Source organism: Myotis daubentonii, chromosome 18, assembly GCF_963259705.1.
Source record: "Myotis daubentonii chromosome 18, mMyoDau2.1, whole genome shotgun sequence".
Classification (NCBI taxonomy): domain Eukaryota; kingdom Metazoa; phylum Chordata; class Mammalia; order Chiroptera; family Vespertilionidae; genus Myotis; species Myotis daubentonii.
The window spans coordinates 8086378-8221845 of NC_081857.1; the positions used below are offsets into that span (position 1 = coordinate 8086378).

The window sequence follows — 135468 nt, forward strand, 5'->3', positions numbered from 1 at the left end:
GAAATGCAGGATGGTCTTAGGCGACCCCTGTGAAAGGGTCGTTCGACCACCAAAGGGGTCGCGACCCACAGGTTGAGAACCGCTGTGCTATGGTCTCGGAAGCAGGTGGCCCAGTCAGGATGCACCATAGGGGCTGTTGCAGTCTCCATGGTCAATGGAAGGTGCAGTAATGGAGGCCTGGTCCTCACAGAGCCTGGGAATGGTGGCCCACCAGGCACGAGTGTGGAACCATCTTTTTCTTTTGATGCTGAATCTGTTTGGATGGTGACAGGACCCTCTCGCCCCACCCTCAACCACCAAATCCCAGAAGAAACGAATAATACACATGAGGCCAGCCTGGAGCAACCGGTTGAAGCAATCCCTCTTCACCTCTCCAGTGGGCGCCCTCTCCCCATCTCCCTCACACTCAGTTCCTTCCAGGAGACAGAGGTGCCTTTAAGGTAGAAGTGCAGGTCCCACATGTCAGTGTGGAGTGGGGTGCTAGGGAAGACTCAGCAAAATGCCCACCTCTCAGCTATTGTCCTCTTTCCACTTCCGGTGAGTGTCTGTCATAGTTTGAGATAAGAATGACTCAGGTTAGACTTTCTGAAGAATTTACTCGATTCTGATAGACAAAAGCAAGAATATTTAACGTGAGGGGCAACAGAGTCTGCTTGGGGTGGGGGGGCGGGCGCGGGGTTGAAGAAGAGGCCTCTACCGGTGGAGCCTGTGCAGGTCCGCTTGGAGGCAGAGTGACATCCCAGGAGGAGCACAGGTGCCTCCTCCTCCAGCAGAGGGTCAGGGGCAGAGCAGGGCAGCCCTTCAGGTCCTACCTTCACTTTCGGGTATGCTGTTCTTTTGCTTCCTCTTGCTCACCCCATCCGTCCCACTTCCCAGGTGAAGTGGTTCTCCTCTCCCGTTCTCCTTCTCCCTTGACTAAGAGCCTTTACGGTGGGCACATCTCCGTTCCTGCCTTCCGGAAGCTGTTAACCTGAGATGGACACACAGAGTAGCCAGATACTTAAAATCTCTCTCTTTCCTCCCTGCCGGCCACTGGGGCAACTGGGTCTAGACACGGCGCATTCTCGTGTCTTTTCTTTCTAGGAGTCAGCCTGAGCAGAGCTGGCCCGGCTCTGCGAGCACTGGTCACCCACCCTCTCTGAGCTTCATTTCCCATGATACTAGTGAATTAGTCCCCACTTCGCAGGGACTGCCGGAGGGAAAGGAGGCCATGCAAGTGAAGTGGCTGGCCCATTGTCTGGCATATAATGGGGCTCCATAAATATCAGTTGGGTGGTTGACTGAAAGGTAAGTGTCCAACCTGAGCATTGGCCCAAACCCCATAGGAGGCCTTCGGCTCACTAACTAGGTGTCTGGAAGGGGTCATGACGATGGGGCTAAGATGCTTCTTAAATAATAGGGGAGGAAATGGGCTGAGCCTCCCCATCAAAGTAAATTCCACTCTAGTTCCTGTGAGGGCCCACTTCTCACTGTCCTCCCAGGTGAGAAGGAGAAGGCAGGAATCTAGTGTCAGCTTGAGAACCAGAAGGGCTAGAACTCAATCCTGGAAGAGAGGCAGGTTCCACTGCCGCCCTGCCTTCCCACTGCCCCTCCCAGCCAGGGCTGTTCTCCCCAGAACTCCCCAAGTTCCCCATGACTCCCTGTACTCCCCAAGTCCCCTCATACTCCCCAAGTCTCCCAGTGCTCCCACATCCCCTAGTACTCTCCAAGTCTCCAAATACCCCCCTGTTCCCCCAGTACTCACGTGTCTCCCAGTACTCCCCATCCTGCAGCCTGAAGAACTGGCCTGAGGGGTGGAGAGTCAGAAAGCCTGTCTACTCAAGGGAGGGGACAAGAGTCATGGGCTTGCTTTCACAGGACCTCTGTTATATGCCTCCCATGAACCTCAAGCAATCAGTCAACCTGTCTGAGCCTCAGTTTCCCCAACTGTAAAAACTGTGGCTGTGGATATGGGTGTGCAAGCAAGACCATGCCCACCTGTCCTAGTTTCTGGAGACTGCAGACCTGTGGGAATAATAACTCACATCCTAACCTGCCTCCCATATAGGACTATTGCAAGGTTCAAATGGAATAATCTATGTGGAAAAGCACTTGGTAAACTGCAAACACAGAAGCACGATCAAAGGCTCTGGAACAGAGGACCTGCGAGGTGGGACAGGTTGCAAAGGCTTCCTGCTTGACATGGGAGCCAGGAAGGATCCTTCCAATTGGCTTTGCTTTGATCTTATTTGAAACTTAATGAGCACTTAAGGCATTGCTGACACGCTAATTAGGACTGAAAATTAAATTTAAAAGTCATCACTTGTTCCCTTCCTTCCACATTCATTTCCTCAGCTCTATTGAGCACAACTATTAACTAAAATCTATTTTTAAATGGCACGAATTTGCTGTTCACTAAAACAAATGAGAGACAAATACTTTGTTCGAAAGACAAATTGCAAACCAAACTTGAGGTTAATGGGGGAAAATAACCTAGTTAATGAGTTCAACTGTCAACCAAACAAATGTCGCTTCGAAAACAATTGAACCCGAATGAAACTGGGACAGCAAGATATGCGCCCCAGGAAATCAAACGGATCCCGCATGTCATCAAAGCACCTCAGGCCAAAGGTGCTTCTGGCTCACCTGGGTGGGTCTGCCTTCCCACATCAGACCCTGCGCTGCTTCATCTAACAGCGCGGCCCTGATATGACGAAGTGGGGTATCCCCTGCCCCACTGGGTGCTGCTGGGGTTGGCGCTCTCACAATAGCTCGAGAAAAAGAATTTCCTGAGACTCACACAGGAAGATGAGAGATTTTTATTTGTGTGGAATGATATCCCTGAGTTTCTCTTAGTCCAGTCATCGAGGAGGTGCAGCTGGGGTTTCAGTGCAGGGAGAAGCAAAGCCAGGGTCCACAGTTTCCATTCCAGTTGCATTTGGGTCCAGTACAGCATCAGACTAGTCGAAGCCCATCGGTCCATTGTGGGGTCCACATGACCCTGGGCCCGACATGACCCTGGGCCACAGGGGTGAATGCAAGAGAGCCCAGACGTACAAGTCCCAAGAGTCCAAGAGCGGCAAGCGGAACCAAGAGCGTAATAAGAGCACAAGAGCACGAAGTTCTTTGTTCAGGGAATGAAGTATCCCAATTTTCCTGTGACCGTGCCCCTCCAGGCCAACCATCTCCATCCTTAGGAATGATTGATAGCAAGCACCTTCACTATTCCCCCCAACTTTAATGAGCAGTGTCTATTTTCCCTGTGTTGGACCCCTGAGAGGTGTAAAGTTCTAGCTTCCTGGTGAAGCTGTCTAAATGACATGCCTATGATATTTGGCCTCCCCTTCTTTCCTGTTACTAATAATTAGGTTAATGACAATGGTATCAGCCCTAGATGTCATCGATGTGCTAAGTCACCAGCAATGCAAAGATGAAGAGGTGATGCCCGGCCGGTGTGGCTCAGTGGTTGAGCGTGGACCTATGAACCAGGAGGTCATGGTTTGATTCCTGGTCAGGGCACATGCCCAGGTTGCGGGCTCGATCCCCACTGTGAGGTGTGCAGGAGGCAGCCAAGCAATGATTCCCCACATTGATGTTTCTATCTCTCTCTCGCCCTCCCTTCCTCTCTGAAATCAATAAAAAAAATTTTTTAAGAAAGAGAGAGAGAGAGAGAGATGACCCTTCCTACAGGAGTCTGTGGCCCCGCACTCAGGGTTCTCCTATGAAAACAAACTCCCACTGCCCAGCTCAGATGCCTTCGTCCCCTAACCTCCTCGAACAGGACATCTGCCTGAAATCAAAGAGTAGAACGGAACTCTGCACCCCCACTAAACCTAGTTACTGCCAGAATCAGAGCATGAAACCAGCAACACAACGAAACACCGAAAGTACAACAAACCAAAGTTGAGCCAAGACGGTCTCTGTGGTGACAGACTGGTGGTCCTCTGACACCAGCTCCTCCAAGCCGCAGGGACGGCCTCCTTGGATGTAATTCTGCATCACCCTGGCAGATTGTGACACACGTTCTGTAATGACCACAGGAAAGGCTGTCCCACCCGGGACTCTCCACAGGAATCGCAGGAAGTGGGGAAATGAGAGTGTTGCTTGTTGAGTGTAGATGACCACCCACACTCAGCAAGGGTGTGAGCTGGAAGCCAGTTCTCCTGTGGAGGGCCCAGCAAGGTTCCTACAGAGGAAGAATAGCTGGGCTTGCTGATGAGACAGCTGCTATCTCTAATACTGCCAGAACCGCCCATCCTTATCTTCCTTGGACCCTCCCAGCTGAAGTCATCCTTGTCTTCCAGGAACGGAGTTCTCCCCCTCTGGTTCCTAAAGCAATGCTCACCACAGACTTGAGAGTCAGTTGTTTGATTGTAGATGAACTTGTCTCAAAGGGTGAACCTTGGCTATCTGTGTTCTTATCTAGTTGCAGCCTTCCTTTAGCTCCTATCATCTTGGGAATTTCTTTTCTTTTTTTTTAAGTATGTATATATTTTTGTTGATTTCAGAGAGAGGAAAGGAGAAGGGGAGAAAGAAACATCAATGATGAGAGAATCATCCATGGACTGTCTCCTGCACGCCCCCTACTGGGGATCGCTCCCAAACCTGGGCATGTGCCCTGACCAGGAATCAAACTCTGACCTCCTGGTTCATGGATTGACACTCAACCACAGATCCACATCAGCTGGGCAAGGAATTTCAGCCTTGATATCTCTGCCTAGCACTTCAGCCCCTAGTCCCTTAGTTGGCAGTCTTGTGGGCCAGTCTGCAGCTAAATTAGTTTCCCACGCTCTCTCTTCCAGGATCCAGCTTCCACCCCATCAGTAACCTTGGGTTATGTATGATAAGGACAGCTAAAGGTCATGAGGGCAGATGTTGCTTAGATAAATGTCTCTTGTCCACACTGCCTTCAGCCATCACCAGACTTGTTCTGCAGAGGGATGAGAGACACTTGGAAGAATTCCAAAGTCCAGCTGGCATCCCACCAACTCTAAGAAAGCTCAAACCAGACTTCCATTGGACTTGCCATCTGGACCTAAGTTTTAGACTTAATCACATACTTTGTTTCGTTGTGTATCTGTTTTATGTGTTTCCACAACCAGAGGCTTCTATAAGAAAGGGACTGTGTCATATGTTGAGATAAGAATGTCCAAACTTGTAGAAAAAATGTATAAGCATTTATTAGAGTTTAGTTGAACCAGAGAGGACACTCCTGGAAGCAAGATCTCAACAGACTGGTGGGAAATGTTTCCTAGAATGACAGTTTGTAGTCCTGTTTATGTATTTGAAATTAAGGAGGGAATGTAAGAAAGGTTTATGAATATGGAAGAAAGCAAGGCAGGGAACTCTCTATGATCAGATTATAGGATAGTTATAAGATTATGTTCTTTCTTAAGGGTGGTTACTCCTCTGAGGGGTCTGAAAAGGGGGCATTTCAAGGCTGTGTAAACCTAGGTGTACAAAAACAATGGACAGGGCTTGCTTAAGGCAAAGAGATACCTTTTACTAAAGAAGTTATAGGCCTGAGGCATGACTACCCACCATGACCTGCCCAGTAGGAATTTATGATCAGATCACTCTGTGAGGTTACTTTCAGTTAGATTTATTACAGAACACCTTTTTTTGTCCACACACACAGATCTATGTTATATAAAATTGCCTCACATTGCACCAGGCACAGAATTTCCCCACCTGCCACATAGGTAGCCAATTGACCCAATAGGTTTCCAATTGAGCCAGATTGATAACCACAGACTGATGAAGCCACTCAGGGCCCTCAAGAGTTTAGTCCCAGCCTCCACTCTATTTTTCTACCTCCATACCTTGGCTCATATCATTACCCTTACTGCTCCCTCCAATCCCCCTACCCAAAACAGTTTCAAGATTATTCTTCAAGATTTTCCAAATACTAGAACCTTCTAAAGTTCCTGTCAGAAGGAAGCACTCCTGGAATTTCTATAAGTGTATTTTCATACTTCATCTTTTCATATGTACTATCAGCACATAGTAGGCACTCAATAAAAATGTTTAAAAGAATAATTATAACACCTTCTATTTTGATTATTTATTCTATGAATATATCTTTTTCCTCCACTAAATTATAAGCGTTATTATCTCTGTATACATCATCTGGGCCCAGTGGATGTTGAAACAGTAGACATTCAAGAAATGTGTACTGACTTGAATAGTAGGTAGTCATTCATGAATACAATTCCCTGAAATGAGTGCACCTAAATGGTAGGTACCAGCTCAAAGGATTCCTATATTCCTATCTATATTACATTTCTATATTACTTAATACAAGTGACGAAAGAAACTCCACAATTTAACCTTGCATAATGAGCCATGTGATTAACTTATTGCAGGAACATCAAGGGTACCGTAGGATATGAAATGGAGTTGACTCAAATGCTGCCAAGACTCATTCAGCGCTCTCCTCTGCCTCACTCCACCTATAAGCTCTACTCTTCCCTATTGGCAGGCTTCTTCCATGTGGCAGGGAGTGTGACCCCTGATATTCTCAGAGCTTCACTCCACACAAGTGTCCACTGCTGGAGGGACACTCTTTGGTCTAAGTTTAAAAATTCCAGGAAAGGATGTAATTGGCTCAGTTTAGATCAGATAGGAGTGGGACCTCTAAAAAAAAAAAAATAAATAACAGTTCCCATATTAACAGTGAGGAGAAACCATCTTAAAGAAGCATTGGGTCTGGGGGTTGGGGGACACTTGCTGTTCTATACAGACAAACTATAGGTACCCATGATGGGAAGAGATGCAGTTTGCATTCAAGGGAGGTAGAGAGAAATGGCAAAGGTGGTTGGGGATCTCAAGTTGGAGCTCTCGGGAGGCCAGAGGAACATATGTGTTAAACACCTAAGGGAGAGACGAGGCTGACTGCATTTTCTTCCAGCGAGAGATGGGGGAGGGAAAAGGTCCATGCCGACGCCAACCTGCCCTGGAGAGCCCATGACACCAGCTAAGAAGAGCCAGGCTAGAGCTACAGAAGCAGAGAAACTGGGAAGTCAAGGGAGTGCTCTTAGTGTCCCTACTAAGCGGCTAGGGCAGCCAGCCTCGCACAGCAGCCTAACCAGGAACTCTTGATGGCGGAGACGGTGCCTCCCTCTTGCCACAGTGGGGGGAAGGGGCCCAACTCCACTTTCCCACATGCAGTGGTTATTTTTATGGGTAGATTTATTTTTATCCATTTAGACCTCGAGCTGCTGCTGGAAGAAGCAAGGCATCAAGGCTTCTGGGTTTTCACAAAGCACAGGCTTCGGTGGTGGGCTCAGCTGTCGCGATCCGGCTGCCGCTGCCCCTGGAGTCACTTGGACCCACCTCTCGCATCCTTCTCTCCTGTCTACATGGGGCTGAGGGTTGGAGTGAGGCGGGGAGTGACTCTTCTCTCATCCTGCAACCCCTCACCGGGGATGGGGAGCACTGGGCTCTTCAAGAAGGGAGGGCCTACCTGCTGGCTACCACCGAACTCATCCTCCTGGCCTGCCCTGAATCCCAGTCAGCCAGGGGTGGGCAGACATCAGAGACTCTTTGGGCAGTGCCTCCCCTGCAGAGCCTGCCTCCCTGAACCCAAGAAGTTTGAGGAGATGATCTTGCCTTTGAAATACGAACCAGGCATCATTTTTGGCTCCACATGCCAGGCAGCCAAAGCAGACTTCTCCTCTGATGGGACCACACATCTGGCCTAAATTGTGATCCGCCCCCCCCCCCCCGCCCCGCCCAAGACAAGTTTACTGAACCCTGAGGCAATGCCTCCCCTCACAGCCACTGTAGACAAGCTTAAAATAACTTTAGTATAGTGAAAGCACCACGTCAGAGGCTGTCTTTCTCATGATAAAGATGCATTTGACACTCATTGGGCGCCAAAATGTCAAACTGTTGCGATCCAGCCGGGAACCTGACAAGCCATTGAGTCTGAAGCCCTATCCAGTTGATTCCTTTCTATTCATTCTGTCTTTCCAACAATGGATCTGGGCTCCTGAAGCTGACATTTTGATAGGAATTTTCAAACTCCAACAAGGTACCATCTCTATTCCTGCCATTAGTTCTACCACTGAAATACCCTGGAGAGTAGGGTGGGAGGGACCAGGGAAGTTTGGAGATGGGCAGGGAGTGAATGAGAAAAAAGTCTCACCTTTGGTGTCCTCCTAGCGCAAGGAGGGTGAGACCTTCAATCTCTAGAAAGGATGCCTAAAAAACTACCCATAGGTGGCTTCCATAGAGGGTGGCCCTAAACTCCCCTCCCCCCCCCCCCCACCTCTGCAAGCTTCCATCAGCTGGGCCGGGCTGGGCTGGGGAGGAGAGGCACAAGGACAGACAGGGGGTTATTTTGGATTTGGTTCCCAAGATAGATGGCAGCAGGAAGTCTCTAGCACCACATTGGGAACTCCAAGTTCTGAGCCCAGCCCAACCAATCTGAAAAAAACGTTTCTTCAGGTGATTCACGGAGACCCACCACCCTACCCAACTTTCAGACCCACTTGAGCCCTTTCCGGTGGCTTGCCCATAAAAATAGCCTATCTTAGCTCATGCTGCGCACTTTCCTAAAATCTCTCAAAGGCTCATAAACCCCAAACAAGCAGCAGCTGGCCTTGGTGTGCCTGTGCCTCTTGCTAAGTGGCCCCAGGCCTGGCATTAGTGGCAGCTGACCTTGGTTTGCTGTTTGGCCTCTTTCAGTCACCTCCAAGCCCAGTACAAGTAGCGGCCATCTGAAAATCACTTTGTAGCTCACACTATGTGGCCCCAGGCAGGGCACAGGCGGTAGCTGACCTTGGCCTGCACCTCCTGGTTGGCCCCAAAGCCAGCACACCCTTCAGACCATGCTAGAGCACCATCCAACCACCTCCAGAGCAACACACTCAAGGGGTGAACTTGTCAGGCATCAGAAGTAAAGCAAGTCCTGTCCTGTGGGGTCAGCCCCGGCACAGCAGATCCTCTGCTGTGGTTGTGGTCAGTCATCACAGCCAACTGACCTTGGGGTTAAATCCCTCACATTGACATGACAACAGCACTCGAGCCTCAACTACAATAGGAGGGTGCACATAGCCCACACTGGGGAGGAGGGGACAACTGGAATGCCCAGCTTACGTGATCAGGGAGGCTGTGCAACTGGGCCCACGGGACCCAGAAGGCCACTCCACCAAGACCAGGAGACATAGCAGCTCTGCCTAATACATAGAAACAAACACAGGGAGGCTACCAAAATAAGGAGACAAAGAAACACGTCCCAAATGAAAGGACAGAACAACACTCCAGAAATAAATAAACAAACAAACAAAATGGAGACAAGCAATTTATCAGATACAGAATTCAAAACACTGGTTGTAAGAATGTCAATGAACTTAGGGGAAGAGTAGATGAACTTAGTGAGAACCTCAACAAAAAGATAGGAAACATAAAAATGAAGATAGAAAACATAAAAAAGAACCAGTCAGAAATGAAGAATACAATAACTGAAGTGAAGAATACATTACAGGCAATCAACAGTAGGTTGATAAAGTAGAAGATCACATCAGTGATTTGGAAGATAAGGAAGCAGAATACACCCATAAGAACAACAAAAAGAAAAAAAAATCCCAAAAAATGAGGACAGTTTAAGGAGCCTCTGGGACTACTTCAAGCAAACCAACATTTGCATCATGGGGGTGCTGGAAAGGAAGAAAGGAATTGAAAGCCTATTTAAAATAATAATAATGGAAAACTTTTCTATGCTGGTGAAGGAAATAGATATACAAGTCTAGGAAGTGCAGAGGGTCCCAAACAAGATGAACCTAAAGAGACCCACACCGAGACACATCATAATTAAAATGCCAAGGGTTAAAGACAAAGAGAATCTTAAAAGCAGCAAGAAAAAAGCAATTAGTAACCTACAAGGGGGCTCCCGTAAGACTTTCAGTTGATTTCTCAACCCAAACTTTATAGGCCAGAAGGGAATGACACAAAATATTCAAAGTGATGAAAAGCAAGTACCTACAACCTTTACAATCAAAGGACAGATAAAGAGCTTCCCAGACAAGAAAAAGCTAAGGGAGTTCATCACCACCAAACCAGTATTATATGAAATGTTAAAGTGTCTCCTTTAAGAAGGAAAACAAAGATTAAAAAATAGAAATAATAAAATGGCAATAAATACATGCATATCAATAATGATTTTATTTTTAAATATGTTTTAATTGATTTCAGAGAGGAAGGGAGAGAGAGAGAGAGAGAGAGAGAGAGAGAGAAACATCAATGATGAGAAAGAATCATTGAGCAACTGCCTCCTGCATGCCCCCTACTGGTGTTCGAGCCCACAACCTGGGCATGTGCCCTAACCAGGAATCAAACCGTGACCTCCTGGTTCATGGGTCTATACAACCAATGAGCCACAACAACCAGGCTATTAACAATTACTTTAAATGCAAATGGATTAAATGCTCCAATCAAGCCCATCTATCAACAATTACTTTATTTTTATTTATTTTTTATTTATTTTAAACATCAGGAGAGTTATACATATATATATATAGATTTCAGAGAGGAAGGGAGAGGGAGAAACATCAATGATGAGAGAAAATCATTGATTGGTTGCCTCCTGCAGGTCCCCCACCAAGGATTAAGCCTGCAACCCAGGCATGTTCCCTGAGTGGAATTGAACCCTGACCTTTTTGTTCATAGGTCAATGCTCAGCCATGCAAGGTCAGGCAACAATTACTTTAAATGCAAATGGTTAAAAGCTCCAATCAAGCCCAGCTATCAATAATTACTTTAAATGCCAATAGATTAAAAGCTCCAATCAAGCTCAGCCAACATGGCTCAGTGGTTGAGCATCGACCTATGAACAAGGAGGTCAGGGTTCGATTCCCAGTCAGGGCACATGCCTGGGTTGCAGGCTTAATCCCCAATCCCTGGTAGGGGCTGTGCAGTAGGCAGTCAATCAATGATTCTCTCTCATCATTGATGTTTTTATCTCTCTCCCTCTTCCTTCCTCTCTGAAATAAATAAAAACATATTTTAAAATAAAAGCTCATATGTAGATGAATGGATAACAAAACATGACCCTTACACACTTCAGACAGATAGACACACAGAGACTTAAAGAGATGGAAAAAATATTTCATGAACATGAAAATACAGCAAAACAAAAGCCGGGGTAGCAATAGTTATACAAAAATATTTCATCACTTAGAATATTCCGTGCCATTCCCTCTGGCCTGCAATAGTTATACCAGACTTCTTGTTACAAAGTGTATAACAAGAGACAAAAAGGACCCAGCAATTTCACTTCTGGACTTCTGTGTGTTTATCTGAAGAAACCCAAAACACTAAATAAAAAAGACATATACATCCATATGTTTAGTGCAGCATTATTTACAATAGCCAAGATATAGAAACAAACTAAGTGTCCATCAACAGATGAATAAATAAAGAAGTGGTGCATATATACAATGGAATATGACTCAGCCATAAGAGAGAATAAAATCTTGCCATCTGCAACACCATGGATGGTCCTAAAGGGTATTGTGCTGAGTAAAATAAGTCAGATACAGAAAGACAATGCCACATGATTTCACTTATATGTGAAATCTAAAAACCAAAACAAACAAGCAAACCAGAAACAGACTCATAGATACAGAGAACATTTGGCCAGTGACCCAGACAGAAAGAATTCTGGGGGAGGGGATGGTGAAAAAGGTGAAGGGATTAAGAAGCACAAATTGGCCTTGGCCAGTGTGGTTCAGTTGGTTGAGCATCGTCCTGTGCACCAAAAGGTCGCAGGTTTGATTCCAAGTCAGGGCACATAGCCAGGTTGCAGGTTCAATCCAGGTGGGGGTACATACTGGAGGCTACTGATCAATGTTTCTCTCTCACACTAAGGTTTCTCTCTCCCCCTTTCTCTCTCTCTAAAAATCAATAAAAGCAGTTCAAAAAATTTTTAAAGAAGTACAAATTGGTCATTACAGAATAGTCATGGTACAGCAGAAGGAATATAGTAAAGTACAGCATAGGGAATGTAGTCAGTAATATTGTAATAACTATGTAAGTTGTCAGATGAGTACTAGATCAGTTTGTACGTTACATAAATGTCTACTGGGTTGTATGACTGAAACTAAATAATAGTGCATGTCAACTGTAATTTAAAAATAAAAAATTTTTTTAACTGTTTAAGTCTAGTCAGATAAATATACCTTGCTTTAGGGAACAATATTGTCAAAAAATTATTTCACTTTTGTCTGTTTAACTTTCCCTAGCTCAGAAATAGGATGTCGATGAGTTGTTGAAAAATAGGAGGATAGGAAAGTTAAGAGAGAACAGAAAGGACCCAAATGTGAGGAAATTGGGAAGGGTGCTCATGGGCAGAGGAAAACCAGTGCCCAGGGTGTAATTCACAATTCTGTTTCTCAGTGTGCATGTGCTTCTTTGGCCTGGGGCAGGAAGGACAGATGGCAAAGGAGGACCCTCCCGGTGTGAAAAGTTGGGTGACAATGGGAGGATCAAAGAGGCCTCTTCTCAAAACCCTGAAGTTGTGGTGAGTCACTTTCTTCACAGCTCTTTGCAACTCTAACCTGCCTTCCATACAAGCATATGTAGATGAGGGAGTGTGTGTGTGCTGAGGTAGGTGTGGGAACAGCTCAGTCAATGAAGACGTGGTGTGTGAGTGAACCAGTTATGGTGCGTGTTTGTACTTGAAAGCCATAAGGTTCTGGGCGAAATCTATGGGTGGCACTGTTGTACAATGCTGGTAGGTGTGTGGCTGCGGGGGTGTGATTAACAGTTTATAGGCTGTGCACAAGTGTGCGCGATATCTGACTGTGTGCAGGTTAAAATGGAAATGTGTGCTGGCGTGTGATACAGCTGCAGAACAGTCCAGGAAGCCTTGGTCGGCCGTCTGACTTGGTCTTGCATCCTGGTTCATCCAGATGTGTAACCTCGGGCCCATCACTGACCCTCGGTTTTCTTACCTCTGAAACAAGGGTAATAATAAGGACCTGGTAAGAGTGTCACGTGTATTCGAAAGGACACCGTGCATGCAAAGCGTTTGGTGCCACAGGCCACACATAGTAGGTCTCAAAAATAGGCAGCTGTTATCATGCACTGTGGAGGTGCCTCTTGGGGGTACAGAGGCAAGAGGGAGCAGCATGCGACCCAGGACTGTGTGTGTGTGATCTGGTGAGGACTGTGTACGAGGCGTGTGCCTTCGCGTGTGCGCACCCCAAGCCATTCCTTTTCCTTCTCCGCTGAGCCCCCTATTCAGACGGGGGCAGCGGGTGAGAGGAGATGGTACAAGTTTCCGCAGACACCTCGGGTTTCTGGTTCCTGTGTCTAAGTGAGTAAGAGGTTGAGGGGCCCCGAGGAGCTGCAGGAAGCCAACCGCCTGCACAAGCTTCCTTTTTTCCCTCCACCCAGCAACGGCTGAGCCCTGCAACCCACCTCCACGCCCCACCTCCGCCCGCACCTACTTTCCTTTCAACAAGTGAGCGAGCCTGGGCGGACAGCACACGCCCAGGAGGAAGGATTCCTCCCCTTCCTTTTCCCCAGTCCCCCTTAAGACGGACCAGGAAGCAGCGCGGCTCCCGGCCGGGCCACCTTAACGGCGGAGCGCGGCTGGCCCCGCGCCAAGCCCCGCCCCCCTCGCCGCTCGCGCTCCGCCCCTTCTCCTCCCGCGCGGCTGGGGAGAGCGGGCGGGCGGGCGGACTGGAGTCGGTCCGAGTTGGCCGAAGCTGTTGCCATGACAAGCGTTTTCTTAAGAAAGCTCCGCCGTTGAGACCAGCCGAGCTGGGGCTCGAGGGGGAAGGCGCGAACTTCCTGGGGAACCATCCTTCCGAGGAGAGCAGGACCGGAGGCACCCGCCCAGCTCCCCCGCAGCATTTGCTTCCAGGAACCTGAGGTCCTTCCCGGCGGGAGGGCCGGCGGAGGAGACCGGCCCGCTCTCGGGCCGCTGCAAAAAAAAAGGCAGGAGAGCAAGCCGGCATCTCCAGCGTGGCTGCTCATTGGGGAGACCAGTGGTCACCCCGCCCTACCCTGTCCATGGAACCCCGGAGGGAGAGTGCTGCTTGCAGAAGCCTGGATCTTTGCTAGAAAGAAAGCGAGGTAAGGCTTGCAGAGAATGAATTGACTCGCGATGTGCAAACTTTGTTTCTTTCCTCTCGCTGGCTTCTAAAACTCCCTGAATTTCCTGTTCCTGGCATATTTCTTGCTACTGGGTTTGGGCTGTGTGTGTGTGTGTGTGTGTGTGTGTGTGTGTGTGTGTGTGTGTGTGTATGTACGCGCGCGCGCACAGATTTGTCAAATACTGTATTTCCTTCCTAGACTCAGTTCTGAGAAATCGTATAATCAAACAAGTGACTTATTTTTGTTTTCCTAGTGTTTGTCATTCCTGGGCCGTGGGGGTAGGGAAATGGAGGGATTGTCCTTTTCACACCCAAATGGAGCTTTTGGAAAAAACAGTTCATTGCCCCCATCTGCTCCTGCCCTCCCCCTCCCGCTCCCCCTGGGCTTGGGAATGAGCCGCTGAATGGAAAACTTGCAAAAATATTTTCCGCGTCTGTTCCCTTTCTCGAAAGCCCCAAAGAGAGATGGAAAAAAAAAAAAAAAGGAAAAAAGAACGGAGTAAGAAATCTGCAACGAGAAGGAGGGGCTGCGGTGGGGACTGGGAGATGGGAGCACTGGAGGGGGCGCGGGGAGGCAGCTGGGAGAAGTGGGGTGAGGAAGGGGTGCCCAAATGGAATTTCTTCGGCTTTGTGGAGAAACCTCAGCAGTTTCTCTCTGCCACTTGCAAAACATCCTCAGACTTTCACGTCTATAATTAGCTGTGGAAAAGCTGAGAGTTCCCTGCGCCCTGTTGTTTGACTGTGTGCGAAGAGTCAAGAACCAACTGTGTGAGTGTCTCCGAGGGCAACGCCCCGTGCAGCTCTGGTCCCAGAGGGAAGAAAGGGGAGGAGGTGGCGTTGGAAAGTTTGCAATTTCCAGGCTGGTGCAGGGGGGCTGGTCGTAGGCGTCCTGGGGAGGAGCGTCCCCGAGTGTCTTGGGGCTGAAGAGTGAGACATTTAGGCTGGATTGTCCCTCCCGCCCTCCCGTCGCACACGCTCACTCACATTCCTGGCTGGCTCTTGGGGTGGAGGAGGCTGACTGGCATCCTCCCCGGAGTGAGTGCAGCCTCACACTCCTCCATCTCTTTGAAGGACCCAGCGCGCTCCTCCTCGGCTGGGTGTGGAGGGCACGGGAGGGGCCGGCCACATCCTGGGAGCGAGTGGGCACTCTGCTGGCCGGAGGCAGCTCCCTCCTGGGCATTCCTGCTGGACTCACAATCACTCGCAGACGCGACGTCGGCGCCGGTTGGCCTGGTTGGGGGGGATGTCAGATGAAGAAATTCACTGGCCCGCAACTGACGCCGCTGGGGGAGGGGAAGCGAAATCCATTCTGCTGCGCCACCTCCGTCTCTGGGTGGAGATCCTCTGCTGTTTTCTTATTTTTTATTTTACCCACCGCTCTTAGGGTCCTCCCTTCCCTCCTTGAGCCCCTCCCAAAGCTGCCCCTTCTGGTCTTCCAACGTGGAGGTGCCCCTCCAGCCCCCCCTGAGCTCCCAGCCCTCTTTGCCTGGAAGGAGGGAAGAGATGAGGGTCTTCGTTGGCCGCCGGGACTGGCCCTGGGGAGGGGCGGTGGAGAGGGGCCTCGGGTCAGGAGGGACTGGGTGGGGAAGGTATGGGGGGAGGAGGCAGGAAGAGGCGGTGGCTCTGAGGGCTAATGAGCCAGGCTCCCTCCTTGGCTGGACGTGAAGCCCCCACATGTGTGGGGGTCAGGCAGGGGGAGAGGGAGCAGCTGCCCTCCGCCCCAGCTAGTTTGGTTGGAGGAGTGTTAGTTAAATCGAGCTTAGAAACTGGAGAGAAGGGGCTGAGAGGAGAGCTTAACTGGGGCCCGGGAAACAATAGGAACCAGTTTTTATTTTGAGGTGCTGGATGGTTGACCTGACTGCCCCCCAAAGCTGAACAGCTCTTCCCTCCCTCCCTGTATTCTGATCCAGACGGGAATGAGGGCTTCCCGTTGGGCAGGGGATCCAAGATAGAATCCAGCCCTTGTTCTGCAGGAAGAGGGTGGGGGTCCATGTCTTCGCTCCTGCACGGGAGCCCTATCTCCCTGCCACCATCTTGCCAGGGTACACCCCCTAAATCATGACGCTCCCCACCCCCACGCCCTTCCCTCTTGGCGCATAATCCCACCATTCCCGCAGCGCACCTTCCTATTTTCAGTTCTCTGACTAGGGGTGGGTTCTGGTAGGTTCTAGGGGGAGGGGTCTCTATTTAGCGTGCTCTGAGGACCCTGCTCCCGCGGCCTTGAGCAGTGGGTCCGGGGCTGCAGGGCTGGATCCTGTTCCACCCGAACCTGCTGCCCCTCCCTGGCGGCTCTGCGCCCGGTGCCCGCCTGCACCGCTGCCGGCTGCCCGCGCGCCTCGGCTCCACCCCGGGCTCTGCCTGGACCGAGTTCTCGGTGCAGAAGGTGCTCCAAGCCGCCGAGGAGGGAGCCTCAGTTCTTTCCCTTGACAGTGTCCACCTCCGTGTCCCAGGCTAAGTTCAAGGTCAAGTCCAAGGAGCACAGTCCCTTAGCCTCTGGGACTCCCCGCACCTAGCACAGTGCCTAAGCGTAAAACAGCGCTTGGTCAATGTTTGTTGGAAGAAGCAAGTAGCATTTGGGGGGAGCCTGGGAATCTACCTCACCCAGGCAGATGCTCCCACAGTAACAGTGGGAGGAAGTGGCTGAGTCGGATTAGTCAGATTTCTATGGTCTTTGGTGTCACAAGAAAGTCAACATGGGAGGGCCAATATAGAGCAGTTAAGAGTTTCCCCTTGGTGTGCGTGCTGGGAGAAGTGTGGTGGTGTGGTGGGAGGTGAAGTTCCTAAGCACAGGTATTGGGGAGCCTTAGTGTTCCCCACTCTCACACCCTGGAGGGTCTGGAGAGGAAAGGGCCTCGGCTGACCCAGCACTGAGCCAGCTGCCACCTGTCAGCAATTCAAGCATTCCACCGCAAACTGCCTCCTACTCAAGAATTTAGCTTCTCTCAGTAACCTCCAGGGGCCCTTTTCTCATTTATTCTATGCTGCTGGCCGTGACCAGACCAGCACCCAGAGACATGGATAAGCCTGTCCATCGAGGGCAGCGGTTCTCAACCTGTGGGTCGTGACCCCTTTGGGGGTCGAATGACCCTTTCACAGGGGTCACCTAAGACCATCGGAAAACACATATATAATTACATATTGTTTTTGTGATTAATCACTATGCTTTAATTATGTTCAATTTGTAACAATGAAAATACATCCTGCATATCAGATATTTACATTACGATTCATAACAGTAGCAACATTACAGTGATGAAGTAGCAACGACAATAATTTTATGGTTGGGGGTCACCACAACATGAAGAACTGTATGAAAGGGTCGTGGCATTAGGAAGGTTAAGAACCACTGATCTAGGGCATTCCAGATCCGCCACGCTTTGCAGGGAGGAAAGGAAAGTGCTCATTCTTGGTCCCCAGGCCTGTTTGGCTTAGGGTGACCCAGGTGTTTGATTTGACCTTGAAGAGGAATGCCCTACCCTGGGCTTCACTGGCTTTGCTGGGGGAATTCTTCCTACCCTCTGACCTCTTCCCCTGAGCCTACCCCTTAGACAGGGCTCCCTTCAGTTCCCTGCTCCTCAGCTATGCATCGATTCCTGTCCTCCCCAGTTGCTATTTGGTGGTAGGGGTGAGAAGGAGAGAGGGATGAGAAAAGCAAGGCTCTGGGTCACAAGGAAGCAGAACTCCCGGCCCCCCTCAAACTGGGAGAGCATCCTTTCCCCCACTCATTTCCCCTTTCTGTAGAGTGGTCATAGCAATAAGGCAGGTGCCTGGGCTGGAGTCCAAGGGGCTGGTGTGGAATGTTTTATGCTCAGCTTCCTCTCCCGGCATCTCTCTGTCTCCTTTTCCCTTTGTATGAGCCATTCTTGTTCCACTGACTTACCTCCTCTGCACGTGTTAAAACAGAAATGACAGGGACTTTAGACATCTGCCTCCACCCTGCCCCAGTCCCCTGGGATTGATCGGCCCACGTGAAGGTGGATTGAGGAGGGAAACCAGGCAGGATCTAGTTAGAACCAGAGCCCAGGCAGGGGAGGAGCTGTCGAAGGCAGTTTGTGTTGGGGGATAGTGGAGAGGCCAAAGGCAAGAAAAGAGAGGTGAGAACATAGGTGTCATGGGACGAGGGTCCCCTGCTCTCCTTTGCCTCTCCTCACTATCGTTCCTGTCTGGCTAAAGCCTTCAGCCTCATCACTTCTTTCTGCTCTGGTTTTCCAAATGGAGTACAGAAATTCAGAAGGATGAACTGGGATGGAATCAAGAGACCTTTGCTCTTGCCAGATCTCCAGGGCAGAGGGAGCTTGGGGTAGTGTGTTATTGGTCGGAAGGTTCAAGACTCTCAGGTTGGCTCAGAGAACCTCCCAGCTCAGAACACCTGCTAGATTTTAAATCAATGCCAGGCGTACAAACCAGCACCGCTCCTATGGAGGGGAAGTGAGCAATATCTAACAAAGCAACATAAGCATTTACCCAGCAGTCCAACTTCTAGGAATTTATCCAGAAAAATGCACATTCACAATTACAAAATGCATATGCACAAGGTGGTTCTCTGAGCCATGTTTGTAATAGGTTAGGAAATCATTGGAAACTACCCAAGGCCCATCTTTAATAGACTGGTTGAATGAACAATAGTACATAAATAGTGGAGTACTATGAAGCCAAAAACAAGGAATAGGAAGGAGCCCTATGAACGTATATCATTTTTAGGATGAGTTATTAAATGAAAAAAAGCAAGATGCAAAAGAATGCATGTAGTATAACACCTTTGGGTTGAGAAAACGGCAGATTTTTTTTTTTTGGACATACATGAGCACACATACACACACACACACACACAGGAAAGACAAACTAGAAATTAATTAAAATGGTTACCTATATGGGGTGGGTGGGAACAAAGTAAAGGAGATAGGAATGGAAGTAAAAGTTTACTGATTATACCTTTTTAGGCAGTTTTTATTTTTAAAATGTATATATATTTATCGACTTCAGAGAGGAACGGAGAGGGGGAGAGAGAGAGAGAAACATCAATGATGAGAGAGAATCATTGATCAGCTGCCTTGAAACCTGGCATATACCCTGACTGGGAATCAAACCATGACCTCCTGGTTCATAGGTCGACACTCAACCACTGAGTCACACCGGCCGGGCCAGGCAATTTTGATTTTTGAACCAGGTAAATAGTTTACATATTCACAAATTAAATTAGATCCAAAGAAAGAAAAAAACAAACCCTAAAGCTGACCACACAAGTTAACTGTATATCAACTTGATTACTCTATAAGAAAAGAAGTAATTCAAGTAATTGTTTAGTTTAATTCTTTAGTCCTGACTCTGTATTCTTAATGGAATATATAGTCTAAGGATAGAAAGAACTGGAAAAAAAAAATCTTAAACTTTACTCTGCAGGTCTGTTATTGGTCATGTCATTGATGTCATAAATTGGAAACTTTTTTGTTTATTGTAGAAATAGATCAAGTGAGGAACTATTGATATTACTGAAAAGTAGGGTTTCACTATGGAAGAAGAGAGACAAAAACATGGACTGGGGAAAGGTGAGGAAGAACCCTGTGTATCTCTATGTGCCTCCTAGGTCTGTCCACTGGGAGATTGCAGAAGCAAGGCTGCACCGTAGCACTGAACACACCTCATGCCCAGGCTTTCATGCCTAAGCACCACTCCCCAGGGACAGAAAGTAGTGCTCCTGGGAGAAATGGCTGACTTCAGGTCTGGGACTGGCAAACTACAAGTGAGTCATGTTATGCAGAAAGCTAGAGCATGCTCGTGACAAAGGGACATGGGAGTTGGCTTCAAGGGACTCCCACTGCGCAAATTTGGGACACATTGAGCATCAAAAAGAATAACATTAATAGATTGCAAGACACAGCATAAAAAATTCCATGTGTCTATTCTGACAGTTAAAATGGAGCAGGGAGGGAAAACTCTTAACAAATAAATGCCAGCTAATGAAATGTAGAAGTAATGACAGAATTTGAAATGGACCAGTTTGCAACCCCCAATATAATGGCTGACTCAGGCTGGGCTTACTAATGGATGCTAACCCCATTGAGAACAAGGTTGGTCTCAGTGTATCACCTCGTGGATTACTTCTTACAAAAGGAGAAACCCGTCTGTACGGAGAGTCAGCGCTATCCACCCTAACCAAGTAACCAGTGCTAGAGGGATTACCTGGCATTAATTCCTCTTGATATGCTAGAACAGTGGTTCTCAACCTTGGCTGCACATTAGAATCACCTGGGAATCTTTTTTAAATCCTGACTTCTGGGCCTCATCCTCCGGAAATTGTGTTTCTTTGTGATGGGGTGGGGCCACAACATTAGTAACAAAGAAACAGAATTTCCGGAGGGTGAGGCCCAGAAATCAGGATTTTAAAAAGATTCCCAGGTGATTCTAATGTGCAGCCAAGGTTGAGAACCACTGATCTAAGTGAAGGGTTTGAGTTGTTTATTGTACTTTGTTTCCGATGCTTCAGGTTTGAAATTTTCCTAACACTAAGTTGGGGAGAGAAGTCAATGTCAAGAAGGACTCCTACAGCCCTAGACTCCACTCACTCATCCCCCAAACTCCCGGCCAAGTAAGCTCCCTGGTCCCCACTGGCACACACACAAGGGAGTCCTGACAATGTGATTTCCCTCTGGGAGTCTTCCCTCTCACCCTCATTGCTGCCAACACCAGGCTTTTCCTTCCAGATGGGAAGCAGCTGGGCACAGTGGGTGGGCCAGCTGGGCCCCCCGGGCAGCAGGTGGGAGCAGGCATCCCCCCCCCCCCCACTCCACCTCCTCCTATCCCATGGGCCAGCTGAGGAAGCCTACACACAGAGGGCTTCCAGAAGCACTCACCTTACCTTTTGAGGAGGGGTCTCCCAAGGAATCCATCAGAGACATCCTCTCTGAATTCTATAATGGAGTGATTTGGAGAGAACCCAGCTGTGCCAGCCCTGATATTTCAAGCCTGGGTTAAGCAAGACCTAAAGCTGCCTAAAGACTTGGCACTGTCTGTGACCCAAATCACCATGCTGCCCCCACCCCCTCAGCCCAGCTCTGGAGAGAGATCAGGTTTCCAGGACTGCTCATCTCTCTCTCTTTCTCCTCTCCCTGGAAACCCTGGGGCCAGGCCTAGCGTGACTCAGGCTCTTTTCATGTAGGAGAGGGCTATTATTGATCCGTTAGTCAATTCCCCTTCTGTCTTGCTAGGGAGCCTGAAAAAGTGGGAGCCAGGAAGTTGGAGGGGGGCAGACAGGGAGGAGTTTGTTCTCCGGTGCTGCCAGGGCTGCCAGAAGAGCACGGGACTGGGAGTCCGGAAACTGGTGATCTGGGCTGCGGTGGGACCCAGACCCGGGCAGCTGATGAAGAGGAGCTTGGATACACAGGCATTTCTGATTTAAGACTCTCCTTTTCTACAAAGAGGCAGTGCTCTCAGTGCCTACAGCACACCCTTTTGTCATAGACCAGTGATGGCGAACCTATCACATGCGTGTCAGAGGTGACACGTGAACTCACTTTTTTGGTTGATTTTTCTTTGTTAAATGGCATTTAAATATATAAAATAAATATCAAAAATATAAGTCTTTGTTTTACTATGGTTGCAAATATCAAAAAATTTCTAGATGTGACATAGCACCAGAGTTAAGTTAGGGTTTTTCAAAATGCTGACACGCCGAGCTCGAAAGGTTCGCCATCACTGTCATAGACTGTAGCACAACCTAACAGCCTGTAGTTAAGTTCCATCTTTCTACTGGGGGTGACCAACGGAGACCTGAGAGGTTCTGCCTTGTGGGTAGCCACCCTTGAGGTCTAAGGGTAGGACGTGTATTAATACTCCCCATCTCACCTGCCTGGTCGTTCAACTGAGAAGTGCCTACTCGGTAGCTTCTGAGGCCACAACTTGACGATGTCCTAAGCCAGAAACAGAAAGATTGGCTGGAGATACAGAGATCAGCCTTCAGCGTGTTCACTATCTCCTAGGGCTCATGATCCCCAAATAGTCAGTAGGTCCAGCCAGATGAAATTGCCAACATGCAACCACTTTTGACCCACAAAAGACAACTGAATATGGTTCGATCTGATATTAGTATGATTAGACACTGGGAACCAGGGACCAGTCAATGCTAGGGGATGCTGAGAGAAGGTTTTCATCTGAACTGTGGGTTGGGTTTGAAAAAAAAATTTGGGTAAAGTTTCCAGCTGCTAGGCCAGTCTGCCTTCCCTCTCTTGGCCCTGGACATAGACACATTGGCTGAGCCCTTGTCCAGACTCTGGTTGAGAGCCCAGCCTTAGCCTTTCTGGTAACTGGCCAGAACTGCTGCGCATGGATAGAGAGGAGAGTGCTGTCCATTTGTAGTCCACTATTCGTGTGCCCTGAATGCCCTGCTTCATATCTTAGGATCTGAGGAAGGAGGAACCTAAGAAAGGAGGCAGTAGGAAAATACTCATCCTATTCTTCCCCCTGTCTAGTGGCAGATAGAGCAGGGACACACCCTTAAGGCCTCATCTGGCACAGCGTCACGTGATGCTGGGAGCCAAGGGGTGTTGTGGGAATGGGGAGACCAGAATTTGGCAGGGCTCACCTGGAAGTCATCCTTGGAGGAGGTGCTTGCCAAACAGGATGTGAATGAGGAGAGGGGACAGATTTGATGGAGAAGAGGATGGGGGAGGGGAGGGAGTTGGGAGCAAAGGCGGTGCTGCTGCATCTGGTCGAGGACACTCAGCATCATGGAGAGTCAGATGCTCTGGCAGGTGCGGGAGGCAGTCTTCCTCCCACCCACACCCCCCACTGGGCCACCTCGTCTTGGAGCCAGCACTGGTGTCCAGGGCAGGATGGCGCCTGGCCTCAGCAGCCTGCTTTCTGAAAGTCTGCTCGTGGTGCTCACGGACCCTTAGGGTGATATCTGGAGGTGGCCTCCCCGCCGTGTACACCACAGCCTCTGTAGGGGAAGCATCAGAGGACATCTGTTAGGATGCTGGAACAGGTGCAGCTGCATGCAGACTTCCAGGGGCTTTCTGACCTTGGTACAGAGGACGTCCGTCTGTCACCAGGCTTTGGACCGGGTGCAGGGGTTGGGGAGGGAGGGTGTTTAGAGCATTTGAGATGGATAGAGTTGAAGAAATGGTCCAGTTTCCCTCTTTTGTAAGTGAGAAAACTGAAACCTAGAGAGCTGCCCAAGGACACCAGACTAGTTTGAGCCTGAGCCAGAGCTGGAGGGGGCCTGTGAGTGGGCCCCCGGCCCCATCAGTGTCTCACTTTGTGACCTAGATAAACAACAAACCTCCTCGGCCCCCAATTTCGCTACCCGTGTCAGAGGGAGAACCATTCCAGCCCCTGCAAGGATGCTGTGTGGCGTGAGGTCATGTGCTAGGAGCACTTGGGAAGAAAGATGCTAGAAACCCTAAGTTCTGTGCCGGGATGGTTGCTGCTATTATTAACAATTAAGGTCATTAGCGTGCGAGAAGATGCAGAGGTGAAACACTCTAGGCACCACCTCCATCATGGTGTGGCTCCCAATGGAGCTGCGTTTCTTCTCCTGGCCCTTCTGCAGCCCTGCTCAGGCTGGGAGCCCTGAGCCAGAGAAGCCACGTGGTGAGAGGGTGCAGAAGTCCTGGGGAGGCCGGGCAGAGCCTACCTCCTGCCTGGGCACCCTTGCCCCTACCCTTTCTCAGCGTAGCTTCTCTGAAAGGTCAGAGGAAGTATGGAGGGAAGCACTCTGACCAGTTTCTTCCTTGGCAGCTGACTCAGCCCGGGTGGCTGTGGAGCCCTGATTTGGGGTCTCTGAGTCAGCAGAGCGAGGTTGCTATCATGTGACCACGCAGGCTGATTCTATTGCCAGAGCCAACCTGTCATTCATTCGCTTGCTCATTTGTTTATTCAACAAACATTGTCATGGATTCAAACTGCAGGTCAGGCACTGTGCTAGGCGTTGGGGAGAAGTGGTGTCCAGGAGGCAGGGAGTGGCTGCTTTCAGCCACAGGATGAGTGTCCTGAGCCTGGGGTGTGCAGCAGGCCCTGATGGGAACAGTGTTCTAAGGAACGTGCACTTGTGTCCCTAGAGAACACTTGAACCCCGACTTCAAAAAGAGAAGGCCTTGACTCCATACACAGTTGAACTGGAGGGGCCTTGGAGACCACTGCAGGAGAGCCCCCAGGTACCAAGAGATTGCAGCCTGTGGCGAAGGACTTGCCCTTGCCCTTTGCCAGAGCCAGGCTTCTCCCGGGCCAGGGCTTGGCGCTGGTGCTGAAGCTGGGTGCTCAGCTAGCCTGGTATGTCTTTCCCTGGGGTGGGACCCCAGTGTTACCTGATTCTGACATCCCCCCCTTCCCCACTTATATTTTGGGGCCTCTGAGTCTGCTGGGACGCCCAGAAGGGATCTGAATGGAACCTTGGAATGAAACCCTCAGTTTCTCTTTTAATCCTTACTGCTTATTTTGGCCCCTTGCCCTACTTTCCAGAGGTAGTGTAGTATTACAGGATAAAAGAGTGGACTTAGATTTGGTTGGTACATATTATACACATTTTTATTGAGCCTCAGTTTCCCCATCTATAAAATGTGTAATATCACCTTCTATTATGCACCCTATAGAGTGGCCTGATAGACAATGAGACCTGGGAGGCGAGAGCACTGCACAAATGCTGACGTGCTAGGTCTGTGTGCTGCCCTCTCATTTCCGGCCCTTCTCTTCACTGCCCAGCCCCAGCACCTCACTCTCCACTCCAGAGCCTGCTCTTACCGTATCTTATCTCCTCACCTAGATCAAGACCTACAACAATACTTGTTGCATCTTAAATAATAATAAGCACTTAAATAATAATAACCACAGTGCAAACGATAGTCTGAGCTAACTAACGTTCATTCATTATGTGCTAGGTATTAGATTTGGATTCCTCATTTAATATTCTCAGCAAATAATGAAGTCAATGCTAGTGTCGTCTTCATTTTACGGGTTAGTGAAGATGTTCATAAAGCATAAGGCTGAGGTCCTAGCCTGCTGCAGCCCGTATATGGATTTCCTCTTTCCATTGCTAAGTGACTGACTGCTTGATAAGAAAAGGGAGAGATTCAAGAGCATTTATTGAGTGTCGACGAAATGCCAGCTGCTTTCAAGTTATGTCACAACAACCACCTTCTGAGACGGGTACAGGATTTGTCTTGGAGATTATCTGGTTGTAAGAACAGAAACCCACTCAAAGAAGTGAACGTAAAAGGGGCTTGACTGGGAGGTCACAGAGAAACATCACAGACGTGGTGTGGGAAGCACAGAAAGACTCGCCCCTTAGCCACTCCCTTATCCATGTGAGCACCCGGTGTGGTTAACCAAGCAGCAGGTTCAGTGGCCAAGTTTACAGGACCTTCCCACTTACCTCTACAGGGTAAGTTAACTCAGCCTGTCAGTCCAAATGCCAGGAGATGCTGGTTCCAGCCAGGTCCAATGTGCACCCTTGCTGTCTATAGCCTGCTTTGGGGGGGGAGTAGGCCTATCCCTTCATCGGGGCCTATGGTGGGAGCAGGTGTTTCTGGGGGGAAATTCCTTGACCTTAGGTGGATTCAAATCCAAGTATGCTCTTCACCTCACCTGACTCTCTCTAAGATATCATGGAGATGATTCCCTGGTTGCAGAAATAAGAGGCCATGTGAGTTGTCCTGGAATATGTGGGTTTAGGTGTGCCTGGAAAATAGGTTACCATTTTGAACCCTGCTCTATGCCAGGCGTTTCATATACATTATCTGTAATCATTATAACATCCCTACAATATGCTATTGTCTCTGTTTTACAGATGAGAAAGCTAACATTCAGGGAGTGAAGTAGCTTGCCCAGAGGTCATCTGGCTGGTTAGGGTTGGTTATTTGGCCCAGGCCTTCTCTAACACTAAGATCCATGCTCTTTCTTTTAAAAAAGGAAGGAAGGAAGGAAGGAAGGAAGGAAGGAAGGAAGGAAGGAAGGAAGGAAGGAAGGAAGGAAGGAAAGAAGAAAGGAAGGGAGGGAGGAAGGAACTATTTCACTTTGGTACTGTTGGAACGTACGTTCCATGGGGGCAAGGATCTTATTCTTTCTGTTCACTGATGTGCCCCAGGCACCTGTAACAGTACCTGACTCATCGTAAATGTTCAATAAGAACATTTCTGAGTGGACTTTGCTTTGGTATCATCTGCATGCCTGGGCTTCCCATGGTCAGAGAAGAAAAAGGAAGAGTCTAGGCCATGGAAAAGGGGCCACTGAAATATGTAGGGGTGTGCCTCTGGGTGTGCCCTCTGATCCTACTCAACTCCCACAGTCAAATCTGATGGGGGCATTAGGCACAGTCCCTCAATGTGGAGGAGTCCAGGAAAGCATAGCCCTAGAGCCCTATACATCAGACACTCAACCCAGTGAGGGGAGCAGGAGAAAGGAGAGACCCCTAACACTGGATCACCCACTTACTGAGCCGAGGAATCGGGATGCCCAGGCCCTCTATCACTGGAAGAAACCCCCGATTTCCACTGGGCTTTCAGCCCCGGGGGTGAGAGTTCACCAAATCCTGACTCTCTCCCGGGGCCTTTCTCCACAGCAATTCCCTGTGTCCTCAGCCACCAGTCAGCCTTCCCAATGCCAGCCGCATGGTTTTCTACCACAGCACAGATTTGGGAGAGTCAGTGGAACTGGGTTCCAGTCTGCCTGGCCAGCTGTATGACCCTGGACAAATTATTTAACCTCGAAGACTCCATTTTCTCTGGAAAATGAGGATAATACATGAATATCAAGGGTGATACATGTTCCAGGGGCCTGGCCCATAGTAAGTGTTCGTTGAATTTTTAATTTTCCTCTTCCATCCTTCCATTTCTCTTTTCCTTCTCCATGGATGTTGGCACAAACCTGCCCATCTACTCTCTGCTAACCTTTGGCTTGACACCTTTGTCAGAGGGTTATAGTCTCTTACCCGCCAGGAACAGAAAGGACCAGTAGCCCCAGCCCCGGCGACTCCATCATTTCCACATGACAGGCTGTCCTCAGTGCCAGCTCTGGGGTTGTGCTTGATGCTTGCGCAACAAGAGTCCCAGCAAGATAAGGCAGAGTGGCAGGTGCGGAGCTGCACCCACCTGGCCTTGTTTGTTCCTGCCCTGCATTCCTCCCCCAGGAGCAGATGCTGTCAGAGCCACTGCTGGGAAGGGAAGTTTCTCGTTGATGGAGAAAACCAGGCTGAGCTCCACTTGCTCATGGAAACTGGGGCCGAAGGATGTGATCACCATTTGGTCCCTGAGAGAAGCCACCAGCTGTCATCCGAATGGAGCAGGCCACTGGGTACACAGCCAGGGGAGTCCCAGCCTGGGACTTCCTCTCTCCCCAGCGCACACCCACACAGAACTTTTAGGGACAGCTTGGCCAAGGCAATGCACGAACCAGAACTTGCCTTCCCTGCAAGGGGCTTGGCATTGAGTGGCTGGGTTGGGTCCCTGTTCTTGCTCCTGCTTCCGATCCATCATCACCTAAGTGCTCCAGGCTCTCTTGGGGTGGGGGAAGTTCTCCAGCCCCCTTGCAGTTTCTCAGGGATGGGAGATGCTTTCAGAAGAAGTGAGGGCATGGCGATGAGCTGAGAGCGCATGCGAGCAGGCCTGAGGCAGCAGGGTTGATGAGATGTGTCAACTGGTGAGTTCTGGCTGTGGCATCAGCCCAGCCCACTCACAGCCTATGACAGGGGTGGGCAAACTTTTTGACTCGAGGGCCAGAATGGGTTCTTAAACTGGACCGGAGGGCCGGAACAAAAGCATGGATGGAGTGTTTGTGTGAACTAATATAAATTCAAAGTAAACATCATTACATAAAAGGGTACCGTCTTTTTTTTTTTAGTTTTATTCATTTCAAACGGGCCGGATCCGGCCCGCGGGCCGTAGTTTGCCCACGGCTGGCCTATGAGCTCCTTGAAAGGAGAAGTGGTGCCTTTGTCATCTCTGCATACCCAGTGTTTAGCACAGTCCTTGGCTCATAGAGTCATCATCCATAAACGATGGATGGGTGGGTGGATGGATGGATGGATGGATGGATGGATGGATGGATGGATGACAATAAGCAGATACAAATTTTTCTTGAACTAGAGTGCAGAGCACAGCAAAGGTTGCCTTTTTCTTTCCCAGGGTCACCATCCCTGTTGAACACTCCATCACCTCATGCCTCAGTAAGTGCAAAGGCATCCTAGTGACAGGCAGGTGGCCTGGAGGAATGAGTTCTGGCTTGGCAGGTGAGGGGCCTGGGATTTGAACCATTTATCACTTTTGGGAAATCACTAGACCTTTCTGGGCTTCAACTTGGTCATGTTTAAAGTGAATACTTTGGCCTAAATGTACTTCAAGGACATTTCAACTCTCGAATTCTCTGCCTCCTCCTAGCTAAACAGCCCTGCAGATTAATGATAGTTGGTTAAAATTTTTAAACATAAAATTTCACATAGAAATCCAAATGTCTTGCTTCTTTTCAAAAACGAGAAGCTCTGACAGTCCTGGCCTGCCTTTCCCCGGGGCAGTGGTCAGCAGGGACTGTCCCTGCGCTCCCTTCAGACCAGCCTGTGCTTTCTGGCTTACCGCAGCCTCCGCCTCTCCCTGACCCACAGTGCTCAGCCCGCTTTGCTTACTTTTGTGCCTGTCTGGTCCCAGTCGGCATTAGAACGGGCAAACCGAGAATGGAAAAAATAAAACTTCTAAGAGCGCAGCCAGGGCACTTGGGTGGCAGACACCGTAGGGATCTTCCTAGGACGTTGGTGACTGGGTTGTGTAAAGACACAGTGGTCAGTGCCCCAGGAGACTTTGCTTAGGGACTTGGCCTCCCAGAACTGTTGAGCCCTTGACTGAGGGCTGTCCCCCTTCACCCACCTCCCCCACCTTGGGCCCCACTGGGAGCTTGGGAGGCTCCCTGGGGCCTCCTCTGTGTAACTGTGCGTGGGCACTGCTGGGAGGTGGGGAGAGGGCCGGGGCTCCATTGTAGGAGGACTTTGGCAATGGTGGCAATTCCCCTTTCACTTCTTTCTTTTGTCCAACCTCATCTCCTGGCACCTGTTGCCATAAACAGCTGCACTTTAGAGCTCCCGGGGCAGGCCATCCCAATGTCCCCTGTCTCCCAGAGCTCACCTGTGCCCAGTTTATGTCAGAGCTGTTTCCCACTCAGCTCCTTGGCCATCCTCTCTGAGCCCTGGCAGCTCTGCCATCTCCTACCCTACCCAGACAGAGCATCCCCTGCCTACCCCTCTCAGTCTCTTCATACCTCTGGGTTGCATACTTTTTTTTTTTTGAGGGTTGGAGGAACCGGTTCTTTATTTTAAAAGGACACTTGTTCATTTTCAGTATCAAAACTGTTGCTCTGTTGGTTTCTCTTTCTCCCAAATGGCCCCCAAAGAGACCGCACCAAAGGAGAGGTCGTTGTAAGCCAATAAGCTGCAGGGTGCACACCGCACGGGCCTCACAGCAACCTCACCGAAGAGGGGGTTTGGGTAGGGGAAGGAACCGGCAAAGGTCAGCGCAGCGCCAGCCCAGACCAGCGAGCCCTCACAGCCAGATGGGATGGCCAGTGCGCCCCAACCCCAAGGAAGCAACGTTTCAAAATAATACAAAATTTAAAAACAGTTTTGTCCATGTGTACATAAACTATTCAAGATTTCTCCAGCACCAACTGGTGTATACTTTTCTTAGGCTTGTTTTTTATAGTTTATTCTGAGGTCTGATCGAGCCCTGTGATTTTTTTTCTCCCAAGAGCCTCTCTGTTTCCTTTCATCGGCCTGGCATTCCTCAGTCGTCTCTCCTCGTGTGACACCCTCCCCTTGTCGTGGCTTCCTTCTCATATAGACAGGGACATCTGAACTCCGGTTTACATTATGATGATTCTTTTTTAATTAAAAATAAATTTTTCAATTACAGTTTACATTCAATATTATTTTGTGTTCATTTCAGGTGTGCAGCATAGTGGTTAGACAATCATCTACTTTTACAAAGAGTCCCCCCTGATATGTCCGGTACCCACCTGGCACCATACACACTTACTACAGTATCATTGCCTATCTCTCCCATCCTGCACTTTACACCCCATGACTGTTGTGTAACTACCCATCTGGACTTCGCATTCCCTTCACCTTTTCACCTGGCCCCCCACTCCCTTTCCCCTCGGCCAGTCATCAGTCTGTTCCTTGAGTCTGTTTCTATTTTGCTTGCTTGTTTATATTGTTCTTTAGATTCCACATATAAGTGAAATCATGTGGCACTTGTCTTTCTCCAACTATTTTCACTTAGCATGAGACCCTCTGTCAGCGGTTCTCAACCTGCGGGTCGCGACCCCTGAAAATACTTCCTGCAGATCAGATATTTACATGACGATTCATAACAGTAGCAAAATTACAGTTATGAAGTAGCAACAAAAATAATTTTATGGTTGGGGGTCACCACAACATGAACTGTATTAAAGGGTCGCGGCATTAGGAAGGTTGAGAACCACTACAAGTGCATCCAGGCTTTTGCCATCAATCCATTATGATGATTCTTGTCCTGGTCACTTTCAGAGACATGGCATGACTTTTGGTGTTTCCCAGGTATCCTTTCATCTAAATCAGGGGTAGGGGGCGTCGGGCCTGCAGGCCCTGTAAGGCCCACGAAATCATTTGGTCTGGCCCTGCCAAGGCATTGGGGGTGAGTTAATTAAATGTTGGACCAAATACAGCAGGCTCACATTTTTTTATTATTATTATTAGTATTATTATTATTATTATTATTATAGCAGGCTAACTTTTAAGTTGATAGTTTTGTGTGGCCCGCGAATGATGTTATAAATATCTACATGGCCCTTGGCAGGAAAAAGGTTCCCCACCCCTACTCTAAATGGTGGGTTTTGGCTGAAACCGGTTTGGCTCAGTGGATAGAGCGTTGGCCTGCGGACTGAAAGGTCCCAGGTTCGATTCCGGTCAAGGGCATGTACCTGGGTTGCGGGCATATCCCCAGTAGGAGATGTGCAGGAGGCAGCTGATCGATGTTTCTCTCTCATCGATGTTTCTAACTCTCTATCTCTCTCCCTTCCTCTCTGTAAAAAATCAATAAAATACATTTTTTTTAAAAAAATGGTGGGTTTTGAGCTAGGTAGGTCTTCAGTTTTTTAAAGATACTTTCTTTTTTCCTGAGTGCAAAGCAATACATAACAATAAATCCCTAACATTCACTGAGCACTTACTATCTGTCAGGCGCCATGCCAAATGCTGACATTCCATGACCTCATTTCCTCCTTTGGACAACTCTGTAAAGTAGGTGTCATTCCTGGTCTTTCCCAGAGAAGAAAGTGAGGTTCCGAGAGTGGAAATATTTTATCCAGGGTTCCATGGCTACTAAGTGGGGGATGTGGAATTCAAACCATGTCTCTTAAAGTCTGAACTCTGTTGCTTCCATTCAAGATCTTTCTAGAAAGTTTGGAAAATTCAGAAAAACATAAAGGAAAAAAATAAGATTTCTATAAGTCCAGAGATAACAACATTTTGGTATGTTCCATTTTATTCTCTTATTTTACTTTTTTTTCAAAATATGTTTTCCTTTTTTTATTGATTTTGAGAGAGAAAGGAAGGGAGAGGGATAGAGAGAGACATCGATTAGAGAGGAACATCATCGATCAGCTGCCTCCTGCACGCACCCCTACTGGGGATAGAGCCCACAACCCAGGCATGTGCCCTGACCAGGAATCAAGCCTGCAACCTTTTGGTTCCTGGGAGGATGCTCAACCACTGAGCCATACCAGCCAGGCCCCTTTTATTCTTTTATATATGTGAGTGAATATATACATTTTTTAATAAATTGGAAACACATTGAATATTGAATTGTTTTTAAATTTTATTTGTTGACTGATTTTAGAAAGAGAGGAAGAGGGGCAGAGAAATATCGATCTGTTGTTTCATTTATTTATGCATTCATTGGTTGATTACTGAGCTACCCAGGCAGGGCAAATATTGAATTTTTTTATTCAGATCTTTTCCTAACTAATACTATATCATGAGTGTTTTCCTACATCATAAGGAATTGGCCACCAGTCAGTCCCAAACATGGTTATGGAATCCAATAATAGCGGACAACCAGAGGTGACAGGTCAATGTGATTTTTGAAGGGAAATAATGACACTGATGCCTGCAGCTCTTGCCATGAAAGGGGACAGTCCGGAGCCAGCCTGGGTGGAGCGCCGAGGTCTGAGTGTGGGATGAAGAGATCAGAGAAGGGAGAGAGCTTGGAGCTCTTGAAACTGCCTTTGAAAAGTTCCTTCCCTCCCTTTGTGTGCCTGGATCCCACATGAAGGTGCAGGCCAACCTGTGTTTGAAGTGAGAGTTAAAAATGCAAAGTGGCTTTTCCCCGGGCTCAGCTCAGGGCCAGGCTTTCTGGAAGCCGTGGAACACCCTAATCAATCCCCCTGTAAACCTGTGAGTAGAGTTACTCATTATGGTCAGGGAGGCTGGCTCCTGCTGGGTTTGTACTCTTACCCTGGCCTCTGGTTAGAGAGAACCAGGAGGCTTTCCTGCCTTTGTTCTCTGGGATGTGAATGTGTGAAAGAGGCAGAGTATATTTTTTTAAAGAAAATACACTTTTTAAGGTGCGCTCTCCATCTGGGGAGCACGCCTGCACCTTTCTTCCCCCACAGTCAAGAGGGCATCTCCTAAACTCTAAGGGACCCCACTAGACTTGCAACCAGGGGAACAATGGGCGGCAGCAGCTCGTCCTGGGCTAACCGCCCCCCCCCCAGCCTGTCTCCAAGGCCCCCCTTTTCTCTGACTCTCCAGTGAGCTAAAGCAGCCTTGCCCTGGCTCATTGCTTTCCTGTAACATTGCTAGGGAACCAGAGCGGCCCCACCTAGGTGTCTCCTGATTGCTTCTTCTCTGCTCAGCCCTTCCTTGCTTCCATGTCCCCAGCATTAATAAATGTATCTTCAAAATAAAAAAATAAAAGAGGCTTTAAAAAATGATCAAGAATAAAAGCAGGGAGGCACAGAGAGAAAAAAAAGTTAACAAATGTAGGGCTGGGGGCCAAGACAGGGTCCAGTGTGTACGACAGGGACAGGGGTCCCCAGCTTGTGGTAGATGACTCAGCACCCTTAGCAGTCAGGGTGCTCTGGAATGACATCCTGAGGGGCCAGCCTCTTGGAGGTTGCCCCAAACAGCTCTTAGAAACTCGAGAGTGAGTGCCGTTGGCCTCCATCAGATGCTGGCTTGTCCAAAGAATGTTGGCACGTGCTCAGTGCAGGCTCCAGGGCTGGAACACGAAGTCTCGGGTTCATCCATGAGCTGGTACCACCTCGTGTGTGACTCTGGGAATCTTTCCACCACAGGAAGGCCTCACCCCTGCACCTTCCTCCCTGGGCCATCTTAGAGAGGTGGGTGAGAAAAGTGCAGGGAGATGCTTCGAATGTATGACTACAGAGGATTCTTCATTATTACATTCGTTACCCTAGATCAGTGATGGCGAACCTACGACACACATGTCAGAGGTGACACGCGAACTCATTTTTTTGGTTGATTTTTCTTTGTTAAATGGCATTTAAATATATAAAATAAATATCAAAAATATAAGCCTTTGTTTTACTATGGTTGCAAATATCAAAAAATTTCTAGAAGTGACACGGCACCAGAGTTAAGTTAGGGTTTTTCAAAATGCTGACACGCCGAGCTCAAAAGGTTTGCCATCGCTGCCCTAGAAGCTCCTGAGACAAGGCAAGAAGAGAACAGTGTTATTGTTGCATATGTCATTTAACTGTTATACTCCAGCCTTTTCACGCCTTAAAATGCCAGATAATATCATCTTGACTACCTTTCAGTATTTTTACAAGAATCACAAGGGATAATGGATACGAAAGTGCTTTGCGCCCTGGCTGGGTAACTCAGTTGGTTAGAGCATCATCCCAATCAGCCAAGGTTGTGGGTTCGATCCCCGGTTAGGGCACAAACAAAAACATACAAGAATCAACCAATCAATGCACAAATAAGTGGATCAACAAATCAGTGTTTCTCTGTGTGTGTGTCTCTCCCTTCCTCCCTCTCTCTAAAAATCAATCAATTTTGTTAGAAAGAGAAAGTACCTTGTAAACCGTAGAGTGCCTACACATATGTAGATTATGATGTATGAAGATTCCTGAATGGGGAAGCCCCTGCTCCTCTGAGGACTGGAAAGCCGTGGCTCCAGCTCGTGTAAAACGTTAGCCCTCTTTGTTGGGTGGGATGAGTTGAGTCCCAGGAAGTGAATGACTTGCCCAAAGTGGGTGAAAGATTTGGGAGTCTCCAGGCATTAAGAAGAGCCCTTAATCGAGTTGCACTCTTGACCGGCCACTTGTGCAAGTCCCTTAACCTCTGAGCTTCTCTTTCCTCATCTGTCATTTGTTTCTAACCGCAAAGGATTATTAGGATAATCTATTCTGGGGGGGGGAGTGTGGCATCCAAATGGAAGTGTGTGGGGGAATTAAAAGCACCCTATAACAAAGGACATTGTTAGGGCTCACCGGTGTCCCTGGGGATGCTGAGACGAGCCAATGTTTGATGAAGCCAACCAGTCCTAGAACTGGAAGGGCCATAACTCAGCGCCCTCCGTTCTACAGACCAGGCCAGTTGAGGCCAAGGAAACCACGAGGTCGGTCCCTCAGGCGGCCCCGGACCAAGTCTCACCCTCTACTCCAGGGGTCGGGTTCCCCATATGCCAAGTGGGGAGCCCTCCAGTTGGCCTCCCTGTCCTCCCAGCACTGCAGAGCGAGGACTCATGAGATCACGCCGCCTGTATGTGCTGTGACATCCTGTGTTCGAGCAGACCCGCCGGACGCCAACAGCGTCTTTCATGCCGACATCCCGGGATCACCCCCGTTTTTGTTCCCGGCCTCTGCTGAGCGAAGCCCGGGGCGGCCGAGCCCTCGTTCCCAGCGCCCGCGGCCGCGTAGAGCGGGGAGGAAGCGGCGGGGGGGTCGCGGAGCCCTGAAACCCCAGGGTTTTGCTCTTGGTGTGTGGAGGGAGCCAGGTGAAGGGCGGGGTGAGAACTGGGCGGGTTCCGGCCTCGGAGGCTGCGGCGGAGATTCCTCCCCAGGGTGTGGCGGGGGGGGGGGGGGGACGGGTCCGGGGGGGAGGGGGGGAGGGGGGGAAGGAGGGGAGGGAGGAAGGGCGGCTTGGCTGCTGGACCGATTGAGTCACGGCCCTCCCGTGAGTAATCCCTGGCTGGATGGTGCAGCCGCCGCCTTTTCTGCCTGCGGTGCAGAGCCGCCTGCAGAAGGGCTGAGAGCTGCTGCCGCAGCTGCACCGGGGCGGGGCCGGGCGGGGCGGGCCGGGGCCGCGGGGAGCCGAACTGCGCCTGCAGGTCTCGACCTGCGCCCCAAGCTCTGCTGCGGGGCTGGAGGGGGTGAAGCTGGAGATCGAGGCCCAGGGGACTTCCCGAGGGCGGGAGGCTGGCTCGCTGTCTAGGGCCTTCCCAGCCCAGAGCTCCCAGTATGGGAAGGGGGGGAGCCGGGGGGGGGGGGGGAGGCTGGTGTCGGTTTTAGGGCCCAGGAAGTCGCGGTGGAAAGGGGTTGGGGTTCGTCCCGGGGTGTTGTACTCTGGATGCTAGAGGCCTGTGTCCCCAGTTGCTGACGCCCTGAGTTTCCCTCCATTGTGAAATGCGATGCCTCTCTTCTGCCTCCCTCGCCCCCCACCCACCCCCCGCCCTCAACCCCCCCCAAAATAAGCTGGAAACCACGCCGCTGCCAAGCTTCCCCACCTTTGTGTGCCGCTCCCTGCTTCCCTTACGCCCCCTCTCCCCCCACCTCAGCTCTAGAATAAGAATTCCTAAGATTGATATTTTTTATTAGGCTGATATGGTCAACGCAGTCTATTGACTATGTAGTTAAATGACAATTTTGGACCATGAAGTTGACAGAAGTTCTCATCTAAGAGTCTTGACAACTTTTGGTAGATCCATGGCTGTCTTTGATCATGCTGATGACAAAGTGTTGCTGGCAGAAATAGTGGAAACCTATTTGTGTGTTTCTCTCTCTCTCTCTCTCTCTTCTATCTTTATCTCTTTCTTCCCTTCTCAGGTGCATTTTATACATTTCAATAGCCTAATGAAGACACCTGAACCCACTCCCCAAGCCAAAAAGTGAGATCCCTACCATAACTTGCATCCACCTATGTGCCCTTTCTAGCCTGTCCCCTCACCTCATCACCCAATGTAGCCACTATCCTGAATTCTGTGATGATCATTCTCTTGGTAAACATATCTAAACAAATATTTTATTTCGTTTTGCTTTGTATTCTGTATTAAAAAATATATACCACGCAAAGTCTTCTGGGGCTTGCTTATTTTCATTCAATATTATAATACTAAGATTTATGCTCCCTCTTGAGTGGGGTACTGGACACTTTGGAATGACATCCTGAAGTTCATTCATTTTCACTGCTATATACTATTCCATTGGTGAAGCTAGCGCCTTTTTCACCGTTGTGAAGAGCACCACCACCAGGAACATTCCTGGCCATGTCTTCTGCTGTGCCTGTGCAAGTTTCTCCTGGGAAGTGAGCTCAGACAGGAATTGCTAGGTCTTGGTATATGAATATTCAAATATACATGGTAGTGACATGTTGTTTCCCAAGACATCTGAGGTAGTTTAGATGTATAAGAGATGTTGTTGATCCATGCCCTCTCAAGAACTAGGTATTGACAAAGTTTTTCATTTTTGCCAGCAGAATAGTATAAATACTAGTAGTATCTCTTAGTGGTGTTGATTTGTATGTCCCTGGTTATCAATGAAGTTGAGGAGCAGAAATAACATTCCACAGATCAGACCCACAAAAATTGCAGATATTGGAGTGGTTGTAACCCACAACCCTTCGGTGCAGGGGCCATCAGTCTAGCCCAGCAGTGAGCAAACTACGGCCCGCGGGCCCCGGGCCGGATCAGGCCCGTTTGAAATGAATAAAACTTAAAAAAAAAAAAAAAAAAGACCGCACCCTTTTATGTAATGATGTAATGATGTTTACTTTGAATTTATATTAGTTCACACAAACACGCCATCCATGCTTTTGTTCCGGCCCTCCGGTCCAGTTTAAGAACCCATTGTGGCCCTCAAGTCAAAAAGTTTGCCCACCCCTGGTCTATCCACTGGGCCACACCGGCCAGAGTGGAGTGGTTGTATATAGAAAAATGTAAAATCTATATTTAATATGTTAAAAGGAAGAAGAGGGTAATAAAAGAATGGTGAAGGGAAACAAAACTCAATTGACTAGATTGAGCTCTCTTTAGATATCTCTTCTGTCTCAGATGTCCAAAGAGAACTAGAAATGAAAGAAAGACAGTGAAGGAAATTAAAGTTTCAGTGAAAAGGTGTAATGTAATTAGAGGTGACGACAAAATTAGTGAATTGGAAGATATTTCTAGAGAAATTATATAGAAGATGGAAAAATGTGGAAGAGGCATCGAGGCATAGAAAAGAGAGCAGGAGTCGGCAAACTACTTTCTGTAAAGGGCCAGCTAGTAAATATGTTAGGCTTTAGGGCCCAATATGGTTTCTGTCATAACTACTCAACTCTCCTATTGTAGAATGAAATTAGCCTGGGTGCTAATAAAACTATATATCTACAAAACCAGACAGCAGGCCAGATTTGTTATACAGTTTGCCCACTTCCAGTATAGAGCAAAAAGGTCCCCAATATGCATTAAACTAATGTTCCATAAGGAGATAATACAGAGAATAAGAATATGACAATAATGAAGAAGCAGTGGTCAAGAGTTGGCTAAATACAATTATTATATTTATGAGGCCTAATGAATCGCATGAAGAAGAAATAAACTTCACCCCTAGAAACATCATAATGAAACTACCAAGGATAAATAATTTCAAAGTAAACTCAAAAGTAAATTGCCTTCAGGGGAATAACAATTAGAATGACAACTGATTTCTCCATCTCAATAATAAGAGCCAGAAGATAGTGGAATAAGTGCTTTGAGCCAAGACAATAACTGCTAACAAGGAATTCTATTATCAGTGGAAATCTTCCAAGAAAGAGGGCAAAATTAAGGCCCTTTGAGGACAAACAAAAAGAGGTTTCTACTAAAACAGCTTCTAATGGAAATAGTTCAAGAAGAAACATTACCTAAAAGAAACATCTAAGATTCAGGAAGGAATGATAGGCAAAGGAAATTGTGAGCATGGTGCTAAGTCTAACTAGTAATCGCAAAGAAAATACAGATAGCAATGTCTAACTTATAGGGATAAAATGAAGCTATAATTAATAAAATGAATCTCTCGTAACAATAGCATGTCAGTTGGAAAGTTAGTGATTGGAGTTTAAGTGGTCTAAGGTCCTAGTATGGTTTGGGAAGAGGTTAAAGATGTTAGGTTTCTAGGCTAACACTAAAAAACTAGGAATAATACAACTTCCAAACTACAAGAGGGGAGGAAAATCAAAAGAAAGAAAAGGAAACATGAAGACAATAGGAAATGTGGCAGTTAAAAAAATTAAGGCCGTAATGTAGAAGCAAATAATAAATGTTACCATTTATTGAGTAGCTACTGTGTTAGTAATTTTGAGGCATTCATATCCATAATTTCATGCAGTAAAGATAAGGGTGTCAGGCACAAAATAGGCATACAATTCAGGTTTCATTATTACTATACTTTTGTGCGTAAAACAAGGTCTGGAACTTAGTAGGCACTCATTTATTGAAGAGAGAATTAAATGGTAGTGAGTATCGATTCTTATCTAAGGATGAGCAAACTGAGGTTCTGAGAAGCAGCGTGGCAGTAAGAAAAGCCTCAGACAGCGTGAGTATGAAACTTGCCTCTTAGAAACGTCGTTGTGTTGAGCATAACATGCTCTTCTGTTTTCTCATCTGTAAAAGTGAGTCAGAGTGCTTGTTAGGTAATAATGTTCATTAAATGCTAGGCATTCGCTAAATGATGGATGTTATTGGCAGAGAACTTTTTCACAGTCACAGGGCCTGGATTTCAGGTATTTGGGATTCACCTAAACCGCTTTCCCCTCTACCATGTGGTAGACTGTCCTGTTCTCTAAGGCAGAAGTAGCGTGTCACGGCTGAGAACGTGAGCTTTGGAGTCAGGCGGACCTGAGTTCATGGCCCAGCTTGGTCACTAGGTAACTCTAGGACTTGGGGCCTTAGTTTCTTCAACTGTTGAACCGAAATCAAAATAGCTGTCACAAAAGGTGATTGTCAGATTGCAAGAATGTGTGCCCATCACTTTGGTGGTGGTCACAAATTAGGTCCCAGTTTATTTTATCATTTTTTAATATGTTTTTAATGATTTGAGAGAGAGAGAGAGAGAGAGAGAGAGACATCAATGTGAGAAAGATTGATTGGCTGCCTCCTGCACGCCTCCTACTGTGAATCAAGTCTGCAAACCAGGTGGAACCAGTGACCTCTCTGTGCATGGGATGACTTTCAGCCACCTGAGCCACACTGACCAGGGCTAGGTCCCAGTTTAATACAGGCATACCTTGGGGACATCATGGGTTCAGTTCCAGACCACCGAAAAGAAGTGTCATCATCTTCTTGCTGGTGGAGGGTCTTGCCTTCAACTTGTAAAAAATGCAACGTCTGTGAGGCCCAGTAAAATGAGGTTTGCCTGTATAAGAAAGAATAAGAGCTAATGCGTAACAGTAAGAAGAAATGGTTTCCAATATTGGAAAAGAGATCCGTCTACATGACCTTCAGTCCCTTCCAACCTTGAGGTGTTCCTTTCTTCCTGAAACAGAAACAAGGGAAGTAGGGCTGTATCTGTCTGCTCACTCACATTCTGACTGATGAGCAGGTCCCCAGTGGCGGGGACTGACTGATAACGTTATATAATAGCCACAGTGATTCCTTTTGAATGCTTACCATAAAGCAGCACCATGTGCCTGTACATGGATTAATTATCTGAAATATTTTAAAGGGGGTCGCTGTTATTATCCCAAATGTATCAGTGCCAAAACTAAAGAACAGAGACATGGACTAACTTTCCCAAGGTCAAACAGGTAGCGATGGTGGATCGGGACTTGGGTTCATCCGCCCACAGGGCCTGTGCTCTTGATCACTGCACCGTACATTAGAGGCGACCTGGTCCCTGAGAAAAAGAGTTCTCGTTTCTGGCAAGCACCTTCAGGGCAGTCCTACCGAGCAAGTGCAGCCTTTGCCAAACCCAGGTTTGAAATCTGGCTCTACTTCTTCCTGTGGCTCTAGACAAGGTATTTAACCAGTTTTCTTCTCTACAAGACGGGGACAGTATTATCCATTCCCCACGTTTGTTGGGAGGATCAAATGAAATAACATCTGAGGTTTTCAAAAAGACTAGGCTCTGTATTTCCATTGTGAATCTGGAAGGCCTCAGCCCGAAGCAGATGCCTGTGTGCTCTGAGCTGATGCTGGGGTGACTTTCCGAGAGAGAGGAAACGAGAGCTGACTTTCCCCTGCTCCTTGAAAAGACGACTTGTCCATTGTTCTGAACGCCCTTCCACTCCCGTCACCCCCATGTACACGGAGCATGGTCTTCAGAAGCCCAGTGTGTTTCCCCTCCCCTTGGCTTTGACACTCAGCCTTGCCAGGGGAGTTGTTTGATGTTGTGCCTCTGCGGGCTCCCAGTCCCGGGCATGTCGGAGGTCACTGTCTGGGCTAAGTGACCTCTATCCCACTGGGCTTCCGCCCCCAATAGAAGGTGGTACTGAGCTCCTGGTGACTGTGGGAGCAGAGGGTTTACTTCTGCTCTTCCCTTCCCCACCCTTCTCCCCGCTCTATGCCAGCACTATTCTATTTGCTTTCCTGTTTCCTTCTTTTGAAAAAATATTTTTATGGTGGTGAATGGCTTTAACTACATTCACATTATTGTGCTGCCATCACTACTATCCACTACAGAACTTGTTCATCACCCCACATAGAAACTCTGTACCCGTTACACAATAACGCCACCCTATACCTTCTCCCCCAATCCCTGACGACCTCTACTCTACTTCCCGTCCTTATGAATTTGTGCCTAGAGGAGGCACTTCATCTACGTCGAATCATACAATACCGACCCTTTTGTTTCTGGTTTCTTTCATTTAGCATACTGTTTTCTTTTTCTGTTTGTTTTCTTTTTTTAATTTAATTTTATTTTTACAAAATGTTAATTTGTTATTGAATTTATTGGGACGACATTGGTTACAATAGCGTAACATTTTCAAGTTTCACCCATGTTATAGCATGTATCCGAATTTCACTCCTTTTTAAGGCTGAGTATTATTTTACTGTATGGATATACCACCTTTTGTTTATGCATTCATCTGTTGATAGATGCTCTCTTTTCTTTTCTTTTTTGTTTTTGTTTTAATTTATCAATGCCTCGATCTTATAAGTAGAAAAATTGAGACATTTCCTGAAAAATGAAATCTGTATCACAGTGCATAATGCGGATGCTCTCTTTTCTTTAACCAAACTTGGGGCGATCAACATTTGCAGTGACATGGAGAGAACAGCCTACTCTTTCCTTGAAGCAGGAAACTGGCGAGTCACCATCCCAGGTGGTGAGGAGTTACGCCCAGTGTTCTGTTTGCAAAGTCTGCTCTGAAGCCACTCCTGGGATGTCACGCTTCCAAAGGTCTCTCAACAAGTGACACCACCTGGCCCCAGACGTGCTGGTTGGAAAGGAGAGAAGGGGTTGTCTGGGGCCCCAGCCACGCCTTTGCTTGCCTTCCGGGGACAGAGCCCGTGTTGCCTGGGATGCTCTGTTTCGGGGCTGTAGGCAAAGGATCTGGAGACTAGAGCAGCTTTTGTTTTACCTGTTTATACTAGTAGTTCTGAGCTTGTGTTTGTTTTGTTTTGTATATTTCTTCTCCTTGTCAACTCTGTCATTTCTGGTCTCCAACTTGGCTTCGATGCCCTTCAGTATTTCTGTTCTACTCCACTGTAATCATAGGGCTTCCTAATTTGGGTGTGTAGTGTCTTCTTTATTTAGACTCCGCGTCTAGCAGTTCCTGGAGGGGAAGGGCCCCCTTCCTTCCTTCCTTTCTCTCAGTCTTCCTCCATCCTTTTTTGTTCTCTTTTCTCTGTTTCTTTTACACCCCTCCATTCCCTAGGAATTGCATAACCTCTTTCTTGGCCATAGTCTGTACCCTCAAGGTGTCCCCACCTCCTCTAACTCGGCCACAATCTGTACCCTCAAGGCGTCCACAGCCTAAGAGGATGACACACCACATTACACACACACTCAGCATGTGTCACAGTTGCCTCTGGGAGGAAGTAGGAAAACCCATATCAATCGTCTGAGCTCATCAGGGCAGGAACCCTCCAGCTCCAAAGGCCTGGGTTGGGCCTAAAATTTTTAGACTGTTTCATACTGGCTGCTCTCCTGCTCTCTTATTCCTGTTTATCTTTCTTTGTAGGACCTTGGAGCACGGAGTATATCCTAGCTTCTCCTAGGCTCTTTCTGCAGTTGCCTGGCCTTAACTGAGTCACATCACCATAAAGACCGTGTGATATAAAATCTGCAGAAGGAGTAATGTCATCCGTGCTGGCTGTCTTAAAAGGCTGCCCAAACATAACACATCAGAGTGCTTTACCCAGATGTGAGTTCTTACCACAATCTTCTTCAACTCTCATGAACTTTTCTGCCTTTCTTTTTCTTTTTTTAATATATTTTTATTTATTTCAGAGAGAGAGAGAGAGAGAGAAAGAAACATCAATGATGAGAATCATTGATCAGCTACCTCCTGTACGCCCCCCTACTAGAGATCGAGCCTGCAACCCAGGCATGTGCCCTTGACTGGAATTGACCTGGAACCCTTCAATCTGCAGGTCAACACTCTACCCACTGAGCCAAAACAGATAGGGCTTTTTTTTTTTTTCCTTTTTTAAAAAAGAAAGTGATTTTTATTGATTTTTAGAAAGAGAGGAAGGGAGAGGGAGAAAGATATAGAAACACTGATGAGAGAGAAACAGCAATCGGCTGCCTCCTGCACCCTCCCTTCTGGAGATCGAGCCTACAACCCAGACATGTGCCCTGACCAGGAATCAAACCTGAGACTTCCTGGTGCATGGGTCCATGCTCAACCACTGAGCCACACCTGTCGGGCTCTGCCTTTCTCTCTTGCCAACACCACTTACGAGGGAACCTCGGGCAGACAGATTCCCCAGATATACCTACAAAAGTTGGAGATGCTGGACAAGTCCATGAATGGCAGGACCAGTGTCTGCCTGGTACACACAGGCCAGGATGTGGAGCCAGGCCTGGAAAGTATAGGAGAAGGGCCCAGAGGCACTGGGAGCCGCTGACGAGGGGTAGCCTCCCTTTGCTTCCGAAGTTCAATAGCTTCTTAATTCAGTTGATCTTCATCTAAGGGCACTGGTCCCTTATACGTGAAAGAAGTAATAATTTTTTCAAGTTCTGTGTGAGGTAGATTACTTTCATTATTTTCACTCTTCAGGTAAGAAATTAAGACCCAGGGAGAAGGGATTTGGAGGAAGGTGTGCTGAGAGGAAAGCCAATCTGGTGCTACTTGGGAGGAGCTGTGATGGGAGAGCCTGTGAGCTGTGAGGGGCAAGAGCCTGGCCCGCACGGACAGAGCAGTCTGGCCCCCGGACAGAGCTCCAGGGGACCTGGCTGATTTGACATCTTCAGCCCTTCTGGCACATCCACTGGTCAAACTGGACTCGCTTCTGGTTTTCTTCCTTAGATATTTCGTAGGGCCTGTCACCCACAGCAATACTAGTATTTGGCAGTTTATTGCAGCTGCTAGCCCATAGCAGCTTATAAAGACGTTAGAAGGATGCCCCTTCAGATGAATGCAGCCCATCGGTGCACGGCCTACCCAGCAACACTAATGGCATTTCGTCTCCCAACAACCTCCTCACCTGGTGCCCATGTTCAGGGCACATTTTGCACACGCGTGTGTAGCAGCTCTGGGAAGCCCTAAGAAAGCTCCCCGTGACTCGGGGTATGGGTCTGAGCCTGAGCCCATTGGGGGAGGCTCATGCTGTGAGGGAGTTCTTCCCCAGCAGCTGATGGCTGCACCTGGCCTGCGGGGCGACTCTGGAGGTGTCCTACCAGGTGATCTTGCTCTTCATTTGACACCTAATACAGCTGCATCTGCCTATATCCTGCTTTCCAATCTGTAGCCTACCTCTTTGTCCCAGTGTCCCAGTGACTCATACATGCTTCACTGTAAAATATAATTCAGTGTCAAATAGTGTTCGACTTTCTCCAAAGTTCCCCGCACGGCTGTGATTCTGGGGTGCTCTGGGATGTTTGATGCAGTTGGAAAACTGGGGTACCTGCTCCCTGAAAAGGTCAAGAATTTACTAGCTAGTGCAATGACCAGTGATGAAATGGTGATTAGGGCTGGCCTTCCTCCTCGCTCGTGGTCATTTGACCCCTGGCCCCTCTCTGCATTGAGAAGATAACAGGGCGTTCGTGGTCCTTACCCTCCAATGGTGCCACAGTCGCTGCCTTTGGGTGTAGCAGAGTCCTGAGCAGCTGTCTCCTTTCCATCTCTCCAGCGGAGCCAAGCTGGCACCAGCTCTGGAGGTGGAGGGGAAGGCATCCAGAGGGTACAATGCTGCCCAGGAATATGAAAGGGAACCCTTTGGCCAGGTGGCCCTGTTCAGCTGACAGCTCCTGCTGGGAGGACATGGTAGATTTTGGCACATGGCACTGTTCTGCCCATCTGGCTCCTTTGGAATGAGAGTTGAAGACTCCTGGCCAGGGGACCTAGGAGGTGATGCGCTGATGCCAGTGTAGCAGGGGCCAGCGGGCTGGGCCTCAGTTCCGGGTACCGGCATCTCTACACATCACTTCTGGGGATAGTTATCCCGCCTGCCTTCTTGCAGGCAAAACTCAGAGCCTTTGGAGGACCTTGCCTTTCCCAAAGCAGCTCAATTTGGCCTCTGCTTCTCCTGCCTCCTGTGGGAGGTCGGCTGAGCATCTCATCTAGACAGCTGCTCATCTAACTATTGACTTCCTAGGCTCCTCTCACCCCTCAGTAGTGCCTTTTTATTCTGTAAATGGGACCTTCCACCCTGGCCTGTACAGGGAGAATGGGAACTGTCGGGGCTGTCCATTTTCTCTCCCCTGTAACCTCTGTAATCTTCTCATTTTACCCTATTCCCCTCCTATCTTGGCTCTTGAAACTATTCCCATAGGAAGAAAAAGGCAGCTCGCCCTCCCACCCCTCTTTAGGGCCAAACCTCTGTTTGTTGTCTTGGAAACCATGGCAACATAGCCTAAGAGGCCCCTGCTACCATTTTGGAAGTTCATGTTCTCAAGCCTCGTACTCCCAGCTGTGAGTTTTCTACAAACGTTTCCCAAAGGGAGACATGAGCCTCTGATTTTTCAGATCTGCCCTAAGGAGAATGTTTCAAAGCAACCAATCCCTAGAAAATCCTTTTCAAAGTGGGTTAGGAAAGTGTCCGCCGTAGGATCTTTTTGGGGTATGACGGTGCTAACATTGGCTGGGAGTCCAGAAGAGTATTCTGGGATGTGGCCTACACTTCTTTCTCTTGTGCCCTTTCCTCCTTTCCCCTCCTCGCACTCAATTACTCACAAGACTAGTGTTGGAGGTGGTTATCTTTCAGCTCCCACCAACTCTTTCCTGCTTTTTCTTCTCCTTGACATGTTTGTCCTTCTTGCTCTGGTGCTACCTTTTAAAGCCCCAAGTTGGGAATCCAGGCCGCTGGGATGATTAACTGCAGGAGCCCAGTCAAAGAATTCCACAGCCTTAGACGGCAAAGTTTCCATAGCCTCACAGCTGTGGGACTTCCCCTCGAAGGAGTCCTCTTTCTTCAGCTGGCTGTGGAGGAGGGCGGGGGAGAGCAGGCTGGTGTGTCCTCGGCTTCCCTTTGGATTTGACTGCTGGCAGAGGGGAGCGTCCAGTGGCTGAAACCCTGCGGGGAGGGCCCTGATCCCTCCCCCCACCCCGAAAAGGCTTGCTCTCCGGTGGTGGAGATCTTACTGATTTGGACCAGCCGGCCCGGGTGTGTGAGACTAGAGAAGCTGGGACAAGAGTGCTCCTGCAACATTTTGTGGAAGGAAATGTTGGGCAGATAGTGGGAGATGCCTACAAAGGTCTGGCTCTGCTGGATTAGGGTGCCTTTTGCTCCTCCTGCTGCTCTGGTCCCTTCTGGGAACCCTTGAATTCTTGCACAGTAGTGGGGAGAGCTGGAAGAAGGCAGCCATGTCACCAGGGAGCTGGACTTCAGCCTCCTATGCCTGTTCCCTACCCAAGCTTTACAGGCTGAGAGTAGAACTGAGAGGTGACCATGGAGCCACAGTCTTGCAGCTTGTCGGTGGGAAGGGCTCGCTTATCGTGCTCAGTTCTTGAATTTTCAACTCCCATGTGAGCATTGAAAGGAGCCAGAGTCAGATTGTAGTCCTAGGTGCCTTTTATATTTAGTCTCCCAGCCTCCTTCCTCCATCAGGCCACTTCCCTATTTATGCTGGAGTGGAAACTTGGCTGAGCATGCTAAATCCTGACTCTAGTTTTAAATTCATAGGAATAGTCTCATATCCTTCCTCTTCCCCCGTCTCTGTTAGGACTCCTCACTTTGAGTCCTCAGTGTTAGCAGTTTGCCTCTGCTCCAAGCATAGTGAGATGCTACATATTTGACTTAGCCAGGCCAGCTCCAAGTGGATTTGGGAGAGTGCAGATTGGCTCATGGAGTTCGTCCTCTGTGCCTTTGGCCCATCATCCATGACCCCAGTGACACTGCCTGGCCCTGTGTTGGTGCCAGCCATGGCAACCTACTGGCTTCTCAGCATATCCATATTCCTTCCACTGTTTGAACCAGTGTGGACTGGACGGGTGATTGATTTCAGAAATTACCCAGGTAAGGGGAATAGAATTCCATCCAAGTAGACTGTCCCTAGAGATGTGCAAAAGAGAGAATAAGAGAGATTCTGAGATTGAGGTAGATAAGTGGTGGTGGGGAGAGGGAGGGAGGGAGGAGGAGAGGTGGGGGGGAGGGAATAGAAGGAGGGAGGAAGTTAGGGAGACAGGACAAGATGGGGAAAGGGATATACATAGATCTGAAAAACAGTGAGAAGTTGGGAATGAGGTATATTGAGAAAAATGAGGAGGTGGGAAGAGTTTGGTACCAGATATCTTCCCTATCATTTCTGGCAGTTCAGTGCTTCAGAAATAATCTTGAAAGCATCCTTTTTTGCCACTTCCTACAGACTTCCCCATCACCACCATCACCATAGTTCTTCTCCCCTGTCTTCCCTCGGGGGCTCTGCAGTGGTGTTTAAAATGCTGTGTGTGGGAGTTCAGAATCCAATGGGTGTTGAGAGCACTTCAGTTCTTTATGTTTCCCTTTGCTTCTCCCTAGAGAGGTGATGGTTCCCACAATGATAGCTGGTCTTCGTTCTCCCTGCACCGGAAAAGCCCTGTACTATGTCCTGGAGAACAAGGGAGATATGCCTCCAACCCATTCAGTCTACCAACCCCAGGGCCCCAAAAGGGAGAAGGTGGAGAGGGGGAAAGTGCTAAGAAGTGGTTCTGGGAACGTACAGATAATGGTTTATCTCTGGAGATTGGCAGAGAAGGGTGGCTCTTTCATTCACTCCTCGTGTTAGGTCAAGCACTAGGGCAGAGGCTGGGATAGAGAAATGGTACCACCTTTCTGTCCACTTAGAACAGCAGTTCTCAACCTGTGGGTCGCGACCCCTTTGGGGGTCCTACGACCCTTTCACAGGGATTGCCTAAGACCATCAGAAAACACATATATAATTACATATTGTTTTTGTGATTAATCACTATGCTTTAATTATGTTCAATTTGTAACAATGAAAATACATCCTGCATATCAGATATTTACATTACGATTCATAACAGTAGCAAAACTACAGTTATGAAGTAGCAACGAAAATAATTTTATGGTTGGGGGTCACCACAACGTGAGGAACTGTATTAAAGGGTCGCGGCATTAGGAAGGTTGAGAACCACTGACTTAGAAGAATGCACAGTACCTTGCACTTTCTCTTCTCTGAGCCTTCCATCAACAATGACCAGCCGGGGCTGAGCTGCCTTTGTCTCCTACCCATTGTCTCTTTCAACAATGGACCCTCTGTCCCTCACCTTGGATCCGAGCCCTGTGGTGAATAGATGCATCCTTTAATGTATCCCCAAGTAATGGCCACTCAGCTTGAGCTGATACCCTGAGACTCAGGAACAGGAACACTGGTGTCAGGGACACGAGCTCACCTGCGATGTCTTTCCACCAGGCTGCTCCCCGCTGTCCAGGATGGTGCCCCACGTGGGACCCTTTCCTCACCTCCTCCAGCCCCCTCCTGCCCCACAGGAAGAGGGGAGCGCTGATGACAGTTGGGTTGACAGGCTCAGAAACCAGGCCTGCTCTGCTGTTCTGACCTCAAGGAGCTGCCAAGACTGATTTCTGCCCCACGTCCCGATTGTCCCCGCAAGACTTTGTCAGCGAACCAGGGCTGTCAGTTGGGACGGTGACCACTCCTGGGGCAGCAGAGGGTGCTTCCCCAATGGAATCGGCAGCAGCCTCCCCCTTCTCCTGCCCTCTCTCCTCCCCGTGGGGTTCGTTCTCATTGATATTTTTTCTGAGCCATCGTGGCAGCTGGGAGGCATTCCGTTTCATTCTGAGATGGTGCTCTTCTTAACGGTGCCCTAGCTTTACTTATATCTGATTCACGCGCCCACCAGCAATTGGGGTAGGAGTAGGTTTCTCCTCTTAAGATCATATGAATCCAATGGAGCTGGAATGGGTGGAGGAAGAGGAATGATAAAATCCCGCATCATCTTCCGTATTCCAAGTAGCTGTTTCTGGAAGGTGGTTCTCTTTCTCTCACTTGGATGTCATGTTGTGATGGACAACCTATAGCATTTGTGTCAACATCAGTATCCACTTCCAGCTTAGTTGTGTGTGTGACTCCCATGGCTGGTTTCTGATCCCTCTCCACCTCCTCTGCCCAAACCTGTCCTAGGTGCCTGGGGCCCTGGAGACGTATGTGTCCCAGAGGAATCAGCCTCACTTTTGATCATTCTTCAGCATCTGAATCTTGAATGCTGACTGCGTGGTGCTGGCGAGATGTCCTCACCACCCTGACTACAACTGAAATCTTGCTGTGCAGAAGTTCCCCTTCCCCCCAGGGCTCCCTAAGGAGTGAGGACAGGATGCAAGCTCTCTCTACAGGTGAAGGACAGACCTGTGTCCCTTCCCCCAGAGGCACCTCTGAGGTCACCCCCTTCGGACCTCCATCAGGGAGTGGCCCGGCTGCATCCGGACGGCACTGCACCCTGGGAGGGGGGGGACTCTGCTGTGAGGCTCTCTTCCCAGGACCCCTGGTGGATCCTCAGTCTCTTCATCCTGGTGACAGTGGGGATGGTGGCGAGGGGGGAGGGTGTGAGGAACGCTGCTGGCTGGAGCCCGGCTTAGCCAGGAAGGGAGAAGACTGAGTGTAGGTGGTGCAGAGGTGAGAAGAGCCTGAGCCATGGCCTCTCTGTGATGAGCTGGGCCGAGGCCGCATGGACCAGCAGCCTGCCTTCCCTTTAGAGGAACTTACCCCGTCCCCGCACTGCTCACTTGGGTCTTCCCCTGGCTGGCTCAAGCCCTAAGCGGTGTTGGCCGGCTCTATTCTTCTTGTTCCTGAGAACGTTGTGGTGGCTCTTTTTTATTTTTATTTTCTGAGGCTGCTTTAGGGGGCTGGGAAAGGGAAACTTTCAAAGTAAAATAATAAAAACAGACCACTCTGCCATCACAGGCACATAAATAGCGCCGGGCCAGGCTGCACACTTGCTTTGCCATAGCAACCTAAACCGAGTGTTTACAGCAGCCCGTCGCCGACTGGAAAACAGCAGCTGCTGCTGCCCCGCCAGCTGCGCCTGTGCCCATGCCGCTGCCTGTGCCCCTCAGAGCAGTGGGTAGGTGCCCCCCCTGCGGGGGTCGTGGCCGGCCCTCCTGTAGGGGCTTCGGGGGTGGCAGGGAAAAGGCAGCCAGGGTTCAGATGCGCCAGGGGCGGTGAGACTAGGGGAGCCTGAAGTGAGTGGTGGGTGTCTTTTGTCCTCTCATTTTCCCCTCCAGCTCTGTCTCCTACGGATGGAGGGAACAGGAGTGCAGGGGATGCTGGGTGCCCCTCCACCAGAAAGGGTCTCGGTGTGTCTCTGACCCTGGGTGTACCTCGGTGTGCTTTGCTGAATACCTTTTGGTTCTGCCACAGGGACGTCCTTCCTCTCCACTCTGTGTTCTCACAGGACAGGGCCTTTCCTTGGGAAGATCAGGGGTCTCTGGGGAGGGGACTGCCCTGAGATGAATGGAAGCAGAGCATCCTGGGGAGGGGGCGCGGAGGAGGGAGAAGGGAAAGCAGGAGATAATAGATGGCGAGACCCTCCTGTGCCTCTCCTGTCAGCCTCGATCTGGGGCAGTGTTTGGACTGGACCCCACTCAAGGCCTTCCAGAGCGTTAGCCTTGTGTTGTTGGACGTTGTCATGGCATTGTTTGCAGAGATGCTTCGTAACTTCTGCAGCGTAAGAAAGTCTGGTCCCCAAACCAGCAGCGTCAGCATCCCCGGTTAGGGAACTTGCTAGAAGTACGTGTTCCCTGGCCCCACCCCACAACTCCTGAATCAGAAACTGGGAGCTGGCCCAGCAGAAGGTTTTAACCAGCCCTCCTGGCGAGGTGATGCTCACTGAGGTGGGAGAACCACTGCTCTGAAACACGACACAAGTCCAGGCTGACTTAGTGGCTCCTGTCTGTGCAATGAGTGAACAAGAAGGAGAGGCACCGGGGCACTGAGGGGACAGGTTGCTAGGGAGTGCGCCCAGCTCTCTTCTGGATAACGCCTCCTCTTGGAATGGGAGTCCCGATTCCCTGGGACTTCCAAGAAACAGTGGGCTGAGAGAAGGCCGGGCCAGGCAAAGCCATGGTTCCCTCACTCTGTCAGGTGGCTGCCGTGGAGTGCAGGGGGCGATGGAGCGCTGGCCAGGCATGATGTCCAGTGTGTGGTGCCCTGGCTAGTGTCCGGGTCACACAGGAATGTGATTTTGCTTCCTCTCTTGCTGAGCCCCTGTGGGAAGAGCAGCTGCCCACAGCACTCCCTTTCGGTGTCTGTGGCCTCCTCTGCCGGAGGCCAGACAGCTTTCTCCTCACCCCTGAGAGCTCCAGTAGAACCCGCAGCCTGGGAACAACAGGATCCTGACCCAGTAGCCCAGGGAGACTGGCCTTCCTGTCCCTCTCCACGGGCAGGCGCGATTCTGCTGAGATTTGTGTCTAAAAATAACGCAGGACCCAGTCCAGCTGCTAAAAAGCCCCTTTGTGCCCTTGGGACCAAAATGTGGAAAAACCACAGCAGCCCCAAGAAAGGCAATCTGTGTTGCCCAAGAGAGAGCCCAGGCGAGACATCTGAATGTTACTGCTCAAGGCTGCGTCCTGCCTGCTAGCCTAGTAGCTTCCTGTCCCAGGCCCAGGGAGCTGCACCTTACTAGTACTGAGCGTGAAAGACAGGTTCTTTGCTCCCTCATATCCTGAGCATTTCCCACCGTCGGATGCGAGGGATCAAGAGGGGCTGCCAGCACCCCTTTCCTTAAACAACAGGCCTTCTGATGGCACTGCCACTCCCACCTGAAATCAGCCCTGCCCTCCTTCTCGGAAGGAAAAGGTCAGTATTCTTGTTTCATCCCCTATATTTTTTAGCTCTGGCTTGCAGCGAACACCCCCACCCCTGAGTCATAGGAGGTGACCTGGGCCAGCACGACTCGGAATCTTTGGAGGAGGGTACATCCCCCCTGGCTCTGGGGCGGAGGGACTGCCCTCTTTCATCTTGATATATTGATGCTATTTTTGGATGGAGACGGGAGGTGGGGGCTGGAGGCATTGCCCTCTTGGGCACATTCCTGGTTCGGTTTCCTGATCCATGCCATGAAGCGTCTGTCTTCATCTTGATGATTCCTGGGGTCTCTGACAGGGGCTGGTTCCTCAGGCCAGATGGTCAGGAACAGAGGGGCAACCCTGGATCAGTTCTTGGTATCACTCTTTTGAGAATGTCTTTGCTCTCTGTGGGCCCTACCTTCCCCCCCGACTGCTGAAGGCATCTGGCCAGAGCTGATAAGTTTGTCATTTTCATAACAGGTCTTAGTCCAGCTCTTCCAGGTCTGAAAGGGTTCAGCAGGGTGGTGTGTTTTGGTTTTAGCTTTTGGACCTCACGCACAGAGCACTGAGTTGATCAATAATGGACTCGTGGCCCATTTTTATCATTTGGCTCATGCGAGGCCCTTCCTGGGCTCAGTGTTTCCCCACATCCCACATCTGTTGCCTTTTGTGTGTGTGAGCAGCATTCTAATGTGTTCTTTTGTTTAAATATGTTCCTTCAAATGTATAGAGTTGCTTTTTTTTTAGTCTTTATTGTTGGAAGAGTTACATGTGTCCCCTTTTTTCTCCCATTGACCTCTTCTGGCCCACCCCCCGCCCCAGGCCCTCACCATCCCACTGTCTATGTCCATGGGTTATACATATATGCATACGAGTTCTTTGGTTGATCTCTTCCTCCCTCCATTGAAGAGCTGCTTTAGATGCATGTGTTTCTAATTCATGTAAAAGCTGTTACAGCACCCTTTGCCCCCACTAAGCACTGTTTTTTAAGATAACCAGTATTATCTTGTGTACATCTGATCTGTATTTCTTTTTTTTTAAATATATTTTATTGATTTTTTACAGAGAGGAAGGGAGAGAGATAGAGAGTTAGAAACATCGATGAGAGAGAAACATCGATCAGCTGCCTCCTGCACATCTACTGGGGATATGCCCACAACCCAGGTACATGCCCTTGACCGGAATCGAACCTGGGACCTTTCAGTCCGCAGGCCGACGCTCTATCCACTGAGCCAAACCGGTTTCAGCTGATCTGTATTTCTAACTGTTGCAAAATATCCCCTTTATCAGCTTGCCCATCGATCCCAGGTGGCCTTCAGTTCCCTGTCACCACAAGCTTGTCCCGCTGAGCCTCCTTGCACACGTCCCCTTCTGGACCTGTGTGAGACTCTCTCTGGGAGCGGCACCCAGCGGTAGATGACGGGGGCCTTCGTATCCATGGTCTCAACTTGGCCAAGAAGTACCAGATGGTTCTGGGAGAAGGGGTGAATTCTGGGTCCCTGAGACCCAGCGGTGGAGAGTGATATATCTTCTCCAGACAGATGCTTCGATTTTAGTGCTACATTTTGCTGCTAGATTGAAAACGCTGTCAGGATGGACCTGGAAAATATTATGCTGTGAAATAAGCCAGTCTGAGGAAGACAAATATCACATGATCTTGCTTATTCGTGGACTATAATAAACACAGTGAATTGACCAACGAAATAAGACCTGAAGCAGGGAGGCATGGGACAGACTGACATACTTCAATGTGGGGTTGGGGAGACAAAAAAAGATAAACCGAAGAACTTATATGCTTATATGCACAGCCCATGAACATGGGCAATAGGGTAGTGAAGACCTGGGGGAAAAAGAAAAGAAAACACTGTCAGGATAGTCGATCTGGGGGAGGGACAGGGGTGGGCGAGGGAACCTGTGTGTGTGTGTGTGTGTGTGTGTGTGTGTGTGTGTGTGTGTGCGCACGCGCGCACGTATGAACCACCTCTTAACCAGGAGGTGATGTTCTCTCTTTAGGACATGCTGAGAATTTGCATAAGATTCCAGGCCCAGGCCCACAGGCTACAGTGTGCCATCCTGTGGGCAGTGCAGCGACCTGGTTTTGGTGCCCCAGCCCTCACTGGGCTTCCTGCATGGCCTAGTGCCGTGGTCGGCAAACTGCGGCTCGCGAGCCACATGCGGCTCTTTGGCCCCTTGAGTGTGGCTCTTCCTAAGCTTTAGGAGTACCCTAATTAAGTTAATAACAGTGTACCTACCTATATAGTTTAAGTTTAAAAAATTTGGCTCTCAAAAGAAATTTCAATCATTGTACTGTTGATATTTGGCTCTGTTGACTAATGAGTTTGCAGACCACTGGCCTAGTGGTTGCTGATGATAACAGGTGTGCCACCTACACCTAAACTTTATCCAATATGCTCTGCCTTTGACCTTTTCCCACAGGCCTCCACAGACTGAAGGGGAGGGTGTGTGCTCGGGTCTGCTTCTGCAGGCCGGCAGGCATAGAGGGGCGATGAGGGCAGGCAGGCATAGAGGAGCGAAGGGCGGGCAGGCATGGGGAGCGATGAGGGCAGGCATGGGGAGCGAAGGAAGACCCGGGACCACGACTAGTCCTGAGGAAACCTTCAGAGAGAAGGGCCAGCGAGGGGAGGTTGGGGGAGGGCGGGGACTTGCCAGAAGTTTCAGGGATCCTGGAGGAGCTTCCCAGAAGCACAGGAGTGCCTGAGAGGAGTAAAGACCCTGTAGGTGATGGCACAGGAAAGTGCCCTGCTGGAGAGAGGAGGGAGCATCTAGAGCAGGTCTCTGAGCCTCTCCCAAGTCACTGCGGGTTGCAAGACCAATGGTGTGAGATGACAGAGTGGAGGAAGCCCTCATTCCCACTTCCGGGTCTGCAGGTGGGAAATGGATATGCTTGGAATCATGCCAGTCCAGGGCCTACTGTATTCTGGCTGGGGGAGGAGGGGTGCTATATGTGGTGGAGGAAGGGCTGGGTGGAGTGTTTGCCCCTGAGAAGCCCTGGGTCTAGCCCTACACTGCCCAGAAAGTTCAAAGAGCTTAAGGAGGTGTTTCCCTGTTTCTGAGCTTTTATGGGTCATGGGCAAGGCGCAGGTAGGTTTATGTGGGCCAAGCATGTCAAACTCGAGGCCGGCAGGCCACATGCCTCGTTGGCCTGCCAGCCGCGAGTTTGACATGCTTGAGTGGGCCTTCTCATCAAACTGTAGGAAGTAAACCCATAGCTTTGTTTCTATTTTCTTCGTGTCCTTGTACTTGAGGCAGGGTGGCTTTGAGTTCAGGCTAGTCACACATCCTGGCTCTCTGAATCTGGGTTTCCCTGCATGAAATGGGGTGCCCTCCTTAGAGGGTTGTTGGTGAGGATCCGTGAAACAATAGTCGTCATAATGATACTAACTACTGTGCATGGACCATCCACTACATGTCAGCCACTGTGCTAGGCACTACATAAGAATACGTGTGTGTATGTATCTGCGTGTATATATGTGTGTGTGCATATATATGTAGGTGCATATATATGTACATATATATGATTTTTCACATGAAGTGCTTAGCATGGTACCTGGCTCATTGTAGATGCTCAACAAATATTATTTCCCTCCCTGTCCAACACCACTGTCGCTCCTGAAATTAGGGAGAAATAGAGCCTCATTTGGGATGAGGAAGGGAGCAAGCATCTGGATCAGAGAAAAGAGAACAGGTTTAATTTGAGGGGGAGAGGGGGTTGGGAGGGACCCTGAAGCAGGCTTTAGATTTCAGTGAGTGCATCCTAAGGTGGGACCAGCCTACCCACTCCCCAGGTCTTCCCTTCTCCTCCTTCTCCTTCTCCTCCTTCTCCTTCTCCTTCTCCTTCTCTTCCTCTTCCTCCCCACCCCCCTGCTTGGCAGTGATGCTGCCACTCAGCTGGAGCATCTCTGAGTGCTACCTCCCTCCTGAGCAGGCACCCAGCCCTGTGAAGCGTGAAGCGGGCAGGGGAGGGCAGGGAACAGCAGCCCAGAGGCCACAGCTCAGTGTAGCTGCTTATGATTCCAGGCTGGTCCAGCTGCAGTGCTGCCCCAGCCTGAAGCCGTAGCCCCCGGCCCCTCCTGTTTCCTTTCTCCCATTTCCATTCATGCTTCATCTCCCATGCATCGCGCCAGATTGAATAGGTGCCTTTGGCAGGGAAGACTCAGGGAGTGGGTTCCTTTTACATCTTCAAAACACCCTCTTCTCTCCCCTACAGGGGAGTTACCCTTTCTCCTCAGAGCCTGGAGATCTGTCTCTTCTTTAGCATCCCGGGAACTTTTCCAAGAGTAAGGGATTCTTTGGACAAAACTGGAGGAAACAGAGCACCTGACGATTGTTTATGGTTTGGTGGCTTAGGCCATGATGGTCTTGCCCAGGCAGGTCCTCTTTTCTGGAACCTGCTACTGAGCCTCGTGCAGACGGAGTTGTCCGGAAGTGTGCGGTGGTTTGTTTCTCGGGAATGTATGGCAACGGGACGTAGGGTCTGTTTCACCCTCACTGCCTGGGGTATGATGGAGGTGATTCTGAGAAAGAAAGAGCAAGGGCAAGAGCCAGCATTACCTTTAGATGGAAATGGAGATTTTCTGTGCCCAAGAGGGTTCTAGGTATATTTTTCCTGCAACTAGGTTCCCCCCTCTCCCCCGACACTTTTTTGCTGCACAACTAATTGGCCTAAAGCAATTTTGTTTTTTTATCCTCGCCCGAGGACATTTTTCCATTGCTTTTTTAGAGAGAGTGGGAGAGGGAAAGACAGAGAGAAACATCGATGTGAGAGAAACACATCAATTGGTTGCCTCCTGCATAAGCCCTGACCAGGGCCTGGGCTGAGGAAGAGCCTGCAACCGAGGTATGTGCCCTTGACGGGAATTGAACCCAGAACCCTTCGGTCTGCAGGCCGATGCTCTATCCACTGAGCCAAACCGGCCAGGGCGGCCTAAAGCAATTTTGCCATAAAAGATAAAATAATAAAAAACAAACAGGACATAATGATCATGAAAGATGAAAAATTAAAACCAGAATTTAAGACTATGGAGAAAAACGAAAATGCATCTTCCATTGATAGCATTTATACTTTTTTAAAAATTTACTTGCTGGTTGGTCCCCTCATAAGGCATAGCACTTTTCCCTTTTTGCTACCATTTCGTCTTCCTCCACTAAGAGAGGTATCAATTTGCGCCGCCCGGTCAACTTGGTTTTGACAAGTGGGAGGGCTCACCGGGCTCATGGAAGGATTTGCCGGCTGATCTGTGATCATTTTCTGGTAGAGTGTGCAGTCTGGCCGTCCACAGGGCTTTGCAATCTACTTTATACATAGCTGTTAGGCACTATTTTAAGAACACCACGTCTACCCCTCACTGTACAGACCGCTGTGAAGGCTGAGATTTATATAATGTGAAATGGGAGTAACTACAAGAACTTCACTCCTGGAGAAATAAAACCCAGCTGACAACTGGCTTAAATACATGAAATCCGCCAAACGTAAACCAAACTGTCAGCCAGTTATTTTATCTTTTACAGCAAAATTGCCTTGTGGCCAATTAGTTGTGTAGCAAAAATGCTTGCAACATAGATATTTATAGGGAAATTACCAGCACAAACCCTGAGATGCCTGCATTTTAAAAGACCTCTTAGGCCCTAGCTGGTTTGGCTCAGTGGATAGAGCACATGCCCGGGTTGTAGGCTCATCCCCGGTGGGTGGCGTGTGGGAGGCAGCCATTCAATGGTTCTCTCTCATCATTAAAGTTTCTGTCTGTCCTCCCTCTCCTTTCCTCTCTGAAATCAATAAAAAAAATATTTTTAAAACAGACCTCTTAGGTGTTTGTCAGAAAATGAGGCAGTTCAGACTCAGGGAAAGGAGTAAGGTGGAGCAAAAAGGCCGTGCAGTCAAGGTCACTGACTTGCCAAAGGCCCAATAAATCACTTTTTATCTCCTTGGACCACACTGTCTTCATCTGTAAGGTGGGGGTCGCAGCTGTCCTACCTAGAATTGGTGTGACAATGCTTCTACGTATCATTACAATTTGTAGAACACGTTACAGGACTTTAGGAGGAAAAAAATTAAAATGATTTTATGATCATGTCGAATGATAGGGTTTCTTGGCCCCACAGAAGGGACGAGAGAGTTCTCTCTCCCATCCTATCATCCCTTAGGCTGGCTAAATGCTGGAAAGGGAGTGAGAACATACCTTACCCAGAATGCCCGGAGGAATGATTAATCCTGACCTGACAAGAGGTCTTACCGCCCAGGCATTGTGTCTGAGGCCGAGGCAGTGGAGCGCTTACAGAGTATTCTTTGCTGGTTGCCTAATAAGGTTAGGGACCAGGCAAGTACAGCAGTTGCAGGGAGCTCATGTTCTCAGAGCTCAGAGCTCAGGGAGACAGGGGCACCTGCCTCACCTCCGAATCCCGGAAGAACTTTCCTGGAGAAATAAATAGGCTCCCAGCTGGGCACTGCCCCCTTGACTTTGTGCCAGTAGCTTAGTGCTTGACCTTCGGAGCAAGAGTCTCTAGCACTGGGCATCTTTCATCTAAGATTTCCAAGCACTATTTCTATCTATAATCCCATTCCTTCATCACTTTTGTAGGATGGTGTGCAAAGGTAGGGCTGATTCTTCTCCCCGCCCCCCACCCCCCCCCCCAGCTTAAGGTGGGAGGAATTGAACCCTAAGAAGGCTAAATGACTTGCCCAATGGGTGCCTGGGAAGATGGTAAATCTGGTTCTGAATCTGCTATTGTTCATTCAATAAAATATTTAGCTGGATGCCCACCACGTGCAGGTTCTCCGCTAGGCACTGGGGATAAAGCTGTGAACAAGATGAGTAAAATCGCTACATTTGGAACGAACAGTGTGGTGGGCAGAGACAGAGGAGAGAAGATCTGCGGTCCAGTTTAGCACTGTCAGCGCTGTCCTCAGCATCCTCTTGAAAGCTTGCGGAGGTCTACGTGAGGATCAAGGTGGGCTTCTTACTACGATAGAATCTTTGTCACCCGCTGCTCCAGAGCAGCTTGGAGGAGAAGCTGGACGGGAGAGGAAGCTCTGTGGAGCTGCTGATCTCTGTGCCCGTCTGAATGAAGGGAGCTGGACACCCTGCCGCAGGTTTTCCCCAGACCTCCTTGTTTCCAGGATCTCTGATGGCATCTAAAGATAAAGGGAATGTGATGTTAAAAACAATAACAACAACGAAAGAAAACCCTGCTTGCTTAACCCAGTGTAAGTCGGGAGAGCTCTAAAAATCTGGGATAGGAGGCGGCGGCAGAGGCCCATTGGGACAGGGGGTCTGCAGTCACCTCTCTCCCGGGGACCCTGCTGAGAACAGGATTGATCGGGATCAGCAGGAACTTTGGCCACATGTGATTTCTGGAAAAGTAAATGATAAAAGTCCTCATCTGCTAGTTCGTGTGCTGTGTTCACCTTCTAAGAAGCAAGGGTGCCATCTATGTATTAGAGGGCGCTGAGCAGCGCTCCTTGCTGATGGACGGTTTAACGAAGGCTGGCCTCCAGGTTCTGGTGCTGCGTTCAGGAAGAGCCCCTTCACATGTCAGTGGCTGACGTGTGGCAGTGGTCCTGCATGACACGCAGAAGCCTCTCTGAAGCTGAAGCCGAGAGCAGGGCTCTGGATAAGCCTTCACGCCTCCAGCCCCCATATCCTCACCTGCCCATAGCTCTGCTCCTCTGCAGCCAGCATGTGCGAGAGGCAGCACATGCCTTCCTGGATGGGCAGGGGGGGGGCGGGGGGGAGGATGCTGATTTGAGAGCCTCGGGTGCTCACTCATCGGAGGCTAACTCTGTTCCCCTGCGACCTTGCTATGGCCCTAGGCTCTATCGGAATCAAACGCTGTCTTATCCCTGCGCCCCCCCCCCCCAAAACAATAACACTCACAGGCTTTAAACTCACTATCTTTTCTCCTCAGAGGTCCTCTCCCCCTTTGTGTAAAAAGGTCCCACCCTGTTTCACCAACTGCCAGAGCATGTTACTCTCCTCTTCCCTCCAGAAGCTTTGTGGAGGAGGGAGGGGCTGAGCGCCAAGGCCTGAGCTGGCTTGCCTGGCCTGTTGACAACTGCACGCTGCATGATTTCCATACAGCTGGAGGCTGGGTGTTCTGAGGGGCCTTAGAGGATTGGGCCATCTCCCATCAGTCATCTTCCTGGTTTGTAAATGTACGTGCTGAGAGTAGGGAAGGGTATGGAGCGGGAGGGAGCGTGGCGACTGGCGGGCCATCCTCCTGTGCACTCAGGTCCGCGCTCCTTCCTCTTCTGACCTCTTCTCACCTCATAGAAGTGAGGTCGGGATGAAAGGACTCTGCAGCGGGTCCCACAAACAGGGAGGCCATCAGAGCCATGAGAGCTCAGAACCTTTGATTTCCAAGTGTCTGAAGTTGTGGGATTTGTGTTGCTTGGTCTGGGAGAGAAGAGCTAGGAAGCCTGGGTGTGTCTGAAATTACTTCCCTACATTGGACTTTCCAGGCTGCTGAGGCCTCTCAGGGAGGAAGGGGCCTCTCCGGAATGAGTTCACTTATCGCAGGATTCCGCTGTCAGTTCGGGTCGGGCACCAACTGTCATCTGAACCCTTGTGCTGGAACGAGTATCTCTTGCCGTGGCAGGTGCTGGCTCACCATGACTGCTCTAATTGTTTCTTTTTGTCTGTCTTTGAATCTTTATTCCAGAGATCCAGTTGTCATTGGTATCCGGGGAGCCCTCCTCCTCCTCCTGCTGCCTCTCTACCATCGCAGTTCCTGGTTGTTGCTAAGGTTGCCTCCATGGTAACATGCGCATGCTGTTTACACTTCCATCTGGGCAAGCTGGTCTGAGCTAGGAACCTACCTACCCTGGACGACCACGGTCTATCGCCACCTGGGGACACCAAACATCGTGACACGTGGTCCAGCTTCCACTCAGTTCCCCCGTCCTCTTCCTCTTCTTGCTGCCAAGCTTCCTAAGGAAAAAGGACCAAGACAGAGCCCATCAGTTTCCTCACTGGGCTCCCACGGAAGCAAGGAACAGGAAGCAGGCAGAGAAGCAAGAGACCCTGGTCAGTTGAAGGGGAGCTCCACATTTGCTCTGACTGAGGGTGTCTGAAGGGCTTGGAAACAGCGGGCAAAATGACCAACACCACAGAACATGCCTTGCCGGCCAACTCGACGGCTGAGAGCCGTGAAAAGGAATTTGGCCTCACAGTCATGGAGCTCAGGAAGCTCATGGAGCTGCGTTCGACGGATGCTCTGATCCAGATCAATGACCACCATGGAGGTGTAATGAATCTCTGCAGTAAACTGAGAACCAACCCTGTGGAAGGTAAAGGCCGTAGGAGGAGTGGGGAGTTGGAGGAAGTGGCGAGGGTTAAGAAATAGTGTTTTTCCAGCTTCTCAAGAGGCACCTGGAGCCATGACTGGTATACCAGTGTCTCGTGGGGAGAGTATGGTATATGAAGCATTAAAAGGTGGTGAGGCCATAGAGAGCCATGTTCCCCCCGACACACAATGTAATGTTGAGGGAGTGTGCTGTTCTCTGAAAATTATTCTTCCCTCCCTTTTCTATATCAATGGACAGAAAGGAGGATATTTATCTCTATTTTGGACACGTTTATGTTAGGGATGCTTTTATCAGTAAATAATCATCAAGTCCCTTATTCTGCATTAGTCTTTTATTGCAACAGGATTAAGATATAATTTCCCCCCACACTGATCTCACAGTGTTAATCTCTAAGGCATACAGTTGAAAATAAGGGGGTGAGTCATAAGGGATATAATTATAGTAGTACCCACCAAATATTTGGATTACTCCTATTTCCTGTCACGAAATTATTGATGACTTTTCAACCCTGCCTGATGCACTTCTAATGTGGTTCTTCTTCATCTATACAGTACTTAAAAGAAACTGAAATATCCAGCTTTTTGCTTGCCTGGCTCAGCCCAATTGCCCAGTGAGCCATGGTAATATGAAATTTTTGCCTCATCAAAAATGGAGAGAGAACAAAACGAACCTTGCGCCTCACTTTTGCCTGGTTTCAGCATCTGTGCTACAGGTTCTTGTTTGGTCCTATCAGTCAGGCAGGCCGTGGTTGAGTAGCATGAGGTGAAATAAAGATCTTATCCTTTGAATGCCTTCAGCCTCTGAGGTATACTATTTCTGAGCCTTCCGTGAAGGCCACATCATATTTTTTGCCAATTCTAAGACTCTTTAGGATTTAAAAGAGGCGGGGAGAGGGGGGAAATTTTTATCTCGATATCTGTTCATTGCCCATGACTTGTTTTCTTTGCAATCTGAGAACTGCTCTACATGTTCTCTTTACTTCTGGAATTCGGTTTCCTGTCTTACAGGCTTTGATTCCAATAGCAGCTCTATCATTTACTACCTGGGTAACACGGAACAGTTTACTCAGCCTCTCTGAGTCTGTTTCTGCTTTGAAAATGATTTTAATGCCTAGCCCATGGAGTTATTGGGATTAAATACTGCAGTGCATGTTATAGTGCTCCGATTTATGATGGGGATTCAGGAAATTAGCTGTCTCAGATTAACCTGGGGCCCATGTGTCTGAAGATCTTGCCCGAATATGAGTGCAGTGCATTATTATATCTCTAAAGGTTGCTTCATGTAACTGCAACCACTGTCCACTTCTTCCATTCACCTCTTGATGTCAAAAAGAGATCTAGTTGGAGAAAACAAAAGCAGCAAAAAGAAAAAGAGAGAGAGGGAGAGAGATCTGGTTGAGTTGGCTGGGGTTAGTTGCTTTCAGGTGGCTCGGTCTTATCAGCTACCTTTCTTTATTCTGCCACTCTTGTAGGAGTATTGACCTTATTAAAGAGAGGCTATTCCTGTTGGGTTTTTACCCAGATAATGCACCCACCAGAATTTAGACGGGATCTCTTCTCCCCCTTTCTGTCCTGCTCTTGATCCCTTGGGTGAGTTGTTTCTCTCACAAAGTGAAACTATGGAGTCCAAATAAGCTGGAACCTGGGACCCAGACTTCCTCCCCAAATTTCTAAGTCCTTTGTCATAGCTGCTACTGTTGACTTTCTGATTCCTAGAGAGCTTCCATTCCCAAAGGCCAGTGTATATTATACTTAAATCTCAACATCAGATATCGAATGTTACAGAGTTAATGCTCTTAGATTCTTTCCCAGTCGGTTTCTGGCTGATAGCTTGAAAGCCTCCTCTTTGGACAGCAGGCGCCTCTGTTGCCACTGACCCTGGCCATGCCTAGAGCCCAGACCTCTACCATTGGCACAGTTGGTCACTGCCATTCTCCTGCTTCCTAGATCACACGCGTGCATCCTGATTTATTTCCGTGCAAGATTTATCATGGTGCTGGTAGTTGAGCTGGAGAGTTAGGGTGTTAGAAAACAACTTTCCTATGAGTAATCTTTTACCCCTCCCCCCAAATGCCAACAATGACGTCTTCATGTCTGAAAGGAATAAAGGGGCAGGAAAAAGGAACCATCAAATAGCTCTGACACAGGGGTCTCTCCCCAGACACGGGTAGTGCTGAGCTGTTTAGTTGGGCCGGCTGAGAAAAGACCACTGATGATAGCAAGTACCCCATTGAGCTGATGCTATAAAAAACCAGCCTCTTCACAGAAGACCACACTGAAGTGCCTAACAGCCTAGCACAGTCTTGTCACCTGTGGGAGGCCCCTGTAGACCAATAATATGAGTAAAGAAATTTACCTGGTACTTGAATTCTGCTGTTTGGAAACCAAGGTGAAGTAAGGCTGGGAAGATGGATTCCTAGCGTATGACCCTTCACCTTCATTTTTTGTCAGTTGACAGCATCTGTAGTATAGATTGACTTTTTTTTTTAACCATAGCAGCCAAGGGGCCTTATTGAACTTGGGAGTTTATAACATTTCTGACACTAACATTATTTATCTTTTTAATTTTATCTTTCAATTATAGTTTATATTCCGTGTTATTTTGCATTAGTTTCAGGTGTACCGCATAGTGGTTACATAATCAAATGTTTTACAAAGTGTTCCCCCTGATATTTTTAGTGCCCATCTGGCACCATACATAGTTATTATAGGATTATTGACTCTACTTCCTAGGCTGTACTGTACATCCCCATGACTGTTTTGTAACTACCAGTTAGTGCTTTTTAATCCCTTCACCTTTTTCACCCAGTCCCCCAACCTCTCCCCTAATCTGGCAACCGTCAGTCTGTTCTCTGTGTTTTTGAGTCTGTTTCAATTTTGTTTGTTCATTTATTTTGTTCTTTGGATACTACACATAAGTAAAATCATATGATATTTGTCTTTCTCTGACTGACTTATTTAACTTAGCATAATACCCTCCAGGTCCATCCATGTTGTTGCAAATAGTAATATTTCTTTTTTTTTCTGACCAAGCAATATTCCATTATATATATATATCTCACAGCTTTTTTATCCACTCATCTATTGATGGGCACTTGGGGTGCTTCCATATCTTGGATAATGCAAATAATGCTGCAGTGAACATAGGGGTACATATATTATTTTGAATTAGTGTTTCAGGTTTCTTTAGATAAATTCCCAGGAGTGGAATTGCTGGTTCATAAGGCAATTCCATTTTTAATTTTTTGAGGAACCTCCATACTGTTTCCCATAGTGGCTGCACCAGTCTGCATTCCCACCAGCAGTGCACAGGGCTTCCTTTTCTCCACATCCTCACCAACACTTGTTGTTTGCTGATGTATTGATGATAGCCATTCTGACAGGTGTAAGGTGATATCTCATTGTGGTTTTAATTTGTATTTCTCTGATGATTGGTAACATTGAGCATCTTTGCATCTGTCTATTGCCACACCTGTATGTTCTCTTTGGAGATGTGTCTGTTTAGGTCCTCTGCCCATTTTTTAATTAGATTGTTTGGGGTTTTTTGGTGTTGAGTTCTTTACAAATTTTTTATGTTTAACCCCTTATTGGATGTTTCATTGGGAATATCTTCTTCCATTCAGTAGGTTGTTTTTTCATTTTGTTGATGGTTTCCTTTGCTGTGCAAAAACTTTACCCTGAAGTAGTCCCATTTGTTTATTTTTTCTTTTGTTTCCCTTGCCTGAGGAGATCTATCAGAAAAAAATATTGCTAAGAGAAATGTCAGAGATTTTACTGCCTATATTTCCTTCTAAGATATTTATAGTTTCAAGTCTTACATTTAAGTCTTTAATCCATTTTGAATTTATTCTTGTATATGGTATATGAAGGTGGTCTAGTTTCATTTTTTGCATGTATCTGTCCAATTTTTCCAGCACCATTTATTGAGTAGACTGTATGTGCTTGTCTCCTTGTCAAATATTAATTGACCATCTAGGTGTGGGTTTATTTATGGGCTCTCTGTCTGTTCCATTGATCTATATGTATGTTTTAAAGCCAGTACCATGCTGTTTTGATTACCATAGCCTTGTAGTATAGTTTGATATCAGGTACTATGATACCTCCAACTTTGTGCTTCTTTCTCAAGATTGCTGGAGTCTTTGTGTTTCCATATAAAATTTTTGGTTATTTGTTCTAGTTCTATGAAACCACCATTGATATTTTGATAGGAATTGTGTTGAATCTATAGATTGCTTTGGATAGTATGGACATTTTAATAATATTAATTCTTCCAATCCATGAATACAGTATATGCTTTCATTTATTTGTATCTTTTTCACTCTCTTTCTGGAGTGTCTTATAATTTTTCAAGTACCTGTTTGGTTAAATTTATTTATAAGTAATTTTTTGTGGCAATGACAAATGGGATTGTTTTCTTAGTTTCCCTTTCTAATAGTTTTATTATTGGTATATAAAAATATACTCAATATCTGAATCTTTATTTTGTATCCTGCTACTTTACTGAATTCATTTATCAGTTCTAGTAGTTTTTTGGTGAACTCTTTAGGTTTTTCTATGTACAATATATGTCAACTGCAAATAATAACAGTTTTACTTCCTCCTTTCCAATTTGGATGTCCTTTATTTCTTTTTCTTATCTGATTGCTATGGCTAGGACTTCTAGTACTATGTTGAAAAAGAGTGGTAAAACTAGACATCCCTTCTCTTTTTTTCTGATCTTAAAGGAAACACCTTTAGTTTTTGCCTATTGAGTATAAATATTGGCAGTGGGCTTGTCATATGTAGTCTTTTTTATGTTGAGGTATGTTCCCTCTATTCCCACTCTGCTGAGAGTTTTTATCACAAATGGATGCTGGATTTTGTCAAATGCTTTTTATACATCTATTAATATGATATATGATTTTATATATTTTATTTTGTTTATGTGGTGTATTATGTTAATTGATTTTCAGATAGTGTACAAACCTTGTATCCAGGAGTAAATCCCACTTGATTATGGTGTGTGATCTTTTTAATGTATTCCTGAATTTTATTTGCTAATATTTTGTTAAGGTCTTTTGCATCTATGTTCATTGTGGATATTGGCCTATAATTTTCTTTTCTTTGTAGTGTCTTTATCTGGTTTTGAAATTAGGATAATGTTGGCCTCATAAAATGAGCTTGGGAATCTTCCCTCCTCTTGAATTTTTTAGAATAGTTTGAGAAGGATAGGTGTTAGTTATTCTTTGAATATTTGGTAAAATTTACCCATGAAGCCATCTGGTCCAGGACTTTTGTTTGTTGGGAGTTTTTTATTACTGCTTCGATTTTGTTAGTTATAATCGGTCTATTCATATTTTATGTTTCTTCTTTGATTCGACTTTGGGAGATGGTATGTTTCTAGGAATTTAACCATTTCTTCTCGATTGTCCATTTGTCGGCATATAGTTTTCATAATATTTTCTTATCTTTTGTATTTCTGTGGTGTCAATTGTTACTTATCCTCTGTCCTAACATGGTTTTATTATTGTAAATTTACACATTCTAGAGGCAAGTGGGACTTAATTTTAAAATTTTAATTCATATATACCCCTTCTCTCAACAGGCCAAAAGGTGCTAGATTAGTCGCCTAAGGTCTTACTGCAGGTTAAAACACAATGGAATGTTTCATGGTTTCCGACTCACAGTCCTCATGCTAGAGCAACAACAGGGTTTCTCAAATCACAGATAATTTAAGTTTATTTTATTTATCAACATAAGAACATCCAAACTTATAGAGAATTTTTATAAGAGTTTATTTGAGCCAAACCATTGACATGCTGGGAAGCGAGATCTCAGATGCTCCAGAGAATGACAGTCCTGCAACTCCTTTTACTCGTTTAGAATTAAGGAGGGAATGGAAGGAAGATTACATGGAGGTGGGAGAAAGCAAGGCAGAGAAATCTCTGTGATTGGATTGCAGGATATATCAGTTCTTTCCCCATAGAGCTTTCCCACATTGGTCCTCAGCTGTGCTACCCTTTTTTAGGAAAAAGAAAGATGAGGAGGAGCCAACAGTAGGAAGAAGATCTATGCCCAGACTAGAAAGGACAGAGAAGGGGAGCCTTCACTAAAGAATAAATCATTGTCTCTGGACTTTGTTCTGAGAGGTAAAGACGATTCCTATTGAATTTGGATCTAGAAGAATGTTGGTGGGAATTATATTTCATGTGCCCTCTGTACCCTTACTACTTCTCTCCTCTGCAGAGTTGAGGGTGTGACATGGGATACAGAGGGCTTCCAATTTCTTTGCAATCACATTCAACAAATAATTTAATATCTAGCTGGTGCTGGGGACGCAATGATGAGCACAACAGGCACAGTTCCTTTTTCCGTAGAACTTGTAGGCTATAAAAAGAATACACAGAAATTAAGGCATTTCAGAAATATTGTCAGAGTGCTATGATGGCTGTTACAGGAGTACACACATGTAGAGACCGAGGCTGAAGGGATTGCAGGGGACAGGAAGGAGGCCTAGGAGTTGGAGACAGAACTCCTGTATCATCGGCCTGCCTAGGGAAGCTGTGGCCTGGCCATGCTCCAGAGTAACGCTACCCTCAATCTTCTGGCTGGTCTAATCATCAAATAGACATGAGACAGATTAGCGAGAGAAAATAACCAAACTTAATACATACATATGAATGGAACCCCACATACAGGAGAGGGTTAGAGACCCCCCTTGCATGAGAGGTTCAGAGACAGAAAGGGCAATTGAGGTTCTAAGACACTGAGCTAGGGATGAAGTAAGGTGCCTTGGGGCTTCAAAGGGTCATTGCAGGATAAGAAGAAAACATAAAAGTTTGTTCTGCCGTTTGGATAAGTCAAAATGTTACCTCTAATAATCTTATATATGGGAAACTCCCTAATTCAAGTTCTTCTAGGAAGTTAAAGGGAGGGGCCTAAGTTTCTCCTGAGCCTGGGGCTAAAATTGCCTTTAGCTCAAAACAATCCACACACCACAGAAGAACATGTCTGGGTAGCTGTCCTGAAGGCCCAGGTAATTGCTACCACTTACTGACTGTTCCCGGCTGAAGGTGTGAGCATCTTTGCATAAGTACTGAGCATCTACTAGGTTTAGGGAGCTGAGATTCTTTGGGGAGTAAATGGCAGGAGGGGAGAGAATCTATAATATAAAAGCCTAAGTGACCATTACGACCGGTCGACTGAATGACCAATCGACAGGTCGCTATGACAACACACTGACCACCAGGTGGCAGACAATCAATGCAGGAGCTGTCCCCTGGTGGTCAGTGCACTCCCACAGCCAACCTCCCGCAGCTGGCCAACTTCCCACGGTCCCTCCCCTGGGCCGGCCCCCATAAGCCCCCATCACCAGCCAGGCCGAGGGACCCCCCCACCTGTGCACAAATTTGTGCACCGGGCCTCTGGTCTATTATAAGATAATCAGCCCAAATTTCAATTCTGGTTCATTAACTGCAGAATTTAGGTTAATATCTCCTCCACCTTAAGATCATTGGGCTCTAACTGTTCCTTTTACCATGTTCTTGAGGCATGTTCTACCATTTTTCCACAGCTGGGACATCCTGGGGTTGTGGCAGATTGGAATTTCTAGTACAGTGGTTGGCAAACTGCGGCTCGGCCAACCGCGGCTCGCGAGCCACATGCGGCTCTTTGGCCCCTTCAGTGTGGCTCTTCCACAAAATACCGGCTCTTCCACAAAATACCGACTTCTACACATGGGCCACGAAGTTTCAATCGCACTGTACGTGCGTGCCCGCACATGGTATTTTGTGGAAGAGCCACACTGAAGGGGCCAAAGAGCCGCATGTGGCTCGCGAGCCGCGGTTTGCCGACCACGGTTCTGGTAGAATTGTTGATCTAGTAAACAAATTTGAACACATAGCCCCAATAAGTGTTCACCTACAGCACTACTGTATTACTATTAGTACTTCTAACACTAATATTACTTACATAAGATATTCAAGAAATAAAGATGTATGAAGTAATATTAAAAGTTCTAGTATTTTTCCAAGCCTCAACAGATGGATGCACACCCACTACTTAGAGATCACTGCTTTAGAGACCCTTAGTGTTGAGGGGGATGTAGGGGGATGAGTGACTATGGGTGGGACAGATATAAGATGGGCTTCTTTGAGACTTTCTTCTCTATCTCTGTTTGAGAATATCCATTTTTAGGGGCTCATCAATTTCAGGATAGAAGCATAGCAGAGCTACCTCTCTTTCCTCTCGACCTCTGCCCTGTAGCCATCCCCTTGCCCCCTTGCCCCAGTTCTACTAAAGATGCCAAATAAATTATCCTAAAAGCAATTTATGTGCATGCACATAGCTGCAGAGATTCACAATCGGCAGCGGTCACACTTTGGGCAGATATGTTAGCCCTGGTCTAAGATGCGAGAGAAACTCAAAACAAAAGAGTATCTTGGAGGGAGGAGGGGAGAGGGTGACAGACCGGCTCAAACAGCCAGAAAGAGCTCTGCTGTGAAGTGAGTCGTTCAGGCAAGCCCAGTAGCTCCATAAAAGGAATATTTAGTACTTGGTAGAGGGGTGGGCAAGATGCTCACAAAACCTGGGGGAAGCAGCATCCTCAGCCATATGGCGGATGATTGAGAAAAACGGGAGAGTAAACGTGCCCTCCCTCCGTCCCTCCTCCCTGCAGGGAATTCCACGGTGCATCCTGGGAGTTCTGTCTGGTTTGCGCTCCTGCCTAGGGTTGAATTAGGCCGACAGTGCGTGACAGCTGTGGGCCTTCTCGCTCAACCCCAGGCTCGGGGAATTCTTTTCTATCCAGCCCCTCCCTGCCCAGGGCTGGACTTCTGGGTTAGCTGGCATGATGCTGCCAGGCAGGGGGCTGAGGCATCTTGATGGGGAGAGCGGCTAAATCTTCCTGAACCTGAGCACCCCACCCCCCACCCCTTGCTCTCTCCCCTCCCACCAGCCTGGAACCCTCTGCGCTGCTTTCCTGGGGCAGCTCCGCAGAAGCGGTTGTGAGGTTGGTTTTGACTTGCACCTTCTTGGTGCTGCCTTGAACCATCGCGGGGGTCAGCTCCTCTGGACCCTGGACTGAGGCCGGTGCTGCCTCCCCTGGAGGGGCCCGTCACTCTTGTTGAGCTGTGGGGTGTGAGCGCTGGGAGTGTGACCCCGATGGAAGCACCTGCGCGCAGTGTGGGGAAGGCGGCCCAGGAGGGGGCTGTGGGGGCCCTGGGGGAGCTTGCTCTTCCCTCTGACAGAGCTGAGTGTTCAAAGGGGCACAGAGCAGAGGGCCAGGTAAGGGGCTGTTCCCTGAGGACGCGCCCTCTCCCACTCCGCAGGGTGTTTTGGAAGAGAATGAGGCGAGGGGCATTCTTCCCAAGCCCGCCATCTCCTGCCCGCCCCTGCGGAAGGTGCTTTATCTCTGGGGCTGGACGGCCACGCTGTGCGTGTGCTCGGCTGGAGAAGCCGAAGTATGGAAGCAGTTCTGGGCAGCAGCAGGCGCTGGCTAAAGCCTGTGGGTTTCTTTTCTTTCTTTTTTAATATTATTTAAATTGATTTCAGAGAGGACGGGAGAGGGAGAGAGAGAGAGAAACATCAGTGATGAGAGAGCATCATTGATCAGCTGCCTCCTGCACGCCCCACACTGGGAATCAAGCACGCAACCCGGGCATGTGCCCTGATCGGGAATCGAACCGTGACCTCTGGTTCATAGGTCGACACTCAACCATTGAGCCACACTCGCCGGGCATGCCTGTGGCTTTCTGCATTGACTTGAAGCTACTCCTCCCGTAGCCCCTTGCCCAGGGTTTACAAGGTAGGACTTGAAGGCCTTCTGATGTCTGTGCTCATGTCCCAGAGAGGACTGCCTTCGAGTCAACCCAGAGGAACCCCGCCCTTGCGCTGTCTGTGTGGGCGACGCTCTGGCAAGGTGTCATAACTCAGCCAGCTGGGAAGTCCCTCGTGAGGCCCAACCCGGCCACACCCTTTCTGGGGCTGAGCTGGTTCTGATAAGGGTGCCTCTGCGGACAGTCCTGGGCCTCCTAGGGCGGCTGGCCCCGGCCCTTTCTGCTGGAGCCAGGCCACTGAGGGCTGGGCCGCAGCGTCCCGCCCTAGCCCCAGGTCCCAGCACAAGCCGCACACACAGAGTTTCCATCTCCCGCCAGCCTGGGCAGGGGCCTGTCACTCCCAGCGTGGGGTGGGGGCGATGACTTCACGGCCTGCGAAATTCTTGTCACCTCTCCCAGCTCATGTGTTCAGTCTGGTCCTGGGGCCAGAGCACTCCTCTGTGGGTGGACTTTCCCATGTTCTTGCGGACAAGGTTTCCTCTCATTTGCTTGACATATTTGAGGGGAAACCCTTTTCCTATGTGTCCAGCATTGTCTCCCCGCCAAGTCTTCCTTCCCCCTCCAGGAAGCCATGCATTTGAGCAGCAGTGCAGAGATCAGGGCGAAACCCCTCCCCGGGCTGGACAAGTATGAGTGTGCAATGACGGCTGCTGGGCTCGGGCCGGCGGCCTCTGGGGGCAGGGAGAGTTGGAATGGAAAGCCCAGAATCGGGGATTGGCCGGGCTCCCGGTCCCACATGGCCTTCTGTGCCATGCCACATGTCGGAGGGAGGATTCCCAAGGCTACTATGCTAATAGCCCAGCCTGCCCCTCCCTGCCACCGGGCATGCTGGGAACGGGACAGCCCCTTGGCTTCTTAAGGTAGCTATGGAAGAGCTTAGCGTGATTAAGGTGGAGCGCACGGGTGGGAGAAAATGGCACAAAGGGAGTCCGTGGGGGACTTTGAGGGCCTCTGGGTGAGAGCAAGGCCTGACCTTTTTTGTTTCCCAGGCTGTGTCTGGTTTCATTTGCTGGGGCCCAAGAAAGGCCAGAATGAACCTTTGGTTGAATACAACATGTATAGGTTGGACTGACAGACGTGGTGTCACCGTCCTTGAGGGCAGAACTGATTCACCCCAACTATAGGCAGTGGGAACGGGCTGATCTGCTCAGAGGCACAGGAAAGCACCTTGCGGGACTGCCCTGGGTGAAGACAGCGGGTGGCCAACCCTCTCTGTCTGCCTGGGACTGAGGGGGTGTGCTCGGGCATTCCCAGGAGGCGGGAGCTTCCTTGCTAAAACCAGGGAAGTCCCAGGCAAACCAAGACGCGCTGGTGGCACTAGGATGGAGCCTCGGGGGCGCGGCTGCCTCTGCCCCAGCCCCTCTGTGGGCAGGTTGGCATCCAGGTGCTTCCTGTGGAGCGGGGCAGCCTCGGTCACATACTCCGCTTGAGTAGTTACATACACGCCTTAGTTTGCTTATATGTAAAATGGGCTTAATGGGAGCTACTTCATGGGGTTATTTTACATGAGAAGACACAAAGTACCTAAGGAAGCGTCTGACACAGTAATCACTTAAATGTTAGCAAATTTATTTATTGCTCATTTATTCAGCTCATTCAACAAATATGTATGCGTACCATGTGTCAGGCACTGCTGCAGACCTAAGGAACAAAGTCCAAGTTTCTGCCCTGGTGGAGGGGGACAGACAAACACTAGATGAATACATTCTAGCATGTATTAGGGGAGAAGGCCGGGAGAGGGGACAATGAGCTGGGTAAGGGAGGTGGGGCGTGCTGGGGCAGAGAAGTCCTAATGTTAAACACAATGGTCAGGGCAGGCCTCACTGTGAAGATGACATTTGTACAAAGACCTGAAGGAGGTGAGAGAATGAACCCTACCTAGTGAAGAGGAATCTGAGCCAAGGGAACAGGGGCCCCGAAATAGAAGCATGTCTAGTGCGTTCGGAGACTGGGAGGAAGGCTCGCTTGGCTGGGATCTCTGTGGCCAAGGGGAACATGGTAGGAGTTAAGGAGTGGGGCCTGGGGGCTCCTAGGGGGCCTAATTGGCCTTCAGTGCCCAGTTTCACCCCAAGGAAAAGCCACCAGATGATTCTGAGTGGATGGGCGTCATGAGTTGGTTTGGAGAATATCATTCTGGCTACTCTATTGAAGAGAATGAGAATAGAAGGCAAGGGGGGAAGCAAGGAGACCAGTTAGAAGGCAGTGGTAATAATCCAGGCAAGCGATGATGGTGATGATGATGATGATGATGATGATGCTTTAGACCTGGATGGTAGCCATGGAAAAGGAGAAAGGAGTAGGCCTTCAATGTATTTTGAAGGTAAAACTAACAGGATTTCCTGACTAAATGGATATAATAGATGAAAGAGAGGGAAAGGGAGAGGGAGAGGGAGAGGGAGAGGGAGAGGGAGAGGGAGAGGGAGAGGGAGAGGAAGGAGCCAAGGATGATTACACGGTATTAATATGAGAACAGAAAGAGGCAGGGCCACCTCACAAGGGTGGTGGTTGCTGTTGTGGTTGTGGCTGTGGCTGTTGTTGGGCCTTCATTAAGCTACTGTGAAGTTCCTATGATCATCTCTAGCATCTGATGTCATGGTTTGCCCTCATAGGCGTGTACTCGCTCTTGTAAAGGAGGCAGCGACCACCTCTTTACATTACGAATCCCGTTGCATTGTGAATCCCATTACGTTGTGAATCACTTCATATTATGAATCCTGCCTCCTTGAGAAACGCTGACAATCAGAACTCCTGTTCCCTCGAGCAAGGCTGGCCCTCCAGCACAGCAGTTCCAACTTGGCACAGCCTTGCTGCCTCGGGTCCCTGGGGAGAAGGAGCCAGCGAGGCCCTGCCCTGGCAGCTCTGCCTCTGCCTGCCTGGGGATCACGATGCCCTGCCCAGGAGCACGCCTTTCCCAGGCCCTCGCTTTCCTTCCCTGCTGGGAGCCTGACTTCTCAGAGCCTCTGGGAAGCAGCCTACTTGCCCCTAACGCTCTTGCCGAAGCGTGCTCCCCTTTAGAGCTCAGCAGTGCCACCCAGAGGCCAGGGTGGTGCACCTCGGCCCTGGGAGGCAGGAATCTGGGGATATGACCATCGGGCACCACTTCCCCCACCAGTTCCTGTTTTCCTCCCCTGAACACTAGCAAGTGGAGGGTTCTCCAATCCCAGACTCCCCAAGAGTGGATGCCAGTTCACCCCCCTTTATATCCAGGAAGGATCCCAAATCTACCTTCCCAGGCAGATGAGTATCTCATGTACCTCTCTCCTGGTGGCTTTGTTTTTAGGATAGAGACGTGGAGGCTGTCTCAGACCCTGTAAACAAGACTCCCTTTTCAAAATCATTTTTTGTCTGAAAGTCTTTCTTCAGTCTAACCCATGTCTTCCCTCTTGCTAGTTAAGATAACACTCTTGGGGCCTATTCAGTGGAGATGGAGAGTCGATATTTGCCCTCATGCTACACCCCGCAGCCCTGCCAGGGGAATACCCTGCATGTTGATTTTAGTCTGAAGAAGTTTTCTGGCTCCAGTGTCTCCGTTTTCTCCTTGCAGAGTCCTGTCATCTCCTTTTCTTTGCACTCTCTTTTTTTAAATATATTTATATTGATTTCAGAGAGGAAGGGAAAGGGAGAGAGAGATAGAAACATCAATGATGAGAATCATTGATCAGCTGACTCCTGCACACCCCACACTGGAGATCCAGGCTGTAACCCGGGCATGTACCAGGAATCGAATCGTGACCTCCTGGTTCATAGGTCAATGCTAACCACTGAGCATCCCGGCTGGGTTCTTTGCACTCTGTGAAGCTCTGTTCTCTGAGTCTAACCCTCCTCACCTGCTGACTTTTTTCAGGACAAAGGTTGCCCCACCCTGCCTGTGAGGAACCCACCCAGCTGTGCAGCCCAGTAACTTCAAGTGCCAGGAAGGGGCTAATTTGCTGTTGTGTGGAAACAGCTTGAAACAAGCCAATTGGCAGTAATGGAAATTTTAGGATTTCCCCACTTCCCTTAAAGTGTAAACCCCTGGGGGCCCAGCAGAGAAGCCCAACTATAAGGAAAGCACTGGGACTAATTCTGTTTTCTCTCTGGGAACATGCTCAGAACATGTGTGCACACTGGCGCCGGTGTGCAAGCATAGGTGTGTTAGTGGGAGCATGCTGGTTATCAAGGATGGTGTATTGTCTGACTTTGTGGCTCCAGCTTTCTTTGTTCTCTTTGTATTCAACCTGAATAGCAGTACTTCTCTTAGAACCTAGTACTTAGGCTACATACATAGTACTTAGTAGAATAATAGTACCTCTTAGCGGGGTGTGTTTTTGTTTCTTGGTGTGTCAGAAAGTGAAGGGTATGTGTGCGCCAAGGGGATGCCCGAAGTTGGAGTCTCGGCGCCTCTTTTCTGCTGCTCTCCTAAAGCCACTGAAACTCGGAATCGGGACGCCTGGTGGGGCTGTGTCTCCTCCCCTCCGCGCATGACCTTGAGCAGACAGCTTATTCTTTCTGGCCTTCGTGTGTGAGCCAGTGGATGGAAGCTAACTCTGTTTTTAAATCATCACCAGCATTTACATGGTCATATGAGAGAGAAGTACTGTGTGAGACCCAGGACACATTTTTTTAATAATATTTTTATTGATTTCGGAGAGGAAGGGAGAGGGACAGAGAAACGTCAATGATGAGAGAGAATGTGTGTGTTCTTAGAGCTGGCGCCTGGTGCATAACTCAATAAGGAGATGAAGTTTAGGAACAGGCTAGCTTACCCTGGGGACTAAGAAGGGTGAGTGGCCGCTGTGACCAACATGTTGCAGTTTTTTTGACTGAAAGTTTCACACCCCCTGAGTCCTGAGCAAATTGGGGTGGTTTGACCACCCTAACTGGATCTCATACTTGGGCAGATCAGGAAGCAAGGGGTCCTTTTTGTTGTTTTGTTTTTGTTAATCATCACCTGAGGATATTTTTCCATAGATTTTTTTTTTTTTAAGAGAGAATGGAAGGGAGAAACAGAAAACCATTCACGTGAGAGAGACACATCAATTGTTTGCCTTCGTACATGCCCCTACCAGGGCTAGGGATCAAGCCTGCAGTCGTGGTACATGACCTTGACCGGAATCAAACCCAGGATCCTTAGTCCTCAAGCCGATGCTCTAACCACTGAGAAACCTGCTAGGGCGCAAGGGGTCTTCTTTGTACAGGGGTCTTTTCACTGCTTTCCTCTATCATTCATCTCTTCCCCGTTTTTCCAATTCATTCGTCCCATTCCTATCTCCTTTTCAGGTCTATCCGGGAACCCAGCAGATCTGGAAAAACGTAAACAAGTGTTTGGACACAACTTAATCCCCCCGAAAAAGCCCAAGACCTTCTTAGAATTAGTGTGGGAAGCCCTTCAAGATGTCACCCTCATCATCCTGGAGATCGCAGCCATCATCTCCCTGGTTCTGTCCTTCTATCGTCCCCATGGTGAAGAAAACGAACGTGAGTGTCGAACAGCCCCGCAGGGCTCTGATCTGGTTCTTCCCACAACCACCAAAACGCACTCAGTGGTTGACAGATTATGGCTTAACAGTGTCCCCCGTTATTCAGGGTGGCTTCTCCAAAGGAAACAACAAGTAGCTAATAAGCTTTTCTTCCAACCCATTCTGATCCCGGGATCTTTCCCCCCTTCTCCCATGAAATCCCTATGTAGAATGCCACAAATCCTCTACGCTCACCGAACCAACACAGCCCCCTTTCCCAACATGCCCCACACCAATATTGGCATCTGGGGACATAACAGCAGGCGCCTGACCGTGCCGGGAGTCATAAGCTCTTTACATGTGACCTGCCTTTAATTTGCGTTGACGTGTTTTGCGCTATTTAGTCATTTGCTTCTTTTGGGTTAACATATAGTGATGAAATGAAGCCCAATCCTGCTGTCCTCCAATATCCCTAGAGGGAAGGAAGCTCTTTTGCCCAAGAGTTTACATTTTTTTATTATTCTCTTTCCTTGACTTTGCATTCTGAGGGATGGCAGAAGCAACTACCCCCATTTCTTCAACGTCAATCAAAGCCCCTAGATGACCCTTTCTTTCTCTCCTTTCGCTGCACTAGAGTGTGGTCTACCTATCAATAGCCCAGAGGACGAAGGGGAGGCAGAAGCCGGCTGGATCGAGGGCGCAGCCATCCTGTTCTCGGTGATCATCGTGGTGCTTGTGACGGCCTTCAATGATTGGAGCAAAGAGAAGCAGTTCCGAGGGCTGCAGAACCGCATTGAAAAGGAACAGAAATTCTCGGTTATTCGAAATGGTCACATCATCCAGCTCCCCGTGGCTGAAATCGTGGTGGGTGATATCGCCCAAATCAAATACGGTGAGAGCTCCGCGCTTCTCTTACCCATGCCACTCTCCCTATTGCTGAGGCCCAGAAAGGTATGATCCCAAATTGGGTTAGCCTCTCGGTCGCATTTAAGGGGGTTATGTAAGGAAATTCAGAGAAAGAACTAATGGAAACGCTCCCAAAAGACTGTCTGACTTACGTGTCTTCGGGTTAAAAGTCGATAATATTCAGGCCATGGGAAGGTGTTTTGGGGGAGCAATTGTTTGAAATTGTAATGCCTGGAAAATAGTCTTGTCCCGGGTTGTCTTTCAAAGGCTCTCTGGGCCATTGCTTCTAGGTGAGAGGTCTGAGATGGGGTTGGGTGGTCCCCATCCTCCGCCAGGCTCTTACCGCCCCCCTTTCCCTGGCTCCCCTTCCCCTCTGTGCACTAGGTGACCTGCTGCCTGCAGATGGGATCCTGATCCAGGGGAATGATCTCAAGATTGACGAGAGCTCCCTGACTGGGGAATCGGACCATGTCAAGAAATCCTTAGAAAGAGACCCCATGTTGCTCTCAGGTATGGCTTTGGCCACCTTGGTTTCCATCCTGCCTCCTCCCACACAGCCAGGCCACGGAGACCTGATTCAGGCCCCACTCTGTCTCCTCTCCCCGGGGCAATGGCATATGAGTGGGTTAAATACAAGGATCTAAGGTAACCTAACAGAAGTTCTCGATGGAGCAAGTGCTGGAAGAGGGTGGGTGGTTGGGGAAGGAGCCTCACCCTAAAGCAGTTAGACACACTTATCTCCTTATCCCCCAATTTACTTGATCTATTTTAATTTTTTAATATATGTTTATTGATTTCAGAGAAGAAGAGAGAAGGAGAGAGAGGGAGAAACATCAATGATGAGAGGGACTCATTGATCAGCTGCCTCCTGCACACTCCAACTGGGGATCGAGCCTGCAAGCTGGGCATGTGCCCTGATCAGGAATTGAACTGTGACCTTCTGATTCATAGGTTGATACTCAACCACTGAGCCACACCAGCCAGGCTACTTATTCTATTTTAAATGGCCCCAGCTCTTGACCCTTTCCTTCTCTCTGCTGAGTATATCATTATCCACAGGGGAGGAAGGAAGTCTATGTTTTACACTGGAGCAGGCCGAGGTGTAAAACACAACACTCTTCCCACCTTCTCCTTTCTCCCACAGGGACCCATGTCATGGAAGGTTCTGGCCGGATGTTAGTGACTGCTGTGGGTGTCAACTCCCAGACTGGAATCATCTTTACCCTCTTGGGGGCCAGTGAGGAGGAAGAGGAGGAGAAGAAGAAGAAAGGTAAGAGGCATTCAGAATGAGACTCTCTTCCCTCCTGTCCCCATGGACAAGCCAGGAGGCAAGGGAGCAGATCCGATGGGAGACTGCTGGATGAAGAGCGGAGGCACAGATGGCCACCCTGGCTCTCTAGGGGGCTCTGGTGAACCCCAGATCCTGGCTCTAGCTCCCAAATCAGGTTGCACATGAGCCTCCATCTCTGTGCATATTGGTGGGTTGTAAAGAGGTGAGTTAGAAAGCCTGCCCTAAATACCCCTCTGATCCCATCCCTTTCTTCCTCAAACATGGGGGTGGAGGGGGGCAAACGAACCATGAGGGCTAATGGAAAACTGGCCAGGAGATGACTGGATTCCTGCTGAGCCATGGGCTGCCAGTGGAAGAGAGAGAGCAGCTAGGAGAGTGAGCAAACAGGTAATGCCTACCGTGACGTTAGCCCTGCCTTTGCCATTCACTTGTTCTTGAAGGAAGGAAACACAGAAGGCAACTGAGAAAAGCATAGTAAAACCAGATCTGCAGCGTCCCCTAAGCGTTCCTTCTTCCCTGGAAGGAGAGAGGGACTCCACCACTCAGACGGAGGGCCGTCTCGGGCCGTTTACTGGAGGGCAGGGTATGACCAGGAAACAACACGCTGTTCGTCTCTGCAGCTACCTGCAGATGAGTGAGGAGGAGGCGGCCTGGTGTTGGTGATGACGTGGGGACTCTGCCGCGCCTTTGCCATCAGGCCCACACAGTTCACCCCTCTTGCTCCCAACCCCACCCCATTTCTCCACGTGATGCAGCCGTGCTCGGGAGATGGCGCTGTGTGAGTGTGCGCTCACCTGCATGAGTGGTCTGCTCCATTCCCCGTGGTGTCATGAGAAGCCCTAGTGAGAAGGGGTGTGAGCAGACGGAGCTTGCTTCACATCCCCTTCCCTGCAGCTCAGCCCCTTTGCTGTCGCCCTTTTGGGCTCTGAGCAGGACCAACAAATTGGATATCTGATCTCTTAATAGTCACTTTGGGTCTCCACCCCACTTTTTTCTTTCTTGTTCAAACAGGTAAAAAACAAGGAGTCCCCGAAAATCGCAACAAAGGTAACCTGTCCACCCACTCATCTCCCATCTCTACCTGACTACACTCAAACCAGACCTTCCAGGCCATCTGCCTTCTCCCTTTTCCTCGCCATAAATCTGTTATCTGCTGCTGTGGCCCAGATGCCTCATCCTGAGGAAGGTGCAGAGATTTGGGGTGGTCTCAAGGTCCCGGTCTCAATCCAAGATGGGACAACAGCACCCTCTGCTGTTGGCTCAGGGAACCTCATGTCAAGGTTTCTCTTGGGGAGTGTGTGGGTTCGATCCGTTGTTCTTCCCAGGGTGCCGAACTCTTTCCCCGTTACCCTAGGCTGGATTTAATCATCAGTGTCTGGGTTGGAAGACTTCAGGGTCCTTATGGTGGAGGGCGCCGGGGTGGGCAGTCCCTGCACCCTCCTCTTGCTGGCTTCCTCATCGGTGTTCTCTTCTGGTCTGGAATCCTCTGCTGGTCTCAGGTGCTCGGGGAGAGCCTTTTCTCTGTGCCTCTCTCCTACCTCTTTCTTTGTTCTTTCCACAGTCTGTTTTCTTCCCCCGATCTGATGTGTGTTCCTCTTGGTGGCTGTGCTAACATCCGTCTCTGTCTTATTTGTGAGTCTGACAGCAGAGACCACATCTCAGGAAGGGCATCCTATGCACAGGGGGCCGAGCTCTGCAGGGGCGAAGTTAGAGGGTGTGGGAGCCTGAGAGCACTGCTCTCAGACAGTGCCTCGGAATGTGGTCCTCTGCCGCCCGTATCATAGCAGTCTTTAAAAATAAAGTCTTCACATTGGAGAACCAGGGCGGCACAGAAATGAGTCTTTAATTTTAGGTCTCTCTGTCTCTTCTTTAAAAAGCAAAATGGATTTATGTGTCTGTCTTTATCCCTTCTTTCTCTTACTCCAGGGGTCCCTCCCAGCAGCTTCTTCCCTCTCCCCCAGAAGACTAGCCCCAAGTCCTACTCTGGGACTCCCCACCTTTACCAGGGATTCCCTTCCCTTGTTCACCCGATAGGAGAAGGAGCTGGAGAACACCCTTGAAGGGGGTCTGTGTTTCTTCCCTGGCAGTCTAGGCATAGAGAGAGAGGAACCTTTTCACAGAGCAGACTAGGACACTTACGCTCTGGAAACATCTGCCAGCCTTCCCCTCAGCCCCTTTCTGCAAGAAAGATTCACTGTAGCGACTGCTCACTTCCAGGAAGGGTGGTTGTTGGTAATAGCACGTAATGGCATTACTAACCCTCTCCCTAGAATAAACCTGGCTCGGGGCTCTGAGGTGGTGCCAGGAAGCTGCACCATCTGAGGGAATCTGTACCCCCAAAGCACCCCTGTTTTATCTCCAGTTCTTAGAATATTATCCCGTGGCCGTAATAGAGGGTTGAAGGCCAGTGCCCTCTCTGGCCTAGGGTGAGAGTGGTCAGGACTGATGTCAGGGGTCCAAGGTGTATCCAGGAAGAAGACAGAAGGGTGTTTTGGTTTCCACCTGTCTGCTGCTCCGTGCTGCTCCCTGCCTGCTCACCTGTCCTGTTTGTGTGTGCACCGTAGCAAAGGCTCAGGACGGGGTGGCCCTGGAGATCCAGCCACTCAACAGCCAGGAAGGCGTCGACAATGAGGAGAAGGAGAAGAAAATGGTCAAGCTGCCCAAGAAGGAGAAGTCGGTGCTGCAGGGCAAGCTGACGCGCTTGGCGGTCCAGATCGGGAAAGCTGGTGAGTCGAGTGGAGCCTTCCGGTTGTTGTGGTTTATCGAGGCTGTTCCAGAGTCTCACTGTGTCGGTTCCTGTCCCTCCACACCCGCCAGGTCTGGCAGAGGGAGCTGAGCCTTCCCAGGGGCTGGTGCGGTCTAGGCAGCCCCATCATGACCCCTCCTGGGCTCTCAGAGAAGTGTTTGCCCACGTGTAAGGGTTTAAGGCCCTGAGGTCGCTCTCATCCAGACACATGGGAAGTTAAGAACTTCTATCACAACACGGGAGATTTACATTGGCAAGAAGGGAGACCGTAATAGCTGCTTACCTGTCGCATGTATGGGCTTGTCAATTCCTTAAGGGTAGAGAAGGTTGTTAGAGGTAGTTACCTAGCAGAGTAGTAGCATCAGGCCGGGCACAGAGCCATAAACTCAAAATAAAGATGAGGGCGGGGGGTGTACAGAAGATAGAGGGGGAAGGGAGGCAGCGGCCACAGGCTGATGCAGAAGACAGGTCACTAGCGTGCTCTTGTGAGTCGCAGGAGGAGGTGGCTTCTCCATGACTTCCCGCCATAAGTCTGTCCTCTGCATTCTTTCAGTGGTGGGATGGGGTGAGGGGTTTGGAGGCGGAACAAAAGGAAGATTGCTCCTTCAGCGGACATGTCCCTCCAGGCACCACTGTTGAATTACTTCCTGACCCCACCCCTCTGCTCACTACAGTCATAGTCTAGCTCAGTGCATCTGTGTGTACAGTTCACCTGGAACCTTGTGAAAGCACGGTGTCTGATTCCGGAAGTCTGGGCAGGGCCTGAGAGTCTGCATTCCTAACAAGCCCAGGTGAGGCCGATGCCACTGACCCACTAAGCACACACTAGAATCTACTGTCCACTACCGTAGCCACCAACCGTGTTTGGTTGTTTCTAGTTAAATTAACTAAAATTAAATATAATTAAACACTCAGTTCCTCAGTTCACACTGGCCTTATTTTGATTGGTCAATAATGACATGTGGCTGGTGGCTACTTTATTGGACAGTGTAAATAGAGGATATTTTAAACACCACAGTGAGTTCTGTTAGCGCTAGTCTAGCCTGTGCACTCAGTTCTTTTACCCAACTAATGTTGACTACCATGAAATCTCTTAAATATAAGCTAGACACGGATGGAATGAAATGCAGGTGTGGAGTCAAGTTATTGAGCCTGTCACACAGGTTTGGAACATTAACCAGACTCACCTAATCCTTCCTATTTTCCTCCTAATCCCCGTGTTGTTCTGTGGGAAGTACAAACTTCCCGATGGCTGGCCAGTCATCTCCTCTGTTGTTTTATTTTACATTTCAAGCGAGGCCGGGACTGGAATGAGGAAAATGAGGTGCCTTGCGCCACCCAGAGAGGAATACCTCCTTCAGTTTCATACCCTGGACACCTTGTTTGCCTCACCTAGGCCCTGAGCCTGATGAAGCAAAGTGCAAAAGAATATGTTCTCATTGATATTCATTGATCACCTCTAGCCTTGCTCAGCAGGCCCTCAGGAAAAGTGAAGACCCAACCGGACTACGGTGTAAGGCAGACATGATGCCACAGGCATCGGTGCCTCTGCCAGGATGCTGACCCCAGGGCCATAGGAACCCCTGGGCCAGTTGTTTATAGACCTTGAGCAGAGCCTTCCATGTGCCTTGGTGTGTAGGTTGACCAGCTGTCCCAGTTGGCTTGGGACTTTCTTGATTTTAGCATGTTGACCACATTTTAAAGAGAATTCTTTTCCTCCTGAGTTCTCCCACATCCCCAGGAAACTGCTCACCTGCAAGCCAGATGGTTGATTGGTCACCAGTGTGCCCTACCCAAAACCTCTCTGTGCCTTAGTTTCCTCAGAAGAGGGGACAATGATAGTAACTTATCTCACCGGGTTGTTGTGAGGATGAAATCGGTTAGTTTATAGGAAGTGCTTGCCTGGCCCATAGTAGGCACTACATAAATATGTACTGTTGTAGCCTCCTTTCGTCTGTGCCATGTCAGGGAAAAGGTTGGGAGGCACTGTACTAGAGATTGGTCTAGGAGGTGCTATGCTAACACCGTGGAGACATCGCTGTAAACAAGTTGCAAAATTGCCTCGCATTCTCAGGCTGCTATGGGGAAAGTCTACCCTGAAAAACTACTAGGAAGCAGGCGAATATAATCACTGCATTGTGACTCGTGGGAAGAGAGTAGGTCTGAGATAAGATCATAGAACGCTGTTTCAGAACACTAGGCCAGCCCGCTTACTTAGTGTGAGGAAACAGGCCGGACAGGGTCAGAGACTAGACCAAAACCAGAGTCAAATCAGTGCAGTGCTGAGACAGAACCTGTGTCTCTGCAATGCAAAACCCATGGCTCTCCCTACACTCGTGCAAGCAGCAAGAACGGGGAGGGGATTTTAGTATGATTTCCTGGAGGTAGCGGCTTTGGGGTCCTAGGAGTCCTAGGAATGACCAAGTGCCGGCGTTCACGTGGCCTGTTTCCCGTTCAGGTCTAATCATGTCTGCTGTCACCGTTCTCATCCTGATTCTGTACTTTGTGATTGACAACTTCGTGATACAGCGCAAACCATGGCTAGCCGAGTGCACCCCCATCTACATCCAGTACTTTGTCAAGTTCTTCATCATCGGTATCACTGTCCTGGTGGTGGCTGTGCCGGAGGGGCTGCCACTGGCCGTCACCATTTCACTGGCCTACTCTGTGAAGGTGAGACCAGAATGACACTTTCTCTTCCCTCAGGACACAGGTGGGAGGGGAGAGTGCCACACAGCCTTTGACAAAAGGAGGGCCACCTATGCTCTGTAGACTCCGTGTGGTGCCTCGTAAGGGCACCAGTCCCGGGCCCTGTGGACAGACCATTGTGATAGTTGCATCAGTGTGTCAATGACCCAGTGGAATCTAAAGAGGACTCACAAGAATAGTATCCTGCATTTTTCTGTGGGACAAGAGAATGAAATGTGGAAAGATGTTCGCTAGGAAATGGCCTTTGACCTATCCTGGGGGAGCTCAGTGGCTCCCCTCTCAAGCCTTTTCTCTTGTCCTCTGTAGAAAATGATGAAAGACAATAACCTGGTGCGGCACCTGGATGCTTGTGAGACAATGGGCAATGCCACCGCCATTTGCTCTGACAAGACAGGCACGTTGACCATGAACCGCATGACTGTGGTACAAGCTTACATCGGAAATACCCATTACCGTCAGGTCCCAAGCCCTGATGTCTTGGTGCCTAAGGTTCTGGACCTTCTTGTCAATGGCATTTCTATCAACAGTGCCTACACCTCCAAGATCCTGGTAAGCTCCTCCTTTGCCTGGACGTTTAGAATGGGCGGTTGGAGGGAACATTCATTTTCTCTGAGACAAGTCATCTTCTCTTGTTCATTCTGCCTGAGCTGCCATTCCACATTGCATTTCCTACTCAAGTGAATGCGTTTGGGGTGAAACTAGGGAGTAATCCATGGAAATAGATTGGGGGTGGCAGCCGGGGTGACAGGTAGGAATCTATTTTTTTTCTTCTCTTTAAAGAAAACAAGTTTTATTTTTATAATCAGAACATTCTAATAAAAATATTATTATAACATTAGCTACCCGTATTTCCTGGGACTTGACTGTGGACCAAGCGCACCCGCAAAGCGCTTGCCTGCGCCAGTCAGCCCTGAGGCCTCCCGCTTCCCTGAGGAAATGCCCTCCAATTACCATGTAAAGACAATATCTCCAGGGAGACGCCTCATGCTGAGAGCAGAACTGGGCTTATCAGGAGTAAAGTACTCACTTTCCAGAAACTCAGAGAGGGGATTAGAATGAGAGCCACAAAGGGTGAGCCACCAGCACCGACCCCAGGGCAAACTGAAAACCCATAACCCAGGCGGCTCAGGGACCAGTCCCACTGACCACTGTCCACCTGCCCTTGAAAAAAACAAACGCCGCCCTCCCACCTCCTGGGCTCTGGGCAAACATGTGAAAGGTCTGCGGGGCGTTCTTTCCCTCCTGAGGTCTCCCTGGCGGAGGCGTCTTCTTCACGGGTGCCTGTGTGTTTCCCTCCCAGCCGCCGGAGAAGGAGGGGGGCCTGCCGCGGCAGGTGGGCAACAAGACGGAGTGCTCGCTGCTGGGCTTTGTCATCGACCTGAAGCAGGACTACCAGGCCGTGCGCAGCGAGGTGCCCGAGGAGAAGTTCTACAAGGTGTACACCTTCAACTCGGCGCGCAAGTCCATGAGCACGGTCATCCAGAAGCCCGGCGGCGGCTACCGCATGTACAGCAAGGGCGCCTCCGAGATCATTCTGCGCAAGTGAGCTCTCCTTCCCCCACTTCCCTTCCCGATCCTCCCTCACGAAGGTCCAGGGGACGTGCCCCAGGCGGAACCCACCGAGTGATGCACCAGCTCCTAGCCTCTGAGCACTTACTCAGGCCAAGCATTGTCTCTAAGTCCCTTCGGTGGCCCATTTTACCTAATCCTCACAATTCAGTGAGGAAGATGCTATCATCCTCTCTTTTACAAATGAGAAAACAGAGAAGTACCTGGCTCAAGGTGATGCAACTAATAGTGGCCCAGCCAGGATTCAGGCCGTTCAAGCTTCCATCCCCAGTCTGAAAGCAGAGAGCAATACCCACCCATCGCCCGGGGTTGCGATAATTAAATGATTCGATGTATGTAAACACCTTCCTTGCACATGGCAAGTTCGAGAAATGTTAGCTCTGTGTTCCCTCTTCCTTCTTATTCTCAATTCTAATTACAGGGAAGTCAATAACCTACTCAAAGTGGCTGGGTAACCCGCACCCCTCCCCCAGGCCATTACCAGTTCACCTGCATGGGTATAGGGCCAGTAACTGAATTAACCAGCACCCCAACTTGGCTCTGGCCACCTTTGTCAATGAACACATTCTTGTTGAACACACGCTACCCACGGAGCACTGTTGTAGATATTGGGCACAAAAAACATCTCTCGACCTTTGAGAAGTTCCACAAATGACTCTTGGCACTGCGTCCCACATGCGTGGGAACAGATGACATGGGAGAATCACACGCTCTGCCTCTCTAGATGTGCCTGTCGACCTACAGGCCACCCCACCTTGAAAAGGGGACCCGGCTGGGTGGTGGATAGAGGTTTCTGGCCGGGGAACAGGGTTTTTAGAAGACCTGCAGAGTTGCCAGAATGTCTGGAGAGACACACTGGGTGGGAAGGGGGCGGCTGCTTTCTGACTGTGCACCTTCCCAGGTGTAATCGCATCCTGGACAAGAACGGAGAAGCAGTGCCATTCAAGAGTACGGACCGCGATGAGGTAGTGCGCACTGTCATCGAGCCCATGGCCAGTGAGGGACTCCGGACCATCTGCTTAGCTTATCGAGATTTCAATGACGGAGAGCCCCCGTGGGACCATGAGAACGAAATCCTCACTGAACTGACCTGCATCGCAGTGGTGGGCATCGAGGACCCTGTGCGCCCAGAGGTGAGACGTTGGGTTGGAGAAAGGGCAAGAACACCTGAGTGGAAGTCTTCCGGTGGCCTCTGGCCCACGTGTAGGCCCCACGTGACCTACTGGGAAGCCACCCGGAGTCACGGGAACGAGGGTACTGGCTCTGCTTCCAGTTGTGACCCACGCAAGTGACCTAACTGCTGCTCACCTACACGGAGAGCTGCCTCTGTGCTGCCAGCCCCACGGAACTGCGGAGTGCCGAGCTGACAGAAGGCGCCAGCCCTCCGGTTAGCGCTGCTGCGGGGTGCGCAGCACAGGGCTCACTGGGCTCATCGTTTGGCTCGTGAGAATAGTCAGGAGGAAGAATTAATCAGGACACCAGCTTTGTCTCTGGCCACCTTCTAGCAACCAACATATTTTTGTTGATTCCCCCTCCCCTCAGAATAGCCCAACACTGTTCTTGACCCTAGGGCAGTGATGGTGAACCTCTGACACGCGAACTCATTTTTTTGGTTGATTTTTCTTTGTTAGATGGCATTTAAATATATAAAATAAATATCAAACATATAAGTCTTTGTTTTACTATGGTTGCAAATATCAAAACATTTCTAGATGTGACACGGCACCAGAGTTAAGTTAGGGTTTTTTAAAATGCTGACACGCCGAGCTCAAAAGGTTCGCCATCACTGCCCTAGGGAATTGCAAAAGCCTCTGCTCCTGAGAAGTTCAGGGAGATAGGCTATCAATTATCAAGACCCAGAAGCTTGGAAGGGTGTCCTGCGTTTGGGAAACCACAAGGAATTGATGTGGTTGGAGAGTGGGCCAGGGAACGGGGAGAGAGGGTGGAGAATGTAAAAACTTCTGCTAGAGAGGAAGGCAGTGGCCACATCTCAAAAGGCCATAGGTGCCCCGCTGAGGAGTCTAGATGGCACGTGCGAGAGTGAGCTTCTACTCCTGGCTCCTGCAGCCAGTCTCCCCTTCAATGCCTGGTACACGAGGCTAATTCTAACGCGGCAGAAGTGGGGTGGCACTGCTCCGAGGGGGCCCCGGTCCTGTCCACGATGAAGGGGCAGCTGAGCAGGGCCGCTCACCAGCAAAACCAGCTGCTCCTCTCCTCCCACCTCCCCCTCCGCAGGTCCCAGACGCTATTGCCAAATGCAGACGGGCTGGCATTACTGTCAGAATGGTGACAGGGGACAACGTCAACACAGCCCGGGCCATTGCCACCAAATGTGGCATCATCGCACCCGGGGACGACTTCCTGTGCCTGGAAGGGAAGGAGTTCAACCGACTCATCCGCAACGAGAAGGGCGAGGTGGGTCCTGGGTGAGCGGAACTGGGCCCTCGTTTCGCACCCGGGGCACGTGGGAGAAAGCAGGTGCTTTTCAAACGGGAAGTTACTCACAGTGAACATCCCTCCCACCAAGGCTGCTCCGGTGGTAGAATGAAGAGCTTCCTTCTCACGACCTTCATTCACAAGCTCACTTTTGAGGGGGTGTCACTGACTTTTCACATCTTTCCGTTTTTTTTCAGTCGGCCTCTGTCCTCCTGGGCCACTGCCTGTGACTGACAGCGGCAGGGTTTGTAGGAGGACGTGGTCTGGGTGTGGAGCAGACCACAGCTTCCTGGTCTGTGTCGAAATCACACCTGAGGCCTCGGAAGCACCACTTTAGCCATTTAGCTGACCCTGGCTCACCCCCCGTCAAGGGTCTAGAAAGAGGGGATCAGCTCTAGGTAGGGAGTCGGGAGGAGAAGGCAGACAGGCAGGGCCTGGAGGGGCACCATTGGTGAATCTGCCCTTGGAGACGCGGCCAGCTGCTGCCTTTGCACTGGGGCAGGCGACCCCTCCCCTGGCCGTGGAGCATAGCTCTCCCCGCAGCTTGGAGTGTGCGGAACGGGGGGTTTTCCCGGGGGGGCTCTTCTGAACTTGACTGACCCAGGTGTGGTCTGGTATTGGCAGGTAGAGCAAGAAAAGCTGGACAAGATCTGGCCTAAGCTTCGAGTCCTGGCGCGATCTTCCCCCACGGACAAGCACACGCTGGTGAAAGGTGAGGTCAGCCCCTGAGCAGGGACGGGTAGGGAAGACAGGCCGGGGCGGGGACAGGTAGAAACCAGACGCCAAAGCTACTTCCCTGTCCTGAGTAGGGTGGTCCTGGGAGAGCTCGCTGACTTATGGGGACAATATACAGTTTAGCAAAAGCTGAGCCCCTGGTGAGTATCAGACGTATAATAAAGTTGTTTTTAAACATTATCATCCAGGGTGGGGCAAAAGCAGGGTTACAGCTGTTTGTATGGAAAATAATACAATAATAAATATAAGAATAAACTTATATTTATTCTTTACCTGCTCACAACTGTAAACCTGCTTTAGCCCCACCCTGTATGTTGTTTGCCGATGATACTATGAACTAGGCAGGGCAGGTTAAGTCTGAGGCTGAAAAGGCAGGTGGCGTGCCCACGCTGCCCAGCTGGTGCGTGGACGTGGTAGTTCAACACCAGGTGTCTGCCTTCAAGTCACGTGGAGGTTTTGTGCCACGTAAGAGCTGTCTTGGGTCCCCAGGCGCTGTGTGAGGAAGACCGACTTCCTTGCTCAGCGCGCTGCCCTTGGGTGATGGTCTGGCACGTCCAGCAGAGGGCAGTGGGGAGGCAGCAGGAAGGGAGGTGATGGCGGGATCCGGGAAGAAGACCTTGTGTGGGGACAAGGCTTGCCAAATGGCCTGCCACGGCACAGGCGGACTGACTGAGGGTGTCTGCCTTTCCCAGGCATCATTGACAGCACGGTTGGGGAACAGCGACAGGTGGTGGCGGTCACAGGTGATGGCACCAACGACGGGCCGGCTCTGAAGAAAGCGGACGTGGGTTTTGCGATGGTAAGCAGCTGCTCCTGTCTCTGACTCCATCTCTCTCCCTACCCGGCCAGTAATAATGTGCAAAAACGGGGACCGTGGAGTACGAAGGCTCGGTGACTCAGGCAGGGAAATGAAGTGGCATGACCCAGGAGCTCGAGGCCAACTTGGACCTGCCCTGTGGACCTGGTAGTAGTCTGTGTCTATGCTCACGTGGAAGATTCGTGTTCCATGTGGAATGTGTGCTCTTTTGATGTCTAAGGACATTAACATAGTTAGTATTTGCTTTATATATAAAAAATACACATAATGGCTTCAAAAGAGCAACAATAATACAGTTACTCTACTAAAAGCAGTTGAAGGTTTTTCTTATGGTTCTTTTCCCCCCGCAGGTGCATCCTACTAAGAATGTGCCACCAACTTGCTGTGCTTTTTAAAAAGTCACTTGGGACATTTGTCCTTTGTACGGTTGTGCTACCAACTGGTCATACCAGTTCCTTTACATCATGTTGCTTTTCAATTTAGAGATTGCTTTGTTTTGCTTTTTAATATTATACCTTATTCAGTGGTGAGTGAAGTATAGAACCTTATGTTTGTTTGTTTTGTGGTTGTTAATCCTCACCCAAGGGCATTTTTTATTGATTTTTATAGAGAATGGAAGGCAGGGGGAGAGACAGAGAGAGAAACATCGATGTGAGAGAGACACATTGATTGGTTGCCTCCTGCACGCACCCCAAGCAGGTCTGGGGGTTGAGCCTGCAACTGAGCTACATGCCCTTGACCAGAATTGGACCCTGTGGGCCGATACTCTATCCACTGAGCCAAACCAGCTAGGGCATACCTTTTTTTTTTTTTTAACCCTCACCTGAGCACATGTTTTTTACCGATTTTAGAGAGAGAGGAAGAGAGAGAGAAAAAAAGGTTTGACGTGAGAGAAACATCAGTTGGTGGCCTCTCATATGCACCCCAAACAGGGACTGAACCTGCAACCTAGGCATGCGCCCTGACCAGGAATCAAACCCATGACCTTTCAGTGGACAGGACGACACTCCACCTAACCGAGCCACACCAGCCAGGGCTAGGAACTGCTTTTTAAACTTAATTTTGTTTAGTACTTATAGAAAGTAGTTAGATAGTTCTAAGTCAAATATAGAAAATAAGGTCTATTTATAGAAATCTAGCTTCTATTCCTATCACCTCCACCCTATTACCTCCCTCTTAACCCCACATGGAACTTATTTCTTTAGTTTTTTGGTTTATCCTTCTGTTTGCTCCTATAAAATACATGTACTATGCACTTTTTTCCACTTGCTTTTTTCACTTAGCAGCATAACTTGGAGATTATTCCATGGTGGCAGTATAGAGAGACAGTCCTCCTTTCTTTTCCTCCTCTTTTTAAGGTGCATGGTACAGCACTGCATGGGTGTATTAGAGAGCTTTTGATGGGGAAAGTGAATTGTCTAGATACTCCTCTGTTGCGCTCTGGGTAGGAAATTAATACTACCAGGTAAAGAGAACCAATAATCTAGTAATGCAGGCCAGATTAACTAACAAGCTCCTTCTTGGGTTACAGACGTCACAAGGCATGTTTGATGTGGAATAGAAGCACGGGCCAGGGGTGTCAGGGACAGCTGTGCAAAGCAAGTAGCACTTGAGTGGAACATTAAAGATAGGTAGGATTTAAGGAGATGGGGAAAGAGGATGTTCCAGATAGGGGATGGGGTAAGTAGAAGTCTAGGCTCTAAGAGTGAATGAGCCCTAACCGGTTTGGCTCAGTGGATAGAGTGTCGGCCTGCGGACTGAAGGGTCCCAGGTTCGATTCCGGTCAAGGACATGTACCTTGGTTGCGGGCACATCCCCAGTAGGGAGTGTGCATGAGGCAGCTGAATTGATGTTTCTCATCAATGTTTCTAACTCTCTATCCCTCTCCCTTCCTCTCTGTAAAAAATCAATAAAATATATTTTTTTTAAAAAAAAAAAGAGTGAATGAGAGATTCAGGGAATAAACCAGTGGGTGTTTCAAGTAGAAAGGTATGTAAGAGCAGGTTGGAAGTGCTGGTTGGAAGTGCTTCCGGGTTCACTTATTAAGGGCTCTGACTGCCGGACCAGAAAGCTCACTGTTTCTAAAGCACAGCTTTCAACCCCTCACAGTCTATTCAGAAACCTTCAGTGCTTGCCCAGTGGCGAGGTTTTGAACAAGGACAAGACTTGTGAACTGTGGTGCCAGACTACTTCTACTTAAAGTTGCAGGGCAGATAAGCACTTAAATGAGATACCGGCAGTGGCAAAGGAAATTTAAGAATTTGGAGGTAGGATAGGATTTGTTCCTTATCTTTTAATTTGTTTCTAGGGTGGGGGAGTAGGAGGGAAGAGAGAGGAATAGCAGAAGATAACTAATTTGCAATCTGGGTTCAGGAGTGAGGTGGGAGCATTGGGCCTCTTTTCTGTAAAGTGATGGCAGCACATTTTCCCTTCATTTTCTTTGGGAAAGAAAAATAACTCGGCTTTAGTATTTGTGTGGCTGGTGTGCCCTCTAGTGTTAGCCCTAGTTCGGCAGCTTCTTGGAAGCCAGGAAATGGAGTCTGGGTTCAGAATGCTGGTAAACGCTGCTTTATCCAGTTCCTCAGTTTTCCTTCCCTTCTCCCCTCAGGGCATTGCAGGCACGGATGTGGCAAAGGAGGCATCAGACATCATCCTAACAGATGACAACTTTACCAGCATTGTGAAGGCAGTGATGTGGGGACGAAACGTCTACGACAGTATCTCCAAGTTCTTGCAGTTCCAGCTCACTGTCAATGTGGTGGCCGTGATCGTGGCCTTCACCGGAGCCTGCATCACTCAGGTGAGGGGAGTGTGTGTGCAGGGGCTGAACTGGGAGAGACGAGGCAGGGGCTAAGGAACATGGCGAGTGCCCTGGCCGCTGTGGCTCAGTTGGTGAGTGCCATCCCAGGCACCAAAAGATGGCTTGTATGCATCCATATAAGCATAACCCATGGACACAGATACCAGGGGGGTGAGGGCATGAGTGGGAGTGGGGTTGGGAGCAATGAGGGGATAAGCACACATACTAATACCTTCATCAATAATAAATAAATAAATAAATAAATAAATAAATAAATAAATAAAGGTGGCCGGTTCGATTCCCGGTCAGGGCACGTGCCCAGGTTGCAGGCTCGATCACCAGTAGGGAGTGTGCAGGAGGCCAGCCCCTAAGTCTAGGTGGACAGCGGGAGCTAGGCCATCTCAAGAACAAAGGTGAGGCTGACGAGTGAGGGGAGGGTGGCTTCTGAGGAAAGCTAAAAGCACTGGTTCTTCTTCCCCCACCCAGGACTCCCCGTTGAAAGCTGTGCAGATGCTGTGGGTGAATCTAATCATGGACACGTTTGCCTCACTGGCCCTGGCCACAGAGCCCCCCACTGATTCCTTGTTGAAGCGTCGCCCCTATGGCCGAAATAAGCCTCTGATCTCACGGACCATGATGAAGAACATCTTGGGCCACGCAGTCTATCAGCTCACAATCATCTTCTTCCTTGTCTTTGCCGGTGAGCCAAGTGTGGGAGGCCTGAGGTGGTGGTCGGGGTGCCGGACGAGGATGGGGTGGGGAGTGGCCCGAGGACAGAAGGCAGAAGGGAGCAAGCTGAGCACAGACTAGGAGGAGCAGCAGTTCACTCACGTGTGTCCTCTGTTCCCACTATAGGGCCGTCATGCCGGGTTCTGTGCTTCTGTTAAGAGTTTCGTTATGCCTTTTTTTATTGATCATCAAACGAAAGCTCAGGCCACGTAACAGTGGCACTGAGATTCAGACCTATGTCTTCCTGACTCTAGTGCACATGGTTTTACGACCATACTGCACTACAAGAAGATAAATATTGGGGCATACTGAGACAGTCAGGTATGTGGAGGTCAGGGCGAACATTTACAGATTTAATCATTAGCGTAGCTCAGATACTGACCACTTTGCACACCAGCCATCAGCAGGCAGTATGGCCACACCAACGTGTCTGACTCAGCCCGTTGAGTTCATACTTACCCTCCAGTGCTTCCCCTCTTTCCACTAGGTGAGAAGTTCTTCGACATTGATAGTGGGAGGAACGCACCTCTACATTCCCCGCCCAGCCAGCACTACACCATTGTTTTCAACACTTTCGTGCTGATGCAGCTCTTCAATGAAATCAACTCACGCAAGATCCACGGAGAGAGGAATGTCTTTGGAGGCATCTTCCGTAATCTCATCTTTTGTTCTGTGGTTTTGGGCACATTCATCAGCCAGGTGAGATGCCAGCTGGAGTTGGGGTAGGAAGTCTGAGGTAATACAGGCCAGACGCTGGGAGCCAGGGTTCCCGAAGTACCTGGGAAAAAGGAGTGAGGGAGTGATGGGGACCCGGGCTGTGGGCTGCTGGGTTCTCCGTTGGCTTCCATTTGCACGTGGCTCTAGACTTGGAACCCGCTGTGTCAAGCGCTCCAGCTCAAGGCAGCATGTCGGTGACAAATAAAACAAGACATGCAGAATCCTTTCGTTTATCTGCCTAAAACACGGAAATCTCACAACGTGACCAAGAGGAGGGTCACTCTCTTCCACCCCCTTCTCAGGCCCCCTGCCAGCACACATGAGATGTGCATGCACGTGCTGTGGGCTCTCTCTGTAGATCATGCTGTGCAGTTCACAGAGAAAGGGCAGTGATGGGATGGTGTGCATTAGCTGACGGATAAGCCTGGCTTGGGCTCCCGTGGGGTCAGGGGTCAAGAGCATGGCTGCCCTGGTGGTAAGAGGAGCGGGCCCTTCCTTCTTGCCCTAGTCAGGGTAAGACTGTCTCCTTATCAGAGTGCTGAAGCCTGAGTCTTCCTCCCCTTCTCTCGTTCTGGATTTTTTCTTTCTCCTCCGCCACAAGGAAATCAGGACTCCTGGGAAGAGGACTTATGTGGCTCTGATGGCCTCGGCTGGAGGGCTAACTACCTCTTACGCACCTCCCTGATGGCGGGCTACGCCTTCTCTCTTCTAGATTATCATCGTGGAATTTGGGGGTAAGCCTTTCAGCTGTACGAAGCTCAGCCTGTCCCAGTGGTTTTGGTGTCTCTTCATTGGCATCGGAGAACTGCTGTGGGGCCAGGTGAGTACAGGCCCACCCTCCCTGAGCGTGCGTACAGCCTGCAGACCTCAAGTTTTTAAATGTTTCCCATCTTGTAGGATCCCAAGGTAGAATGACCACTGCCCATCACTTTCGAAGCTTCAGATCTTTCTCTGACCAGGCCTGAGCTTCTCTGAGATGGGAGTGGGAAATTTAAATGAAATTTTGCTTTAAAATAATAATAATAAAGTAAGGGTCTTAGAAGTAGAAGAGTTTACAAAAGCATATGTCTTTATTCTAATGAGGCTTCAGACTGGCCCTGGCTACTCTGCTGGCACAGTGTAAGGCTCCCCCACTCTTCTGTTCCTCACCGTGGCCTTCTCTGGGTTGCATGCCTGACTCTCGCCTAAAATAAATCCAGACTCACAAGGTCTCTGGAGAAGCAGTCTAGCACACAGCTCAGAGCATGGAGGTTGGATCAACTGCCTGAGTTTGAATTCCCGCTCTCCTTTTTACAATTTGAACAAGTTTCTTAACCGCTCTGTGCCTCTGTTTCCTCAGCTTAGGATAACAGGGTCATTGTTCATTGTTATTGATCAGAAAATCAGTTACTGTATAGAATGACTGAGAACCGTGTTTACTGTAAGTACGTAATAAATGTTCGCTGTTAAGATCATAATAGTATCACCAGGTCTGGTAAGAGTATCATTCCTGTCCTAACACCACTTAGCAAGGCCCTGCTTTGCTCTAACTGACCCCAAAGACCCCTCTAGGGGCTGCAGGCTTCCCCTGGAGACCTGCTGGTTGTTTCTGTCATACCTCCTGGGTCCCTCCCTGATTGGGTGCTATCCCAGCTCCTAACCCAGGTCCCTCCACCCTGTCCTGCTTGCTGAAGTTCATTTGCCAGTGGTTCCCTAAAGCAGCTTACATTAGGGCGAAGCTTGGTTGTTTCACCTACCGTTTGAAGCTCTCATCTGCGTCTAGTCTGTGACTGTGGCCTTTCTCCTGTATCACGGCAGCTCCTTCCAAGATCCGAAAGCACAGCTTTGACATTCTTCCTATTTGAATGTCCTTGGGTCCATGTTGGACTGCCCAACAGCCCTCCTTTCCCACCCGAGCCCTGTCTACTCCTCCTCTTGTATGTGGAGGACAAGTGATTGACAGGCACTGAGCTCACCAAGTGGTTTATTGTGAATTACAAGCCTACCCCACTGCTCCGTGGCTTCTGGTCACACTCATATGTCCTTTCTTCCATGGCCTGCCCCACCTCCTTCCTCACCCAAGTCCAAGAAGGCTTTAGTATCCTCTCACTACAGTTTTATAGCAAGGAATTGCTCTGCACGTGGTCACTAAGAAGAGGCTCATTCTTTTCCAACACCCTCTCTACCCCTTATTCACACACATGTAACATGACCATCCTTTCCCCAGACTTGTTTTCCCCTGAGTCCTGGTCTCTGTCCCCTCCTACTATATAACAGGCATCATAGTTCTACTTCCCGGAAAAGACACATGGCATAATGAGAAGGAAGAACTGAGACAGAAGGAGGAGAAGGAAACATAACTAGGCAGACGACTGGTCAGATGCTAGAATATATGTTCTCTGTTGGATGTCCACAAATACAGAAAGCCCTCCTGAGGTCCTCACAGCTTATGGCACGTCTAGTGCTTCTCCCGCTTTTCTCCCAATGGGATGGGTGATAGGGCAAAGGGAGACTTCCCCAAGGGCCTGACCCTGATTCTGGTGTTTCCCCTTTTGCCGCACCTGTCCTCAGGTCATCTCCACAATACCTACCCAATCCCTGAAGTTCCTGAAGGAGGCCGGGCATGGCACTGCCAAGGAGGAGATCACCAGGGATGCAGAGGGGCTAGACGAAATTGACCACGCGGAGATGGAGCTGCGCCGAGGCCAGATCCTCTGGTTCCGCGGTCTGAACCGTATCCAGACTCAGGTACTTGGATAGTGGTCTAGCCTCATCCTGGGAGAAGTCTCCCCATCATGGGAGGTTTGGGGAGGGCATCAGTTCTTGGTGGCCAACATCTCTTCCCTTACAAGGCCCACTACTAACAGGCAGCCCTAGCCACCTGGCTTTAGGACAGACAGGGGCAGAGGCAGCTGCGCAAGCTCCTCTGACAGGCGAGTCATGGACCTAGAGCTCGGGACACTAACGGATAGCTCAGTCCCTCAGCTTTGGTTTGGTTCTAAGGCCCCTTTCCCACCCTCCATTGGGCTGGGCTAGCTTTCTGTACGAGGTCTCTCGCAAGCACTAGACCTAACGCAGGGTGGGAAAGTTCAGAGTCCTTCCCTATCCTTCAGAAGGAAGGAATTAGACAGTGTCTCTATGCCAGCAGCCCCAGCAGACACTTAATATACATCCTCAAGCCGCTGCCAGGGTAATGTCGATGTTACCTGGAGGGACTTTTGTAAAAGAAACTCACCCTCTTAAATCTTCCCCACTTGGGATTTTAGGTCATGGTGGGGAGCCTGATAGCTAAGTGTGTATAAATGACTGGTCTCGCAATGCCTGAGTATCGTTTGCAGGATCCAGATTTGCTTCCCCAAAAAGAAGCTATCATTTCTTCAAACTTCGTTTTCTTGCAATTTCTGAGTGAGAAGAGAAGCTGTCCTCTTGCTTTTAAGTCCCCTGCCTACAGCCTTACAGAAACTCTCCCCCACTTTTTATGCCACTGTATCTACCCTCTGCTGGGTGAGCGGGCTGGTCTAGGCACTGGTAACCCTGTCACTTTCCCTGTTCTTGCCCCACATGCCTCAGTTGTGTTAGTCCTGAAATTTCCCACTTCAAGAAACTTTAAATCCCAAGATATCAAGGACACTCTCCAAAGAACAGGCCTATTCCTCTCTACTGATTGGCTGAGACCCAGAAATAAGTGTCACTCTCTAAAATTAGCCTTGCAGACATTTAGAAAGTTCCCTAGTCAAGCCCCCCTTTTCTCCTTAGTACATAGAGAGGAGGTACAGTGGATATTCTAAACTAAATGCCCGCTGAGAACTTGTCCTGGCGGGAAAGGGGCCAGGTAGGAAAACACCGGGACTCCCTCCCCCTCCCTGGAGTTCCTCCTCCCAGAGCGGGCCATTCCCAGGGACCTGCACACACTGCCTGGGGACATCCCGAGTCCCCGCCCTCCTCCCACCACTCTCCAGGCTGCTGGCCCATCCAGCAGTGGCCTCGGGGCCCAGGAAACCTGGCACCTTTGGCTCCTGTCACTAAGGCCCAGTGCTTTCCTTCACATCTGCTGTTTTCGAAATAACCTGTCTGCTTTTCTCCCCCTCAGGATCCTCTGCCTCCTCTTCTACTATGTGGTTTCTTTCCTAGCCAGGACTCCCTTGTTCCAGTGTCTCCTGGCTCCTGGCCAGTCTTCTCTCCTGGGGCTTGAGACTCATGGATCTTCCTTCCTTCCCCCTCCACCACCAATGTTCACTCCTTGGACTGTGTAGTTTCATGGCCTACAGAGCTTTAAGAATGCTACCTTTCCCGATTGGAGCCTGAGGCGGTTGGGCCAGAATGGCATTAAAGCCTAGACTTAGGCAGCAAAGGCAGCCTGTGAAAGATGCCACAGTAACCAAATCCGTGCCATTGCAGTGTGCACCTGACTGTAAGCAGACGAGGCTGCCTGTGCCAACCTGTATCCGGCACCTGAAGCTCTCTCCTGGCACAATTCTTCAGCCTCAGCAGAGTCCTAACAAAACCCCCTGCCATCTGATCTTTGTTGCCATTCTCATGGCAACACTTAGGGCGGGAGGTGTTGCCAAGCCCTTGTCCCGTCCTCGTCCCTTTCGCTGGGGAGAGCTAAAAGCACTAGAAAGCAGAAGTTTGGGAAACAAGGGCTAGAACCTGGGGAAGGTAAATCCAGGATCTGATTTCATTGTGGAAGATGAGACCTCATAACCCTAGGAAAGCGCTGAGGGAGGTGTCTCCACAGCCTCTTCTCCGTGTAGCTGAACCCTCCCTCCATGCAGACCCTGTCCTCCTATGGGATCAGGCTGCTCTGTCCCTGGAACTGAGAACTGGCGAAGGGGTAGTGTTTCCGCTCAGAATCCAGAAAGTAGCCCTGCACACTTCATGGCTTCTCGGGAAACTTTATAAGTAAGACCAGCTGACTCGCATGGTGCCTGCTTTCCCACCGTCCCTCCTGGGAAATGCAGTCAGATGAGTGGAATCAGGCCCTTTTCAGCATACCTGGGAGACTGGCCATTGGTACTATGCCCGTGGGCGTTTTTAAGATGATTCTACCAGATTCTGAAGGATAAAGGAACTCCTTTTGATTTGTTCCTTGTTACTTAGGGGTCAGGGATAAGGATGGTAGGTTTGACCAAAGCCCCACACCCAGACCATCACTGGAAAACAAATGGCATGGATTGCCTCTGTCCCAGATGAGTAGGACCCTGGAGACCACAGACCACTGCATAGGGCTAGCCTTAAGGCTGCTCACCACCCACCAACTAGCAACAACTCTTTCTGCCCCTCCCTCCCTCAGTCTCCCGGATGAGTTATTGTCAGCATTTCTGCTGAACATTTCTGGATCTACAATGCATTAATGCAGCTAGTGGCATCCTCTCTAAAGAGCCTGGCCATTGGATTTCTGAGCTCCGTTCTCTGTCCCTGTCCACCTCAGACCAAGAGAAGGATGTCTCAGAGAAGAACCCCCTAAGAGAGTGAGCCCAGCAACCCATGACCCAGGAGCCTTGCCACCGTGAACACATGAGTTATTTTCTTGGAAAATGTGTAAAAATAGGTAGTCGATTTCAATGGTTTAGAGGTTCCTGAACCTCAAGATTCAGTAATAGATACTTTGCCTTCTATTTTAAATTGCACACCTGATTTTTTAAGAGTACAGATGAAAACAGTGACTAGGCTATCACTGTCTGAGGCACCCTGGAGTGTGGGAGTCCCTAGAAATTTTAGATGCCTTGGACACCGGCATACCTACAATAGCCTCCAATTGGCTGAAAGGGGAGAGCAGGCCGGATGCTGGCTGGGTATTTGGACTCCATGGCAAATTGTTCTCTAAACGAAGTGTGATGTGCAATGGATGCTTTTCCCCCTGCTCCTCACCACTGCTTTGTGTGTGAGGGAATATCTGGCTTTCTCTCTCCTGTCCTGTTTCCCAGCTCCTTCCGTCCCCCTTCCCGAACCCTCCACCACCTTCCCTTTCTCTCCCTTCACCTCTCTCTGACTGTGGAGCAAAGCTGTTTCACTCTCTGATTCTTTGCAGATCGACGTAATTAACACATTCCAGACGGGAGCCAATTTTAAGGGAGTCATAAAGCGACCGACCATGGGTCAACACCTTGATGTAAAACATGTTCCTAGCTCATCCCATGTAACAGTTCCACCAGTCAAATCTTCCCCCAACACTTCTGTTCCTGATGCTGTTCCATCTCCTACTCTGGGCAGTGAGTGACAGTCTCTTATGATGCATGATTTGCTAAAATGACCACAAGAGAGCACGTGGCATCCACTTTAACCAGCCGTGGTTATCTTTTCCCTTTGAACTCTGACTTAAGGGAAGAAAAACTGGATAAAAAGCCCACTCCAAAACCAGCCTATGTGCCTGCCTATTTATTTATTAATTATTTATCATTTATTTATTTATTTATTAATAATGTTGAAAAACTATTAAACCATAACCATTTTAAAGACAATAGCCCTGTTTTCTAGTTGTTCCTCTGCATTGCTTGTTTCTCCCTCAAGTTTTTTGTTTTGCTTTTTTTTTTTTTTTTTTTTTTTTTTTTTTTTTTTTTGTATTTTGCTTTGTCCTGATATGTTGTTGTTCCTCTCCGTCTGCTCCTCAGAGTCTAAACTCTATTTCCTGAGGCTAGATGTAAGGTTAGGTCAAATGAAACCCAGAACTCTCTTCATCTGGAGGCAAGTTTGAGGTTTCCTAAGAAAGGTATGAAGGGGGCCATTGTTCCCATGGGTTGTTGTTGTTTTAACCACTAGGCCTGTCATAATGAACCAGTATTGAACTTTGCCATTAATGATACTCCTTTTTGGCGACCACTCCATTGTCAGCTGGCAGTGTTGGCATAAAAGTTAGAATTGAATGTGAAAAAGACATGGAAGTGTTCAGTGCAAATGCACAGGGCTGAGAGGCCCTGTTGTTCTATTTTTCAGGGACTTTAAACCAAATTCTGGTTTAAGAGTCAATTAATTCACATCCAGGGAGGAAACTATATGGAAAGGTCAAAATAACATTTTTCTTCACCTGTTAAACTTATTTTTTAGGAATTTCTGAAGAGCAACCTTTTTTTTTTTCCTTGCTTCTAGGAATAGACTAGAAAGATAGAAGCAGGAAGTTTGAAAACTATTGCCTCGCCTACAGCGAGCCCTTATATCGCATTTTGCACATAAAGTTTCAGGAACCCCTTTCTTAGCCAGCCTATCTATTGGGATGCTGCCCACACTCAACCAGTGGTGCTCCCATTGGTAGATTATTGGATACTTGCTAATGCTTATGCCTTCCTATCCCTAGTCATTTTACCTTTCCCAAATGGCCTACAGAGAGGAGAGAGAAGTCTGTTTGCTGGTAGTGCTATTACAGTATTTGGTAGGAAAGGAATCCCTCTGTATTAAGTATATTGTGAGTTTCAGATATCTGAGGGTTTGTCTCTCCCTTCCTCCCAACCCCCCCTTCCAACCCAGGGATGGGGGGTGAAGAAAGAACAGTTGCACTGTTTGTAGTTCACATGGTTATGAGCTGCATAGATTGACCAGGCTTAGATTATTTGTTATCTTTTTTTAAAAACCCTCACCCAAGGATATGTTTATTGATGAAAGAGAGAGAGAGAGAGAGAGAGAGAGAGAGAGAGAGAGAGAGAGAGAGAAACATCAATGTGAGAGAGAAACATTTATCAGTTACCTCCTGTACGCACCTGACTGGGGATCAAACTCACAACCTTGGTATGTGCCCTGACCAGGAATCAGACCCAAAACCTTTTGGTGTACAGGACAACACTCCAACCAACTGAGCCACCTGTCAGGGTAGATTACTTGTTTTAACCAACTGCAAGTGTTCTCATGTGAGGTATTGGGGGGGAGGGGATTTTATATAAATACATATTTCTTTTGGCCCAAAGGCAGTCAAAGAACTAAAGAAGTCTTACCCTGCAAATATCCAAGAGCCTCTCGCCCTAATTCTCCCGTATTCCTCTCTTATTTTCATTTCTTCTAGTTTTGCCATATCCTTCTAACTAATTTTTGTTCTTTTTTTTTTAATCATGCTTTTATGCTAGGAAGGGTTAGTATCAGGTATCCCAGCAATTCGAAGGTAGAAGGAGCAAAGCAGAAGACACAGAGCCCGCTGGGCTCTTGTAGAGTTGCTGGTAGAGGGTAGGCTGCAAACCATCAAAGACTAGAAAATCCATCAGGAGAGACAGGTCGCCCTTGCTCTTTCTCTGGCTTCTTCTTCCTTGGAGGTCCTAGGAGTTATAGTCATGTTTAAAACTCCCTTTCCCATTTTAGATCTCCACATAAATTCAATTATTTATCTAACCTTCAGTAGGTAAATCCCTAAGATTTCCCTCTATAGGAAGGCCCTAACCTCTTCTCTCCCCCTCCTCCCCACCCTGCCCTGGTTTCTGAAAAGTGTGCAGAAGACTACAAAATACCAGCTCAGGAAATGGAGTCTTCATCTGCCTGTTCACTGAGCTAGCACTAAGGTCTAGCCTGGTTGGGGCTCCTGAGTCATGAGAAAGAGTTGCCCTTCAATCCACCACCTCACCAGTAGGACAGGGACTACCAAAGAGACATTTCCCAAAGGTTTTCAGAGACGATGACCAGGGAAGGAAGGGTTGATTGGCTGAGTGGAGAGACCCTAATGCTTTCACAGCACCTGCCTCACTGGCTGTCTTGTGTCCCGTACACCGCTCATGCACCACGCAGCATGCCTCAGGCAGGGAAGAGGACCTGGGTGGAGTGATGATGGTTATCTTTGTGATTGTTCATCAACATGAGTTATGTATTCTCTGAGGCCCGTGTGGGGCTTGAGGAGCCTTCTGGTACAGCCCTGTGCCCTCTATCCCCTCACCCTTTCCTCTGTCCCCAGACTCCAGATGATGCTCCCTAGCTTTCTGACTCCACTTCACTTGAGCTTCCTTGCAGGTGACTGGTTTCCCTTTTGATTCCAGAAGTCCTGCAGTCTAGCCAGATGGCTGTTCCTTGCTCCCCCAAAGAAGAAAATTTCCCTATTTTTTCCATTTACCCACCCCCAATTCACTTTTCTATCTCCCTTATTGTTTACCTGTAACAGTTGTTATGATCACCCCAACAGGTGAGAGGAAAAGCCAGCAAGTAGGGCTCCAGGACCTCACTACAACCCCAGTTTTTAAAAATCTGTTTTATACATTAGACTTCAAATATAATTCTTTCTATAAAGTACTCAATGCTTAAAACAACAGAAGCAGGAAGTTTGAAAACTGCTGGTATCAAAGATGATCAACTGGTGGTATAAAGGTACCTGCAGCACTTGTTAGAAATTTTGAGATCTCAAGAGCAGGTGGAAAGTATGGGCTACTTATCACCCCTGTAGGGAGTGGCATAGCTTTGAACCCTTCTCTTGACCAGGGCCAAGGGAGAAGGCATTGGGTTTAGGTTTACTCAAACCAACTTGCCTTGCTCTAAGTTTGACGTAGATCACTTAAAACTTGGGGCCTCCTGAAGACCAGATGGAGACTCTATTCCATCTAATCTCACCTAGATCTGGATCAAAGAGAACATAACAGGTAAAATTCACCTATCAGGTGGTCAGTAGGAATCACAGAAGGATGGAAAAGCAGGTCCTTACTTTCTCTTCAGCATGGTGAATGTGTGCCCTGGTTCCTTGATTCTGCTTGGCGGGGTGTTGAATTGATTCTATTGAGTGGCAAAGAATCCTTTGCCCTCTAAGCCCTGAGCACCCTCAGCCCTGGTGGGTCTTCCAGGCTGCCATAGAATAAGGAAAGTCTAGCCAGCAGAGATACAGCTTTAGCGAACCTTCTTTGCACACTATTTTTGAAGGCTCTATACAGTGATAGGAAGCACTGGGACAGGCAATCCAACCAAATTATTTGCCTGACTCTTTGTATGCTCTGCTGTCTCCGCATTCTTACCGCTTCTCCAGGAACGTATTCTTTGGTTACACAGCAGAGGAATGTATGAGGTGCCCTAACCCAACACTCATCATTTCTCCCTAGCCCCCATCCCCACCGCAACAGTTCCCCCTGTGTTACTCCCACTTCTTTTCCAAGGGAAGAATTTTTGAACAAGACTAGGATCAGCCACCAACGAAAATCCTACAACTGCTTCCTTTTCCCCTGGCCTCTCTCTCCAACCTCTCAGGATTCAACTTTCTCTCCCGATCCCAATCCTACTAAAGCAGGTTCTAAATCATCCCTTGAAGCAGGGGTGGGGAACATGCAGCCCGTGGGCCATATCAGGCCTGCAGAATCATCTGGTCTGGCCCTGCCAAAGCATTAGGGGTGAGTTAATTAAATGTTTGACCAAATACAACAGGCTAATTTTTAAGTTGATAGTTTTGTGTGGCCTGAGAATCTAGATATATAAAAGCCCAGCAACTGGAATGGTGGAATGACTATAATGACCAGTGGCTATGATATATACTGCAGCAGCCAACCAGTCTGATCCAGGCCCCAATCAGCCCTCTTCCCCCCACCCCCCACCAGCCCAGCCCCTAATCAACCCCCAACACCCCGATCGGGGGTGGGGCCAGCTGGCCAACTGCCTGCGGCCCCTCCCCCCCTGCTGGCCTGGCCCGATGGGCCCCCATCAGGGCAGGCCGGCCAGATCCCACTCATGCACAAATTTGTGCACCGGGCCTCTAGTGATGTTAGAAATATCCAAATGGCCCTTGGCACAAAAAAGGTTCCCCACATCTGCCTTAGAGAGACCTGCAGTTCAGAAAAGCAGGCTACCAAAGTGGGTGGTGTTGGGTAAGGCACAGTCTGGTCTCAGAGATTAATTATGGTCAATTCTTTCCTCTTTCTCTAAATTGACTGGATCCCTTTCTTCGCACAGTAAAACTACACATTGGTTTTTTTCCTTCATCTTCTTCATCCACCCCATGAGAAAAGCCCCTTGTTTGTAGCACTGCCCCAGGATTACACCCACCCTAGGTCCCATCCTTTTCCTTCTCCACGTAAGATCATGCTTCTCTTTGCAATTTAAAAATAGCTGGAGGAAGCAATGAGACTGGGCAGAGTTGCCATGTGTCAGAGACAGACATGCATCTGAGTGTGAGAGCCAGGTCTTCTCTCAGTATCAGGAGGAAGGTGTCTTTTGATACCTTTGGTACCTGTATTTCATCCACATCTTCCAGGGGAAGGACAGGTGGAAGGGGACAGGGTGGAGGTTGTGGGATATAAATATATGCGTGTTACCTGGTGAAAGAGCAATTCTTCGATTGAAAAGTATAAGTTCTAATTTCTTGCATGCTGCTGACACACATGAAGATTGGTTTGTCTGCCTTGCTGCATTGTATTCATGGTCACTTATCACCCAAAGTGTATTCTGTACAGATTGGTATGTGTTGGGCTCTCTGAGGGTTTTAAACAGATAACTAAACCTCAATGTGTAATCTTTTTATTCCACATTCACAAAATGTTTGGCCTCAATACAGAAGTCCACATGTCTGACTCACCTTTTAAATTTGGCTATTAATTTGCACCTCGTTCCAACCTTTGTGCCCTCTGTTCAAAAGAACTAATGAATCTTTTTGTTTTTCTGTTTCATTTAAGAGTGAATTGTTTGGGAATGCTAACTTTGCTTTGGGTTTTCTATTTTTTTACTGCAGCTTTTAAAACATCCTAGTTGTTTGCCATTCCTCACCTCACCCCACCCCCGTGCTTGAAAGTTGAGCCACGTAAATGTTTTTCGTGTCCTATTGTATGGTTTTTGTCGTTGATCAATAATGTTTGGTAGTTTGGGTTTTGTTTCTCTCCTCAAACCACCAGTTTCTTGTTCTATTGGCCAATTCTCATATCTGTATTTTCTCATCCTTCTCTTCCTCCCCCTGGTATAGATCAAAGTGGTCAAAGCATTCCATAGTTCCCTCCATGAAAGCATCCAGACACCCAAGAACCAAAACTCCATCCACAACTTCATGACCCACCCTGAATTCGCCATAGATGAGGAGGGGCCACGAACACCACTCCTGGATGAGCAAGCGGAGAAAATTTTTGAAAAGGTTCCTAAGTCTGGGACTAGGGTGCTCCTGTTGGATGGTGAGGTCACTCCATCCGCCAACACAAACAACAATGCCGTGGATTGCAGCCAGGTGCAAATTGTTCCCTCCTCCACTGACAGCCCTCTACATAGCCTGGAGACATCAGTTTGAACTTCATTCTCTGCCTCCCATTCTTGCTTTTTCTATTTCCTGTTCATCTCTCCCATCTATGAGTTGATGATGGGACTTTTCGCTGTCATGTCAGCTGCTCCCAAGTATGTGTGAGCCCTACCTGACCACGAAGAGGCAAGAGAACATACCTAAGGACTTCAACTTAAACTTGAGTTGGGGTTTGTAGCAGGACCTAGTCAAACCCCTGCCGGGTGGTGAACAGTAAAACCTACTCCTTGAGTGTATCAGTCATTTTTAAAGAAATGATACAATCTTCTTAGCGTTCATTCCAACCGAATTCTCCCCCAGTATTCATGCTTATGTTGCCATCTCCTGACTTCTGGATTTTACCTTATGAGTCTGTGTCATTTATAACCTCAGTTGAGGGTTCAGCAAGACAAATATTCTCAAATGAAATGTGTGGGAAGCAGGAATGGAATGTATGGAATTAGTCTATAGAGTGATTGTTTTTAAAATTGTTTTCCCATTTTGAAAGCTTATACCTAAAGCCCTGTAGCTCTTTCTACCCTTCCAGTCAAACTTCTCCACTCTCTCTTAGCTATTGTCTTCCTTACCTACACTTTTTTTTTTTTTTTTAAGTTTGATGATTAAGAAAGTGGAAAGGACCTGGCTGAATTAAGTCAAATTTGACCATTCTTCCTTCTGGCCCCTATGGAACCGTTGATTTAGTTCTAGAGGCAGATAGGTTTTCTTTGCTAACAGGGTCTTTTGAAGCAATTGAAAGCTGGTAAGAATGTGTTCTTGCTATTATCGGTTATCTACTTCTACACTTGTCAGGTATGTGTAGTGTCTACGTGCTAGGGAGATCAACCTTGACCGTGAAGCTTTCACATGTGTGGTATTTGGTTTTTACCATCACCCTGAGATTTCTCGTATTTCTAAAGTGGTGGTAAATGAGTCTGTTGAGATGGCCCTGTCTTCTAACTGAGCTTTGGTATCGAGGACCAGGAGCTGGCATGTCTAGGACCAGACAGACCATGAAAGCCAACTCTTACGGAGTCCTGGGGTGGCCACTGCTGCTTTCAAAGCCATCTGCCAAGGCTCTTCCAGGGCAAGACCTGGTTATTGGGGGAGTGAGTGTTGAGAAGCCTTGGGAGAGACCTAAGGGCCGTCTAGGATCTGAGCTTGGGGTCCCAGCTTTGATATTCCCGTCAGTTGTCTAACTCTACTCTTTGCTGTGTTCCCTGACTTGTCCTATCTCTGAAAAGGTCCCAACCTTCCTCAAATACTTTGATTTTGAAAATATGAATCCAGAGTGGGAGGCTCCAGTGACATTTTGCTGACTGAAAGGAGCGAAAGACCCACCCTGCAGAGCTCCCCTCCATCCTCCCCACCTTCCCCTCTTGTGCCCCACCCAAGCCCCTCTCCAGAGCGTGCTCGCCTGCTGCACAATCAAGCCCTGTGCCTTCTTTCCCTGAACACTGCCCAAAGCGTCCCCTCTCACCTGCCTCTCAGGAGCTGGGGACTTCACTAGGAGACTCTCTACGTGTTCCTTCATGGGACAAGGTGGAGCCACCTTGGCAGCAGCTCCAGTTTTATCTCCGAGCAGGGGGTTCTCTCGTGTCTGTCAGTTCCCTCCTCCCGCTGGATAGCGGGGGAAGCCTGCCCCTCTTTGCAGCGCCATGGGAGAAGGGAGAAGGGCTTGAGGCCCTTGTGAGCTGCCAGATGAGAGGAAGGGCACCCGAACCTGTCTTCTCCAGCCTCTTCCTCTGGCTGCCGCCCCGCCTCCCGCTTTCACCTGAGCTGGCCAAGGCAGGAAGAGGAAAGAGACATGCGCCCTGCACATCCCGTTATTACAGAATCACCCACGTTGGATTTTGGTTTTGTAAAGGTGACCTGTGTCAGTGACCTTTCCTCTGTCTGTAACATGGGGGAGGGAAGACAGCTCGTGCGAGGTCTTAGGTGTTCACCTGTCTATTTATTAAGTACATTGGAAGATTTCGTTCTGTCAAGTCTTTTATTACCTCAGATCAGTTTAAAAAAAAAAAAAAAAGCCAATAACAAACTTTGGAGGCTATTTTACCATTCCTGCTCCAAAAAGACTCTCATGGTGCCCGGCAGGTTACTCCTGAGAGGTAGTGTCTACTTTTAAAGCCAACGGTTTTTTGTGTGTTCTAGTTTCCACAGTAGGAGAGAACATATAGAAATATTATGCAAAAAAAAAATATATAGTTTTCTTTAGATCAGAAACGTATATTTTGAGTCAGCCATATGTATTTTGTTTAAAGGGTGTAAAATAAAGTGCTGTCATGTAACCCTGTGGAGGGAGCACATAACCAGCTGTTTAACATGACAGGTGACTTAGTATATTTGTCATTGGTTTCCAAACCAATGCAGCGTAATTCCTTTCTCCAAACAGCCATCTTTGTACTTAGGGGGGGAAACTTGTTGGGTTCTAGACTTTTTTAATATAAATTTTGTTGCTACAGAACTTGGTAAGTTTAAGTGTTTATGTGCCTCTGTTTTTATATATAAGTTTTTTCCTATTCCGTTTCAGTGATCCAACTGGCAGTGAGTACATACGGCAAAAGTTAAAGCTTTTCCCAAAAACGGTGCTTTGGGTTTGAAAAGGGTCTGATGGGGAGAAGGGGGAAATAGTGTCCTAGATTACTCTCTTGATAAATCTAGAAAAATGGGCAGTAGGCTGATGGGAAGGGAAGCGCCCAGCAAGACGGGAGGGCCAGCAGCGAATGAGCGTGGGCCCCTGGGAGGTGGGTGCCAGGCTCTGGGGGCTTAGGGATGAGGGTCGGGCCTTGGTTGGATTTTGTTTCTTGAGGCATAGCTGGCAGAGTAGAACCCAAGATACGAACATCTCTTGGGCTGCAAGGATCCTCTGATTTGGGGTTTGCGTTTTTTACCTCCGATAGGAGGCTCTTTTACCTCCGGTTGTCCCTGGAACTTTCCATCAGTGAGTTTTTATGCAAGGATCTGAGTTGGGACCTCCGGCCCTCCCCTGGAAAGGCTTCATGCAAGATAGAAGATGGGGGATAGAGCTGTAAGTGGAAGAGGACAAAGGCTGGTTCCAGCCCTGGCCGGCAGTTTCAGGGCTCGGTCCCTCCCGTAGGTGCCCTCTGACCTCTGAAATGAGTCGCATCCCTGAAAGTTATAGAGATACCTCCTAGAAACCCCTCTGGCACCCGTGGGTTCTGTAGGTTTCGGTTTCTTCTTCCCCTTGAGTGTCAGAGGGGAGCGTTTGCACTTAAAACTGAGTGATTGCCTCACTGCCGGTAACAGAGGGACGTGGCAAGCTCACCTGTGCCCTGAACCCACCCCCACCCCCACCCCCCAAGGCAGAACTTCCTTTCTCTCCTGCTTCCTTGCCTATCGACTGAAGCCGCCCGGTACCGTCACAAAGTGCACATTTCCTCACTTTCAGAACGAGGGACCGCCCCCGCAGCGGTGGGGGTGAGGCATTTGCAATGCCTGCTGTTTCTAAGCCATCCCAGCCCCTCCCTCAGAGTAGACCAGACACCCTTGCAGTTAGCTCAGTGCCAGTCTTTTCTGCCTTCCCAGCCCTGCTGTGAGGCCTGCTGTCCCCTTTCCTCTCGACGAGGAGAGATGGAGGGAGGCGAGCTCCCCTGACTGAAGTGGCTGCTGGTTCATGTTTTCGCCCCATATGTATATATGCCATATGTGAATATGCCATATATATGTGCCAACCAATCTAACCACTCTGTTCTTTTCAAATCAGCACGGAGATAGGAATTTTGAGTTTCTTTTTCTTTTTTCTGTAACTAGTATAGCAAGCACTGGTTTGTGTGTTTTGTTTTGTTTTTGTTTTTTGTATAAAATAATAAAAACAAAAGATAGGCCGCTGTGGTCTGCATGACATCAATAAGCAAATGGTGATACCAGAGCAATGTGTACCCCTGTGTGTGTTGCCATAATTTGCAGTTCGGCTTAACAGTGCACCCAATCTGTATTTGCATTTTGACATTATTTAAGCTCTCTGTACAATGTTTTGCATGTATTTATATGGTTCTTGCGGGGCGGGGGGGGGGGAATGCTATAAACTGACAAATCTGAAATTCAAATATGTTGTTCCACTGAGACAGGAAGAGTAGGAGTTGGAAAAGATGGAAAAAAGGGATAATTTTTTGGAACCAATAAAACTTGTTGCTGATGAGCAGAACGCAGTACTGCTGTGCACTGAGAATAAAGCCCGTACCCACTTGTGACTGCGCTGTCCTCATGTGTCTCCCTTTGGGGCGATGTCCCTGGTTGTCTGCTGAAGGTGGGAAAGGATGTCACAGCCAGGTTGAGAACCCCTCTCTTCAAGCCCAGAGCTCAGCTTTAGGCGTGGACCCTGGTCTGCCACGTCCCCCTCGGCGACTCGTGCCCTGGTTGCCAGTTTCATCCCCTTGTAATCCGAGCTTTGCTCTGCCCTCTTCGGTTAGAATCTGCAATCGGGGCCGGAGCTTTTAAAAAAGGATGAATGTGGAAGGATAAGGAAAAAGTGAGTTTGACAGCCCTTTCTTTTCTTTGCTTTATTGATTTGTTTTTGTAAATAATATTTTTATTGATTTCAGAGAGGGAGAGAGAGATAGAAACATCACGGATGAGAATCATTGATTGGCTGCCTCCTGCACACCCCACACTGGGGATCGAGCCCACAACCTGGGAATGTGCCCTGACGGGGAATCGAACCGTGACCTCCTGGTTCATAGGTCAATGCTCAACCACTGAGCCACGACAGCTGGGCTTATTTACTTATTCTTAAAGTGAAATGCCTTTTGGGAACATTTGTTCCCCTTATATTAGCACTTTCTCCTACCTCCCCTCTGGGTTCTCCAGCCCCCACTTTCCCAACATTTTTGTTTTTGTCAATTAGCCCGTTCATTGAATCACTAGCATGACTGATATGAGGCCCCAATTTTAGGTCAAAACAGCTTTTTGGCAAGTCATTGAGGTTCTGAGCTTTCATGTCTCAGAACTCAAGCCTCCTTCCTACAGCTCCCACCCGTGCACAGTCAAGTTTGCAGCTGTCTGAAGACAAGCGGAAGGACTCTGTGGGCTCCCCGGGCTCCCCACGGCTCTGTAGGAGCAGTGTGATGCTGAAGAACAGCCCAGCCTCCTGGCTAGCTGAGCAGGCTGCTTGTGAAGGAGGAGGCCGTGCAAGTTGGAAAAGGCTTCCACAGTGAGAGGCCTTATCCCCACTTTTCTTGCCTCTGTCCCAGGCTGCTCTCCGCAGGCAGCCACGCTGCCCCTTGGTCCCTTTAAACAGGCTGCAGAGAAAAAGTAGGTAATGACAGGGGCTGGGTCTCATTTGATACCAGAAGTCACTCACAAACAGAACTGGTCTTTTTTTTCTTCCCAATTACCCTTGCCAAAAAGGGTGCAAAACACATACACACAGAGTCCTTTGTAAAGCTTGCCCCTATGCTTCCCCTCGTACCCTCACCTTTTCCTTGCTAGGCCCGAGGTCTGCGCCTCTCTGCTAAGCCAGACAAGATCTTAAGGATCCACACTCCTAGCCCCAGTGCACAGTAAGGCACTGAGAAGAATGAACTTCACAGTAGCTTTCTGGCAGAGACAATGTCTCCTAAGATGTTGGTTTAATGGAGTATAAAGCCAGCTCGGCTCCTTGGGAGTTACCACATGGAAAAGACCACACTCTTTTCTTCCATCCTTTTCCCTACCCCCAGTTCTAGAAAAGAATAGTTTATGTGCCCTCAATCTATATATATAAAAGCCTAAGCAACCATTACAACCGAACAACCAGAACAACTGGTCAACCAGTCACTATGACATGCAATGACCACGAGGGAGCAGACACTCAACGCAGGAACTGCCCCCTGGTGGTCAGTGCGCTCCCACAGCCAACCTCCCATGGCTGGCCAACCTCCTGCAGTCCTTTCCCCCAGCTGGCCAGCCTCCCTCGGTTCCTCCCCATGGCCGGCAGGCCCCAATCGGCCCTGATCTCCAGCCAGGCCTAGGGACCCCACCCATGCACAAATTCATGCATTGGGACCTCGTCTTTAATAACAGCTGGTGAGTCTCCCCTTTCTCAGCCACCGTATCCTCCCCCTACAGTCACTGGGTTTGTTGGTTGCTCTCCATCAAGACTGACTGGTTCCCTCCCAAGTACACACACAACCTGGCCACTCTTTGAAATCCTCTGGCAAATCCAGAGAAGACTCTTTGGGTACCAGTGAGCTAGTTACCAGCTTCTGACCTGAGTGTTAGGGCATGGTCCTCAGGTAACTCAAGCAGGAAGAAGAATGAAAATGGCATGTCCTTTACCAGCAAATAATTTTGAAACTCTGTTGTAAATAAAACATGCAAGCATGTCACCCTCTCTGTGTGGATCATGTCCCCAGCATGAACCTAAGCCAGGGGGGGTCGATTGCCTGTAATACTCTTAGCTTTGGAAGGCAGGAGCGTCTGGGTTCTGGGCTTGCCTGTATCCTGATGTGGAACTAACCACAAGTCTTAACTTCGCTGAGGCTTGTGTGGGACACCTCCCTGTCCTCAGAAGACACACACATAGAAGGGAGCCGTCTCCTTGGAGGGGCCTCCCACTGCCGCCTCCAGAGAGGCTGCTGGTGAAACCAGAACACCATGTCACACTTACTGACAAGAGGACTTGAATAACCTACATGTTTGAAAGCCAGAGCACAATCAGAAGTTTGGCTTCTGCTTGTGAAATCGTAGGCGGGGGAAATGCTGTCTGAGTGGCCGGTGCCTTCACACTCGGTCAGGTACCCCCCTCTCTGCTGGGATGGACCCGGTCCCTGAGTTCAGGCTCAGGCACCAGTTGGTTTTTCTGATGTCCCCTGTAATGGGGGTCACCCTCCACACAGCCCTATTGGTCAGTTTAGATTCAGGAATACTATATTAAAAGGTTCCAGATCTTCCTGTGCTGGCCTCATTTAAAGCAATGTGCATGAAAACTTGCTTGAAAGAGGAAGTGAGGCTGGGGAGGGAAAGGCTAGGAACGAGTTAATTGCTCTCAGCCACATATAAGAGGGAGAACAGCCCCGGCCAGTGTTTCCCAATGGTTAAAGTGTGGGCTTCACACCAAGGGGTTTAATTCCCCGTCAAGGGCACGTGTCTGGGTTTCGGGTTCACTACCTGCCCCCAGTCGGGGTGCCTGTGGGAGGCAACCAATTAATATGTCTCTCTCACATTGATGTTTCTCTCTTTCTCTCCTTTCCCCCTCCTCCCTCCCTCCCTTCCACTCTCTCTTAAAAGCAATGGGAAAATATCCTCAGGTGAGGATTAACAAGCAAACAAAAATAAGGGAGAATACCCCCAAGATGACCCCAAGCCCTTCTCTTCAGAATTTCCACATCTTCTCTTCCAAACCTTTGCACTGCAACTGCTGCTGATCAGTTGGGAGAGAGGGGGTTTGAGTAATTCCCTGCTCACCTCTGGTGGCGCAGTGGTTCTCAACCTGTGGGTCGCAACTCCTTTGGGGGTCGAACGACCCTTTCACAGGGGTCGCCTAAGACTATCGGAAAACACATATATAATTACATATTGTTTTTGTGATTAATCACTATGCTTTAATTATGCTCAATTTGTAACAATGAAATTGGGGGTCACCACAACATGAGGAACTGTATTAAAGGGTCGCGGCATTAGGAAGGTGGAGAACCACGGTGGTGGAGGATCTAAAACAGAAAAACTGGAGAGCTGGAGGAAGCAGGAGACTCATGTCCTGAGCCCCACCCTGTTTCTCAGCCGGCTTCATTTCCCATCTCTACAGGGAGACTGTTAAATTACATCAGTGATTTCCAGTTACATTTTGAAAATCTGAAAGGGTTTCTCAGAGTTGACTCAGCCCACAGTGTTCAACAAAAATGGGTTTGTTTGTATTTGGCTTCCAGGTGAGCTGTAGCTTTATAAAAAACATAATTTAAGAGCACTGTGAACTGGCCATCTCTGAAACGCTGTGATTCTGATTAAGAAACCAAATAATCAGTGCTGAAATGACTGGAACATGAGTGACAATGTAACAAAGTTGTGTGATTAAGTGCACAAAGAAGCCAAGCTTGGGTCCTGTTTCGATGGCATCCATTATAATTTTCAATATATGCACAAATAATACAGAGTCCAACTTTACGATTAGAGTTCAGCCGCTGAGATTATTATGAAGCTGATTCTGTGTGGAAAGAGCAGTAGTTAGTGAATCTAGAGATCCATCCCACTGAAATGGCTTAAAGCTGGAGCAGGGCAGCTCCCCGGAGCTGTGGAAAGAGCTGGCCTGGGAATTGGAGGCCTGCGGTGCCATCCTGACCTGCTGCATATTCGCTGTGCGACCGAAAGTTTCTCCAACTCTAACGCTGTCCATTCTTGCTCTAGTCTCTAAGACTGCTGTCAGGCCCTAGCCGGTTTGGCTCAGTGGATAGAGCATCTGCCTGTGGACTGAAGGGTCCCGGGTTTGATTCCAGTCAAGGTCATATGCCCCGGTTGCAGGCTCAATCCCCAGTAGGGGGTGTGCAAAAGGTAGCTGATCAATGATTGCCTCTCATCATTGATGTTTCTATCTCCCTCTCCCTTCCTCTCTGAAATCAATAAAAATATATTTTAAAAATAGAATAAAGTTGCTATCAAAAACTACAGTATAGTTGTTCTGAAAAATTTTTATTGAATTTGTTAAACTAGTTCTCTTGCCCTATGATCTATAAAATTTTAGTGATTAAGACTTCAAAGAACAAACCAACTTGATGTGAAAAGTACAGCTCTATGGCCTTGGCCAGCGTTTCTCAGTGGTTAGAGCGTCATCCTGTGCACTGAAAGGTTGCGGGTTTGATTCCTGGTCAAGGGCACATACCTGATGGGTTGTAGGTTCGCTACCCATCCCAGGTCGGGGCACAAGCCAGAGTAATCAATCAATGTATCTCTCTCGCATCGATGTTTCCCTCTCACCCCCCCTCCCTCCCTCCCATCCTTCCCCCTCTCTTCCACTCTCTCTGAAAAAGCAATGGAAAAAATATCCTCAGCTGAGGATTAACAGAAAGTACTGCTATAGGTAGTAGTGATGCCACAACAAAGCAGTCTTATTTTTGTTAAGTGAAGGTGTTGCTGATCCTTGTTGAAAAAAATCTCTAGGTTGGGCTTTATGATGTTAGGCATATGACAAGAAGTAAAGTGACTGCCGTTGTAAAATGAGGCATCCTTTAGATTTTGTGTGTACTTTTTAAAGAATAAATATAATCATCCCTAAAAATAAATAACCATCGGAGAAGGTCCACCAAGCGTTTCCCTGTCACTGTTGAACTCCGCTGGAAGTAGCCCCGTTGTGTGTGCACATCCCCTGACACAGCAGCATCCCGCATCCCGGACGCATCCCGGACGCATCCCGGACATGTGCAGGCTGGCCTTCGCGTACACCTGCAAGGAGACAAACTGCTCCCCAGCCCTGGCAGGACAAGAAATCAAATCAAATGCAGCGCGGGACTAGCTAGCACTCACCAAGGTCTGAGAGAGGTCTCTCGGTTGTTTTAAGCCCAACGTGGAACTCCAAAAAGGCCCGTAGGCAAGCTCCGCCCTGCTCCCAGACCTAAAGAAAGGGCTCTCTTACCTGATCAGCAATGCCAAGCCAGCAAAGGCTTAGCCTGAGTGGAGACAGAAACCATCCCCCGCTAGTCTGGTCTCCTTTTGCTTCCAAATTCTCCTCCCTCTCCCCAAGGGCCTTGGGTGAAGTGGGGACAAGGAGCAGAGAAGTGAGCAGTATTTCTGTAGTTTCTAAATCTCTCTGTCTTAACGCTGCTCTCTCACAACTTGAGCTTAAAAGGAAGGAATTTCTGCCTTTGTTCTCTGTTTCAGACTTGTCTGGACTGGAGAAGGCCTCCGGGATAGAAGCAAGTGAACAGGGAGGTGGGGCATGGCCACCTGGAGGCTCCTGTTGTAACCCTGCCTGGTTGTTTCAGCTCCCAACCCTCTGAAAGGGAGCCTGGCTGGAGTGCTTTCACCAGGGCCCAGCCATCTTAACGCCTTGGGAACCCCTCCTGAGGGCCAAGGAGACCCCACACAGCAGCTCAGGGGTCCCTTCCCACGGAGGGCAGGGAGGGCGGCGCCTGGCTCGCCTTCTTCCTTTGGCTGATGAGTGCACAGCAGGAAGGAAGACTAGACACTGATTTCGTCCTCAATATCTCCCCCCGTACACACTTAGGTCGTAAATTCACAGCAGCAACAAGTACTCAGGGAACTTCCCAGAGGGCCAGGGCTGTGTCAAATGCCAGAGATACAACGAATATTGTATCTTGCCCAGAAGGGGTTCAAAGTCTACTTGGGGAGACAGACATTTCACAAAGGAATCCCAGCAACTGAGAAGCACTACCATGCCTGGCCCTGGGGGCACAGAAGGCAAGAACCCCGTTCTCAGGAGGGGGAGGCTTCACAGAGGAGGTGACAGCTAAGGCACTTGGTTAAAAAAAAAAAGTAGCAATTTTGTTGTTGTTTTTATAAAAATGACACTTGATCTTTGTAATAATTCAAGCAATGCCAGGTAAGTGTCCAAAGAACGTACCAAAATACCTCAAGTCCCAAGCCCAAAAATAACCCATATAAATTCTTAAATGTGATGCTACTAGAGCAGCGGTTCTCAACCTGTGGTTCGCGACCCCTTTGGCGGTCGAACGACCCTTTCACAGGGGTCGCCTAGGACCATCCTGCATATCAGATATTTACATGACGATTCATAAGAGTAGCAACATGACAGTTATGAAGTAGCCACGAAAATAATTTTATGGTTGGGTCACAACATGAGGAACTGTATTTAAAGGGCCAGAAGGTTGAGAACCACTGTACTAGAGAAAAGGAAACTGCTGTTAAAATTAAGAAACTTGTCGTTCAAAGGCCCGGAGTACAAAAGTGGCGATGAGTTGGGTGGGTCTGCTTGGCATGCAGAGCACCTGCAAGGGGTCCAGCCCTCGCTGACCACTGCATGAGGGCAGGGACACGTCTGTTTCATCACCATGCCCTTCAGGAATCAGGTAGCACACAGAAGGCAGGCAGGCTGAGAGTCAAGAGGGAAAGGCAAAGGGGCCAGTCCATTCAGTGTAAAGAAATGAGCCTAATGCATCATGAGATAATAATATAAGAGCAGCGGCCCTATAATGAGCTCTGGCATATGCCAAGTGCAAGGCCAAGCATTTTTCATTGTTAGCCCAATTAACGCTCACAACAGCGCTACCTAAGTACTATTATTATTGTCATCTTACACCCTAAAAATACGAGAGGACCTGCCCAAGATCACCCAAGTAGTAATTGAGGATCTGAACTCCTGGTGATACTCAACACGGGGCTTCTGTCTTCCCAAAGAGGATTCCGAGAGTTTTTTGGTGTTTTAAAATAAACCCTAATACTGGTAGAGAACAAAATTCATCCAAGTAAATTTGAAGATCTAATTGGCAAATTAATAAAGCAGCATTCCATCCAGCAAATAGAAGGGTACTCTGCAGGGCTGTAGGAAAAAGGGCAGGTCAGGGGTGTGTTTTTAGTGGAAAAAAAAAATAAATAAATAAATAATAATAATAATAATAATAATTACTTCTAAAGCAGGACATCTTTTGGGAGTGGAGGGAAGGAAAAGGCAAGGATTTTATGGTGCAGATTGTCTCTTCTTCCTTTGCGAGGGGGGCAGAGGATAGAGACAGGGGCTTGGCTAGAACATTCCAGACTGGTTGATTAAGATTACATCTCTGGAACCAAGATGGCAGCATAGTTAATGTGGTACTCATCACCTCCCACATCACAATTACAACTAAAATACACAACAACCATCATTCAAAACCACCTGAAATCTGGCTGAAAGAAAGTCCTACAGCTAGAGAAGAAAAGAAGAAAGCACATGGAGACTGGTAGGAGGGGCAGAGGAGCAGAAAGGGCTGGTCCAACACCCACATGTAGCGTTTGTTTAATCAGGAGAGAGATCTAGGCTGCAGAGGCCTCCCATGAGGAGCAATGGGTTCCAGCCCCACATCAGATCCCTAAGCCCAGAGTTCCAGTGCTGTGAAGAGAACCCCCTGAAACTTTAGGCTATAAAAGCCAGCAGGGATTGTGGCTGAGTGATACAGAGGCTGCTAGAGACCCAGGCAGTTCCTCTTAAAGGGCCAGCCCATGGACTTACTCAAATTTGCTCCCTCTGAGCTCCTACACTGGGGCAGCAGCTTGGGGGGAGCCAAGGACATGCGGGGAGGAAGTGGATTGGCTGGCATTGGGGCAAGAACTTGGGGTCAGCTTTCTCTCAGACAGGGGTCATTGTTCCTATGCTGAGACCTCCCCCACTGCAGAGCTGACTGGCAGGTGCCATATCTGAGTCTCCATCAACCTGGCTCACACTGTTTGCTCCACCCTGGTGATTCCCTGAGACCCACCCCACTCAATTTGCAGTCCCACCCACGCTGTTTGCAGCAGCTTTTCCATTTGAATGGTTTGTCCTGCCTCAGGCTTCAGACTTTTCTGAAATCTCTCAAACAAGCAGCAGTTGGCATCAGCATGCCTCATACCTATCAATAAGAGGCCCCAGGCCCGGCACTAGCAGCAGCCTGCCTTGCTTCACAGCTTGGCCTTTCCTTGGCACTTCCAAGCTCAACACAGCCATATTCAGATTGCTTTGTAGCTCTTGATGGGTGGCCCCAGATAGGGGCACAGGCAGTGGCTGACTTTGTACCTTGGGGGGAGAACCAGAGCTAGTGCACCCAGGGGACAGCTTCAAACCACACCAGATTACAACTCTATACATTCACAAGCAACACACTCAAGGGAAAGATTCAGTGAGCTCCAAAGCCCCAATGAAGCAAGTCCTCCTCCATAGGGGTATCTCCTGCACAGCAGCTCTTCTGCTGTAGTCGCAGCTGGTCCTCACAGCTAATTGGCCTAGAGGTCAATTCCTTCCAGTGACCAATAGCAATCAAGGCTCAACTACAACAAGACAGTGTCCACACAGAGGTGCACCTAGAGTGCACAGCTCAGGGCCCTACACAGGACACTATAATTAATGCCACTATACAAAATCCAGGAGACATAGCAGCTCTACCTAACACATAGAAATAAACACAGGGAAGCAGCCAAAATGGGGAGATGAAGGAACATGTCACAAATGAAAAAACAGGAGAAATCTCCAGAAAAAGAACTAAATTCAATGAAGCAAGCAAGCTAACAGAGTTCAAAACAATGGTTATAAGGATGCTCAAGGACCTTAAAGAGAGTTTCAATGGTCTTAGTGAGAATTTTAAGGAAATTAATGAGAACATCAAATACATGAAAAAAAAGGACTGTCAGAAATGAAGGATACACTAACTGAAATGAAGAATAATTTACAAGGAATCAACAGTAGAGTAGAGGATGCCAAGAGTCAAATCAGCAATTTGGAATATGAGAAAGCAATAAATACCCAGTCAGAACAGCAAAAAGAAAAAAGAATCCAAAAATATGAAGATAGTGTAAGGAGCCTCTGGGACAACTTCGAGCAAACCAACATTCACATCATGGGGGAGGGGGGCAGAAAGAGAAGAGAGAGCAAGATATTGAAAACCTATTTGAAGAAATAATGACAGAAAACTTCCCCTACCTGGTGAAAGTAATAGACTTACAAGTCCAAGAAGCACAGATAGTTCCAAACAAGATGAACCCAAAGAGGCCCACACCAAGACACATCATAATTAAAATGCCAAAGGTTAAAGACAAAGAGAGAATCTTCAAAGCAGCAAGAGAAAAGCAGTTACCTACCTACAAGGGAGCACCCATACCACTGTCAGCTGATTTCTCAACAGGAACTTTGCAGGCCAGAAGAAAGTGGCAAGAAATATTCAAAGTGATGAATAGCAATGACCTACGATCTAGATTACCCTACCCAGCAAACTATCACTTAGAATTGAAGGTCAGAAAAGAGCTAAAGGAGTTCATTACTACCAAGCCAGTATTACATAAAATGCTAAAAGTAATCTTGAAGGAGGAGGAGGAGGAGAAGAAATTAAAATATGAACAATAAAATGGCAACAAATTCATATCTATCAAAAATTGAATCTAAAAATTAAAATAAATGAATAAGAAATCTGATGAACAAAATAAACTGATGAATAAAATAGAACCAGAGGCATGGAAACATGGAACAGACTGATGAATCTCAGAGGGAAGTGGGGGAGGGGTTTGGGAAGAGATTAGCCAAAGAATTTATAAGATTACCTATGGACACCAACAATAGGATGGTGAAGGCCTGGGGCAGGGTGGGAACAGGCGGGGAGGGGGACAATGGAGAAAAAAAGGGGGATATCTGTAATACTCTCAACAATAAAGATTTATTTAAAACGATTATATTTCTGGGAGAAGCTGAAACTTCAATTAAGTCAGATAATAAATCTAGGGCTTTAGCACAGGCGACACCATTCTGGGCCTATGGTTTTTCTTTCACAAAACTTTAGCATCATATGTCACATTCAACGCCTGAAATCATTAAAAGTGACTATAGGGAAACATTAGAGCAATCAGGTTTAAAACATCTACTATTTCCCAGGAATGAGTAGTTTCTTCCACGATTATGATGAATAAGTTCAGACACCTATTTTGTGCTTTAATTGTTGGTTTAGTTGGTTTGTGTGCCATGCGGAGGGGAAGAAGAGCAGGTGAAAGAGTGCTTGCTGCCAGGGCCTGGAAACCCGAGGTCCATCCTTCCCAGGGAGCCTCCTTTGAGGAGGCTGCTCCCTCCAGTGCGGGCAGGGGAGAATCAGAAGACCAGAGGCAAGAGGAGTCTGGCCCTAGCCAGTTTGGCTCAGTGGATAGAGCCTTGGCCTGCAGACCAAAGGGTCCCGGGTTCAATTCCGGTCAAGAACACGTGAAGAAAAAAAAAAAAAAAAGGATGAGTCTGACTCAAGCAGGCTGAGTAGATAAGAGATTATCACATGCAGGAGGAAGTTTTAAAAGTTTTTTTAAAGTGGTAGTCAGGGTTCTAAGGTTTGGTTCTAGCTGCCCTTCCCCTGTATCATCTTCCAAATTCCCGGTTCACTCACAGTCCCTCTTCGCGGCAGTGGCCAGGACAGGCCAGGGAGTGAGCCTCTCTTGCAATAGTCCCGGCCACCAACCAGAGCAGAGCCATGGACCTCTTTCCCATGAGGAGTCCTCCTTCTTACTAAGTCCCAACCCAAAGCAGATATGGACAGAGACCCAGATTCCAGCTCTAGAACCAGCTGCCTCTGAGCCATCTCTGCTTCCTGCCAGGTAAGGCTGCCTGGGCAGGAGGAGGGAGGTGGGGAGGGGCAGTGAGGATGTGGAGTGGCAGAGCTTGGGGGAGGGGGAGGGGCGAGCCACAGGGGGCCCTCAGGGGGGTGGGTGGTGAAGGGGGGCTGTGAGAGCTTGGCCAGGGCTGGCAGCTCAGGAAGAGGTGGGAGAGAGACATGGTGCTCAGCGCTGGCTGCCTTCCCTGCCATTTATCTGAATCGCTTTCCTGGTGGAGAGAGAGGCTCTTCCTCACACCCTCATAATAGCCTTAGTGACCCCTTGTCTTCAAGATTCTCCCAAGATGCAAAGAGGGTCTCAGGAGATTGGTCAGAGGAAGAGGGTAAGAGAGTGAGAAACAAATGGGGAGCAATCCTCAAAGCTGGGACACCGGGGCTAAACGATTTGACTTCTGGTACAGGTGTGCAAAGGGCTGGATCCATCTTCCAGAGAGCCCTGTGAGCGAGACAGCCAGCGGGGAAGTGGGGGGGCCGGGGGGGGGGGCGCTGAGGGCGGACAGAGTGGACTCCAGGGGGCCTGCGAACCCAGCGTAAGCTCCATGCTGGTCACACCCAGAACAAAGGTTCTCAAAATCTTGAAACACAGATCAGCTCCATCAAAACCATCTGGTAGCGTTTATGACGACAACCTTTCCACCCTCCGCCCACGATCCAGCATCAGGTGCCGGAGATCCGCATTTGGGCCTAAAAAGCACCCTCCAGTTCTCCCAGACCTGCAAACACCGCTGTGAACCTGGGGGCTGATGAAACACGACAGGCCTCCGAAACCCAGGGTGAGCGGTCACCCACCTGCCACCTGGCCCCTCCGTCATCCCGCTCCCCCAGTCCCGGAGCACCTGCCAGCCCCACCCCCCCTCCAGCAGCGGTGGGGGCGGGGCGTGTTCTCTGCCATCTGCTGAGAGCTGAGCACTTTTCCGGTGCCCGTGCTTCGTGAGCATGTTGGTGGTGTCGCTTCCTGTCTCTGACTCTCTGTTTCCATTCTGGCCAAGTGTTTGCTCTCTCCTCTCTGCTCTGGGGGTTGGGGAAGATGTACCTCTCACAGCTTCCACCTCGGCCTCCTGGCAGCTTCCACCTCGGTGCCCCTCGCACTCCCACCAGCGGGCAGAGACTGTGCTGCCCCTCAGGGAGCCCCACGCCCAGATGAGCTCTGCCCTCCTGCAGTGGGCAAGGTAGGCACATCCAGGTAGAACCAAACCTGTCATTTTGGTATTTGGGGTCAACTCAGCCTGACATTTTAGGCATAGATGGGGGGAGGAGGAGGAAGATGGAACTTTAAAAACCAAATGACTTCCTCCCCGCCCTCCCCCGGGATTATATGTAAAATACTAACTAATTTTGCCTTTTCTCCTTGGAGCCAGCCACTCAGGAAAAGTGGCACATATGCCGGCAGTTGGCTTTGATTGAGAGAAGGCTTAGAAGGAGAAGCCGAAGCCAGAGGGGCTCCTGGGGACCATGGATGCCATCACCCCGACCCGTTCAGAACTCGGAGGGGGGACTTCGGAGCCCAGCGCTCTGCAGGGAACTCCCAGCAGGCTGGGCAGGTGAGTGGCTCAGGGCGGCTCACCCTTCCCTGAATTCCTGAGGGCCCTGGCCTACCCTGGGGGCCTCCACCCTGGCAGCTGCCTCCCCTTACAACAAGGCTCAGGTCCACTGAAACCACCAAACGCGAGGCTCAGAGAAGCTCGCTCTGAGAGGAAAGGGAGGGATGTTGAGAAAAAGGAGTCGTGGGGGAAGAGGAATATCTGTGATCATGCAGGGTTTTCTCAGCGCGAGCTGCCTGGCCCCGTTGAGTTTCTCACCTCTCAGAGGCTCTGACCGCTGTCCTCAATCTTTCCCATCTCAAGTCCCATCAGTAGCTCCTCAAACAAGCACTAGGTCCCACCATGAAAAAAAACAAAAGGCTCCCTTTTCCCAAAGATGTGTTTTTAGATCCTAAAAACTTGCCATGAATGAGAAATGCAATCGCAGGTATGATAAACATCTGCTTTAGGACATAAAATCTCACCGAACTCATGGCAGATACCAATTGTTTGCTTAATCTTTACGTTCCATGTCTTCCTAACAAAAATAAAAGTCCGTCAGCAGTTGAAACTTTAGCAACACTGGTAGGTACAAATTTCAGTGCTGTGAGAACGGTACAATGCAACGATAATGAACTTTAAATCTCTGTAGTTTGGGGAAAATAAAAGTTATTTCCAAGACAAACATGTCACTGGCAGATGGAGAGGGGCATTGATGGGGAATGAATTCATAGCATCAGAACCCTGGATTCCCCACCCCACCCCCGAAGAAAATGAAGTCTGTATTCATTCATTCATTTGTTAATTCACTCATTCCTTCATTGAACAAATATTTCTTAGGCCCTTACTGTTCCAGGCACCAGGTGAACACAATAGACAAGGCCATGACCTCCTGGAGCTTATAGTCAAGTGGGAGAGTCAAATATTTTTAAAACAAACAAACAGAAAAACAAATGAACATAGAATAATGTCCGTCATAAACCCCATGAAGAAAACCAGAGCAGAGTAAGGGGACTGCGGGTTACACGGCGTGGCCAGGGAAGACCTGTTTGAGGAGGTGACATCTCAGAAGAGACCTGAATTAAATGAGGGGCTGAGCCATGCGGGCAGGTGGGAGAGAGAGCCGAGGCCTGAGACAGGACGGTGCTTTGCATGGGCAAGGAGCACAAGCAGTCCTGGCCGTCAAAGTCAGAGGAAGCGGTAGGAAACGAGGCCTGGAGGTAGGAAGAGGCCAGAACATAAGTGCTGTGAAGTCTTCCCGGGGGTGGGACTGCGGGTGTTATCCCAGCTGTGATGGGAAGTCATGGAGGGTTGCACGCAGAAAAGGGCGCAACCTGGTTTACTGTTTAGGGGCTCACGCTGGCTCGTGTGTAAAGATGGTACGTTGAGGCTGAGAGTGAAAGCAATAAACGCATTAGGAAGGTTATTGCAAAGGTCCGTGTGGAACACACTGTGCCCCAGGCTGGGTGGAGGCAGAGGAGGTGTGAGAGGTAACTGTGTTTGGGATTGATGCCCAGGGTTGAGCAACAGAACCCGCTGGTTGACGAGGAGTCGGACATGAAAGAGAGAGAGCAGCCAAGGATGATTTCCGATGGAGCCACTAGGTCAGTGATGGCGAACCTATGACACGCGTGTCAGAGGGGACACGCGAACTCATTTTTTTGGTTGATTTTTCTTTGTTACATGGCATTTAAATATGTAAAATAAATATCAAAAATATAAGTCTTTGTTTTACTATGGTTGCAAATATCAAAAAATTTCTAGATGTGACGCGGCACCAGAGTTAAGTTAGGGTTTTTCAAAATGCTGACACGCCGAGCTCAAAAGGTTCGCCATCACTGCCCTAGATGATGGGAAATGCCAGAGGAGGGGCAGGCTTATGGGGGAGAATGGGAGTTCTGTTTCACACAGATTTGGTTTGAGATATGTGGGGCAGCCTAGTGGACATGACCAGTATCAAGTTGGATACGCAAGCCTGGAACCCAGGAAGACAAAAGCCTTTCCTGACAGATGACCTGGTTTCTAATAGTTGGGGGTACCGGGTCAGCTAGTAATTCCTTCTGTAGCCTCACTGGCTGCTTGCTGTTACAACAGGCAATGAGGAGCAGCAGCCCCGCCCCATCCCTGCAGGGAAATTGCAACTGGCAGGGAACACGCTCAGTGCGTTCGTGTTGGTGAAATTCCACGGAACAGAGTGTTGCTTGGAGACCAGCTCCACAAGTTGGTGCTGTGAAGGTTATTCAAGTGCACACAAGCTGGACCCTGTCACAGAGCCGCTCCCTAACTGTCAATTGGGTAATCCTTTGCTCCTGGAAAGACAGAAAGCCCGGGAGTGGCAACAAGGGGAAGCAAGGACAGAGGAACTTGCCTTTGCAAGTTTGGAAGCCAATGTGATGCAGTGGAAAGAGTGTGATCTTGGGGCCCAAACAGACCTTGACTCACATTCCATCTTTGATCCTTCCTGTCTGTGTGATCTTTGATGTGTTATCTACGTTTCCGAACCTCTATCTCTCTCTCTCTTCCTTCCTCTCTGAAATCAGTAAAAATATATTTTTTAACAAAAAAGAAAGAAGTATCACTGATGAGAGAGAATTATCCATCAGCTGCCTCCTGCACTCCCCACACTGGGGATCGAGCCCACAACCTGGGCATATGCCCTGACCAGGAATCGAACTGTGACTTCCTGGTTCATAGGCCACATCAGCCGGGCAAACCTCAGGTTTCTCAGTCACAAAGAGAAGTAGGGTTGTTGCAAAGATTAAATAAGTTTCACAGGCAAACCCCTGGCATCCAATGAACATTCACACGGGACAGTTCCTTCCGTGTCCACAGAGAGGACCCGCTCCCCCCACACAGCCCCCCCCCCCCCAGCTCAGCCTTCCTTCCCGGGGCTCCCCTCCCAAGCCCTCGGGAAGCATCTTCCTCGGCCTCCCCGCCCGGCGGGGCGTGGCACTCCGTTTCCTTGCAGAGATCAGGACTGGAGCAGCAGCGTCTTCGCTGGGCTGGCGGGACTCCTTGCCACCCTCCTGGTCATCGCGGTGCTCTGCGTCCTGTGGAACTGGACCGCACGGAAGACGCGTGAGTCCCCCGTGTGTCCAAGGTTGAGGCACATGAGGGCCAATCATCTAGCCGGGCATTTGAAGCCGGGATTGTTCTCTGGGGGTAAAGGATTTACGCAAGGAGTCCTTATCAGACGCGCTGGTCCTTGCCTCCCTCAGGGTCCAAAAGGCTGAGTGCTGATTGGAGAGAGTGGAGATCCCTCTTGAGAGTCACTGCTCTCCTACCCCTGGGCCCCGCTTTCTCTCCCAGCTCTGTCAACGGAGTCCCCTGTCCCTGCAGCTCAAACGGCATTTGTCCAGTCTGGACGGGTATTTGTATGGTGCAGGGTGAGGGTGGGGCCATCTCATCCCCAGCGTCCCCCTCTGTGTCCTTGCCCTGCAGGGCGAGTTCCTTACCTGCGGGTTACCACGGCGCCCTTGCTGACTCTGCCTCCGTCCAGACAACGAGCCAAAAATATTTATGACCTCGTGCCCCGGAGGCAAGGAGTTCTAGGTAGGTGTTTCCTTCTAATCCACGGAGTCCAGACCTACAGAACTTCTGCCCCATGAATGCACCTCTCACCACCAGGAAGCAACTTTCTCTAAGCTTCCAGCAGTGGCGAGAGTAAGGTCTTTGGACCTAAACAGACCTTGACTCACATTCTAGGGTTGGGGTTTTGGTTCTTCCTGATGTTAAGATAGCAGAGGACAAATGGGTGAGCCTAGGGATGGGGAAGACATTCTGAAAAACAGAGAACATGGCCGCCAGCATTCCAGGCAGGGAGGGTTCACACCAGGCGCTCCCTTCCCAGCCCCCTACCCCTGGGCTGGTGTCCTCTGGTGCCCCGGATGCTGAGGAGGGCCCCGGCCTCAGGGCGCATCATCCTTACAGCTCGGACCCTCTCGCCACAGAACACCAGCCCCATGTGCCAGGCACCACACAGGCCCGCTTCACCCACCATGCGGGGCGTGTGCAGGCTGAAGCCAGGACTGGCTACACCAGTGGTTCTCAACCTGTGGGTCGCGACCCCTTTGGGGGTCGAACGACCCTTTCACAGGGGTCGCCTGAGACCATCGGAAAACACATCTATAATTACATATTGTTTTTGTGATTCATCACTAGGCTTTAATTATGTTCAATTTGTAACAATGAAAATACATCCTGCAGATCAGATATTTACATGACGATTCATAACAGTAGCAACATTACAGTTATGCAGTAGCAATGGAAATAATTTTATGGTTGGGGGTCACCACAACATGAGGAACTGTATGAAAGGGTCGCGGCATTAGGAAGGTTGAGAACCACTGGGCTACACCATCAGGCTCTGTCCTCTGTCCTTCCAGGGAGACACCAGTCGAGGAGTTTCCGTGTATTCAGTATCGAGAGCCTCCTCTCCAGAAACGCTGACAGCCCTCCCTCCGCACACGTGGTAAGTCACGTGGGATGACCAGCCCTTGGGAGTAATTGCCTGTGTCTGGCCCAAGGACTGAGGAGAAAGAACTCTAGGCCCCAGATCTTGTGTCCCTGCATACAAACCCTGGCAGCCCTATTAGATCAGGAAGATTCGCCTCAGGACCTCCTGCTGCCCCAGGAGAAAAGTTCAGAAAGATGAGTAAGAGCTTCGGGTTTTAAGGCATGAGTCCTCCAGGGCCTGATGTTGGAACTGCAATGGGTTGTTTGAACAAAGACATGGTACCATGCTTATTCAAACGAGCCTCCAAGGGTCACAGAGAGTCCCCATTGCTGTTGGTGCTCAAAGCAGACTTAAAAGCCTGCTTTGGGGATTACTTCTGGAGCTCCTGTCACATTATTTCATGATTCCCCACCAGCAGAAATAGTCATAAATCACTGAGAACTATAGCTAGTTTCCAAAGTGTTTGACCCAATGGGGTTGGGTGGCAAGGAGTGTGTTACAATTAGTAACAGCAACCCCTTGTGGCTTACGCTGTGGCTGACGGGAGCTCCCGGGGCGAGGGGTCCCGCGTGGTGTGGGCAGAGGCAGGGACAGGGGAGGGACTGCTTCGAAGGCCAGGATGCTCATTATTCCCAGAGAGAAGTTCTGTTGGCTTGTTGAAGAAGTTCTGTTTGCTCATTGGTTTTATGGTCATCTCGAGTAAATGCCGTCTTGCTGCTGATGGTGTTTCTGTCGGTACCCAGCCCCCCTTTACCCTGCGGCTACCTCCATGTCACTGCCTGTGCTTCCTCCCCTTCCTGCAAGGCCCATGCTGGACTCCACTCACAGGGCAGGGAAGAGAAACTCCATTGCCAAAGCTAGTTCCAGGGCGCGGGTGGGTCCTGGGGGGTTTCTGCATCCAGACCTTTGATCCAGACCTGACTTCAGCCCACAAGTGTGGTTAGCTTGGACTCTGTCGTGTTGGAAGAACATTTAAGCCAGTTGCCAACATTTAAAAATCTAAAAGATCTCACATTCAAGCCCAGATGTCCAGCTTTTCTCAAAAACTCAGAAATTCTGGAAACATCAGACCAGCATCCCTAAATGGCCGTAATCAGCTGGGTCTGTGCCAGCTGCCCCTTCAACCCCTTCAGTGATGATCATGGCAAGCATTCTCGTGTCTTCTGTGTGCCAGGAGCAATCCTAAACACTTCACCTGCAGCAACCCATGTACTCCTCACAGAAAGCTTATAATATAGATACTATAATCATCCCTGTTTTATTACTTAGGAAACGGAGGCATGGAGAGAGTAAGTAACTTGCTCAAGTGGGGGCCAGCCTTTGAGGTTGCAAGGAGAGCATTCAGAGGGGTGAGGCTAGGGTCTGCACCCTCAGTCTGGGCCTGCTCCACCTTTAGCCACTAGGCTATATTACCCCTCAGTGTGCTCTGAGCTGGCAGGCTCTGTCCCGTTTATAGTATTTCCTCCATAAACCCCCACAATGTGGCCAAAATACAGTTACTGTTTATCGTCCCATTACATTTTTGCTTTCCCTAAACTCTGCTCATGCCCACCTAGCATCCAAAGTCTTGTATTTTTTTAAATTTATTTATTCACTTTTAATATATTTTTATTGATTTCAGAGAGGAAGGGAGAGAAAGAGAGAGAGAAACATCAATGATGAGAGAGAATCATGGATCGGCTGCCTCCTGCACGCCCCCACCACCACCACCACCACCACTGGGGATCAAGCCCACAACCCGGGCATGTGCCCTTGGCTGGAATCGAACCTGGGACCCTTTAGTCCACAGGCCGACGCTCTATCCACTGAGCCAAACCAGCTAGGGCAGTCTTGTATTTGATTCAGAACTCTTCTCCGAGGTGGAGAACTGGGTGGAGGAACGGTCTGATGAGAGTACTGGGTGGGGAAGAGGAAAGGCTTCGTCCCTGTTTCTGCTTCTGTCCTGTCCCTGGCTTTCTCTTCTTGCGCGCAGACCTCCCAAGCCAGCCATGCCCTCCAGGTGCACAGCGCCCAGGCTCACTCCGTGGGCATCTACGACAACGCCAGGGGACCCTGGGTGTATGAGAACCTCACTCCCTCGGCACACTCCGTCCACGTCAGAGCAGCTGGAGACGATCTGAGCGTCTCTTCAGAGGACTCCAGAGACTACGTCAATGTTCCCACAGCAGCAGAGATTGCTGAGCTGCTGGCCTCTCCCAGCCACCCCCCTGGGAACCTCTTTGCCCGCCCAAGTGCTCGGGAGCTGGAATCCACTGAGGAAAGAGACAAGGGCTGGGACCATGCCAGTGACTACGCCCGATTTTTGCCTCCGGGAACTGAGGGCAACGATCCACTCAGCGATGAGGAAAGCTCTTCTCAGACCTCAAACGACTACGTCAATACGGCAGAGTTGGGCCTGGGGGCCGCCCAGGGGGAGCAGCCCTGGATGTCCTTTCAGTGCTGCCCAGATTATGAAAATGTCCCACCAGCAGGTCCCAATGGAAGCCAGCAGCTGGCGGAAGGAGTGACATCCTCACACACAAACCGTGTGGAGGGCAGGACAGAGGGTACGGAGACTCATGGCCCCCTGGTCATGCCATCAGGGAGGTTCCTGGTTTCAGGGGATTATGGGACCTATCAGCCATCCGCACAGAGTGAGAGCCGTCAGATGAACCGTGGAGGAGAGGGGTCAAACCAGGACTCTGGGGATGATGACATTGTGCTGGCTGCCGCGTTAGGAGGCAACGCTGAGCAGGAAGAAGACACATGGCCCTTCCTGTGGAATTAAGGGCTTCCCACCCAGCTGGAAAGCCACGGTACTGGTCTCTCCTGCCACAGCCAAGTGAAGGCCCTCGACCATCGTATTTCAGTGGATTTATCTGGTTAGACTACAAAGAGGCTGAGATGAGTAGGGAGCTAAGAGGGTTTACTAAAGCAGAGGTTTGGGAAAGCCAGAAAGAAATTCTTTTCAAACAGGCCGTGATCTCTCATACCAACCTACGGATGTTTCCTAAACTGCCTTTTAGGACTATTAAGAGATTTTTTTAAAAAAATGAGAGAGTACTTTAGTGCACAGTGGAAATATAAAGTAGTCTAAAATCATTACCTTCATGCCCTAGCTCAGTGGTCGGCAAACTCATTAGTCAACAGAGCCAAATATCAACAGTACTTCTTCAAAATGGACTCGCCCAGGCCGAAAACCAGCTTCTGCGCATGGGCCACGAAGTTTCAATCGCACTGCCCGTGCGCACCCACACGTGGTATTTTGTGGAAGAGCCACACTCAAGGGGCCAAAGACCCGCATGTGGCTCGCGAGCCGCAGTTTGCCAACCACTGCCCTAGCTGGTTTGGCTCAATGGATCGATCGTCAGCCTGTGGACTGAAGGGTCCCGGGTTCGATTCCACTCAAGGGCACATGCCCAGGTTGTGGGCTCGATTCCCAGTTGGGGGTCTGCAGGAGGCAGTTGATCAATGATTCTCTCTCATCATTGATGTTTCTACCTTTCTCTCCGAAATCAATAAAAATATATTTTAAAAAACAAAGTCATTACCTTCACTAGTACCAGCAGACTGCAAAGCAAAAATGCAGACTCTTTTGTAGAATGAGCAGAAGCCAACAGGAAGGGAGGAGTCAGAGTGGGGGTGCAGGACAGTTTCCACTTCAAAATGAGGATGGACAACCAAGGCTGGAGATGTGGGAGGACAGGAACTCTCACTCATTGCTGATGGGATTGCAAAGCATAACATCCACTTTGGAAAACTATTTGGCAATTTCTTACAAACTACTTATGTGACCCAGCCATTCCACTATTAGGCATTTACCCAAGTGAATTGCAAACTTGTGTTCAGCCTGGCCAGTGTGGCTCAGAGGCTGAGCATCAGACCATGGACCAGGAGGTCACAGTTTGATTCTCAGACAGGGAACATGCCCCAGTTACGGGCTCCATCCCCAGTTGCGGGCATGCAGGAAGCAGCCAATCGATCCTTCTATCTCTCCATCCCTCTCCCCTCCTCTCTCTAAAATCAATAAAACATATTTTAAATAAATAATAAAACTTGTGTTCACACACTCAAAAAGAAACATACATGACTGTTTACAGCAGTTTTATTCACATTTGCCCCAAACTAGAAATAACCCAGATGTCCTGTGACAAGTGAATGGATAAACGGTGGTATATTCATACAATGACTATCTACTATATACTCAACAGTAAAAAGGAATGAACTATTGGTGCATGCAACAACAGGGACAAATCTTAAATGCATTTCTCTACGTGAAAGAAGCTAGACCTGAACATCTAGTTATTGTAGGATCCATTTATATAACATATGGAAAAGGTGAAACTATAGGGATGGGAGATAGGTTAGTGGTTGGGAGGTTTGGGGAAGGGGGGATTTTACTACAAAGGAATTTTTAGAGTAATGGAGCTGTCTCTATGGTACTATGATGGTGGATACATAACTCTATGTATTTGTCAAAATGTAAAAAGCTATAGTGTACAATGACCTTTATTGCATGCAATTTAAAAAATTAACCAGGCTTTCAGGGGAACCCATGATGGAATGCAGTTTGTGACAAATGAATCTAACTATATTACAAATATATGACATAACCTCACTATAGAGGGTGGGGGAGAAAGAGCTGGCCTAATTAACTTTGGAAAACAATGCTTTTACTTAAAACCATAAGATAAAAACACAAAGAATGCTACAAAAACACTATCCTCTAGTTGGTAAATTTGTATTTCACAGGAGTTTAGGTTAGCAATTCTGAAACTACTTTAAGTATACAGTATACTAAGGTTAAACAAGTAAATATTGTAGATAAGGAGAGACAGGTTTCTATCAGAGAAAGAAGTAACACATAAGCAAGTAGGAAAGGCTCCAGTGAACTTTGGATTAGAGCTGGGGTACAGTTTGAACTTATGTTTATTTTAATATAAATAAATGGATATATATATTGCCCTAACCAGTTTGGCTCAGTGGATAGAGCATTGGCCTGCGGACTGAAAGGTCCCAGGTTCAATTCTGGTCAAGGGCATGTACCTTGGTTGTGGGCACATCCCCAGTAGGGGGTGTGCAACAGGCAGCTGGTTGATGTTTCTCTCTCATCGATGTTTCTAACTCTCTATCCCTCTCCCTTCCTCTCTGTAAAAATCAATAAAATATATTTTAAAAAATAAATAAATAAATGGATATAGAACCCAATATAGATATGTGTGTACACATAGGCTAGTGTTTATACATTCCTTAGCTCTGTCCACTTGAGGGTCTAGATGTGATGTGACCCCAATAACAATGAACACACTTAGTGCTCAGAGCTTGGTTTCTAAATATCATTCTTCAACAAAAGTAACCAGAGCTCCTTGGATAAGTGGCTGGTTCTAGGGCTGGGGCAGAGAATGCACAGGTTGAGCTTGACCATCTTAGAGAAAAGAAAAGAAAACTAGAGAGGGTGAGGGGGAGAAAAGACAAGAAAAGATGAGGGCATATCCAAGGAACCAACTGAAAGAGCTCCCAAAGGCAAAGCTAGAACAGTTTAAGCAATAAAAATAAGTAATTATAATATAAATTTATAAAAAAGAATAAAATAAATATCCACCAGCTCATGACTATATTCAGGGCTCTCAGATTCACCCCATAAGTGGCCAGCATTTACATTCCAGCCAAACAGAGGACATGGTGCCAATCTGGTCTTGATGGCCAGGGCAACAACAACAAGCACATAGAGAGGATGGCAGCCCAGTCAAGTACGGGAGGCTTTGTATCAGATGTGAGAACAGAGATTGGACAGAACTGAATCTTAAGTATTGGCATGAGGGAATTCTTATGACCAAGAGGGGATGAAAAGTTATGGGATCAAAATAAGTTGTTAAGAAAGCTACCGCCTAATAGGAAAGGGAAGTTTGCACTACCACAGTTGGGGGACAGAGCCTGAAAAAAGTAAAGCCAACTCATATTTATACCCCAATAAGACAGTTACACTTATATGCACTCTTCCATTAATACTATATTGTAATTGTAATCCTATCTAATAAAAGAGAAACATGGTAATTAGCCGTACCTCTGCTACCCTTCCCATTGGCTAATCAGGGCGATATGCAAATTAACTGCCAGACAAGATGGCAGCCGGCAGCCAGGCAGCTTGAAGCGAACATGAGGCTTGCTTGCTCCAGTGACAGAGCAAGCCAACGTTCCCCGCCTGCCGCTGCCGGCCTCTGAGCTTGCAGTTTGAAACGTTACAAATATAGAATCTAAACAAACTCCAGAAACCTGCTTTCAGCCAGCCAGGATCTCAGAGCTGGAGTTGAAACAGTGTTTCGATTATAGAACCCAAACAAACCAGATACCTGCTTTCAGCAGCCGAGGCCTCAGAACTGGAGCCAAGCCTCAGAGCTAAAGCTGGCCCAGAATTTTAGAAAAAGGAAAAAAAGGAGCGGTTGGGAGCTTCAGTCACCCACCAGCCTGAAAACAGCCCTCAGCCCCTCACCCAGACTGGCCAGGAACCCCAGTGAGGACCCCCGCCCTGAAGGGGGTGTGACCAGCTGCAAACAGCCATCAGCCCCTTACCCAGGCTGGCCAGGCACCCAAGCGGGACCCCCACCCTGATCCAGGACACCCTTCAGGGCAAACCAGCCGGCCCCCACCCATGCACCAGGCCTCTATTCTATATAGTAAAAGGGTAATATGCCTCCCAGCACCGGGATCAGCGTGACAGGGGGCAGCGCCCAAATCCCCTGATTGCCCTTTGGCTCTGTGTGTGACAGGGGGTGGGGCCAAAACCTCCCTATCGGCCTTGCTCTGTTCGTGACAGGTGAAGGCGCCCAACCCCCTGATCGGCCCTGCTCTGTGGCTGATAGGGGGGAGTTCCCCAACCCCCTGATCATCCCGTGGCTCTGTGTGTGACAGGGTGTGGCGCCCCAACCCCCTCACCCCACGGGCCCTGCTCTGTGTGTGACAGGGTAGAGCCATAACCGCCCCATTGGCCCTGCCCTGAGTGTGAGAGTGGCAGCGCCCCAACCCCCTGATCAGCCCTGCTCTGTGGGTGATAGAGGGCGGCGCCCCAACCCCCTGATCCGCCCTGCTCTGTGTGTGACAGGGGGCGGTGCCCCAACCCCCTGATCAGCCCTGCTCTGTGCGTGACAGGGGGGAGCTCCCCAACCCCCTGATCGGCCCTGCTCTGTGCATGACAGGGGGTGGTGCCGCAACCTCCCCATCGACCCTGCCTTGAGTGTGACAGGGGGCGGTGCCCCAACCCCCCAATCGGCCCTACCCTGAGAGTGACTGAGGGTGGCATCGCAACCTCCCAATCTGCCCTGCTCTGTGCATGACGGGGGTGGCGCCCCAACTCCCCAATTGGCCCTGCTCTGAGCCCGACCAGGGGCTGCACCTAGGGATTGGGCCTGCCCTCTGCCACCCGGGAGCAGGCCTAAGCCAGCAGGTCGTTATCTCCCGAGGGGTCCCAGACTGCGAGAGGGCACAGGCCGGGCTTAGGCACCCCCCCTTCCCCCCCAAGAGCACAAATTTTTGTGCACTGGGCCTCTAGTCTTATATAATAAAAGCCTACTATGCTAAGTGTGCAGTCGTCCAGTCATCCGTTCAACCAATCAAGGCATAATATGCTAATGATATGCTAAGGCTGCTCAATGCTCGCTATGACGTGCACTGACCACCAGGGGACAGACGCTCCAAACAATAGGTTAGCTTGCTGCTGGGGTCCGGCAGATCGGGACTGAGTGTGACAGGGCCAGACATACCCTGGAGACCTCCCGTGGCCCCTACCTGTCCCCTTTCTTTTTATTTCTTGTTCTAAGAATTTTTACAAAGAAGTGGATGATAGACTTTCTATTAAATTATAATTCTTTCTCTTCCTTGATAGTTTTATTTTCTCACATTAGTTGCCAGGATGTTTTGAGTTCAATTGAATGCCAAAGTGCAGTAATTATCTGACCTCATATGCCTGATCATGTTAAATAATCTTAAAAATGTTACTGTTCTGGCTTTGCCTTTGGGAGCTCTTTCATTTGGCGCCTTGGGACATGCCCTCATCTTTTCTTGTCTTTTCTCCCCCTCACCCTCTCTAGTTTTCTTTTCTTTTCTCTAAGATGGTCAAGCTCAACCTGTGCATTCTCTGCCCCAGCCCTAGAGCCAGCCATTTCTCCAAGGAGCTCTGGTTACTTTTCAAGATCAGGATGAGAAAACAGATACAAAAATAGCTAATCAACTATGATTCCTTAATTAGTTAAATACAGTGAATGAATTATTCAGACTTACGTTACATTGAGTGTGACCTCATTTCTAATACTGTGTCATGTGAAATATAGGTTTGCTAAGTCTTCTCCCTCCCTCTTTGTCACGCGCCCTCTGATGGCGAGGAAAGGACAAGATTCCGCTGTCCCTCTCGCATGTCTCCTCCCTGAACACTGCCGTAGCGTCTTGGAGCTTTATTGGCCCTTCCAGCTTTCCTGTGCGCTGGGGGCCTGTACTGACAGGGGAAACTCTGAGTCT

General features: G+C 48.9%; 2 protein-coding genes across 9 annotated transcripts; both read left to right on the forward strand.

Annotated features, from left to right (window-relative positions):
* Window positions 1-13634: 13634 nt before the first annotated feature.
* ATP2B4 (ATPase plasma membrane Ca2+ transporting 4) lies at window positions 13635-110001 on the forward strand. 6 transcript variants are annotated; one of them, XM_059675711.1, is made up of 22 exons: window positions 13636-14064; window positions 60323-60950; window positions 76042-76239; window positions 76855-77112; window positions 77511-77636; window positions 78271-78396; window positions 79429-79464; window positions 80982-81143; window positions 83622-83836; window positions 84179-84421; window positions 85173-85414; window positions 86343-86574; window positions 87677-87856; window positions 88502-88589; window positions 89305-89411; window positions 92038-92229; window positions 92716-92929; window positions 93446-93657; window positions 94388-94495; window positions 96226-96402; window positions 99686-99793; window positions 105488-110001. In XM_059675711.1, the coding sequence occupies exons 2-22, from the start codon at window positions 60758-60760 to the stop codon at window positions 105800-105802; spliced, it is 3732 nt and encodes a 1243-aa protein (XP_059531694.1). In that variant the 5' UTR covers window positions 13636-14064; window positions 60323-60757; the 3' UTR covers window positions 105803-110001. The 6 variants fall into 6 exon arrangements, with proteins under 6 accessions (XP_059531692.1, XP_059531694.1, XP_059531691.1 ...); XM_059675708.1 differs by having other exon boundaries at window positions 99686-99866; window positions 105488-105651; XM_059675709.1 differs by lacking the exon at window positions 79429-79464 and having other exon boundaries at window positions 13635-14064; window positions 99686-99866; window positions 105488-105651.
* An 11869-nt stretch (window positions 110002-121870) lies between these two features.
* On the forward strand, window positions 121871-131235 carry LAX1 (lymphocyte transmembrane adaptor 1). 3 transcript variants are annotated; one of them, XM_059673651.1, is made up of 6 exons: window positions 121871-122174; window positions 122364-122546; window positions 125494-125603; window positions 125967-126077; window positions 126911-126996; window positions 128981-131235. In XM_059673651.1, the coding sequence occupies exons 2-6, from the start codon at window positions 122458-122460 to the stop codon at window positions 129746-129748; spliced, it is 1164 nt and encodes a 387-aa protein (XP_059529634.1). In that variant the 5' UTR covers window positions 121871-122174; window positions 122364-122457; the 3' UTR covers window positions 129749-131235. The 3 variants fall into 3 exon arrangements, with proteins under 3 accessions (XP_059529634.1, XP_059529635.1, XP_059529633.1); XM_059673650.1 differs by having other exon boundaries at window positions 121874-122174; window positions 128954-131233; XM_059673652.1 differs by lacking the exon at window positions 125494-125603 and having other exon boundaries at window positions 128954-131235.
* The last annotated feature ends 4233 nt before the right edge of the window (window positions 131236-135468 follow it).

Excerpts from the sequence above, each read along its gene's own strand:
- ATP2B4 (XM_059675711.1), top strand. The coding sequence starts at position 60,758 with ATGACCAACACCACAGAACATGCCTTGCCGGCCAACTCGACGGCTGAG. Across the intron at positions 79,465-80,981 it reads CCCCGAAAATCGCAACAAAG|CAAAGGCTCAGGACGGGGTG; the intron begins GTAACCTGTCCA and ends TGTGCACCGTAG. Across the intron at positions 89,412-92,037 it reads CGGACGTGGGTTTTGCGATG|GGCATTGCAGGCACGGATGT; the intron begins GTAAGCAGCTGC and ends TTCTCCCCTCAG.
- LAX1 (XM_059673650.1), top strand. The coding sequence starts at position 122,458 with ATGGATGCCATCACCCCGACCCGTTCAGAACTCGGAGGGGGGACTTCG. Across the intron at positions 125,604-125,966 it reads CTGGACCGCACGGAAGACGC|GGCGAGTTCCTTACCTGCGG; the intron begins GTGAGTCCCCCG and ends CTTGCCCTGCAG. Across the intron at positions 126,997-128,953 it reads GCCCTCCCTCCGCACACGTG|ACCTCCCAAGCCAGCCATGC; the intron begins GTAAGTCACGTG and ends TCTTGCGCGCAG.